Source organism: Chanos chanos, chromosome 3 (assembly GCF_902362185.1).
Source record: "Chanos chanos chromosome 3, fChaCha1.1, whole genome shotgun sequence".
In the NCBI taxonomy this organism is placed as follows: Eukaryota; Metazoa; Chordata; class Actinopteri; order Gonorynchiformes; family Chanidae; genus Chanos; species Chanos chanos.
The window spans coordinates 40,462,910-40,587,500 of record NC_044497.1 but is presented as its reverse complement, the minus strand read 5'-3'; the positions used below and the strand labels follow the sequence as shown (position 1 = coordinate 40,587,500).

Genomic DNA, 124,591 nt, shown 5'->3' with positions numbered 1-124,591 from the left:
TCCTCTGTCAATACTCCAGAGCCCTAGCAGCCTCTATGTTCACCTCATGCTTAGGGCATAAATCCCACTCAGATGTATTGTTGGGCTTAGCAGTACAATTTTAGCCTGCAATCCACATTCAGAAGAGACAGTTTAAGGAGAAACTTAGAGGCTAAAAATTCTATATGACATATGAGGGCATTTGTCAATGTGAAAGTTAAGCAAAGTTGAACAGACCTTAACAGTTAAGAACACTGTAAAAATAAACAAGCAAATAAACAAAGCTTTCACAACAAAAATTTTCATGGTACCAATTTCAAATATTTTTTTTGGGCTGACTCAACTTTTGTAAATTAACAGTTATACCGGCAGTCTGTTGTTAGCACTTAAAGAAATATTGAACTAACCGGAGAATGTTTGTTGTACTAAGAACTGCAACTAAACTGGAGTGAAACTCTGAGTTGTGCCAGGTTTTATCCCTTTGTGTAGCAAACTTAAAAACTGGTGTGTATGTCTGTGTTTGCAGATGTTATAGGTCCCTCAACAAAACTTTCTTGAACTGAGTTGACAAAAATGCCATTGGAAATCAGTATTGAGCAATAGTAAGTTTCAGCATGAAACTAAAAAAGGGATCAGGACAGGCCCAGTAACTTTTGATATTTGTAATTCTTAGATTTAAAATAAAAAAAAAAAATTCCATTGTGGTTACTGCCAGTTCCTTCATATTTCTAATCTGATTTGCTTACTCCACTCCCACAATGGCCAGGGAAGGTGAAGGCTACTACATGTCTCCCCTGCTTCATGAGGAGTGTGCAACCACTTTTTTTCACCAGACCATGGAGGACTTCTCAAGGAAGTTGCAACACATGTGAAGGTGCACAACTATGCTCCCCCAGACTAACCAATGGGATTTGCTATCAAAGTGACAGGGAGAAAATCTGCCGCTGGCTTTCCCAACCACATGTGGAAGCATTGTCACATGCCCAGGACTCCACAGTGGTAAACTAATGTCTTTTCTGCTGTGCCACCCAAGTGTCTCATGGAGTTTCGAACTATGATGTCAGGACACCCTGCACATTTGCCTTCAAATATTATTTCTGCAAAAAGGTACCTGAGAATCGAATTTGTTGGTGTCACCTAACTTTGATGACAAGCTTTGGATAGAACAGATGGGCTTTGTAGGGTAGCTGGGTCTATATACTATAGCACTATACAGCCGCCATAAGTTTGGGTCAAATGTCCCCTTTAAGTTCTGAAGAGCCAGTCTAGGACTTGCATAGCCTGCTGCTCATGTCATCATACAGAAAGAAGTCATTCTTCAGCCATGCATATAATGTGTTTGGTTTGTTTACACTCAGTGGATCTTTTTTAGTGTTTTCTCTTTTTTTAACTCTTATTCTCCCTCAACTCTTTATGTAAATACTCTCTATTACTCAGTGACATCCAGCATGACATTATATTGTGTTATGTCCTATTCTGCTTTTATAATATAGGAAATTCGCTGTTAGGAATCAATAAGGTTCAATCTAATCTAATCTAATCTAATCTAATCTAATCTAATCTAATCTAATCTAATCTAATCTAATCCAATAAATAAGATTTTTATTTGTTACATATAGTAAATGACCTACAGACCTTGTCCCTGAGGAGATAAGCCTCCTAATTTTGTCATGTTTGTTGGGGCCAACCCATATTATTGATACACATTTGATGCTTATGTTTCAAATTTCCACAAATCTGTAATTGGCCCTGTAGTGTAAGACAATTAGTGGCATATTCCAAAAAAACCCAAACAAACAAATAAAAAACAAGCAAACAAACAGAAAAAAGAAACAAATAAAAAAAACCTCTGAGGGCTTGAACAGTAATTAGCAGATTCAGTTTTAAAGGGGATATTAAGTTCTTTTAATATATGGATACATTTTGACAATTGTGTCCTAGTAAATACATTTTTGATGTAACTTTTTTGGAGTTTCCTGTTGTTTACATTTGTAATCCAGGAAACAAATGTCAGTGAGTGTCCCTTATAAAATAAGTGAAAACAGCTTCACGTCCTGTCTTAATGATCAACAGCAAAAACCAGTTGCTTTGTGCTGCCTCAGGTGTGAATGAAGGAGAACAATATCAACAAGATTACACACCATACTCTTGTCAATACTGTTCACCACGTACTTGCTCTGGTAAGAAATAGCTCTTTTTTCAGATATGGCATTTTAAATAATGCTTATTTGGAAGATCAGACTCAATCATTAATGACATAGTGAATCAATGTAGTTTTGACTGCATTTAATTTAAGTTGCTACAGATATTGAGATAGGACGCATTACTGCTTTTACAGGTATACTCATTTTTATAAGGGCTTTATTCAAAGCACTTCAGCCAAGCATGACATGGTCCCATGGTGTAAATGGCAGTCCTGACCTATATCAGAAAGCCAAATTAAAGACCTGTGCTATATCATCATGATGATATACTCTAATGTTAAAAACCCCATAGTTTTGCTACAAAAGCAAAAACTGGTATGATCCTCTAGTGGGTAGTGAGCAGTAATTAGCACTGACTCATAGCGGTACATATGAAAACCCAGAGCATACTTCTAATTCACAAGGTTTTACATGAGCAGTTTTTGGTCCTTTAGCCATTTGCTGTCTACGGCATTGAGCTGCTTAGGATGTTGTGTGTAGGGCCTAGAAATTACTGCTAATATTAACCAAAACATCACAAAAATGTTATAATGTCTACTGAATAAAAACCTGTAACCTGTAATCTCATTAGAACATTGTGTAAATATTACAACGCTCCTGGAAGAAATTTGCTTAAGAAATTTGTTAACTTTTGTACAATTCAAAATTCTCATATCTTTTCCAGGAACTGTTTGGTGGGTTCCATCCTAAGTGTGTGAAGAAGCAGAACAAACCACATCATGACAGAGGAAGGTGGCTCAAATATCCCATGCTGAAAAATTAAAAAAAATGCTTTAACAAACTGTAATAAAGAAATCCACAATGCATTTATTTTCTTAGTCTAAATTGTATTGTCTACGACATAGAAATCTGGCAGAGAAAAAGGTGAAACTGAATGTTGAAGCTATAATTGTAGCTGAATACAAGGTATATATTTTGTTTGAACCAATCACTATTCCAGATTCTAAATCTTGGTCAGTTTGATTCAAAGTACTAAACACAAAAGTAATTTTATATGTCAGACATATGAACATAAAAATAAGAACACAAGCAGCAAGCAGTTAACGGCCTTGACTACTCAAGACACAGCTGTTTCCTCAAAAAGAATAAATTAATTAAATAAAGCATAGTACTTATTTCTTACTGTTGCAATGGTTGCAATTGGTTCATCACATAACACAGAATCAGTGCTTCCAGAGGTATTCAATTACCTTACATTACAATACTGTAAATATATAAATAGATAAACATTCGTTATTTTTACAGACTTTGCTCATGTACAAACATGACTAAATTTTACTAGCACAAACTGAAATGTTCATCAATAGTTTAAAAATGTTTGAAGTTGTTCAGATACACATGAAACATGGATTACACACAGGCTTTCAAGTAAATTGTTAAGGTTTTCATACACTGAAAAGTTGATATTTCTACATAATTCATTGCCAGTGTGTGTGTACAGTGGTTTAGCAGACACTGGCTCTATCAAAATCAAACCAAGATAAATATGGACAATTATCAATATTGTTGGATAGGAGGACCATCCACTTTTAAATATCACAAGTATACAAATTGGAAAGTACAATGACATTGATACATTCAGTTATGTTTACATTAGTGGGACATTCTTAAAAACCAAATGTCTTTAAATTTCCAGTTTTCTGTCCTCTACATAAATACAAAAATAATTTCCCCCAGAGTCATCTAAATACTACAAGGTACAGCACTGAATACGAGTACAGTCTCTTTTAAGAAATGTCAAATGGAACAGCTACTTATATCTTTGGGATAAGTTATGAAGTCACATACTTCTTTAAAAGTTTTCAAATTACATTTCCTTTAAAAGAGCCAAACCAAGACCTCTTGTTTCACTTTTATCAAATAATCCCAGATAAGGTCGAAATTCAAAACATTCAGTTTATATGCAAACCACGAATTCCATCTAATACACTATGCAGCTCATACAGCTGGTGTGCATGGGTGATTAAAGTACATTTCTGAATTCGTCTCAAATTGAGAGTTCATCAAAGGTTTAAGCACGATAATCCTTATTCTTCACTCTTCGCTTTTAAATGTTCACATGAAGGCACACTCACTTTCAAAAACATTTGCAGCTGTGTTGTTTTATGAAAAGATCAGTTCTCCATTCCACACAGAAATGTCTCAATTTTATTGTAAGTGGCACAAAGTGAGATGATGACCAAGGGCAGCCTTTTAGTGCTGTGTGCATTTTGAAGTGGTCAGCTTCAGAGCTCCTTTGTTATGTAACGTCTTCAGTGTTTTGAACTCAAGTGGCATTCTGTGAGGGCCAGCATTGGAGAAGAACCGATACTTAAGAGTATCATAGTAATGATACTTCACTGGGTTTCCTTTGATGTCTTTGGGAAAGGGCCAAAATCCATACAGATAGATCTCATCACAGAAGCGTGTAGCTAAAGTGTACATCAATAGTCCAGTGCTGGGGCGCTTGATGTTAACCTTGTTTGTTAGCCAGTATCTAGAAGACAAACACAGGCACAATCAGTGTACAGTCAGAAAGAAATACAACATTCTGAGCAGTTTCTGCAAATTTGTCAAGATGTCAGAAAAGAGAACAATATCTGCCTTTCTGTACTTACCTTGGCCAATTAAAGGTCGACATTTAACAGCTTCCTATATACAACTTCTTGATACATGTATTAAAGAGCAGGTGAACTGTATACTGAAAGTAACGCAGATCATTTGGATCTGTGATAGAATTCTATATGTCTAATGGGTGGATTAATATTTAGAAACAGTTTTGTCTTGTTATGCACACATGAACAGCTGAATTAAATAATTAGACGTGGCTCATCGTTGAATACAAACAAATATAAAAATATACATAAACATGAGATTATTTTTAGACTGATAGGCCTTGAGAAGTTACCCCAGCTAAAAACCTGAGAGCTTCCCTAGTTCTGATAATTCTTAAACGCATGTGAGGGTTTCACTAAATTCATAAATTATCGATCCATTAAATCATAATCTAAAAACACCTTTATGATCAAGGCAAGTAAAGCCTAAACTCCTCCTGAGGTGGTGCACCTGCCCGTTGACTGTGTTGCCCAAAAAGAACTATATTTAGCAGCACTGAAGCAGGACACACTGGACATGTAATTGAAAGAGCATGGCAATTGGCTGCTATGACAACTCTCAAGGACATCTGAAGTACTCATGAAATGGTCTGGTCAAAGCAGATACTCACTCATAAGAAGAATGTCATAAATTGTACAGCACCCCCCCCTTCAAAAAATACATTAGAAAAGTGACCATTTATTTTTGATATATTTTACATATATTTTATTCCCCAAAAACTATATATAGCTCATACAGCCTTCCAGACACTAGCAGACTGGCAGGAAATGAACAGAAAATTGCTCATTTTAGAATCTGTTCCTTTCAGTACTGAGCTGACATTAAATACCCTGAGTGCATATTTACATGATATGAGTTTATTCAACTTCCTTTTGAGATTCAAAACAGAGACTGAATCAAAGGCAATGCAGTGCACTTAAAGAAGTCCGCAAATTGGGCTTGCATGCTGGGGTGTCTAAGATTGAGGAAAGATGTAGTATAATTGGTAGACAAACTATGGACAGGCTAAGCGCTCACTTACTTGCATGCACACATCATACCATCTGTAAAGGGTTTCTTTCAGTTCTTTTTTAATGTTCTAAGATGATAGTTAGGGCAACAACTAAGGCAGAGCCATAAACTTATATATGCATTTTTCATATTTATGTAAAAAAATTTTGCAACTATGAGTCAGTGGTATGCATTTTGTATCTAAAAATACTCAGCTCAAAAAAACTGAACAAATATTTTTAATATATTAAATGATTACATGCCTCTGAACGAAATCGCTTTATTTGCCGCTATAGCATTAATCCGTAGAGTTTTGGTGATCACAGCATGAAATACCACAGTGTTGTAACTGTTCAAAATGAAACTGCTTTAACATGGCCTTTTTTTTAATAAAATTTGTTGTCACATATTTTGGCCTAGTTTTATGTCTGATTGCTTATACACTGATAATTTACCTGAAGTTTCCTATGGTCTTTGAGCTCATATATCTGTATATTCTGTAAATTCTCTAAATGTTTTGGCAATATTGTAATATTTATAATATTGTAAAACTATATTCAGTTTTACATAGAAGATCTATCAAATACTATGTATAGCATTCATTTCTAGTCCATTAGAGTTCAAAATTCATGTCTTGGGATATTTCAGTATCAGAATCAATATCTAACTTAACTGAAACAAAAGTGGCAAAATAGATGGATATGACCATTTTAGTGCTAAGTTTCAATACTCTTGCTCAATATGTACCCTCCCCTCTACATCACATTTAAGGATATCTGGATGTCCTTTATGTTCCTTAATTTGTCTTTTCTTTGAATCTATATGTATTACTACCCTTTTACTCAAGACTCCATGGTGTGTTTACTCACCCTCTGACAGCATGGATGAGCCTGAGTGAAGGATAGGCAGTGCGGACTCTTAGCTTGCGTCGGAGAATGAGCTGGTTGACACTCTCCACATATTTCTCCCCTCCCTTCACCATGAAAGCTGGGATCCAGAGGATACTGTCATTGAGTTCTTTCAGCCGCTGCACAAAGAGCTCATACTGCGTCTCATTGCGTAAGCCACCATACACACGCTGGATCACAGATGGATTCATGGTGGTGAAGTCTGACCTCAGACCCACATCCTCAGCAAACTCAGTCAAGGGTGCCAGGTTACACCTGAGTCAAGACAACACAGAAAACTAAATGGTCAGTCAGGAGCCTGAGTGGATGAATACTAAAGGAATGGTAAAAGTTAATTGTTTCAGAACTGTTTCAGTCAGTGCATCAGTGGAGTTTGAGGCAGCATGCTTAGGCACAGATATCTCCCTAAATAAAGGAAACACATAAATGTCAAGGTTTACTTTGGTTTGCTGGTGATTTAGTAATGCTGTGGGTGTAAGCAAAGAAATTATTTGAGCCCATTTACTGAACCTGTGCACAAAGGTTTGCTGATCTTAAACTGATAACCTGCATAAACTCTTGGATTAATACATCTTTTTCTTCTTTCCTGAGGGAATTATCATGGGTGGTAACCTAAAAAGGTTAATGATTCATTATGGTAGATATCATACAAATAGATGGAACTGTGCACCTGATGTGATTTACAAATCTTGACCATAATTATCGGAGACATAACTGTTTGGACTCTCTAACAGGTAAGAAAGGCAGATGCAAACTATGAATATTGGTATCGTTGCAGTTATAGTAGAAAGAAGAGCACATTGTTGTAATCAAAATGCAATCCTGATCCTAACCCTAATCATGTTGAAAGAGGTATTTAATGAATGTCTTCCTCAAATGCAAGAAGCAAAAATGTTTAAAACATACCACATTGATTTTATATTCTCTTTCTGTATTTGTATCTGTTTTCAAGTCCTTTCTATAAATCTAAAAAAATTCCCTCATTCATCACTGCTGATGGAGGTAGAAAATGCTGTCTAACTTGCTGCTACAGAGTCTCTCTTCACTGTTCAACTGGACTGAGATCAGGTGACTCAGACAGTCATGGTATATGAGCTGATCGGAACAATGGACAATTGAAGGAAAACACACCCTACACTATAACAGAGAAGCCAGAAGCCTTTAGCAAAGGAGAAAAGTACTCACATGCACTTGTCCATTTCCTGAGCAAGGTGAAGGCTGACCACATGACACCCCCCCCAACATTATACTAGGCTACTGCCTGTGTTCCTTATGTCATTTCATTCACAAATATGCACTTTTAGTTGGGTTCCATGCATTGCATCTGGACATTATTCCTCTCTGTAAAGTTCTCAATGGACTGTTCTTGATGAAACTACATGCTTACACCCTAGACTGGTATTTACAGTCAACTGATTCAGAGCTGCTTGCCTGTTCTGCCTTGAAACTCAAACCACTGAGAAGATACCATGGTTAGAATACGTGCTGTCACTCACCGTTAACACCAGCAGACAATATCTTTCCCTCAGATTTTAAAGCCAACATTACATTTCCTAGTGCTCCTAATCAATCATCTGTAAGTGGTACAGGGTCATTCCTGAAGTTCCTGCCAAACATAGCCCAATGATCTTTCAAAGTCACTGAGTAGGGCCAAAGGATTAATCGATTTCAAATTGAAATCGCAATTTGAAATAATAAGGTTAGAAAATCGCAAAGGCTGCGATTTAGAACATATGTCACGCATCGCTTCTGACCCGGGGTTTAACCTGTGATGACAGAGGTTGTACAAATTCATGCCGTCCTCCTTGCGTGACAGTCATGCTCACCAATCAGAAGTGCCCTGCTCTTCGTCTACTAGTCGTGCTCACCAATGAGAAGTGACCCATGGCAACTGCATATACGCCTACCAACAACGAACATGCGAAAAACAAGGAAAATGTGACGTTCGTGGTGCGGTCAAAAGGCCTGAAGCAAACGTAGCCAGAAACAACGTTGGACAATTTTTGATTTTTTGTTTTTTTTTAATTTATTGTTACTTTATTTATTTAACTTAACACAGTTACAGTTTTTGTGATAACTGTTCTATGTTCGATTGTTTTATGTTCTATGCCAATTAAGTAAGGCATAATGTAAAGCGAGCCATTGTTGCGAAACAAACCCCGGTAATTCGCGTCGGGGTCCTGCATCACCCTTTCGCAATAATGGCTGGCTCGCTGTACATTCTCCCGCTTATTACATGGCTATTTACTACAAAAATCAATAATATGACACAAAATATTGATATTCAAAAATGACTTTATCGCTTCCGTTAAATAAAATAGTCCGTAACAACGTCCAACTGCGTCCATAACAACGGTCTGTTATTCATAGCAGCGGTCTGCTATTTAGAAATAACAGACCGTAGAATGCCGTAACTGACCAATCAGAATCGAGTATTCATCAAAGCCGTGTATTAAAAAATGTAATAAATACATGTTGGAAGCAATATCTTTAAGCTCTCATCCTAGCATTAGAATATACAGGAGTTAATATTTTGATGGTATCTGATGTGGTAATGCGCCATCTCATGTTTTAAATTTATTACACAGTGAATATTGGACTGAAGCTTGACTTTAAAAAATTATAGGGCAAATCAAATCGCAAACCCAATATCTGACATAAAAATCGCAATTAGGTATTTTTCCCAAATCGTGCAGCCCTATCACTGAGTTCTCTTCCTCTAACCATATTGACCAACAAAACAGGTCACTGGGCCTGCCCAGCATTTTACGCATAACTGAAGTCCAAACTTGACACACTAATAACTGCTTGATTATCCCAAGAGCTACACTGCTTGGAGGAACACACTTTCAGTATACCTTGTTTCCATTTTTTAACTCAAGTGTTTCCTTTGTTTTAGCAGCTACCAATACTTTTCATCTTGACTAAGACTAATTTCCCAGTCATGTGCTCATTTCTATGCTCTATTTCAGAATGTGTGCTTGCATTCACTCCTCTGTATAGACGAATGAGTGGCCAAATTTCATCGGTTGCTTACATACAATAAAGTGGTCATTTACTGTCTGAAATAAATTTGGACATCTGTTTGTGCCCTATTTACATTTGAATAAAAACATGGGAGATCGTGTGCTTCCTGGCAGCAATGCTTTTAAATCACTATATACCATTATCTATAGATGAAAAAGAGGTAGATTCATTTACTGAACAAAAACAGACCACTTACTTCAGGTTCTCAGTCAGAGTGCAATATTTCTACACTGTATAAAACTTTGATGTGCCTTTAGTCTATCTATCAAGAATCAGCCAAGAGAACTTAAAGAAGAAAAATGTTCACTATTTTTTCTAACCTTAAAACAAATGTGCAAGGATAAGGATATGATACATCCTATAGGCTGTGACAGATGAGATTTAAGGTTTTATATATAAATGTAAACATTTTTCTAATAAATGTTCACATTCATCATGGTTTCCATAGCACCGATTCTTTTACGTGAACAAACTGACGCTTCTGCTCTTAATATGAGTCATTCTTCCGCTATAGGTCATTGGGCGATTACATGTGAATTCAGAAATGTAATGACTTGTTACTTAGAAGTACTGTAATTTCCATTATTTTATATATATAGTTATATATAGCATTTGAAACACAATGAAAATCTGGGCTACATCCATTTAAAAAAATACCCTTTATATTAAGTCTATCAAACCAACACAGAAAAAATGAAACCAAACAGATCAAATGCTGGCTTGTTGCACTACTGACACAAATATGAACATATATTTCACACTTGAGAATTCTGACATCCCATTTTAGGCAAGGATTACAAATTTAATTGAACCTACAAGGGCATATGTCCCTGCATAACAAAATACTGTTTAAAATATAAATAAAATATAAAATATTAAAATATAGCTTTTATCATATAAAATAATAAAATATAGTTTTTATATATATTATTTACTGATATACTTAATTATATAATAAGGTTCAATATTTTACCTGGCCCAGATTGGGTTTACTGGATTAAATTTGTTGATCTCTACATACCTTTTCATTTTAGATGGATATACTTTCTCAAGTGACAGCGTTCTGGGAAAAAACTTACTTAATATTTACCATTTTAACTGAAAGGTCCTTTCTGAAAGTGCCAATCATTACTGAAAGCACTGGGGACTTTGACATTTATTTCAAAATTTATGGTAGAATAGTAGAAAAAGGAGCATTACCGGATGATGAAATCATGGCTGTCTATCTCTTTCCCGCATCTACTCTTCAGCAGTATCCCAGAGTTGCCAACCACAGCACAGGTTTTGAACCTCTGGTTCTTTAGAGGTGACACCTCAGGTAGAAGACTGTGCAGACTGTGTGAGACGTTGAATGTCCGGCGTCTGTCAAGGACATAGTGAATGGTGTCTCCAGGTTTCAAGCTGCTCTTCACCACAGTTACATCCCTCTCTGCATCAAGGAACCTCAGAATGTCCTTCCTTTTTCGTTTGACCCAAAAACAAAACAAAAAGGTTAATTATAAGTGTGGCTTGGAAAACTTTAAATTCCATCTGTGCATTTACACACTACGTAAGAGGTTCAGAAAACAGCACCCGTGTTATCTATGCTCTCACAATGTTCACAGAATAGCTTGAGTTATGTTACTGTGATGAAGACTGCTAAAAAGAACCGTCCATTTCACAGACATGAGGGGATGTGTGATCATTTAAGTGAACTATAATGAGGAACTGTTTGTTGGCAATCAGAGATGTGCTTGTTCTTAGCAAAAGTAAATCTGACCACACACTGACTTTTTTTGTGACATGATAATTTTTTCTCATTGTTCTGTTTGCCAGGTTGGCTTTTGATTAATATTAACTTTGGCAAAAAATCAAAAAACAACAACAACAACAACAAAACAAGCAACAAGCAAGAACTGTTCCATAGATAGCTGACATCAAAAGGGAGAAGTGGGTGAATTTAGCAGTTAAGGGCTGCCATTGCCTGAGACCACGGAGGAAAAAAACTTATAAAACTTATATACAGTAAAGCCACAGTGGACAACCATTAGATTTACAGTGAGGTTCAGTGTGCCCAGAATATTGAACACCTGGGCTTTACAATACTGATTTGTGCTATAACAACTTGACTTCAGTGTTAGAAGAGCCCTAAATGTCTTGTCTATTCTTAACTTCTGTTCATAAAAAGGAAAAAAAACCTATGTCATCACTTTAAAAATGTTGTATGATCAGGAAGTGGGTCATCTTATTATGTTGAAGCCAAAGGCTCCGCTGAGCACACAAGCAGACTAGACACACTGAAAGTTATGATTGCTATAACTCACAAACTGTAAAGCATTTAAGGTGTGTGGTGTGTTATACTGTAATGTTCAGTTTTGCAGTGGAGACATATTTCACTCCAGACAGCTGAATGTTTCTGCGGTCCTACTGTGACCATTTCTTGAGCAGGCATTCAGGGCTTAGGTGCTAATCTTAGAATATAAGAATAGACTACATTAACCCAATAACCTGGCATACAACAATGAAGCATGTTTTCTCATGGATTCACTTTTTACAGCTTAGCCTCTCCTGGCCTTTAATTCAACTCAGATCTGTGTTTATGATTTCTGCGAGTATAACACATATGGATTGTTTCCAAGTAAAAAAGCCCAGGAGACCTCCCTGCATGTCCAAAGACTTCTCTGCAGGCCTAAATATTTGAAGGTAACAAAGGTAACTAAGGATATAGGACCAATGCTTGAATTTTGATTCTATACTAAATGTCTTCTAGCTGGCTTCTGATTTGTAACCTTGATTTCTTAAGGAATGCTATCCAAACAGCTCATAACACCCCTGGCTGTTCTTGGACTAGCAGAGATCAAAAATGACTGCTCTTCACTCACCTTATCATAGAGACTAGAGTGGAGTTGACCTTCCATCCCTTCTTGGGCTCCTCAAGATACACAGACAGTCTCTTGCCAATGCTTCCCTCTGAGTTATTGGCCATTAGTCTTGAAAGGCTTGGTTTACTTTCACTGTAAGAACAAAGCGTATTACATTGACAATTCTTCTTTCGCACATTGATTCTCTTAGCAGGGGATTGTTCCCAGACCAATAGGGGATATAATCATGTTCTTCACGTTGGTGACTTCAAACAATACCCCTAGAAACGAGTAGAAAATTGAGCATTACAGAGTTTGTACAAGCACAGATTCTTTGTTAATGATGGTTTTACATTTTCAAATAAAATAGGTTTTTCTTGTAATTTTTATGAATGTTTCTGAGAACTGTTATCCCCCCCCCCCCCCATGTGTATATTTTGCCAATGCACTGTTCCTTTGCTGTCCTGTCCTTTTAAGGTCTCCTCTCTTATAACATGTAATTACAGTTTCAATGTTTCTACAACTGTCTTAACACATCATTCAGGGATGTTTAAACTGCTGTCACATTAAGCACAAAAGAGATTCAGTTCTCATCTTTTGTGCTTTCACAGCCTTTGTCTGAAAACCTTAAACCTTGCCTGAGAGAAAGTAGAGAGCAGACAACTGAAACTCTAAACCAAAAACTTAACATGTGTCATTCTCCTTCAAATCTATGCCATACAAATTCAGAGAAACACTGTTTTCCAAACTTTACTGCACTGAAAAAGAAAGAAAGAAAGGAAGAAAATTCTGACACCCAAAAATTTCTGACAACACTACATGCTGGCATAGTGGTTAAAATTCAGAGAACTAAACCCGGTCACATAATCAAAAGCGTTTGGATGATTACCGTTTTAATGCTTTATTTACTGCTGTCATTAGCAAGGACCTTTAGGCACTTATCAGTCAAAAATAGGCCAGTGACCACGATGATAATGACTGTTTTAACATCTCTCGACAACAAACAGAAATGCTCAGCAAACACTTCCACAACCTTGTCTTTTTGTCCTTCTATAAGCGAGTGAAAGATATTTGCACCAACTCAGTATCATTTCCTGTTCTGTTTTTCAATCATGTAAGCAAAACATGAGGAAGAACAAAGGAAACCACAGGTTATAAACACTCAAGAGCTGTCTGTTGCTCAGTATCCCCTTCGCAACCACACAGACATACATTGACGTGCAAGCTGGTAATCACACACGCATACACAGAACCAGTGGATACCTCAAACACTTCCTGTCTGAGAAAGGTAAATGTAAGACAAACTGGGCATCCTTGAGGCCTTACACTTCTATTGAAACAAAAGTTTATTCAATCAATATTTGGAGACTGTTAAAAAGCTTTAAAACATTTTGACAAGATCTGTCAAGTATTGCTATTTTTCTTGATGTGAACTTATGACGTGAATTCCTGTTAGAACAAGTAGCAGCTTGATCACATTTTTTTCAGTTCCTGAAAAAATTCTAGAATATTGTTTGTCTTCACGTATGTTGTCTGAACAAGTCAAGCTAAACTTGTTCAGTTCCTGAACCTATTCTCTCACCACTGCTCTCCTTCACAGACATTATTTGAACAAGACTCTTAACTTTGAAACTTCTCTGAGACATGTTTAACCCATCTAAGAGTAAAACAGGGTTAGTGCATAAGTGCAAGCCTATACTCTTACAACGTTCTAATACTCCTATAACACACTTATAGTGCGACTCTCTCTCTGTCTCTCTCCCTGTATATATAAAGATCCATTCTGTGATCATATACTGTATATATAATACACACAAACACACACACACACACACACACACACACACACACACACACACACATATATATATATACATATGAAATTATCTAATTTCTTACATGTTTACATGTTTAGTGTTAATATCTGCTACAAAAAAAAAAAAAGAAACGCACAAACAAAAAACACATGCCGGCATTAGTGCTAAACTGCCCACTTCAGACTTAAGTCTGGGATTCTGAGGGAGAAAGTCGTCACTCACTGATACAGAGAGCGAAATCACGGGATATATCAAATACATCGTGGTTGAATGACTAAATATGGCATAACACAGCAAAACATGTGGGGAAAAGGTGATTACAATTATAAAAACAGCAGATTACTCCAGATCGACCACTGTTGTGACATTGAAACAGTCATTTCAGTCCAAACAAAGGAAAATGAAAGCATCCATCCCAGTACAATTGACATGAGGATAACCATCGAGAAACCCAAAAGTAGGATACTGTGTACAAATACACGACTAAAACTTCATAGCTTACACACCAAAAAGAAAATTCAAGGCTCGAACTGTTCATGCTCACTTTGGACTTATCTTAAGACCTACAATGACGCTTATTAGTAGCAATGTAACTAGGTAGTCTATTGGCTGTATCAATGGCAGAGGAACGTGTCGTACCCTGTGAGTTGAGCGTCCTGATGTTCATCACTTCTTGCTATTTCTTTCGTCTTGTAGAAAATCACAAGGAGGCTAATAGTGCAAATTGTCCACCGTTTCCGTGTTAAACGCATTTCGAAAGTAATTGTCTTTAAAATCCTCCTTGAATCCTTCCTTCAATTAATCTTTAGCTGGCCAGCTCCCCCTTCCTTCATCCACGGTAGTCCTTTTCTGTTGCACATATCACCCACTACTTACTCAGCAGCTGCACACCATGTCTTGCTTCTGCAACGCCCATTCTGTGATTGAAACATCTACTATCCTATCACCAACCTTGTGTTCGGCGTATGCAAATATATGTTCTGTGAGAGCCAGTAGTTTTCTCGGAAAGGTGTGCTTTTCCTCTTTGAAGTTATGTTCGAGATTATTGGCAGAGCGCGGTTACACGAATTGTGAAATCGGTGCGGAGAGTCCCTACTACGTATTTACACTTTAATACAGTCACCGACAAAGGAAAAAGAACGAAAGAGTAACATTAACCATTTATAAGCATCTGAATATCAACAAATGACAGCTAATTTATTCTACTGAGGAAACTGTCACTGAAATAGAAAAGCCACATCATGAAAAGCTTTAGGTTAAATTAGGCCTTTATGATGGGCGGTGAAGACGACCATGCAGTACTGAATCTGACAATAGTGAAGCGGAGCGAAGCAGCGTGGACACGCCTTTTCAGATGATAATTTTTGGGGGGCCAGGGGTTATGGTAGTGTTGGTGATATTTCTGGACCCCTTAACACTCACACACACACACACTCTCCCAAATTTCCTTTTAATTTTAGTTTGGGTTGGTTACTGAGCTCGCCACTGCAAGTCACAGAGAACATTCACAGGACAAGGTGGCTCAAAAATGAGAAGAAAGTAAGATATGGGTAGTAACAAGAAAATACGTTCAGGAATAGAGCCACTGGGTTCTTCTAAATAATGTTAGACAAGGAGAAGTCTGTAGAGATGAACAATGAACAAAAAAATATTAATGATAAAGATGGTCACATCTTTAGAGCAAGACATATCGAATAAAACTTTTGAGCCAGTAAACAAATAAGAGCAATGTCATAATCTGTGTCTTTGCATCTATCTGTAGATTATAACCGTGTTCAAAAATATTGTGAACACAAAAGAGCTTTAGCGAATGACATTTTATCCCTGTACCTGAATGAAACACATACAGAGGAACACAGGGATATGGGTAGATAACAGTCCTAGCCTTGGGAAAACATGATGGAGATCAAGAGAGAGAGCAACAGATCTCAGACCCATTAAGGCTGTGCAGTAATATTGGAACAGTAGAGATGGTGTATGTTTGACTGATCTGTAAACTGAATCTGTGAGGAGACATGCATGACGTAGCACACAGGAAGTCAAGCATAAGGGAAATGCATCAAACATCGTTATACATTAAATTGTTCTACATTAGACACATGTGGAGGGCAACATGTGTTTTTTTGTTGCTGTTGTTGAACTAGATGGTTGTAGTTCAAGAGAGATGCACTTTAATATCAAGTAAAGAATGATGTGAGCGGATAGGGGTGACTGTAGATAGGGGTAGCTGACAGATGAAATACAGGCAGATGAAATATTACGTGCAATGGGCAATTTATCCTTAACTAATAATAACTAATAATATCAGACTCCAGATGGTAAGTGCATACTGTCTGGAAAGAGAAAGAAAAAGGGGGAGACAAAAAGATGGAGTAATGTAAAATGTAATGTGTATATGTAAATCTCTGTGATCACACACACACACACACTGTGAACAGTGAATTTAACCCATCCAACACACCAGTAGTGAACACACACCAGACGCAGGAGCAGTGGACAGCATTCTTTGTGTCCAGGGGGCATTGGGGTTAAGTGCCTTGCCCAAGGGTCTGGGGAATCAAACTGGCAACCCTCTGACCTCTAGACCACTGCTGCCCCACATAGACAATAGTTTAAGTGTTAATGGGTCAGTAAAGCCACAATCAGCAATCATCACAGTTCAAAGAAAATATACAAATATCTGTAAATATCTGTAAAAAGAAATTTCAAGTCCTATTATGTTCAAGAGGCAGTGCACAATGTTTCAAGGTTGGAGTTCCACTAAATACTTTGTAATAGACACAGCTATGAACTCAGTTACACAGAGGAGATGTACACCATATTTGCTTTTGCACAATGCATTTGCAAAACAGACACATTTGGATAAGAATAGCTACACTACCAGTTCACCATGGCAAAAATAAACCAATAAACCAATGTATAAGGGGACACACTGAGCTAAAGTCAAGAAGTGACAGGAAGAAGGAACAGAAATAAAAACAAATATCACAATTAATGTACTTAGCAACTGTGGTGCTTGAACACCTGAATATTGCAAAGTAATGAACCACAATCACACAGAGAAGAAAAGGCAGAACAATTTAGCTTTTCATAAATGTGTAAAGGCAGGAAAGAAGAGGGCTGAGAGTGGAAGGCTGAGAAACCTGAATGATTAATTAACTGAAAATGTGAAAAATACCCATAGAAATAATCTCATATCCCATTACCCATAGAAAGTTTCTTGTAATATTATCCATTATCACATATCAGTAATAACATAACAGAAAATATCCAATCAATACTGTACTAAAGCTTCAAAATCAACAATAGACCAAACACAGACGACTGACCAATTCCCTTGTGTAGCTGACAGAAAGCAGTATGTCTAAACAGAGTAAACTGCATGTCTAAATATGTAATTAACGTTACATTTGGGCAACTAACTGGTATTTGTGTTTTCTCAAACGCCTTGGACCTGAAGTTCTAATACATCATTGGAATAACTCATCTAAATTTATTTGTTTATTGGACAATTAATCTTCGCCTGCTGGTTTACCATTTCCAATTAATTACTTAAGAATGACTTACGATCAGCTTTTGGATTTGTTCCGTAACATAGTTTTAGCTCTTTTCCTGTGTTATGCTCAAAGCTCTCAGTGTGGCCTCCTGACATTTACAGGAGCTCATTGCACGTGTGCATTACTGTGATTTTTCCCAACAGCTCCTTCAATACAAATTTACCTTTCTTCAAGCAGAACTAATCTTCCCACTCCCTGCTAAATGTTTCTGAGTTTGATTCGTTGCCCTGAAGTAAGATATCACTGATTATTAACATCTCTGATTGTTTTCAAGACACATTCAAGAGAGCATCTTTGCCTGTTTTTTTTTTTTTTTTTTTTAACAAATATATTGTAATTGTATATTGTATTTTTTATTAAATACAAAATGCCTTTGGCTATTTCTGATTGACTCCTGCAGTGTTTGTGATCAGAAATCTTTTTTTCTTTTTCTTTTTTTTTGTTTTAAACAACAATTTAATCCTTTCAATGATCGTGACAGAAAAGGGGACAGCACTTGCTGCATTATCACCTTGGAGTGGCAGACAATCTCACCAGCTTGCTTATTAAACAAATTATTGGCAGACACAAGCACTGTACTTGACCATTATCCCCTTACTATCTGTTTTTTTGGTGAATGATATTGTGTTATGTCCATATTACATATATCTCATTGCTACTGTGTTACTCCTCACACTTAAAAGTATTAGGAGATTATTCATATCCATGTTATTTCCTCAACCACCTCCCACCAGCTCCTTCCCAGCTAAAACCAGTTTAGATTTTTTCCTCATTTCTCATATGTTTATTGCGAAATGAAACAGGATGTCTTTTGGGAAATAAACCAGAAATATGCACAGACAGCAAAGAGAGACATCCATTTTAATGTGTGATTTTCAAACACCTGCTATCACATGTAACAAGAATCTTTCAACCACATGAAACATCTCTCATAATGTACAGAAAATTAGATGTCCATACACTAAGGAATATCAGATATGATGTATTCAAAAGCCTACAACTGATTTGGGTGAAGGTAAGACAAGAAGACAATTCATGGCAGTTCATGACTGAGATGGTCTTCTTAAAAACGTATGGTACCTGGTCCAGAACACACATAAAGGCAGCAGTTTATTGGTCAACAACAGCCGTATTGATTCCATTAGTCTTATTAGATTTATTTGTCATCTTAGCTGCAGTTACACATGTGCAAATGTCCCCTCCTCTAAAGTACTGCATTTGCACAAGATGGGATTCATGGATGATGATAGGTATAACTCTGCACACCCACCATCAAAAGTATGATGCAAAATCTGTTGTCCTTTCTCACTGATGATAGACAAAATTATGATAATTACTCCCTGCTTTGTCAGTCCAACCAAACTGACACATATATTCATGTAAAGTATCTGTTGACAGTTTCGGGTCAAAATGAGAGTCTAGAGTTCTTGATACTATTCAAAACCAGCACCTTTAAAGTTCTTGTGTGTAAAGCTATAATTCTGACATACTTCATCATTACTGCTGTCTTTCTGTGTCTCAGAGGGAAGCATCATATTTCAGATGTTTTCGATTCTCATTCCACAACATTTTAAGTGTAGTTGAATACACATCCATACTGTTAATTTTATCATATCTTAAACAGGCTAATCACTTTTATCTCTTATCACATTATTTTAAGGAATTAGGTGAGATCAGTATTGCCATATATTGTGAGTTCTTTCTTGATTTTCCCAAACTTCAGTGTTCCTTTGTGTAAAGAAAGTGGAGCCCATCACGATAGTGTATCTATGAAGTCTGAGATGGTGAAGCTCTCCAATCGATTACTACTGCAGGCTCTGAGTAATTCTGCCTCGACTCCTACCATGAGTGACAGACCATAATGAAATCAGAGAGGTGTGCACAGAGGAACGGAGAAGAAAATACTCTTTTACCCGGTATCACACCGAGGGAAATGAGGAAAAGCAGTACCATTACATCTACGTATTTCTTACACATACTGAAAAACACACAGGATGAGAATACAGATTCAATTTACACTGTGCAACATTATAGTCACCTTATAAACATTGTAACAAGCCAAGACATTAGATCTTAAATTAAGCAAGACAAATGTGATTTTTCACAAATGAAAATATTGTAATGCGTGTAGTTTAAATCGTAAACCTCTGAACTAAACTGAAACCAACTTCTGTGTCGATTTCCTTTACATTCATGACCGCTAAGATGGGTGCCTGTTAATATGATACTGGGGAAAGTGAATTTGATATTGATGGCTGTTGTGTTAAGATTTAGGATAAGCTGAATTTTTAAAATTGCTCCTGACAGATTGTTGTCCACACCAAATACCATTTACTACTTACCGTTACTATTTACTGTTTAATACTTTGCAGGTGGGGCTCTGTGTAGAGTTTGCATGTTCTCCTCATGTTTGAGTGGGTTTCCTCCAAGTGCTCCGGTTTCCTCTCACCATCAAAGACATGTATGCAAGCATTAATACTCCTGTCAGTGACCTTGACCGAGGCACTGGCAAAAAGACCTGGCGTTGGCCCCGGGCGCCTGCGGCTGCCCACCACTCCTAACTCCTAGTGTGTGTGTGTGTGTGTGTGCGCTCACTGCTTGCTCACTGGTGTCTAGGATGGGTTCAATGCGGAGGCTGCATTTCACTGCTCACTGCTCTTGTTAGTGTGACCAATAAAGTACTTCTACTTCTTCTACTTCTACTTTTGGTTCACGGAAAAGGTTAGGATATGACCACAGCACTTCCTGTTTTTTTTTTTTTTGCTTATTATTGAACAATGGAGCACCTGTCCTTTTTTTACACATTTTTTTTTTATCATGTCACTTCAAACCAAAAGCCCATTTTCAGCTACAGGAAAGTTGCTCATGACATCAGTTGATGGTACCAGTGATAACATTTCTTTCACATCAACACTTCTCGTTGTGACTTGCTCTTACAGTTAGGTAAAACCAACTCACTGACAAAGGACTAATGAGAACGGAGTATAATAAGCCTGCAACAAGCACAACAGAATGTCATAATCCACATTGGGGCACTAATAGTGTGCATTTAAACAATAAAGTACAAACTTCAGCTCAGCATTCTGCTGCAACATGGCATGTGTTTTCTAAACTTTGATGAGAGAATATTAAGTAGATCTCTTTTGGTTTCCTAAAAAAACGATCTTGTACAGAAAATGGATTATTTGTGACAGGACTACTAAGGCTTTTGGAAACATGGGCTTACTGCAGCGAGCAGCAGGCAGCACCTGGCACTGTGAATAGGAGGCTGTGAAAAATAATGAGAAACCAGCTCTCACCAAATCCTCCTCCCTCTCCCTTGTCCACGCCTGAGGGTCACCTAAGTTTATTATACTAGCTCCCTGTACAGCGGGGTCGGTCTTTTATCAGCCCTTACACATGGTTGATCGTCAAAGATGCAAGAGGCAGCCTGCAGACCACACTCCATCGTATAGACTTCACTTCACGTAAGACTGCAGGACATTTTGTGTTGTAGACTTTTTACTAAAAAGGATTTTAGATCAGAACTAGGATGTACCAATATCTGAAAGACCAGCCATCTCTGTCAGAGCAAAAATGTTGCATATCCTTTATTAGGTTTGATGCTCTGTAAAGGATCCCCACACTGATTTGGTTTATCAGTTTTAACTGTGTGCTTGAGATTCTTTACAAGTGGTTATTGGATAAAGGAAATGAAAAAAGAGTAATTGTTTTGGTGTTTTATGAGTTCCAAAAGCAGGGTGATAACTGGTTATATTATTTCAGTTAATTTCTTTTAGATGGAATCCAAATAATGAACTAAAACTCATTGTTTTTTTTGCTAATTATTGAACAGTGGATCAGAAATAATTTGATGAGCATTAATTCTTAAAGACTAGAACTAAGATTTCTATAAAAGTGTATTCATTGAAATGTGTATGAATAATGTTAATAAATAAAACAATTATTACATCTTGAGTCACTCACACTATTTCCAGCGTTTATTCTCAGAATTTTCCATGTATGCAACTAACATAGCCACAAGATGGAGCACTTAACAACTGTTTACCCTCGCGAGAGTCTTGGATACTGCAGTTTAAGCAGCTTGTACATTTGTTTTGCAGAGATAAATTCCTGGACTATTCTTGATAATACTGGGAAGTTTTACTGCCACACAAATTCAAGATAGAGAAGAGCAGACAGTTAATCTAAGAATGTCTGATTTTAATCTTTCTGCAACCCATTTTTCATTTCAGATAAAATCTTTGAACATTTGCAATAAAATTAATTCTTAATATCCTGCACATATATTAAAGGAGATAAATCATTTATTTTTGTAGAGAAACATTTTAGTCACAATAATTTTATCTTGTATCCATTCATTGTTGCTTGAGACTCTTTCAACACTGTTTTGAAACTCTGTGTGTGTGTGTGTGTGTGTGTGTGTGTGTGTGTGTGTGTGTGTGTGTGTGTGTGTCTGTGAGTGTGTGTGTGCGCACCTGCTTGCCCAAGCATAGATGTGCTACCAAATATCAGTGCTCTTTGGACTGAATGATCTCTCGTTCAGTTGAGTTGAGCACATTATTGTTCAGAGATTTGGGGGATCTGCCCAGTTGAGTTTTAATTAGGGTCTGATTGGCTTGTCCTCTCTGTTTTGAATAAGTAATTTCTTTAACCTCTTGAGACTCTCTGCAGGCATAACTGATGAAAAAAAATTCAGTGTCAGATTCACTCTGTGTGCACTTTCTTACAACTTGAAGACTGAAGGTTTGTTTAAAAAGAACAGGACAAAACAGCACATATTCCATTACCTCATGTTAGTGCTCGGAGGCTTCAGGTTTTCTGATTACTTTCTATAATTATAACAATCTGCTGAAACAAATTTTGAGGAATAATACTCCAAGTGCAGCTAACTGCATTTGTAATACAGTAGACACAAATAATAGTGGCAAGGATGATAATGCAGCTTTCTAAGCTAACTGCTAGGCTAACTTCCGCTTATGTATACAACAAATGCTTATCCTGAATTACTTTTGGCAAAGCGTGCATTTGCCAGTCTTCACTGCCACCACAAAAAGAAAAACACTTCTCAAATTATGACTTTCTGTTTTCTTTATTTGAAATCAAAATCGATATTTATCTTAACTGGTAAGCTTGAAAGAAATAGGCCGACACTAAATCTTTTTTCTATGAGTTTTTTTTTTTGGGTAAATTTCTTTAAACTATGTGGAACAAAATTAACAACGAAGGTATGTGTTGTGCATTACTTTTCATTAGTCACAAGAACCAAACATTTCCATGTTCAAGTATGTCCTTCTTGGCGAAGTGTTGCGCATGACGCATAGTTTACTGCCACCAAATAAAATTTATACGTGCAGTAGATCACGCTGAAACAAGTATGTCCAGCGTCATTGCTCGATATTCCATTTTCTGTAATCGATTCGTCTTCAACGATTACTTTGGTCTTGTCAATTGGGTTTAAGGGGTTGAATGTGAATCGTGAGAGTGGAAACTCGAGAGTTTCACTGACAGTAGACAACAGGATAAATAAAAAGGTGAAGTATTGTCATCACTAACCAATTCATATATATATATATATGGTTTTCAGACAAATTATTCTTGAATATTTGTAGAAAGATAACGAAAGTTAGATTGTGAACATTCGCGTTGTTAAGACACAAAGTTCACTCAACTCTCGGATTGGCGTTATTCCGGTTAGTTAGGTGCTAACTTAGATGCGCCAGTGCTTGATTTTTTCAGCTGTTGCATAGTTATTGGTTTTCAGCACACACTTGCCGTAGTTACTTTAGTCATTTTGTTGATTTGGCAATTTTTGTTGACCTTGATTCGGTCATTATAATTTCCTTTACTAGTCTGTTAGCGTTGTTGTGAAACACACAACAGTTAGAGACATATGTTAGTTATGCTATTTATGTAACCTGCTAGCCATGTAGCTATTTAGTTAGCTTGTTAACTGTTGATGTGTTCGTTCTCTTAACGGGATGTCGAGAGAATATAGTTGGCTACACTAGAAGTTTATCAAACATATATCTCCCGGGAATGGCTGCTGTCAAACTGGATCTGACTGTTTTCCTGCTTAATCTGTTTTATCAACACTGTCCACCAATAAGTCCATTGTAGCTCGGATAGATAGCGTAACGTCACTCTTTAGACACGTAAGGTAACAGTGTGTCTCTGGACGAAACTCTACTTTAGCACGATATTTTATTTGCAGGGTGCCACTTTTCTTTAGGCATATAAACCTAAATCAGCAGTGTTCGAGGTTTTTGACTGACACAGAAAAAACCGATTTAGTTATCGTGAAGGGGATGCACAACATTTCACCAGTGGTAGCTGCATTTCACAGATCCAAAATGTGATTTGTTTTATTATTCAGTTTAAATCTACAGGCCTGGACAAAACCCTGGTTATTTGTTTCTGTAATTAATGAACCCAGCTGTTAAGGCACATCAGAAAAGCTCTCAATCTTTATGATTGTAATAATGGAGCAAGCTACAGCCTCATGGTTGCTTCTGAATGAAAACGCTTGGCTGCTGGTGCACGCAACGGTTACCATAGTGTCTGTCTCTCAGAGTCTTGTATGCAATGATGATGTCAGTGAGCATGCTGTGCTGACACTCTGTGCCTCCTCTCTCTCTCTCTGTCTCTCTCTCTCTCTCTCTCTCTCTCGCTCTCTCTCCTGTTCGCGTTCAGTCTTTCTCTCCCTTATGAGTCAGTGGCAGCAACATCGTCTCTCTGTGTTTGCTTTTGGCTGCTAGCTCCCCTTCCTCATCACCATTCCACAGAGCCTAGTGTTACAAGCAGGTAAGCGATGTGCAGTGTAGTGGGGCTACGTTTCCTTTGGTTCACTGCTCTGTGTCTTTTTCAAACTGCTTTTACTCTCTGTTGGACTCTTTTGAGCTCTGTAACATCCATGTATTTCAGAGGTTTTGTGACATTAGCAGTATTTAAGAGGTGGCATATGTACTTTAGGACTGTTATATCCTCTGCTGTTCTGTAGTTTAAAAGACTGTTTAATCCTTTGTGTAGCTGCCTCACTGTCGATGAGTGTATCTGTATGTGATGGTTAACAGTGTGGGTTTATGGAGCAGAAACAGCAGTTGATTCAGTGTGGGGGTGTCCTAGGCAGACTCAGTGGTGTGTCTGATTGATGTTTGTAGTTACCAGGGATGTATAAAGGAGAGTGAGAGAAAGGATCAATAAAAATAGCTGTTATGATTCTCTGAGCCATTTTGTGTGTTTTTCCATTGATGATGACGAGACTGCTATATCATCGATAAAAATGTGAACAAACATCAAGAAATTCATTACTTTCTACTGCCATCTTGAGACTGTATTTGCTTGTCAGAGAATATAAGAAGGGCGAGTGTCCATAGGGAGAAATGTATCTTTATGAAAACCTGCACTCATATGAGTCATGTGAGCTTTTAAAGAATGAGATGTTATGTTATACTTGGCATTTGGCATCTGTTGTTTGGAATAGATGAGTTTTAATACCAGAACTACGTTGCCATTTCATAATGGACTATTTGTTGAAAACCTGAGTTGTTATCTCAGTATTTGCGCAGTGTTTGCATAAACAGAATAGCCTTAATAGCGGGGTGTATTTAATGGAGAAAATGATTTATTGCACTGTTTTATGTTTGAATGCGGTGATGGGGATTTAGGTATTGCTTTTGTATCATGTTCTCAAAAACACAAACATTTGTCTTGTTGTTTGATCTGGTTGATGCGTTGTCTTGGCTGGGTTTCATTATAATGACGCCACTCGTTATGCTGCAAACAAGACTAATGTGATTGAGAATAAGAGAGCTTCTGTTTTCATTATACATTTTTATAATAGTTGTATCACAGTGGTTGCTTTAACCTGTGTGCCCAACTAAGAACTGGCTCAAAAAACAGCGTTTGTATTGTTAGTGTAAACCCTGAACTATGTAGACCACTGCTGCAGAGAAGACATCTGTTCTGTCTTTTAAACACAGGCTGTGATAACTGTTTTTCCCCGCACAATTTCTGCCTCTTTTACACTTTTTATTTTATTTATTTAACTTTTCACACCATCTGTTGCATCTGTTTCCTCACTGTTGCTAAGATATTGTCAATTGAAAAAAGAAAAGGAAATTATCACTCTTCTCTTTGTTTAGCATTACTCCCATCTTCGGATAAAGAAATCGGAATGAGAGTATGACCACAATATCGGCAATTATGTGATAGACTCTCAGTCATTGTGACGTGTGACAGTTGAGTCTGAGCACGATCTGCACGTAGAACAGGAGGCGCGGGCACATTCCAGGATCGAAAATGTTCATTAGCTCAGTGAAACTGTTCATGTTGAAGTGTAATGTGACTCATACACGATGATTTATATAAAACTGTCAGAGATTTCATGGCTTTTACCAAAGGGCTTTAGTGAAACGTATGTTATGAAGATTTATCAGGAGAGATTGTGATCTTGATTCCTACCACTGCTGTGATGAGCATCAGTCTAGTTGTCTGTTTTACAGAATGTTTTGCAGTGCTTTTGACACCGGGTTGAATTTGGTGGCCTTAATTATGTTGTGTACCTATGGGATCACATGTGAGAAAATGTAGGGGTTTTTTTTCAGTGACTAAGAAAATATGGCACATGTAGCCATGAAGATATGCTGCCCTGATCAGTTAATATGGAAAATGCAGCCCTGATATGATTGAACAAGCAGGTGTAGTCTCTCTTATCTCGGTGTGCAGTATAACTGTGTGTTCCTCTGCATTGCCTCACCTCCAGTGGTGAAAAGCTCTCTTTGGCGTCGTGACATACTGAGGATCCCTGGCACTGCAGGTGCCACACCACCCCTAGGGTTGCCTGGCATCAAGGTGGCTTTGCCCCCTGATTCATTGTCTCTCTGTCTCTCTCTCTCTCTGTCTCTCTGTCTCTGTCTCTCTCTTTGACAAACCTGTTTTAACACATTGGATGTCTCCACACTGTAGACACATAGTACCATTAAAATGGGGTAATAATGTCTTATTTTATATGTAAAGCAAGAAATTATTTTTATACACCTAAGAATGTTGCAGTGTTTCTGCAGCTGTCCCTGTAAAGTGTGCCAGGATGGGCTTACGGTGGTTCTGGTATATACATTCCAACTGCTAGCCAACACCATTATCCAAAACAGACTAGAGTGATACAGTAACGCATCTGCTGTGCCAGCTATGAGTTATCTTCTCTTTTGGTTTTAAGATACTGCATCTGCACAATAATGAAAAGCCCTGAAATTTGTGGAAATATATCAGATCATTTCACTTGATTTGTGCAAGGTTGTACAACTAGGTTGGTTTCTAACTGAATATAATGAAAAAAGACCATGAAATATATTTAATACATTTTACTCCATTATTATTATTATTATTAATAATAATAACAATAATAATAATAATATTATTATTATTATTGTTATTATTATTATTATTATTGTTATTATTACATTTTAGGGGTAACTTTGTATTTTATAACAATTCAGTAATAGATTGATCTTATGAAGAAACATATGTGAGGAATGGAATGCTTGCCTTTAAGTAGCAAAGCCAGACAGGTTTTAAATGAAGTCTCCGTTATGTCTACTGGCTCATTCCTGCGGCACATGAAGAAACCGTTAGTTTCTTGAGTTGTGGGCTCTGACAGACTTTTGATTTATAACAGCACATTGTCAGTTGACTTCAAGACAAATTGCTAATGGTGTATTGGCTGGTAAGTGAACAGTAGAAATCTTTGCAAGGGGTTGTTGCTCTAAGTGCACTGTATGCATAGACTTTTAATCGTGTGTTGTGTGCCAGCAATATTTATTTATTTATTTTCTACTTTTTCTTTTTGTTGTGCATTTCTGTTATGTTGAAAGAAAATGGTGAAAGACAGGAGCAAAGAGCTTTTTCATGATCAGTCTGCCTCTGTTCTTTTCTCTCCATAACCAAAGTGGACCTGAGAGGAGTAGGCAGCTAGCTGGCTTTGTGTGAGTTTCTCACAGTGCATGTCAAGAGGATTATTCCAATAATCAGCGGTAGGCGGAAGGAGGTTAAGCCCATTTCTGACTGTCTGCCAGTCGCAGAACTAGTTGTTTTTCTCTGACGCTTTGCCTGGATTGGCCTCCTTTTTCTTTTGCCTGAGGCCAAATTTGTCACTGATATTGATAGGTTGGATTTCACCATAGTTTGATGGTGCAGTACAACGCTAGGATTATTTCTTTCTTTTGTTTTTTTTTTTTTTTAAAGTGACATCACTTCGTTGGCCTGGTAGATTTATTCAGTATCTTTACCAAAGTAATTTGCCCCATTTTGTTCCTATTGGACCACCAGACTTATGAATGCCATGTTAACGTAGCTTACATGGCAAACCAAGAAATCTCACTTTCAGGTCACCTGCCATGGAATCACAGCACCTTATAGCAACACACTGAAATGCGGACGATGAATTCATTCGACCTCAGCGAACAAGAGCGGACACGCATGCATATTTACTTGCGGAATGCATTTGTGTGGCAGTCTGTCTTTCTGAATCTTAGATTTTTACACTGTTTTAACGCTGGGCCTTCTCAACACCGTTGTGGTTGTCCCTTAAAAGTTGACACATTTGCCACGGTAGATTCTCTTGTGTGGACAGCCGTGTCAGGACCGCTGAACCTCCGCCTCACAATCACCGAGAGAAAAGCTGAGGCATCTGTGCTCTCTGGTTCTGATGGGAACTGCTGGGTAGGATTGTGATAGGAATCCTCTTTTCTGTGAGAAGGTCTTATTGGATTATTTTCAGACTACTCCTCTCTCTCTCTCTCCCTCTCTCCCTCCCTCTCTCTCTCTCTCTCCCTCTCTCCCTCCCTCTCTCTCTCATTCTCTCTGACATATGGGCTTTGTCATGTCACCAGGCTCAATTAGTGTGTGTTTGTTTCATGAATGGAAAGTAAACAGAGTGAGAAGAGGAAGGCTGGACGTGGGCTGGGTTCCTGCTTATGACGACTGTTGTGATGAGGAGCGATGTAGTGCTGTGTATAAGTGTTGGAAGCTTTTTCATCCTCTCTCTCTCTCTCTCTTTGTCTCTCCCCCTTTTCCTCTGCTTTTGCAGATTGTGACAGAAGCCTGATTTTGCATTTGTGATATGTGCCGCCCGGTGTGAAGAAGAGAAAGAAGCCGTCCATCTCCACCGGCTCCCTCCCTCCTTCCCTCTTTCCCGCTCGCTTGCTCTCTCTGTGTATAAAGGCAGTGGCCAGGCTTTGTGTCATTACATCTGGACAGCCCTCGTCGGGCTCGAGTGTCAAAAGGGCCAGCGGAGAAGCCAACACTGTCGCAGGCTCTTCTAAGCAGAGTGAGTAAGTGATCTGAGGGAAGAGGGGGAGGGGGAGAGAGCGAGAGAGGGCAGTCCGGGCCTCTGTTGCGCTGTTTGGGGGAAGACGAAGAAGAAGAAGAAGAAGAGGAAGATAAAAAAAAAAGGAGGAGTGAGTAAATCAAAAGAAGCGTTGGAGCGGTATATGAGCGATTGATGCTGTGTGCGGTGTTGGGCCCAGCTAATTGTCGGGTCTACTGCTGATCAGCTCTGCCCTGTTCATCGCCCTGTACTGATCAGGTCGTACCTCTCAGCAGCAGACATGAACGCGCTGGTGTGCAGCGTGCTCGCCCTCGCGATCATCTGTCAAAGCCATAGCCACAGTGTCAGAAGCCCTCTGGACACTTTCAAAAGGTAGGAAAAGGAAAAGAAAAAATGTGTGGGTGATCTTGTGTGTATTTTGTAGAGCATGAGCTGGTTTAAGTTGAAAGTGTTTTACTTCAGCTGTTGTCATGCCATGTTTTTGGCTTCTTAACCATTGTGGTTGAACAAAAATAAATTCTTTATCTGATGAACAAGTTTAACCATTTTGCTGGTAAATGAGCTATTTGGGTATTTGAGAGCCTGATATGATTTATGATTAGATGTATTGTGTAGACAACTTTAGTTTCTTATGATCTAAATGGTTTGCTTGAAGTGTTGTTCTGGGGTGTAGTAGTAGATGATGTTTACATATGTCATACCCTACATACCCTGTCATAAACCTGCATGTGTGCCAGATACAAATATGTTATGCCAAGTACATAGTAACTGCCATGCAGTTACAGATTACAGTTTGCTTTATGGTTTTCTTGAATGCTCTTCTTGTTGTGCTCTTGGGCAGGTATCAGGAAAGTGCCTGGTCTGACCCAAATGACTGCTCCTCGTCCAGGCAGCCTTTCTCTCTGTCCAACCCCTACAATTTCTCTGTGGACCTCCGGATGCCTGGGGTCACCCCAAAAGTGGTAAGTGTTCTTTTGACCCTCATCAACGGGAAGAACATTAGTGTGGCAAGTCTGCATTTTCTCGATCTGGGACCTTAGTGCTTTGGTCCGGGCAGTATATACTAGCATTAACAAATTGCAGTGCGTACTGTTTGAGGAGGATCTTAGGACACAACACAATTATGACTAATCGTGAAGTTGAAGGAATTCATCAGAAGAGACTTGGATTTAGAAATGTATGAAGTTGATTATTTTATTATTCTAAGTGTATTAGAATACTTTCAATTACAGTTTTGGAAGATATTACAAAAAATCCTTCACGGGTCAGGCAGAGGTGGGAAAGTATATCACTAGCTGCAGAGTTAAGCAATATTTCACATGTCTGGGACAATTTTCACTATGAAGAAAAATTAAGAGAATAGTCTTAACCTGCTTCCCATCAACAATCTCTAATTAAGCAATACCTATACCTGTTGTGAATCAGTTACATTCTTGATACTTCATTATGAACACTCACAACTCCCATACCTTTGGAAAGTGATGCCTTACACACCTACATCACTTTGTCCCATTCAGTGATTCCCGTTGTCACCTAACTCAGGGCTCTTATTCTTGCATATCTATCCCCAATAACAACAACAACAACGACACCAGTGATTGCGAAGATGTGCTCATGCTGAAAATTTCAGAAAAAAAAGACACAAGAACTCTTCTTTCCCCCATACTCACATACACACACCTGTGTACTGCATTACAAGCTACACTCTCTGTAGTGGTTGCTTTCTGCTGGAAGCTGTAATACCCATAAGTGTCAGTGCTCTTTTACTACAATGGACATGCTGATGTACAAGGCAAGGTCTTTGTCAATAAGCCTGTTTCCTGTGTAGCAAACACTCAGTTTGAGGTCGGTGCTTGACGTGATCTTGTGGAGTATTTCTGGACAACTTTGGTTCAGATTGAATAAAATCCCTCCGAGACATTTCCCCAAAAACTGGTCTGAAATGTTTTGTCCCAGCTGAGGGACAAATGTGGAGCTCAGGATTGCTATTGAAGCCGTAGCTGGTTTCTCCTCGGAGAATGCTGCTGAGGGCTGGGGAGGATTTGCTAGCGTGGTTGTGTACTCACGATCGATCCCTCTGTAATGCACTCATTAAAGCTTGACTGGATGCTGTGGATGAAGCTAATTGCCCTCGTGGCTGGCTTTGGAGCAGCATATTGTCGGCGAGGAAAAACAGTGTGCAGCTGGACCTCTTCTCCTAGCCCCAAGGAAATGAGGAGATCTGTGGAAGCTAATGAAGACGAAATGCTGCTTTCTCCGCGAGTCATGTAAAGGAGGGAGAGCTGTTGCTATTATTATTCTGAGCGCAGGTCTGTGAGTCATCGGTGGGTGATTCATCGCTGCCAGTTGATAACTGGGTGGGTAGATGGAGGGCAGGATTATCTGTACGTAACATCATGGAGAGACAACAGAGACTTGGGTTAGACAGTGGTCTGATAGAGCTTTGCAGAGGTATTGATCAGCATTGGAAGAGGAGATGACCTTTCTTCAGTACTTGAGAAATAACCGAAGCTGTTTGCTTGCCATAGTCTTTTTCATCAACCTAAGGGCTGGGTCTTCTATGTGTGACTTAGGTTTAAGTCAAAGTGGACAGGGGCAGAAGTGACGGATGGAGAATAAAATGAACAGTCCAGTGAGCCCTGCTCATTTGTCTTCTCTAAGGGCTATCTCGACCTGTATTCCCTCCCTCAGTGTTAGTTCAACTGATGCTCCATGATTACCTGATGTGGTGAAGTTTTAGGGTCTAGATACTTGACCAAAAGTCATCCGTTTTACAGAATTTGCTAGTCTGTTCTCTTTAGTTTATGTACTTCTGTCAGAACCGAGTGGAAAAAAATCAGCCCCCTTGACTTATTGGTTAAATCGTCGCAGGAAAAGTCAGAGTGACATATGACGCAGCTGTATTGAGGCATTTCAGTGAGAACGATTTCCTATCATATTCATTACAAGCTTAATGGCTGTTTCGTGGAGAGCACTGTTTTCGTAGAGAGCACTGTTTTCACACCTCTATTTCTCCTACCAGACATCAACCCTGCACGTACACAGTGAATTTTTCTCTTTTTTTCCAAGTAACAATGTTAGCAGAGCAGAAAAGGCTATTTTAAGAACTGAACTTGACATGAGAGAGAGAGAGAGAGAGAGAGAGAGAGAGAGAGAGATATCTTGTGTGGAAACTGACTACAAGCTCAATATGGTCTGTATTGTTTTATGCAAGGTTGGCAGGTGAGAGTGTTTATTTAAATGTGTTGGGTCCTGTTTTAAAGCACAGTGATTGAAGTTTGACTTTGGATCAGTGAGGTTGTTCGATACTGACTGCTGTTTTACTGGTTGAATAAGACATGCGCTATGTGCATTAGGGACACTGGCAGACTCATGACAATAGCGGCTGGGTGGAGGCTGCTGTGCTGTATGAGTCATAGAAGGATGTATTCAGAGACATGAAATATTGTATTGATCTTAATTGACAAAAATAGTAATAAAACTGTTGTTTACAAAATTGTCTGTGTTGTTTTGCGTTTGTGTTTTCGTGTAGGATAAGGCTTCACATACCATATTAAAGGATATTTAAAATTATACCTACAATGCCACATAAAATAAATAATTCAATACCAGAAAGTCTCTTAAACATTCTTAAACGATTCTTAAATTAATTCATGTAAAAATATATGCATGTATTTTATGTCATATATAATATCTTGTATTGTATATATTAATATCAGTGTATACCCTATACTGAATGTACAGTTTGTAGGGTGATTTACCCAGGGCAAAGCTAGTATGTGGTATGAGTCAGTGGTGTTTTGTTTGTTGTTACAGTCAGATACCTACTTCTGTGTGGCTGTTCCTGTGCCCATGCAGAGGGAGGCCTACATAGGTGAGTGTAAAAACATTTGAGAGTACATTTTAACGTACGTTCATTTTTAACTGTGTCCACAAACATTGATGTCTGGAAGGAATGTGCAAGATCCTGTTGTATTGGTACTTACATTTTTTCTTTTTTTGAAAGGTGTAAATGATTTGTACTAACTGCATTATTTTATTTGAGGTTAGTAAACATTTTGAGGAATGCTAAGGCAGGTAACTTCAGTTAGTCTGGGATTATTTTTCTCTCTGAGCATTTAATCTCATTAGAACACTGTTGATAAAAAAAAGAAGGATTCTGTAATACTACCATAATCTCCTTCATGGTATTATCCACTCATCGCAGATTTCCAATGTAAGGTCTCTTTTGCTAGTTTTAGCATGCATCTGTGCGTGTTTGTCCCATGTACATCTTTTCACAATTGCAAGGTTTTATTGAAATCTCTGCATCCACCAGTAATTCCTCTCCACTAATAAAGAGAGACCCACAGAAGAGATGCAATGTTTGACTAGTGGGAGAACTGTGAAATTGCTTTCCCTGTCAGCCACATTCCTTCTCATAACGCCATTGGAAACTGCAAGAAACTGCCTCCCATTCCATGAAATCCTATTGCACAGACTCTTGGACAAAAGTCAAGGGAATCTTTGCAAGACACTGCAATGCTGTAGCCATAAATATAAGGTTTTGCCACTAGATTTCTATTGTTTTAGCAGTGTTTCATGTCAGTAGAATGGCAGCTTTTTTCTGCCAATGTCAGCGGACTTTTCACCAGTGCAGTTTTGTGGAAAGGGACGCTTAAGAGCATAAGATCTAATATGACAAGATGAGTATGTCTACACATCTTATTAAGTTTGGACTGTGTAAAAAAAAAGAAAAGAAAGAAAGAAAGAAAAAAAGATCTAAAGCCACTGTTTGTATGCATGCCTACTGAACAGTTCCTTGTAGTTAGTTATTTTGGAGGGTGTTCCACAGTCTTCAGCAAAACCTGAAGTCATTAATCTTACTGATATTGTAATAATCCTAAACTGCTACTAATGATATGAGTAACACTTTTTTGTGTTGTTTACTGGTCGGTGACATGAAGAACACTTATCGCATACACTTGCAAAGATCTTGTTACCTGTAACATGGGACTATATTGGAATATTGTGGCAGGACATTAATGTGTACATGCCTATCAACATTAGTTCTGTGACATCGTTCAGATACAGTCAGTATACTGCACTCTCAGTCTTAGCATCTGAATATGGACAATATTATTATCTTCACCTGACATAGAATACATATGAAAGAGACATCCTTGTCCAAACTGAGTCAGCGATTTTCTTTCACTGTAATGTATACAAATCCTTTTGTGGTGGTCTGGCAAAGATGAAAGCTGTACGGTATAAGCCAATCAAAGCACAGGAACTACACATAAGCTCAAGAGACAGCTTACCTGTGAAATAAGTTCTCGATTATTTTCAGACACATGGCTTGCTTTGAAAGCAGAGATTTACCTCTCACATTTTCAAAGCAATTAATGTTCATGCACTCCGGGAGAAGGCTAAGCACCCTTTTGAAGGATATTGTAACTTGCAGGCACTAGGCGTATTGCGATTAAGTTCTGCCAGTTACTTACAAGGGATTACGTAGACAGTGCCAATGGCTATGTTTTATTTATGTTTTGCATGCATGAATAATTTAGTTTCACCGTTGTTAAAAAAAAAAAGACAATTTTTTGAGAGCCTTATGTTTACTTAAGTATATTTTTAGACTGTGCGTGCCCAGAGCATGTTTGTTTTAACATTATAGAATATGGAAATTAAGCTTTAAACTGCTTTTGATGTTTTGTAATATAGTATCACTCAAGAAATAGTCTTAAGAAACTTTTTTTTCATGGAACAGCACCTTAAATTTTGGCTGTGTTTCAGATTATATGGGAGTGAATGCAGACATGTGTCGCAATGCTCAGTCAGAATCTCTTCACACACACGTCAGCCCACCCTAATGCTACTAGCTGAGGTGACTAAAGGCAGTATTTGAGATTAGCAGGCAGAAGCAGTGAGCCACATGGATGACTTTAGGCTATTGGGGGCTGTTGTGTTTGTGGAGCTTTAGACAGGTTATGTCCTCTCATTCACTCCTTCAGAGAGGGTCTAAATGCCACTCTTAGCCATGACTAATGCTGACACATTTCTTCTGTGACTGTAGGGATGATTCCTCTCACAGTGAATGTGAGGATGCAGCGATGATTGTGAAATTGACCATTCACATTTGCTCTGAGAGCTTACGTAGAAAAGAGCATACAATGTTAGGGACTAAAGAATGATCTGGAAGCGGAATCTCACTCTAAAGCCTCTGTCAACAGAAGACTGGATTTTTACAAGGATTCCATTTTCCAGTTTTATATGAATGTAGTCCCCAGATGAGTGGGTGGCAGTGTTTTTATTGAACTGGAGCTGCTTTGGTGTAGTTCCCACACTTTAATTTTTAGCTGTGTCGAGTTTGTCCACCCACAATCATCTTCGCCTCATCCATTATTCATCACCTCATTAGGGAGACAGAGAGAGAGTGAGAACCTATTTTGGAGCTGTCAATCATGTTCATATGGAGAGTGAGTGCATTGATCCTTTTTGTGTGATGGTTTTATCCTCAGTGCCTGCAGTGCTGCTTGCTGTTCTGTTCCCCCTACTGAAGTGTTTCTCTTACTTTGGCCTTTTATTTATTTTGTTCCACTGTCATGTATATGTTGTGTATTTACCACACATGTCCAGTGGACTGCAGAAATACATGCCTGTTTTTATGTTTGACATTTGTCTGAGACCAGGGCATTTTGTGTAAGAACAGCTGTGAATCCTAAAAAATGTCAAACTGCTCTGTCCAATTTTTGTTTCTCTCCAAAACAACATAAGCTGTAAATCAGGCTTAAATGGGATGAGAATAAACTGAGCGCTGATGGTTTAGCACTGAGGTAACTGGATTTTAATTGGGTTTTTCTCTCCCCAGTGGACTTCGTGCCACATGCCAGTATGGACACTGCTCACCACATGCTCTTATTTGGCTGCACAATTCCCTTTTCCACCAAAGGCTACTGGTGAGTTACCCACGCTCTTTCAATCCTCTACTAAAACATGAAACATGAAGAATGCCTCTTTTTGCAGAAGTGTTTTAACAGGTGTCCTGTTGTTTCATATCTATAGGACACCTAAACCTGCCTAAATGTATAGAATAACATAAAGGCTATCGCTTTAGAGTATGAGAACAGACTGGACCTAAGTGTAGGACATTAAGGTACAGAGTGAAAACACAATTTGATGGGGTCTCACACCAAGTGTTTGTGTTGTATCATTGAGACGGTCTATTGGACTACTTGCATTTGTCCTTGTACTGTGTAAGTGAGGCAGCTAATGTGTGGGTTTTTATTGAATTCTATTCGTGTGTGTGTGTGAGAGAGAGAGAAGAGGGAGCAAGCAAGCAAATGCCTGAGACACTCGCTAATAAACTTGGGGTTGCCATAGCAACCACCACCACCTCGACAACAGGGCTTCTCAGCGCTGACCCAAGGTGGGGGAGGGAGAAGATAACTTCCCCTCTTCTCATCCTCTCCTCTTTCTGGGCTGTGTGATAAGAAACCTAAAGAACACTGAAGACGAATGGAGACAGTTCTTGCTCAATAACATTCATATCAAAACAGAACAGTTCTGTGGGCTATGACTGATAATGTCTTATTATCATGCATTGAAATCAGCCCATCTTTAGAAAATGAGTATATGTGAAGTAAGAGTGTTAAAAATATTTCATTGTTAAAAATTCAGCGCTTGGTAGATTCAGTTACAATGTTCAATTTTATGGTAGTCTACCCCAGACTTTTGTCAATCTTTCCTCTATTTCACTGAAAAATGAATTTTGTGTCAGTGGATTTTGCATTCGCAGCTTGACAGCACCTCTTACATTCTGAGCTGCCTGTGAAGCATCATGTATCCAAAAAAACAAACAAACCAAAAAAAAAACCCAACCCGATCTGGAGGCTCAGCAGGGGGTGAAAAAATAGGCCATACCATGTGACTTCCAATCACACATACTAAACAGCACATCCACGTGAACAGCTCTTAAAAAACCTCAGGCTTACACGTCTGTCACTGGGCATGTTTTGGAGTACTGAGACTGTAGGGCAATGCCATGATGAATGTTGTAGGGTTTATATGACAGTGTGTGATCTGGCCAGGAGAGAGTCTGTCTGCAAAGCAAAAAGGATCTGACTTAATACGGTGACACAGACTGAAATCCTGAGAGATTGTGTGGTTATATTACGTTTTGTATTGCATTGTGTGATTTTTGTTATATAGGGACTGTGGAAGTGAGCAGGGAACCTGTGAGGATGAGGCCAAGATTATGTATGCCTGGGCCAGAAATGCTCCACCCACCAAGTTACCCCAAGGTATCCCCCCCCGCCCCCTCTCTCACACTCCCACTTTCCTCCTCTCTCTTCTCCTCACTCCCTTCAGAAGAGAGAGATCACTCTTAATCCATGATTTAGTCTGCTCAATTGTAATTGGTCTCCAATGAGACTCCAATCAGCTCATCTACAAAAAGCTCTAGTGTCTGTAATTGGTTCCTCATCTTCTAATTTCTTTCTCTCTCTCTCTCCCTCCCCCCTCCTTTTTCACTTCTTTCCATTAGATGTTGGCTTTAAAGTTGGTGGTGATACAGGAATTACCCACTTTGTGCTGCAAATTCACTATGGTGATGTCACTAATTTTAGAGGTAAGTAGCATTCACAGTCCATTATAATGGTTAAACTGTACAGATATCACTGTACAGATATCACACTAATTATGAGGTTCAGCAGTCACTATGCTGAACATCATAATTAAGAATGATGGATATTGGATGACAATTGCTTTTGTTACCCAAAGAAACATGCAAGGTCCCTTAAAGAAATATTGTAAATATGAAACGTCGCATCTGTGCAGGCATCTTTAACACTCTTACATAAGCTTCTTAGAGCCTTCTGGAACTGCTGAAGTGGTGGAGAAAACCTCTTTGGCTGGGTTCATGGATCCATTTTAGTATGCATAGTCAGTTAACCGTCATCTGCATACACAGGATTGGATACGTGTGTTCCCTACTCAATCAGTTAGCACAATTGTTGATTTGGCGGGACAGGCCTCGCGCTCAGTTAGTTGAGCTGCATTGTAAAGGCAGCATGCAAATTCACAATGTCATTGACTGATTACAGGGACAATGATGTGGTCTGTGTACACTCTCCTTGCCAGCATCCATTAGACAAATAAATGGAGAGGCAAAGCTGTTTTAAATAGACTGATGACGTCGATGACATCTGTTTTGCAAAATGACTGTATTTGCATTTATTGAATTGGATTGAATTGAGTTGAATTAATTGTATTCATCATGCTTAGTCTAATTATAAGGAATGGTTTTTGACAGAAATTTTATTTGAAATATGTGAAATTGTATGTTACTTGTTGTTACTATAATGTCACATTACAGCGCTGTGAGGTGCTAACAGAAGAGGCGCTGAAGCTCTGACTCTTATTTAAATCTCCAGAATTTTCCTTTTTCCAGCTCTTTACTGTCACTACATAGTTTCCGTATTCTAATATTTTGTCCTAAGCCCTCAGCTGGTCCGATAATAGCTGTCAGACTGTGAGAGAACCCGTAGGTTTGGAGAGAAGTGGTGAGGAATTAGGCAAACATCCCATTGTTGGGGGCTAGCAGGTGCATAAGAAAATGATGCGTGGGTTTGAACTTCGGTGTCCCTGGGCTGTGTTATTGCTCAAAGAGCTTTTGCTTTATTACTTAAACAGAGAGCTTAGGAGAATCTCACAGTCTATTGATGTGGAGCCCAAAGGGTTGTGCTGCCCCGATATCTTCTACACTCTCTCCTTTCAAAAGCTAGGCCCTCTGCATAATGCACTGAAATACCAAGGGTATTCTTGGCTGCCTCTCAGGGCCAAAACTATTGAACTATTGACCCAATATTTTCTCTACCCGGTGCCTGCCTTTAGCATAAAAGCCCTCATGATTTTTAGCCTTTTTTTGCTTGGTATTTTTTTTTCTTTGTGTTTATATTGTTGGATTCAGTGAATGTGTATGGTGTACATACTGCCCTCTTCCTCATTTTCTTTGTTTTTCATGTTTGGTGTGTGAAATGAACCAAAGTAAATGTGTGCTGAACTCTGAATGCTGCCCCACTGTTCTTTTTAGATCACCATAGAGACTGCTCAGGACTTACTTTAAGAATGACTTCCAAACCGTGAGTATCTCATGACTTTTTCTGTCTGTCCAACACCATCACATTCTAAATACGGTTTGCTTTAGCACTCTTGGATATGAAAGTGCTCAGAAGCATGCCTAATTTCAGACAGCAGTGACGTGAAAAAGAAGTACCAGAGAGAAATCTGCTATTGAGTGCCATAATTCTGCATTACTCTGATCTTTACTGAGCCATTCATAGCTTACAGTATTGGGAGGAAATCATTGATGTACTCAGCTGGTGTAATGGGTCAATTTTGCTCCCGTGAAGAAAGAACAAAGAAAATCATGCCTTTGTGGAATGTATTAGATTACAAAAATAGAGTTAGCTGACACAGATAATTGGCTAACTAAGCAAAATCTTGAGTGTGGCTGAAAAGGGGACCTCATATAATATCCACTACCATGCCCAGAATTCCTAGCTCCCCCACTGTATGTAGATCTTTTCATTAGAAAAAAACAGGCCAGCTTTTCTGCTGTGTTTGCTTCAGATTTGCTCTTTTTGGTCTGTTGGACATGTACAGGGTAATTGGGCACTGAAGGAGCTTAATGAATTTCTGAGTTAGATTAATTTAAATCGTCGCTGGATTTTCCCCTCACTCATTCCGTGTTTGTTTTGAGTGAAAGCATCAATTAGATCTGCCGGGGTGGGGGTTGGCGGGGGGGGGGGGGGGGGGGGGGGGGGGTGCCTTGTCAAACAGTGTGCATAGCTTAATTATAACTTCAGAAATGTAGCATTTACCTGCTGTGCCTGTAATGCTCTAACCTCATTAGTAGAATGTATCTTACTGCATTAAATGAAGTCTTGACTGCCAGTGAGAAGTCATTCACGAGTGTAATGGTGATAGCATTGAATGAATTAACCAGATCAAATAATGTCAAATCCCGTCAGGTCTGTTGTATAAATGTATTTTCATTATTTGGCGGAGGAGACCTATGCCATTGTGCTCTGTAATTGATACATAGTGATGTGGAGAGCACAGTCAGAGTAAAACGACATTATTGTAACGGGTCATTGATCTGAGTTAAACGTGATGTGGGAGATGTCGTCTCAGCGTTGTCGTGAGTGATGGAATGAGACTGCTGATTGATGCTAGTGCTGCTAATGTTTTGTGTTGTGCTTTATATCCCAGTTCATATCTACATATCTATCCTGTTCACTCACATGAATACAGCCTTTATTTAACAACTGATAGAGGCAGAGAGAGGGACAAAAACTGAGTGAAATGGATCTATAACAGAAATACATCAGGGGGATGTTTCTGCACACTACTTATTCCATGGTTTTGTTCTCACTCTCTTTTTTTTTTTCCTGCACCTGACACTTATGAACCACAAATGCTTTAGTCAGGGTTCAAATAATATTTACTGCATTTTCCTTGCATCACAGAAAACAAGGTTAACATCTGAGAATAATCTGCATTAGAAGAAAATGTCACCCTGAAAGTTGTTTTGATGGGAAATTATGTGTGTAATGGATAATCTTATCAATGTCTCTCATTGTGTGAGAGTTAGAATGATAACTAATTGTTGCCCTTATATCAAATTGACACCAGACTCCTTACACCTCACACAGTACTTTGTCACATCTCAAGCACTAGGAGCTCAATGAACTGGAACATTCTCTGCAGTTCATTTCTGACTGTGTTTGTTCTGTGTGTCCTCTACAGACAGCCCTTTATTGCTGGCATGTATCTGATGATGTCCATGAACACTGTCATTCCACCAGGAAAGAAAGGTAAAGAAAGGAGGACCCACCACTGAGCCCTGATGACACTCATTTTCTCTGTCTGTGCAACCCACGGGAGACAGGAGTGCATCTTTTCCAAGAAGGATTGTTCCATCATGTGAAACATCCAGTGCATATTTCATTACAGTTATTGTGTTTTTTTTTTTTGGTCTGTGTTTTGTTCACAGTTGTTAATGCAGACATTTCATGTACTTACTCGTCATACCCAATGCACCCTTTTGCCTTCAGGACCCACACGCACCGACTCGGTAAGTTTTGTTTTTGAGGAACGATTCCACAAAGGTTTATTTCTTTGTATAATCTGTGTTAGAATTTGCCCCAACACTCCAGTGATAACAGCAGTATTTCATAGGTCTGAAGCTTTCTTACCAGGTTTTTCTGTGTTCTTTTCACAGGTAAAGTTGTCAGTGGTTACAGGGTTCGAAATGGACAATGGACGTTGATTGGGCGGCAGTCCCCGCAGTTACCACAGGTATTTTCCCTGTTTTCAATATTAATCGATTTCAGTATTCATCGCGAATATCTACGGCTAATATCTACATTATTGTGGTGTTACATCCCCAAACCCTCCTCTCATTTAATGCTTGTAAGAATTAACACATTTATTTTGCTTGAGAAATAAGTCTTGAGATTATTGGACATATTTCGACAAACCCTTCATTCATTCAGTTCCAGTTCAACACTGTATCACAGTCTTGTAGAAAGTCGCAGCTTAGTGGCGTATTTAACTTGTAAGAGCATCAGACAGATTATAAACCCAACCAAACCTTTTGTCCTACTCAGTTTGTGCCATCACATCAATGGGAGCTTAATGATCCGAAGCCCTCTTTGAGTTCAGCCACAGTGCAGGGAGGAATGAATCATCATTGTCAGACATAACACTTACTGGGCTAATATCGGCAACTGGAGAGCGATTGCTAATATTGCCAGTTCATCAGTTTGACAGGGTGCTTGCGGTGTAGATAGAGACTTTGTCCACTGTTAGGAGCGAACAGAATGAATAGACAGCTGATCTATTCTGGTAATTCGTGACTCTTGTAGTGTTTCATTTTGGGTATGTCCCGTTCACCTTTGTCTATTGTGGATGGATTTTGAGTTCAAAGTATACTTTCTCTGACAGACAGCTTGCCATTTAGGATTTGGACAGGACGAAGCGAGTGCTTGTCTGTGTTCAGATCTCTTACATTTACTATATGAACTGCAACAAAAAAATTTTACTCCCAAAAAAGATTTACTCCCTGAAATAATAAACATAAATTCCAGGACAAACATTTTTACTGCTGGCTCCAGAACAAGGTGTCGAGTGTTACTTGTACAGTGTCCTGCCACTGAAGTTTGAATGGAGCCCAGATGAGGCTTATGGGTTAAGTTAGGCTGACACTCATCAGCTCTTCAGCTCCAGACCCTCAAATGAATAGCACTCTTCCCATACAGGGAAGCTAGATTACAGTATTGCAATTTTATTTCATAGCACAATGACAGTGCCTCATCAAATAGCATGAAAGCGGCATGAAGTAACTCTAACTCATTTGCCCTGAAGATACGAGTCCCTCAAACACTTAACTGCAGATCTGCAGAAACACAAATGGTTTTGCTGTTGGAGACTGCTGTTGTCTGCTAAGTTCTGGCACGGACAACTAGAAAATTCAAGTCAATGTGATCAATATTTGTTGAAAAACAGTCTCAGCTCGTATATAGTGGGACAGTCTGTTTACAGATATTGAGCTTCACTCCTAATAATTATAGCTGGAGGTATTACAAAACAATTATTTATTTTATTTGTTTGTGTGTGTGTGTGTGTGTGTGTGTGTGTGTGTGTGAGTGTGCACTGCGCCTATAGTGCATCTGTAAACCAAGTCATACAAAAAGCAAGAGTGAGGAGAAGTGGCAAAAAAAGGCTTGGATTAAAATAGCTTTTTTCTGTGCCTTTGGGCCCCTGCCCGGTCCTCAGTGACGTTAATTCTGTCTCGGTCGTGTCCTCTCAGTCCGACTTATGCATCTTAATGGCCACTCTCTGTGCCCTGCACGTGGCCCCAGCGCCCTTGAGTCCATCTCTTAAAAATTCCTGCTCAAAATTCCTGCTGACATCTTGTCAGTAGATCAACTTCTCCCATACTGGAAGTAGCCTCAGTCAAAACACTGTGTACAGAACACACACCTCACCTTGTAGTGCTATTTACACAATGCTTATTCACACAATACTGACTGGCTCCTAAAAAGTAACCAGGACATATTTGAAATGGAGACCCAGCTCATACATTATAATATTGACATAAAGATTTATCTCAAATAGGTAGACAAATCCACAGTTTTTCTTTATATCTCTCATGAGCTGTAGAAAATAAGTACGAGCAGTTTGGGTCAATTATCCTAGCATTTTATTTGGACAGCGTAGCGGAGAGACTAGTAAAAATGTGTTGCACCTTGGCGAGCTGAGCACTACTGCAGTCAAAAACAGCTTGACCCATGATAAAATATTACCATACCATGATCAGTGTTGTTAATTCTGCCTTCAGTGTTTTTTATCAAAGGAATGAGTCACTGCTTTTAACGAATACTGATGAGGCTTGTTTTTGTTTGATGAGCCTGTTGGGTTTGTTTGTTTGCTGTTGTGAAACTGTACCTTTGGTCCAGTCAAACGACACTCCCGCTCATGTTTTCTCAATGTTTAGTGTGCAGTACATGTTCCTTTTACTGCAGAATGCTAATGGCTTTTAAGACATGGCCATGTGTCTGTTCTTCCTGTCCTTTTCATTGTTTGGTTAAGATGCCCCAAACACAACAGTCCAAGGGTGGACCTTCCAGGCTATTTTTTCATTTTTAAATTGACCTCAACCATGAAAATGCTTTTACTCTCCCAGCAAGTTTCAAATAAAATGAAATAAAATGCTGAACACTTCAGTGAGATGTCAAGGTATACAGTCAGAGAATATGTGTACTTTTATGCCCACCGGCTGTTACCCTGTTTTCCCTGTAAGGTAGTGACACCTGTGTTCCCATGTCACCACTCTTGTGTATCCAAGACTATGTGGCCGGTGCAGTCGCCAGTGCAATTAGCCTTAACTTCAACAACTGGGAAAGATCTCTAATTAGATGCTGTTTAGACTCACCTTGAGTCGAAGTTCTTTTATTTGCTCTATTGGTAAACGTGTTTGTTTTTGTTCGCCAGGCATTCTATCCAGCAAGCAATCACATTGATGTGAAATATGGAGACACACTTGCTGCCCGATGTGTATTCACAGGAGAGGGAAGAACTACAAAAACACGAATCGGGTGAGTTGAAAGAATTTGCCGTCCCTGAATTTCCATCCCATTTAGGTTTTCAAGTTTCTGTGCTTCTCTGTTTAGTATAACAGCACCCACTGTAAAATGTGATTGTGACTAAGAGTAAAGCACAAGAGTTCTTACTGATTTGAAGTGTTTTAACAGATATCCTTTGGTCCATTTCCTCTGTACAGTAAATGATGAAGTGAGTAAGTTTATTGGATGGAGAGTGATGATACTGTAGGGTGTGCACAGTGCATGTGACTGTTTGTTTAGGATTTTCTCTGAATCTTTCTTCGTAACATGGAAGTTGATTCAGATTCTTTGAAAAGATTCGTGTGTGAGATTGCTGTTCTTGGTAGCACTGGCTGCCTGACATAGTGTGTCTATCTGTCAGTGCTGTTCCCTGGTTACTGTGTGTTTTCTCAGTGATGTTAGAGAGATTGTCAGTCCAAGAGAAAGAGTCTGGTATACCCTGGTCTCCTGGGAATCTGCATTTTTCATGATTTCCTGTTTGAGTGCTTCTTTGTGTGTCGAGGGGTGGGGGGTGGCATGTGTGTGGGTGTCAGGGCACGGTTGTGTGCACATGCAAGTCCATGCGTGCACTTCTCTGCCTCGTCATTTTTGTTGCCATGGTGATTAGACGAGCGCATAACGGTTTCGCCGGAGTGTGCATTGACGCATCTCCCAGGGAGCAGTTGCCCCTGCGCGCCCTCAAACACACACACACACACACACACACACACACGCACTCCTCCTCCCTCTGGCAGAGCTATGATTAAAATGGCTGCCTGGAAAGAGCGAGACAGAAAAAAGAAAGAGGCAAGTCAGAGCTGTTATAATCATAGCGGCACAAGGGTTCCAAAAAAAAAAAAAAAACCCTCCAAAAAAAACCAATAAAACCTGAAACATCAACGCGAAGTACCATCGGTTAAACCTCGGTATTTTGGGGAATTTGACTCATTTAAATTCAGATCCAAGATTTATTGCCTACAGTCTATTCACGTGTTTCCATTTTTATCTTCCTTGCAGTGGCACTTCTGATGATGAGATGTGTAACTTCTACATCATGTACTACATGGACAGTAAGCATGCCGTCCCTTACATGGACTGCATGGACGGTGCCAGAGGAGATCTGTTCAAAAACATCCCGGCCGAGGCTAACGTTCCCATCCCAGTGACTCCAGACCACCTGATGTCCATGATGCATGGCTCTGCCCATCACTCAGGTACTTCACTACAAAAGCCTGCTTGAACCTTAAGGGTTTTAATATATGAGTGCAGAAAAGAGTAGGAGTTCATTGTGTTCATTTTGGTACATTTTGTATTTGTTTTTTAATGAGAGAACAACTGTGAAATTTATGCAAACCAATCTTTTAATGATGTCAGCATCTATTCCAATCTTTTACTGGATATTTGTTCAGTGATGCTTGTTTTTTTTTAGCCTCTGAACTAGCTAATTTATATATTTAACCCAGTTATCTTTACAGCCTTTTTTTCACATCAAGATTGCATTTAGAAGAAGGCGGATAAAATCTTAATCATTTGAACATCCCTGCCTTTATTTATTTAAAGGTGGAGAGAGCAACAGAGCTCTCCAGCAGCCAAAGAGGGAAGAGGAGGAGGTTCTGGATCAGGGTGAGTCACCGTTGATATGATAACAGAAAATGAAACATTTATGGGGATAATGAGAACCAAAGCCTGCTCACTGCGTGAAAGAGGGGTGCTTCATTTAATAGGACAAAATTATTCTCCATAATGAAATCACATACTGCAATTTAGGGAAAGCAGCAGTAATCAGAGCCTGACAAGAGGTGGATTCTTGATGAAAGACCAAGAGCACCATGAATCTAATACAGACAGTGAAGAGAAGATGGGGAGAAATTTTAATGGTTTCTTCTCTATTTTTTATTTAATTCTCTCAGTGACTGGATCAAGTATATTTAGGTCAGATAAAGAGGAGTGTGCTCCCTGGTGCATGGCTTTGCACGACAGCAAGTCATGTTCGGAGTGCCAAAGATATAAGGTCATATGTACAGTAGGGGCTTGAGATTTTGAAGCCTGCTGCCATGGTTACCGTCCTCACTTTACAAATGGAACAAGAGAGAACCTTGATTTTTTTCCATCTCTTTGCTGTCACACAATACAGAGGCTTGTAATGAACGTGATTCATGTGGAATTGGCGCAATACGTAAATGAATGCCATTCATGAGCCCTGTGATATTTGAGTCTGTTTGTCTTGTTTTTTCTGCAGTGGCAGTATAACTAGCCCTGCTGTCAGAGAACATTTTGGAAACTCAGGGAACAAAGGAGCAAAGTGTAACCCTCCGTATTTCCAGATTAGATGCGGCTAGATTGGACTAGATGCAGATCCAGCCAGTTTGCTTTGATGTGCTGACAGTAGAATCTGTGGAGCGGTTTATTAGACTTGGTTTAAGGATATGGGCCTTTGATCTGAGCACACCTGCTGTGCGCTAACAGCAGGGCTCCAACGCATTGTCCTTACAAATCCACACATCAGCATAACCCTAACTGGGTATGCCCCTCCTTAATACTGCAGACCGAGGACACAAGGAGAAAAAATTGTCACAATGTTTTTGAAGACATAAAATGTAATGAGTATGTCATGCAGTGGTGTTTTTAAACAACATATGAACTCTGCATAAGAGAGACATTGAAACAATTAATATGAGGCAATTAAATTTTGAGAGATTTTGATCAACTGAAAAATTTAAGCCAGTTAACAGACAGTAACGAATGGAAATTGCTTAGCACAGTTGATCTTCTTACAGTCTTTTTTATTACATTTATGCATGCACCATTTCACAGCACAGAATTCCATCATGGTATATTTAGAGCACACTCCCAATTAATGCTTTTGTGTGTGACCGTCCTGTAAAAAGCTCGCTGTACAGCATCTCCAATCCCTTCCTTCAGCTTGTCTGTAGGAACTGGCGTGTCGTAAACTGGCACTGGATGACTGGAGAGTACTATCGCTATCACAAAACAATCACGGTCCTGCTGAGGATAGGGAACAGACTGGTAGATACAGTTATGAGCTGGAACTGGAGCTGAATGAGGGTCCATGGCCACACGCCAGGCTGTGGGGTATTTAAGGGAGCAGATTGCACCAACGCTCCTCTGAGATCCAGTCACGATTAGTACATCTTGTTATACCAGTCTGACGCTCCATTTCCTCACTCTGCATCTGAGCCAGCCCACTGCTTATTATGACATCATGGTCTACATGACAACAGTAAGGTCCTGAAACTCAGCAAACTACTTTGTGGTGCAAGCAAAAGCATTGTTTACCACTTAGCGGATCGACATACTTGTGTTTGTTAGTATGTGGACCAAATTGTTTAGCTTCATCCAGATGTACAAAAATGGAAGATGAAAAGTATTTTATTGAAACAGAAGTTGTTACACAAACTGTTGTGAGTCAGCCAAAGACCAGCATCAACAACTTGCATCAGACTATAGCAATATGTCCACAAATGTGTCTGCTTTTATTGTGTTTGTGTCCACAAAGACAGACCACTGGAATCATACTGTGCTATCAGACTACACTGACATTATGAATCAGTACATCTTAGTTTTAGAAATGACTTTTTTCAGAAATGCTTTCTCCTACTCTTTACAATTCATTTGTTTCTAGATTATTGTTGAAATGCATTATACAGTGCAGAAAATAATTTTTCTGATAGTAATGTCACTGGTGAGTTGCTTTAGAGAAAAGTGTCTGCTAAATGAATAAATGTAAATGTAACTCTGTTCATTGTGTGTATGCGGAGAGCTCGGCTGTTTGAACAGACAGTACTGAAAGCAAAACAAACTAAGCCAGTCAGCCTCAGCAAATCCACAAATCAAGTCAAAATCTAATCTTTTTGTCCCATTTTTGATATGGTGGATTAAATTGTGATCTATTCCCAAATTTATGAGTGCATCCATGTAATGCTGAATGTTTTTAGCACGTAATAAAGTATTTTATTAGTTAGAATTATTGGAATATCATTTTGAAAAGAAAAAATACATAAAGTCCATTGTTTTTCTGAGTATCGTTGTGGTTTATACTGCGGTTTATGGTTTATGCTCAAATTAAATTTTAATTAGTCTGCTCCTCCTAAGAGAAACAAGAGACTATTCCATTTCAGTCTTTCTTAGCCATGTAGGTAAACATCTCCCCTGTGTTAGACTGAATTCTGTGCATGGGATAGATTTGCCTTGTTGCCATGGCTCCTGGGTAAGAACACTGAGAGTTAGTGAGATGATACCTTCATTGGATGAAGGCGGTGTCAATGGTGAACCTATCAGCTAGTCAACAATTCATCTCTTTATTTTTCATTGGATATCCGGTATACTCACCTCCTACTGTAACACACTGAACATTATTTTTGTTGGCCTTTCATTGAAGTAAGTTAGTAAGTCAAGTATGTGGTATTGAATTTCAAGCATTTGGCCTTCAGTTGCTTTTAGCATTCATGTGCTGCATCTATCCACCGCATATTGTCTTCTCTTAAATTCAAAACAATTGCATTTAAACCAGTTAGAATCGCTGTTCATTTTCTGTAGCACTATGCCAGTTTCCACAGACAAGACATTTATGTCTGATTACCTCAGACTTAGAGCTCTACACAGAGGATAGTGAACTAGAGAAGAAATAAACAGACAACATGTATCTATCCCTGTTTGTTTCAGTGTCCTTTCAGTAGTACTCCTGCAGTAGTTGGTGAGAAAAGGATGTGAACTGGCCCTGTATCAGTCATTCCTTCTGCATTTGGCAAACCTTAGACTCTCATCATCTCGTAGCTGCCTCTCTTTCAGTCTCTCTCCCCTTATCTATCTCACCTGACTGGCAGCTTGATAAATCACTTCCTATATTTGCCTTTACTGTCATTAGAACCCAATCCGGGTGCTGTCGTTCAGCGACCTTCGATTTGTTTTCCCCTTTGCTTGCTGGCCCCTGATGGATTGAGCAATAAATATGCTCCTCCCAGTAGTATGTGACGGGGTGCAGCTTTAGTCCCGAGTTGGAGAGAACTAGCCACTGAACTTGGAGATATGTTAGTCTGAGATCATTGTTGGGGTGTAGTGAATGACCGCTTCAAATATGGTGGAGGAGTAAATGAACTGTTGGTGTTCAGGTGGTAGCTGTGAAGCAAAGTTAAATCTGATCAGAAAGACCAGGTCAAGTCAAAGGTCGACTCAAGCTGACATATGGCTGCTATTTTTTTTCACAACTTTTTGTATTTTTTTCCCCAGGGAAAACGGTAATGGAAGAGTATTTAAATGCCATGTGTGTTGTCCTGTAGCCATGGTGGTCCCAGGATTTTTAATGAAGCATGTTTGACTTGAAGGCAGTGGCCTCAAAAGAGAAGCTGACCTTTTCTTAGTGAAGGAGCTGTCAGCCTCACTGACAGCAGCACCTCCCAGTGTGGGAAAGCAATAAGCCACTCCAGTGCCTCTATACAGGGCAGGACAAAGATCTGCTCTCCACTTGATTTATTATAGGATATAGAATCAACATGTAGGTTATTCTAAAGGTTGGCTTGCTACTAGTAATTTTTACAGGTGTGTTTTTTTTTTTTTTCACCTGTACATTTCGCACAGTATAGTATCTCTTTAAATGTCCGTCTCTATTTGACAATATACCTAAAAGCTTTATCTGAATTCTCTCTTTCCATTTGACACTTTCCCCTCTTTGCTTTTTCACTGATTTCCAGGGTTTTATTCAGATTTCTTCCGCTCCACTGACTCTTCCTCTCTTGCTTTGCAGCTCTGCTTATACGGTTCATTCTTCTTTTTCCTCCCCCTTCTCCTTTCTCTCTTTTTTCACTCCTATTTTTCCCCCTGTGCAGGTGACTTCTATTCCCTTCTCTCCAAACTCCTAGGGGAGAAGGAGGACGTTGTCCACGTGCATAAATATAACCCGTCTGAGGCAGCGGCAAAGATCCAGGCAGATCTGGTGGCAGAAATTGATAGCATAATGCAAAAGAAAGACCTGGGCTGGCCACGGCCCAGACTAGACCACAAAAACAGAGAGGATGCTATTCTGGTGAGGGACAGAGTGCACAAGTTTCACCAGTTAGAGTCCACTGTAAGACCCCCAGGAAGCAAGACCACGCCATTCCAACAGCCCGGTGCAGTGGGGGCGAAAGCCGAGAAACAAGGTGGGTCCTGACATGGGGTCTGGAAAAAACAAAAAAGAAAAGCAAAAAAAAAACAGAGACACTGGTTGAAGCATGGTGTTCCTTTCTTGCGCTCTGGCTCCGATCTGATGTGATATTTTTTTTTCCCCTCCCTTTTCTAAAGCCCATGTCCTTCCATCTCATCGTTGTCATTAATCTTCTAACAGCAGTCAGAACCCCATTAACCAGATACAGCAGAAGAGGTGACACTTGAATTTTTTTTCTTTCCTGGATCTTTTACACGGCTCTCATTTCATTAGTCCACTGAGGAAAAATTGTGAGATTAGTGATGAACCCATGTCATCAGCATATATCAAAGACCTTGGCCTTTGTCTTGGCAAGTTCAGCACTTGTGGAGCCCAGAAAACAGCATTACCCCTTTGACTTGATATAGTTATGATTTCAGCTTTGCTTTAGTCAATGCATCGTTTACATTTACATGCTTTTCCACAGGCCTTGTTTATCTTGTTCATGAACGGTGTTTTTTTTTTTCATGTAGTGCTTCCTTTACATTTTCTTTATGTACATGAAAACACAGGAACACATTGGTAACATGCTTATGCACGATGAACTGACATCCTTTCTTTTAGTTGGTTGTGTTCAGTATCATGCAGGTTGTGCCTCTTTTGTTTTACATTAATTGACAAGTCTGTAAAGCTGTGACTTATTCAATTTTGGGTCCTTCCGTCAAATTTCAAGTGACATCTCTGATGCACCCTATTGGATTCCTGCCTCGCCACCATTGACAGAATCTGAAATTTAATTACAAATCCAAACAGGTGTAAATAAATTAAATTTTGTGCATCTGCTGCTGTGCTCGGTGAAAAGGAAAGATTGGTTTGTCATTCCTGTCCAGGATTTTTAATTGCTATTCTGGCCGACGTCTTACTCAGAATTATTCATGAGGGCTGTTTGTGGTGTTTGTGTCTGGCCTGCTTTATTTGTGCCCTCCAGTTCATTTAAAAAAACTTGTAACACGAAGCTCAGTCTTAGAAGGGAATTGCTTTGGGTCTTGTTTGTGTCCATTGCTTATGAATGCATGTATTTGTGTAAGTAATTAGTGCTGTCATTTTCAGTTGCTGGAGCTGAATTAGAGCTGGGTGGGGTCGCCAACAATGAATATGATAGTGTTGTTTAAATTTATTTGGTCGGTAATGATGTATAGCAACATGTTTTGTTTTTGTTTGTTTGTTTGTTTGTTTGTTTTTGACATATAACAAATAACTTGACTCTGTCTTGCCACATGCCATGCTTTGCATAACAGAAAGTGTATTTGTGTTGTGTTTTTTTTTTTTTCTCCTTCTTTTAATTTATAGGCCAATTGTATTTTTTTTTTTTAATGGCAGCGTGTTGATAGCCTGCATTTGTAAACATGAAAAATAATTTTCCGTTCTTGCAACGTGGCACTATTGTATAAGGTAGAGTACAATCCCTGTTATAGCACACATCTTCCTGGTTCTATTGACTGAACCATTCTACCTATCATCCAGAAGTGAAGTTCCATGTCGAGGAGAGAATCAGAGCTACGGTGTGCATTTGGTTATTCTCCTCTTAACATGCCCGTATCTTTTCTCTGATGTGCAGTGACCATTCACCTTCGTCATATAATGTATGCATACGTTTTTTGTTTTTTTTTGTCTGCTGTGCCTGTACAGACGCTCCATTGCTTTCTCAGGCTCCTCACTCTCTTAATATAATTACAGCCATTTGCCGTGATGTGTAAACCAATTAACATGGCTTGGCTACTGCTCTTAGCTGTTCATTCATTAATGGTGTTGGAATTCTGCCCTAACATCATGGTGAACCAGAACTAACAACATAGACCATTGCTAGTGTGGAACACCAACAGATCCTCCAGCAGATTACTGACATTGTACATGTGCTGTTTTACTGAGGGAGGTTTGGCCATGTACGTTATTCATTCTACTCCTGGTTGGAATGTGCTTCTGTGTAGAGGACTGTGGTTTATAGCATCATTTTTTTTTGCAGACATTGCATCAGATAATTACAAATACCACAGAAAATATTATTTTTAAAATATTCTCTCCTTCCTGATAACACATGTACCGTCCTGCCAGTCTTCCCAGCGTATGTCACATCTCCCTGCTGTTTGTGCTCAGTCTGAATAAGACAGACCCTCCCTCCTTCCCCATGTTGAGAGTATTGAAATATCTCGTCCCCTGCTGGTTCAGGAGATGTCTCTGCGTGCTATGACATTTTAAATCTTATGTACGAGAAAGACACAATTTTTAAATCAGCGAAATAAAGGTAATATTGACATATTTGGCCTGTTCATTACAGAGCAGACAATACACCTTACTTATTAACTTGACTGATTCATAACTCAGTCTGTCCAGTAGTAGTGTTTTACGTGACACTTTTTAAATTAAATTCAGTAACTTCTTGCTTGTTCAACTGACAAAAAGTCCATGTAGCCCCGCCTTGATTTTCCTAATGTAAAGAAATAGGACATCGATGTCTTTCCAAAAGGAAAATGTTCGATTGCTTTACCTGTTGTGTCCTTCGAGTAAAGATTAGATCTGGTTGTGTCACTCTGTGCCTTGCTTAGCATTTAGGTAGACATTTTACATCACCTGGGCTTAAGCCTTAGTATTTAGTCATGAATGTGAGTGGAAAAATCCACATTAGCGATAAACCCTCAATTGATTTGAGTGCAATGTCTCCTAAAAGTGTTTACATACTCTTCCATTAGCAAGCAGCGGCCTTTATCTGAACTCCATAGCTTATAATTCTCCACGCTATGTCAGGCATGAGCTAGCACCATGACCAGTTCCAGATCACTCATCTTCCACCAGTAATCAAGTGCTTCAGCAAGCTAAACGCAAATGGCGCAAAGATGGTTGGATTTAGATGGAGTGCAACAGACCCAAGTTAGCAGATTGCTGTATTGTGTTGCAGCATTAAGGGAAGCTGAAGGCATCACAACACATCTCTAATGTCCAAAAGCAGCCAAGTGGGATTTTTGCTTCTTTTGTTATGTTATACCATGCCAGTGATAGACTTACCATATGCCACTCACCCATTTGTTCTTAATCACAGCCTATGACAGTGTTCACCCAAGGCTCTTGGCTCATGGTTTGTACATGTCTGTGTGTGTGTGACTGTGTGACTGTGTGTGTGTGTGACTGTGTGTATGTGTGTAGGAGCCCATCTGGTGGAAGTGCCTGACTGGCCTGAGACTCCGTTGCAGCTTGGCCAGGTGTCCGGCCTTGCCCTGATGACTGATGATAACCTGGTCATCTTCCACAGAGGAGATCACAGATGGGGAGTGAAGTGAGTACTGCCCCACACAAAATCTCCTCCTCAGCGACCTCTGCGACATGTTCAGTGTCTCAGCAGCCATTTTAAATCCCTCTGAATCGAATGTCTGCAGCCCTCACATTATCAGATGAAGTGAAAATCTGTATTTTAACATTTATGTTTGAAATTCTTAACACAAAATGAATCATTCATATTGGTCAGGCAGTAAGATTCTTTATTTGGCTTGATATTTTTGCATTTCACATGTATTTGATATGTGCCATTGCAGAAAGGTTCTGCATTGCTAAACCTGTTTCCATACTGTAAATATCAATAACCTGTGGCATTAAACCCCGCAGCAGTGGGGCACTTAAAACTCTGAAGCTGCCACTTCAGATCTGAATTGAAGGCACTTGTTTTTTGTAATATTTTTGGCCAGTCTTCTTCACTGCATCAATTTAACATAATGTTTGTGCTCCTCATAACCAGGCAAGGCTGAGTCATGATTCATGACAGCTGAATTTGTGTTTGATTCTTGGGCTGTGGGTTATTTATAGGCTGTTTGTAGTATGTAGAGAGGGCAGTGCGCAATGGTGCTCTTGAGTCATGATATGAGCTCTGCCACGCACAGACACACACACACACACACACACACACACACACACACACAACCCCTGACCTGTATTACATTAGCATAAATATATCTCCTTACTTGGATGAGTAATGGGGAGAGAACAGCCTTTCTGACTGGTCTCATTATTTGCCAAGATATATTGTAAGTGAGCTTATATCAAAGGCATAAGAAGAAATGTCAACTGTTGTAATTATATATATATGTGTGTGTGTATATGAATATGTGTATATATATATGTGTGTGTGTGTGTGTGTGTGTGTATGTATATATATATATATATATATATATATATGTGTGTGTGTGTGTGTGTGTGTGTGTGTGTGTGTGTGTGTGTATATATATGTGTGTGTGTGTGTGTGTGTGTATATATATATATATATATGTGTGTGTATGTATGTATGTATGTATATATGTATATATGTATATATACAGGTCTCCAGTCTGTATACTGGCAGTCCATGGGAGAGTTGGTGATTCGTAGGAGGTATCTAATTCAACACTAGATTAGCTGCAAAGACAGTATGTACCTCTTAAACAGAATGTAGCGTTAGGGATGTGAAATTTTGCAGCAGTAGCGTTCTTGTTATTTATCGTGTATGTTGGGTGAAATTCCAGATGAATGGAACCATTATTAATATAAAGATACATTAAAAAAAAACAATTTTAAAAAGATAAGAGTTTCTGCTGTAAGGCTCCAATATCCATTACTCACCGCAGCCCTCCAAAACAACACCCTTCACCCCTCGCTTTCCTCTGGGCTCTGAGCGCGGCACTGATAACCTCAGCCTCCAGACTGAATTCACAGCCCTCTGTAATTATTCTGTGAGCTCTCTCTGTGAACATTCGCTACACTCATCTGTCCCATAACTCTACCTGCAGCCTCTGTGTGGACACTCTTGCCAGTAACATCCATTTTTGGTGGCTAAAGAACCAAGAGGATACAGCTCTGTTCTGATTGGTCCGTGCCTCCCTGTCCCAGGGTCTGAATGCTGAGGTGAAGAAAACCGCAGAGACTAGAATTAATGAGTAGGCAGTCAGGTGAAGAGTTTTACCCGCTATTACCCATCCATCCAGCACCAGCAGAACTTCACATTTGAAACCAGTTTGTCACTGATTAAGAGCACGGAAAGAGGGGCTGTTGGTGATTTGGGAACCCAGTCAGTGCCTCATAATTCACTTTTCACATGATTTCTCTGTATAATGTGCTTTGGTTAAAGATGCAATTTGCTCTGGGCTGTAGTTGTTGGCAGGTTATTCATAAGGCATTAAGCTGTTGCTTTGGGAGGTTCACTGTGTGACCACTATGAGAATTTCACTGGTGTTAATGTGTGGTGTTTATGCATGAGGGCACATGTGAGCTGTATTAATGCAGTCCTGCTGCCCCTCTGTATACCAGCATGACTGTCAGGATTAAAAGGACAAATACTTGATCTGACTGAGGGAGTCTTTTGTGTAAAACTTGTACAGCAAAATCCGCTCTTTTGTTATGATTGCAAATCATTCCGCTGTAGTGCAGTCAGGAAACTATTAATTGGCCTAGCTTTTAGTGTCAATCAAAAGAATAGTTTATTAAGAACAATTAATGGATAACATCTTTAATTTGCAGTTCTTTTGACAATGAGGGGAGGTATCAGCAGAGGTCCCTGGGTCCCATCCAGCAGTCCACTATCCTGGTGGTGGATCCAGTCAAAGGCAATGTAATCAAAGCATCTGGCAGAAACATGTGAGTGCTAGTAGATCTCTAATTATATGCCTTTAAAAAAGCTTTCAGTGAACACTGTTCGGCTTACTGCGACACTTTTTGTTTCATATAATCAGTTTGTCGCTCTAATTGTGCCTCAAGTTTGATTTATCTGTAATTAGTAGATGTTTTTGTTTTTTAACAGGTTTTATTTGCCACATGGCATCACTGTGGATACAGACAACAATTACTGGGTCACTGATGTGGCACTTCATCAAGTAAGGAAAACATCTCAAAAAACTCACTCACCTAAGAAATTGAGTTCATATTTGAAATGTGCTACATTTTCCTTTCCTGTTGAAAATCAAATTGAACAAAATTACATGCACTGCTGTTTATTTCAGAGTAATTCTATGCATGCATATGTCAATAAAGAGTCTTGGCTGGGATTAGTTACAAAAATGATCCATCAGCATTCATCTTTTTTGTGACATATCTGTGTTAGAATGTGAATATGTACAATCCACGTGTTATTACCAGCACAGGAAGTGAGTCTTCAGACCAGCATTTGGTAATGCATTCTTTTTTTCCCCTTTAGGTGTTCAAGTTGGGGAGTGATGGCAAAGACAAGCCACTGGTGGTGCTTGGTGAAGCCTTTGAGCCAGGGAGTGACAGAAACCATTTCTGCAAACCCACTGATGTAGCTGTGGACCCTGTGACTGGGAATGTCTTTATCTCTGATGGCTACTGCAATGCAAGGATCCTCAAATTCTCACCAGATGGCAAATACCTCTCACACTGGGGAGCAGGTGCAAACAAAGGGCAATCTTTGTCATACAGTGTCATAATCACAGGGAATTGCATATATATATATTTGTTGGTGTGTGTGTGTGTTTGGGGATGCAGAGGAATTAACAGATCACAATACATTTGGCGTTTTTGTCTGATATGTTTTATGTCGTCTTTTTGTCATCTCAGGCTCGTCAGACAGGAGGAGGCGGGTGCCGTTCCAGATCCCTCACAGTCTGGCTTTCCTGCCGGACAGACATGAGCTCTGCGTAGCTGACCGAGAGAACGGACGCATCCAGTGCTTCGTAGCAGAAACGGGCGAGTTTGTGAAGGAGATCAAGAAGGACGAGTTTGGAGGAGAGGTGTTTGCTGTGTCATACGCTCCTGTACATGGTGAGTATTAGACAAGGTAGAATTCCTGTAGAGGAAAGCTGCTCCCTTCTATAGATTTCTGTTTATGTCTGCGAACCTGTGTGAATTTCATCTTAACGGCTGTGAAACGCATGGTGATAGACCATGGGCAAACTACAGCAAAAAATGAGCTGATATTCAATTAATCATTCATGGGCTCTACAGCAAAACATTGTAAGTTAACAACACAATGGTAAGTTCAGATTTATTTGAGCGTTTAAACAAACAAGTTGGAGAAAGCCAAGCTTTGACATTTACGCTTATCAACAGATTTCATGCCCCGTGAGACAGAGGTCTTTATGAGCTCACAGAGAGATGCTGGGTGTGAATGCCACAGTCCTCCTCTGTATTACCATCTGTTGTCCTCCAGCAGCCTTTCATGACTAATGCAAAACCTCAGTTCTCCAGTCTTAGTGTCTGTCGTGCTAACATGTTGTTTCAGGTGGACTCATCTACGCTGTGAATGGAGAATCTGCATATGGCCAGTCAGCTCCCCTCCAAGGCTTTGTGGTGAACTATTCAACCAAGGAGATCCTGGATACATTCAGACCTGATACACAGGTGATTTGGAACACAAAACAAACCCATTCAGACATATTTTACCGCTCCACCTACATATGAGCTGAGTGAAAATTCAGTAAGTCAGAATCATAAAAGCAAAGATTTTCTCTTGCTTTTCTTTCCATTTGACAAATTCATCAAGTGTGGAGAATTTACATTGTGTCTTTGTTGCGTGCAGCTGGGGTCATAATTTGTCAGTATTTACCAGCAGATGCAGTAACACTGAGCAGACATTGACTGGGATGGTAATGAAGGCAGTTGTGTGGTGGCAAACTGACAGCCCCTGAAACCTGCTCTACTGAGGCTGTGGTGATGCATGTAATGTTAAACTAATTACATTACAGAGTCAGACAAGAGACAAGTAGCATATGTTGTGTATGCTGTGAGTGAAATAGTATTTGGATTTAAACAATCCGATAATAGCGTATTATGCTCAGTAATAACCTCAGGAGAGGCCAGCACATGATAGTTAATTGTACTGTAACCAGTAGTTAGAAAATCAAGCTCACTAGTGGTCTCTGACAACATCTCATTGTGGACTGCCTATGAATAAGCCATGGACAGTAGGCTTGGTAGCTTTTTGAGTGTTGGGAGCATCCATGGCTGGTCCATTTTGATGTATGGTGGATAGTGTGTTACTTTTAATGTCTATATTTTGATTGAATGCTGAAGTTTATTACAGTAAAATCAAAAGTGACTGTTTGCCTGATTTGCTTGTCTTGGGTAATTCATACACTTTCTCATTATTTGTGACATGGTCAAACTAGTGTTTTCCAAACCATGAACCTCATACTCTTGTAGATTCAGTGTGCATTTTAAGATTGTCGCATGTTTTTTTTTTTTTTTAATTTAGTCATGGCATTAAGTATGTAGAATGATGCATGGATTGAAGTAGTTCATCTTTATTTTTAATTTTTATTTTACACACGCTCCAAACTCAAACAAATTCAGTCTTTCTTCTTTGTGATGTTAAAATGAGGGCTTTCCCCGCTAATTAGATTACTGGCCACTGTTTTTAACTACACATGCGTTTTCTTCAAGCTGAATGCTTGTTCTTTTGAGGTTCTCATTTAAGGACACATCTTATGAATTGTAGAACATAGCCTCAAACATTTTAAGTGCCAAGATTGGTACCATTCACCAAAAATCGAATCTTCATTCATATTTCATATTCCTGCCTATAGACTTCATGGTCTTCTTAGTGAGACGTTACTGCTGTCTCATGAAATACTTTGACCAATGAAATGATCTTTCGCTCAGATCTGCTTCTCTGCATGCATATTTTAATGCTTCTTTTCGCATTAACTAAATATGTCTTTTTCCAGAAGCTGTTGTGCTTTGCCTATGTAGCGTCGCGATAGATCACTCTTTTAGAGCTCTCACCTTAGATTGATAGTCCTAGCTTGAGATGAATTTGTTCTGTGCCCTCCTCTTACAGGCACCACTTAAAAGGATTGATTCTGCCGTCTGGCCTCTCCTGAGCATCTTCTTTGCTTTTTTATTCTTGTCATATCAGCCAGACATTTGCTTTTGATTTTGTGCCTCCTTCTCTCTGTGCCCAGACTCCTGCTGTTCATTTTATTAAGATGGCAGTCACATCAGATACACAGGCTCTCTTTTAGTTCTTCTTTTTATTCTTTATTTATTTATTTTTTTTTGCTCTTTTGATGTTTGTTCCCCATCGAATTAAATTGTGCATTTAAAATCTGCAGTAAGATGAAGTACAAGTCTCATAATCATCAAGGATGTTGACGTATGTTACTGAAAAACATTTTCATTGTGCCTTGTTTAGGAGTTTAAAATGCCACATGACATTGTTGTCACCAGAGATGGAAGTGTCTTTGTTGGAGATGCAGCCACAGATTCTGTGATCAAATTTGTCTCGTCTGAAAGTAAGTTTTCTCTCTTCTGGTATGATTATATCAGTTGGATGTCTAAATTATAATTGCCTTGCTGAAAGAGTCCTTAGAACTTCATATACCTACTGTAACCATAGTGAGAGGAGAGGTAAAATTAAGTGTTGTTTTTCTTTTTTTCATTTTGTCAAATTCATTTCACGAAAGCAGGTGTTTATCGAAGGCCATGCGTCTCTCTCTATATACTTTTAAACATAAAAAATTCTACTGTAGGACCTGATCAGTGGCATTTTAGTTAAAGTGAAATGTAGCAAATGGAATGTGCTACTGCATTATCTTTGACAAAAAGGCCTTGAAAGATTGAAGTCTCCTTCTTCATAAGACATACTGTTTAATATCTCTGATGATGGACAGTCGAGGAATATGATGTCCTTCAGAGGCTTGTCTCTCCACATCAGAACACAGTTCATCAGTGACAGAGATACACAGTGAATGTAGGCTGTTTTCACACTTTGACGTGTCAGTCCCCTCTCTCGTTTCTTAAAGGGAGGGAGGGTGCTGAGAACATGGTTATTAAGACATAAGATTCAGAGAAGAGCTTTTAGATGACTCATGAGGTGGCTTAGAACGGTGAGAGAAGAATAACTGTCTGGAGAATGGAAAAGTACTGAGCATATTCTCCACTTTAACAAGGGCAAGAGATAACACAGCCTAACATCAAACGAAAAAAAAAACCCTAGACTGAAAGCAAGTGGCTGATTACCCACATATCAAATGGCCTTGGGAAATCTACATTTTTTAATATGCGTATGCAGAGACAAAAATGTAGCCTGTCCATTTACTTTACCCTTTACTTTCAGAGGAAGAACACCGGTCGGTTAAGAAAGGTGGAATCGAAGTTCAAGAAATTGAAGGTACAGTGTTTTATTCTTTTTCATTGAAGCACACATTCCAATGTGTTGAGTCACTTTAGAGTAATTTTTAAAAGATGTTTCAAGTCTAAAGTACAAAAGAAGACAAAACTTGGTGGTGTCATTTGACATTTTCAGAGTAAAGATATTTGCCTAATTTTACATTCAGCTAAGAGTTATGTTGTCTCAGTTATATTTAAATGGTTTGGTCCAGTGGCAGTCTAGGCACATATTTTTGCCCTGTAATTTGCTGGTAAGAGACAGGTGCAAAGACAACAAGAAGAAGGATAAACAAATGCTCTGTTGAATGATTGTAATTTTGTTGAATGACTGTTTGTCAATACCGTCTCCTTTAAATGTAACTCAAGTATTTCGTTGTGTTTTAACACGAATTTGCATATGCTCAGATGAGAGGGTTTTTTTTCAGTACATAATGATCTAACTTCACATGTCGGTACACTGTATGTTCATGCATGTGCATTGTTCTCCCATATTATTTACATTATACAGAACGAATCACAAATTTTGCTTGTAAACACTTAAAGTTGCACATTAAAACCCTCACAATGGTGCACTACTGCTGGCACCGCAGTGCTAATATAGAGGCAGTAGTCAAGCTGCATTTGAAGTCAACATGTTATTAATATTGATTTAATAGTTCTTTTTCCTTTGCTTTCCTCCACAGAGACAGAATATTTTGTCCAGTCCCACCTAAAACCTGTACAAACTCAGCCGGCGCAGACCCACGTGGAGAAGACAGCATTACCGCCACAGAGTCAGGTCCATGAAGCTCTAACACCAGAGGAAAAACAGAAGATCAAAAGCGTGACGAGACAGAGCTCTCAGGGCGTGTCCCCCGCTGTCGTCACTACCCTGCTTCTCGTCCCACTGGTGGTGGTCATCGCCATTGGGGTCTTCATCCGCTGGAAGAAGAGCAGGATGTATGGAGGTACTGACCCTTCACTGATTCCTCAAGGCCAGTGTAACTATTAGATTATTAATACTACTTGACACGGTTGTATTAAATCATTTTTATCTGTCTAAACTGCTTCTTAGCTCACTCGCTGTAAAGATAACAATTACTCAGGATGGTTTGAAATAATGTTGACAGCTATTGCTGATTTATGGTGTTCTGGTTGAGCATATTTGTCTCTCTCTAATAGATGACTGTGAGGTGAAACTAGAACCATCCGGCTCCTCAGGAGGTATCTTGGGTAAACTTCGAGGTATGAGAGACACTCTCGGTTGTCCTCCTGGCAGGAGTAACATGTCTACTGTAGTGATGTGTCGAAACAGGATGCTTCAGTAGTGATGCATTGTCTCTTATTGCATGCTGTGCCTCAGGGGGACTAAAGAGGACCAGTCACTGGTATCACCAAGTGTCTTTCTGCTGGGAGTTTAGCTTTGAAATTGTTCAGTGCCCATGAGAGGAACTCTCAGAGGTTACACCATCTCTGAGATCATAGAGAAACAGTGTAAAAAGATCACTTTTATGGGATTTTTGCCAGTAGAGTCGAATGTAAGGCACTGTAGAATAAGAAATGTTCCCAGACATTTGACTGGTGCTAGGGAGTTTAGGGTGAGTTAGTGGAAGGCCTTGGAGGCATAGCATGGTTTAGGAAGCAAAAGAAAAAGTGGCATCTATGCTCAAGGACTTTGAGTCTTCTTTCAGCTGCTCTTTCATTGTGCTGTACAGCTTGTTCAGTATTAAAAAACAGTCCCCTTGGCTTGATCTGACAAGCTAGAATTTCCTTTATTCCTAACAGTTTTTTTTCTATTTAAATGTCCTCCTCCTCAGCTTAGGACACAATTCCTTTGGTGTTGGATTTTTGAATAGACATGTTTTTTTTTTTTTAACTGACGCTTGATTCATATTTAAACTGAATATTTTTGCTCTGAATATTTAAACAGAGAAGCTTTTTCCATGACCATAAAGCCTTTTTGGTTTATGAGATCAAAACATTACTGCTGGCCAGTTGAACTGACTGTCAGACAAATGCCGTCTGCTGCAGTTCATATTTCACAGAGTAGCTTGGTGGAATTGCCCATCCTTCAGGGCCAAACACAGGCCAGGAGAGACAGTAATAAACTTCTGACCCCTACCCACATCACCCGTGCTGCCAGCCCTGAGTGTCTGGCTTCTGGCCTCTGTAGCTCTTGTTGCGTCCCCTCTGTCAGCTTTAGGTGTGTGGTGTTGGGTCAGAGCATGAGTAAATCACCAACCCAGAAGTGACAAGCAGCAGCTCTCTTTGGTTAAGCATAAAGTGCTAACAGGCAGAGGTCCAGGCCTTTCAAAATGCAGCGCGAATGACACATTAGGAGGGTAATGCTTTTGACAGAACAGACAAAGAGCCAATAAGTGTAACTCAAATGATTTCATGACCTGTCATCTTTTATGTGAAGAAATAGTCTTAAAATAATCTAACATCAGATGATAACAAGCAGACCGTTCACTGGCTGCAGTTTAGCTCCAGCAATGATGATGAAGTAGCCAAGGAGATATAATTACACATAGCTGGCAGATGGAATTCTTACTGCTAAGATGAATCCATGAGCTCTTGTCATTGTATCTCTCTTTTTTTGGAGATAAGACATGTTCCTAATAATATAATATATAAAAAAGATTGTCCCGATCCATTTAACTCAGCAGTCCCTCCTCATACGAAAAAGCTGAGGTTGCTCTGAAACCCAGCCCGTATATTTGTTTATGAAGATGAATGAACCTTGCTCCAACAAATTTGGTATGCATATGAAACTAAACATGAAATACTGTATGTTCAAAGATAAGGTACCACAGGACACTCTATACAAAACACTGAAATTGAAAAATCGGCTAACATCTGACTGTCTCCCCTCGTTTTTTTTTTTTTTTTCTCCACACAGGTAAGGCCGCAGGTACCTTGAATTTGGGCAACTTCTTTGCAAGTCACAAAGGATACACCCGACAAGGTTTTGACCGACTCAGTACCGAGGGCAGCGACCTAGACAAAGATGACGAGGACGCCACTGACTCTGAGAATGAGGAATATTCCGCCCCGCCTCCACCAGTGTCCTCGTCCCAGTGAACTGTCCAGTCTGCTGTCCAGTCTGCTGTCCTGCTGTGAATGCTGACTAACCCTCTTTGCTCACGCCGTCAGGATGTATTTTAATCATATGTGTAACTGTTCGTATTGGCCGCAAATACTTTATTTATTTGTGCTGAATTTCTCAGTAGGATGTATGACTGCCACTTTAATTTATCGTTTTAATGGACCAGACAGAGGAGCTGAGCACTGATAGATAAAGATATAAACGAGTATTCTAATTGTGGGGAAAGGATGCTTGACAGGTAGCGTAATTTTCTATCTTTCTTTCTCTCTCTTTTTTTTTTTTTAATTTCATCACCTGAGAAAATTCTTCCAGTAATTTATCTGTCGCTGTTTTTCACTGATTTTCAGGTGATTGGTCCAAACATTTCGTTGATGACTTTTTCTGTACATTTGTGCCTTTGTAATTACGTATTTCGCCTTCTGCAGCACCTATATTACTACAGATGTGCCACATACTTAAATGAGCTGCTACTGTTTCCTGTATTTTATTTCATTTTTTTGTTGTGCCGCATTTAATGAAAAGAAAAAAAAAAAGATAATTATTATCACGCATCTAAAGCTGTATTTACAACAATTTCCAAGCAGACGTGAGATGTGTCTGATATTTGTTGTGACATACTGAGGTTTTATCGCAAGAAGACTATTTTCAGTAACAATGTTATTTGTGTAATAAAGTGTATGCAAAGCACCACAGACTCCAGTTATTTTGTGAATGATCTTAAGAATGGAACATTTTAACAGCAATCACAACGTTACTACTATTTTCTCTTCTGTGGCTTCTGACTCCGAACTTCTTTTGGCTTATCTGGGTTTGTAATGAATGAAAATCTTAAGTAGTACTAATTTACCATTACTCATTTTGAGAAAACATGACCCTCTTCAGGTAGAAGTAATGAGAATTTGTTCCCATAATAGAAGCATTGCCTAAATACTAAACTTTTCAAAACTGTAAAACAGCTGGTGCTTGTTGGGGCTTGCGGCGCATTCCCTATGTTGTGGCAAAGCCTCAGTATAATGTATAGGAAGAGCGCCCCTCTGTGGTACTGCAGAGTAAAAGCAATCTATAACAGACAAATGCGAGACCCAGTAACATGCATTAAATTAGCATTAGCATGGTTTTCTGATGTTGCAGAGTGGTTGCCATTCTTTTTTCTCTTCGTTAAAAGTGTTTTTTGAAGAATGATATATCACCTGAGATCTGAGATCGCAAACAACTATGAAATTTTGATGAGCATGAGAATTCTTTATCAAGGCCAGCTAATACTTGATCACATTTTAAACTCAAAGACCAAATTAAAAGTGAATCTAGTTTAGCTCAAAGTCAGCCTTTGAGCCTGAAAACTAGATTGCCTGGTGGGCTGTAGTTTACTCATCAGCTCAATAGTTTACTCATCAGCTCAACAGCGGCTGGGGATTATGCAGACATATGACACTTCCTTTCATTGTAGAAGACATTAAAGAAAGGCTCTATCTTTCAAGCGCTGGTCCGTAGTCACTTGCTGTTCAATTTGTAGTGAAGGCACTGCTTCAACTTGTCAGTTTGTGAGTTTCTATGTGGCAATGTGGCACATCTAGTTATTTATGTTTTCACATGACCATATGAATAAGCAAATATTCGTTACTTTTTTTGTGTGTGACAGACAATCTTTTGCTTGGTCCTCATTTGGCAGACAAAAGGAATCCTTGAGAAATCATCTTTCTTTTATGGTATTAAAACTAAAAGGTAGCCGTTCTTAACTGTTAGCTAAAGAAGTCATACTACAACATACTTTATTAACATTGTGTTTCAAACAATTGTCTATGCAGCCTGACCACACCACCATCAGTTTTATGGGACATTTTTGGATACTTGTAGGGCAAGTTTACTGGTAGGAAAACATGTCAGATGTGTCTGGAAAACAATCTCTGGGACTTCAATGGAAAAACAGACACTTGATGTCATGTCCCTCCTGGATTGTAAAATTCAGTCTTGAATGAATCTTTATTTGACATTTGGTAAAGACTAGGCTAACACCTACTTCCTGTCTAAATTTCATATCCTTATTTAGAATATAGTTCAGCACAAGACTAAACATTAAACAAGACTAACAGCTTGTCTAGGAGGTATGGGAGTGATTTGCAGGAAAAACCTTTAGAATTCAATGTTGAAAGCTAAGCCTGAAATAACCTTGACAGTACACATCAGCAACAAGCCTTGAGGCCACGTTACTAGGTAAACTTTGGGAGCTATGCTTGAATAAATATTAGGGTCTAACAGTGTTTCCCAATCCTGTTCCTGCAGACCCACAACATGGGGCAGTTTAGGACTATCCCTGCTGTAACCCACCTGTTTCCTCTAAAAAAGGTAACATAGTTTTTGATAAGCTGATTTGGGTCAATTAGAGCAAGGACAGGCCTAAAATGTGCAGAACCGTGGGTCTTCAGGAACAGGACTGACAAAAACAGATCTAAATTAATAGACAGTTTTCCTGTTACAACACTGTTTACTCACTAGGTGAATTCAATCCTGGATGATGACGTAAAGCACTGACAATCTTAAATTAGAGTTACGAAGTTCACCATGATCTACAAAGCAAGAAAGACAGAAAAGCCCAAACATTCTCAGAGCTGCTCACACTCAGAAGTGTACATCATCTGTGTGTGTGTGTGTGCATGTATGTATGCAAAAAGTCCCCTACGTAGATAGTCGACTTGTATAAGAGGAAATAATAAAACAAAAGGAGACAATGACAAAGCTAGGGTTTAATATTAGACAAACATAACTGGACAATTTCAGTCCACACACACACACTATGTCAACCAGTTGGTTTTTTTTCGTGTTTAACAACCAACAACTGAAAAACTGAACATGCACTATCAATTAATATATATGTAATTAACGTAACACAGACTGAGCTAGTCGTGGGCAGTGGGTTAACCTGACTACCATATAAAGACGTCTTGGTGACTGGACTCGCGAGGACATCTGACTCTTCTCCATGGTTAGCACACCAATCAAATGGTGTTATTCTATGTACTAAGAGACGCTTCACCCATAAAAAGATTACCCTTTGCTACTCGCACCAAATGTTAACTTCCATTACAACTTCAAGCCTAGCCCTCCACATGGACTGACAAAATTACTTTGGCATTGCCCCCAACATTTATTTCTAACTTAACTCCAAGTTTAGCTACCCACATGCTACCCAATAAGCTACACTCAAGTTCAGCTCCCAACACTTACATCTGCTAAATTTTGACACACATCTCCTCCCATGACTTCAAGTTTGGCTTAAAATGCCACTGAAACGCTAACCTCAGGTTTCGCCTCCAACGTTCGCGTCAACTGAATTTTGACACAAATTACCCTCCATAAGTGACGACACAGCTTTACTAGACGCTGTGCTCGTTGCTGCTGTTTATGATTTTTTCTTATTGCAAAGGCTATATATACCAGCCAAGTGGTAGGCATGCGAAAACATAATACAGATAAATCAAACATGTCAGTCACCGATCGTTCCGGAATCTGATAAATGTTAAAAATGAGGTAACTTCGGCGAATGGTTAATGACCAAAAATCAGGTCAGTGGCGTGTGATAGCTAAAGTTAAGGATGAGTGGTGCATCTGGCAAACGTTAAACAGTTAGCTTGCTTGCTAGCTGGCTCATTCGTTACAAGAAGGTAAGCTAGCTGACCAAAGCAATGCGGAACGATAGTGGGAAAGGGATTGAACCTCGTTTAATGCTGTAGCTTGTGACATATGCGAAATAACGGACAGCAGGCATCAAAGAAGGTAAGAAACAACAAGCAAAAGTTGGTCCAGTAATACAATTGCCGCATAACAGAATACACGTGTATCGAACAATGTGAACTAGCTAGACATTTGCAGGAAGTAACGCTAACTTTAAGAGATAGGTTGTCGGTTAGAAAGTGGGGCTAAATCGACATGAAATGAGCACCTGACAGTCCTGATAAGATGTTTTCTTAATATTTGCGTTAATTGTTTAACAGCGTTTCTGTCCTGACCAGTTAACTTACTGGTCGTATGTGGATGGATATCATTGTTCTCTCACTACAGTGTTCGTGTTGTAGGATATTTTGCTTGATATTTGACTATAATCGAATCTCATTAGCAAGCACATTATACAGTATGCTTTTTGCTGTGCAACGTTGAAGTCCCTTTACTTACGTAACTGAGAACATCGTACCTATGTTTTGTTGCCATCTAGACATACGAAGGCATTTCATTTTTCAGGTCATGTTATTTTAGTGCAAACATATAGTAATAGCAGTAAGCGATGAGGCTGGATAATTGAATAAAACTGTGCGTCTGCTTGTTGATTATCTCTGAACAATTTATTAAACTATCGCCGCATGTATATCTACAGTATATGAATTCAATAGTGTTTTCACTGAAATGCCATTGTGAGATGTAAAGTGTTTGTAAAGTGATCTCTCTGGCATTGTCCTGTTGGCTTGGCTTTGTTAGACAGATGGTGACCATGATAGGGGGTTCTGCACTCTCTCCTTAGGATGACTGTCCTATCAGACCACAAGAATCTGCTGGCTCTTTTGGACTCTGATATTTTACCAATATAGAATAAACCAATTGTATTATGCTCATTTATCCTTTTTTCATAAAGTTAAATTCTTAGTCAGTTTCTTTGCAAGTACTTTCCGATTTATCCAGTGGTAGCAGTTTTTAAAGGAAACTCCTTTGGTCAAAACAAAACTACAGAAACATAAGATGGCAGCTGTTTCTCAAACTAGGTATCTCAAATAAGGTTGTGATGGTTTGTCGACATTTTCTGATGTTACGTTGAGTTTCTGTTGAATGAAATTGGCTCCTTATTCAGCCTTGTGTTAAGCCATGCATGAGGAATTTACTGGCCAGTAATGTGTATCATAGTTTCAGTAGTACCCAGAAACTGTTTATGGAACATATTTTTACGCTGTGTGTGTGTCTGGTACAATTATATGTGATACTCAGCTTCTTATGTCTCTTTAAATTTTTCATCTGTGATCATTTGGCACTTGTACAAGCAACATTCTTGCCTCAGTTGAATTCAGCTAAATCTCCTTATTTGCTGTGACACAGAGATTACTCTGCCATATCGGATAATCAGGCAGACTGGAAAAACTTCCAATGTTTGGTAGTTCTCTGAAGCCATTTCCTGATGAAGACTACAGATTAGGAACTCTCCCCTAATCTGTGAAATTTATTTGATGTTTTCCATCCTTTAATCTCTGCATAGGCAGAGTGTATGTAAGGTCTCTTGAAAAATGCTCTACATTTGTGTTTTTGTTTTTGTTTTTTATAAGAGGGAGGAGCTGGCTTTAGGACGGAGAATATCATGATGGCCTGCGAGGAGGAGCAGGCGGGGGAGAGAGAGGCTTGGGCCTGGCTGCTTTAACCCTGCTTTAGACCCTGTGCCAACACATATCCTGATATTGTGCTCTTCAACCACATCAGCCCGTTTAACAAGACTGTTACAAGGGGCAACACCACAAACAGGGAGCTTTTCATAGGCCCTGTAGAGCAGTTTGGTGCCAGAGGAAGAAGTTACCCATAGGCTTTGTGGTTGAGGCTGGAGCTAGGCACAAATCCATCACACACTTGGTGAACATGTCTATGGGTGAAACAGATGCAGACCACCCACGGTTCTTTGTGGGAGCTGATGACGGGGAAGGGGATGAGCTGTTGGACCCTGGGAGGGTCCTGGGGTATGATTGCCTTTATGAGAATGTGGAGGAGGAGGAAGAAGAAGACAATGAAGAATATGACTCAGTAAGTTTACAGTGGGGATCTATACTTGTTGCTGAAAGTAAATGTTGGTTTTGTTTTTTTTTGGTTTGTAGGTCTTTTGACTAGCCAGATCATATGTACGTTTTCACTTTACCTGCCTGATTAATAATCCAAAATAGAGAAAATGAATGAATATCCTATGTGTCTTTGGTCAGAGAAGGTATTCTATTTAGGTATTTCAGATTAAGTATGAACTTGTGTCCACTTAAATTGTTTGAATATCCAGATCACTCCTGAACCACGTTGAACAACCAAATCCCCAAAGTGCTGAAATGGCACAAACCCTAGGCAGACATTTAACTGGAGAGGTGACAGATGGTACCTCACTTACTGTACTTCCCACATTCCCTTACAGCCTCCAGAGAGACAGATAGTGGTGGGCATTTGTGCCATGGCAAAGAAGTCCAAGTCCAAGCCCATGAAGGAGATCCTGGAACGCCTGTGTCTGTTCAAGTACATCACCGTGGTAACATTTGAAGAGGAGGTCATCCTCAACGAGCCAGTGGAGAAATGGCCCCTCTGTGACTGTCTTATCTCCTTCCACTCTAAAGGTCAACTGGGTTCCATTTATGTTTACACCTTACTTATTAACACACACACACACACATACACACACACACACACACACTCAGAGTGGTTACTGTTTGTGTTAATACTAGCTTTTGCAGCCAGGTGAAGGAGAGGGTAAGAATAATCATGAACAACAGTAAATACCTATGGAATGTTTTTTTTTTCTCAAACAAATCCCCAAAACTGTGTTTTCTGTTTGGAGCATTTTGCATAATGTTTTATGTATTTACAACTGTTCTGTTTAGTCATGTTTACCAATTTTTTTTTAAACCCTCACTAGCCGGTTGAATTACGGGATCTCACTGTAGGTTACTCTTGTTCCACATGAGTTGGGAGGTTTGGTTGTACCCTCTGGGCATTTCCTCTGAACTGAGCATAACCACATTTTGAATGAGTGATTACTTTACAATGGACACAAGCGTTCCCTTCATCTGGCTCTGTATCCTTGATCTAAGAACACATCCTTGTTTGGACATTGATGGCTGCCAGGCAGGACAAAGTTCCTGTACAGACCAGATCTGTGTCTGCTCTTATTCTATTGTTTTTTTGCTCCCATAGAATGAGAGCAGGTGCATCTAGTGAGTGGAGGAACAGAACCAAACACTCAGGACTGGCCTCAAGAAAAAAATGAACTCAAGCTGAAAAAAAAAACATGCAAATGCAAAGATAAAGAAGTGCATTTTTCAGACTGTTTTCCTTCTGCAACCCTAGCGTGGCATTCTGCCTGAAGTGAAAAATAGTTACTTGTTAAAATTCTCATAGTTATCATAATGTCCCCTTGTCTCTTTACTAAAGGTGACTTTTTGTGTGGTCTGATAGGGTTTCCACTGGATAAAGCTGTGACCTATGAAAAGCTCAGGAGCCCATTTGTCATCAATGATCTGGATCTACAGTACTGTATCCAGGACAGGTGAGGCTCTTCTGTGACAAGACATTTCAAGCAATAGACCTTTTGGAAATCATGGAGTAAAGTAAATCTCCAAAGCAAACTATAGCACGTCCTGCAGGGTCTCATGCTAACAGCCAGAAAAGACCGTTGCTGCAGCTAGGGTTTAGCATGTGCTACGGTGGTGTAAATAGTGACACAGAGGGGAGTCGTCAGTAGTTTAGGTTAGATAGCTTTATTGCAGACATTATTTCTATCAAAATTTGTACCAAAAAATGTTATATTGTTTAGATAAAATCAGCAGTTTTCATTGTGACTTACTTTTTTCTGTATTTCTGCTAGTCATCTTTAGACCCTGTAGAGTGGCAGCCTCATATGGGGACATGTCACACATGCTAGTGTATATCTGACGCTATGTAGAAAATGCCACCACCCCATTGCTCAAAAGGTGTCACACAAAAAATTTGAAATTGCTGTGATACTAAGAAGTTAACATCTGTCAAAACACAAAGTTAATTGAATGGGAGTGCTGTGTATCTGAATTTTGTTGTTTTTAATTAAATATTACTTTACCCCGCCCCCGCCCCCGGTCACCACATAGGTAAAGTGGACTGAATTTATCGACTGAATATGTTTGCTTTAGGAGAGAGGTGTATCGGATCCTGAAGGCGGAGGGCATCCAGCTCCCACGCTATGCGGTACTGAACCGTGACCCTGCAAGACCAGAAGGTATGCAGATCTTTACTTGTTTATGCTTGATGACCCGCATTATGAGTTTGTCTGTTGATAACAAACTTAAGAGGCAACTTAAAGATTTTGCTATTTTGCTACAATTTAATGTTGATTGGGTTGCACTTTCCTGCAAGCATTCTTGATAACCTTAACAACATTGGTTTGATGTCCAAATGTAAATCGAACTATTTCAGTCTCAGACTGCAAAATTCCCTTTATTTACTTGACGGCTGTACAACGCATGTTCAAATGTTTCCACCTTTATATGCAGGACTACTTGAATTTGACTCTGGGATTAGTCTGATAAAGTTTTTTTTTTTCTTTCTTTTTCTCTCTGCAACTGTTTAACATTATAACAGGCTTCTCCTGTTTGATCTTTGATTTCACACACACACACAAAGCCTCATTCGCTGATACCTCTGAACAGCTTACTGCTTATCCTCACACTCATGACACCCATAGGGTTGCCATGGCAACACCTGTCATGTTCACAGACAGGACTTGATCTGTGTGTTTGTGTTTGTGTTTGTGTGTGTGTGTGTGTGTGTGTGTGTGTGTGTGTGTGTGGTTCAGGTGAGGACATTGTCTTTCTGCTGACTGTCAGATAGTCATTAGTCTGAGATCCTGAATGCTTATGAGCTTTAGTTGATGAAACGCCCAGACCAGTCAGATCACATCCTCTCAATAGCCATCTGCTGACCTTTGAGTCACAGCCTGTCATTTAGTCCTGTTTCTGTTAAGCTTCCTGGGTCATGTTCCTCCCGAGGCAGTGTCTCAGTGCCTCCTCCGTAGCTGATTTATATTCTTACAGAGTTATACACTGGCGGAATGGTTCCAAATTTAAACAGTGCTTAGATTTATTATTAGAATCACATCATGAGAATTAATTATGTAACGATAAAAATTAGACTGAATTTTCTGTGTGCTCTTAGCCTGCTGAAGTATACATGCCCAGAATCAGGAGGCGGATATGTTTGTCATAAAAAAAAACAAAAAACAGATGGTTTTAGAACTGGGTGGTTGTTTGCAGTTCCTTATGCTTTTAATCAGGAAGCATGTAGCCTGTGATATTAGGCTTTATTAAATTTTGTCTTTTGCAAAAACTATCTGAAAACCTGGGCTCCAGAAAGTGCCTGTGATGTTTCTTTGTGGTTGTGGTTTGGGTACACTCCATAGTCCCACCGAGGGGATGGAAAACTGACGCTCTTTTGAAGTGGGGAGCATAATTCAGACAGCATGACTACTGGTCCTTTGTTTGTGGTGCCATTCTCATTATCCTACTATTAATAGTCTCTAGGGCCAAACAGATTGGAGGTCACATTACCCAGCTGTAGTGTTCTGAAAGTACTTGCAGTCGACTTTATTTTGAATTATTTTGAATGTTCTTGATAAGGAAGGCTATAGCTGTGGCGTTGGAGCAGTTTAGTTTTGTCTCTTTGATATGTAACTGATTGCAGTCAGTGAACACAGAGAGTCTTTAACCTTGTTGGACACAATCAGTTTACCAAAGCACAGTCCTTTATCATACACTTTGACATGATAATGACTGGGATGGATTCTCCAGTGCAGTGGCAACAGTCATGTAGCTACTTGACCTCAAACTCATGACGAAGCATGGATATGATAGTGGTGTCAACAGTTGTCAGCAACACAAATGTTGTGAATTCTTAGAATTTGCCATTTGGTTCTATGGTTCAACCATCAATACTGCAGTTTCTCGAATGTCACCAGCCTAAACCATGTTTGATTCCCAAGCTTATTGTACTTATGTATGTATGGGAAGACACAATGTCAACCATCTTTCTCTCTCTTTTTTCATTGTTTCATCTGTTGCATCTGAACTGATTAGTTTGGCTCAACTTAAGAAGATTATATGCGGTCATCTCTGTTAGAGAAATGCAATAATACAACATTGCAGGAGGAAAAAACTGCATGAGGTTGCTGCTTTTATAGCTATGTTAATTTATTTTGCCTGGCTGCTTACTGGAATGATCAATTGTTGTTTGATTCTGTTGTAATGATGTCTGATTCTGGAACTTAGTCTTTAAAATACATCTGGATATGATGCATGCTATCCAGTCAAATATTAGCCCAAATCAAAAATGGCATCTCCCTGAAAATTGGCACTTCGGCTAAATATTGTGTTAAATTTTGATTTATTTTTGGTGACACTTATTATCCCTATACATTTGATGTGCTTTGATGCACCTGGACATTCTCAGAAGAAGTCCAACGTCTCAGAAGATGTCTGAGTACAAATAGCCTAAATATGATCGCTGAACTTGATATTTCTCTGAATTCCCAGCTCATCATTTACAAACTGTAGTCTGAAAGGAACCTTACTACCGTGTAAATATTTACCTGGAATTTTCCTCCTGACTAGTTGTGCCAACATAGGTACTGAAAGAAAAAAAACAGCTGACATATGATTTCTTATTTACTGTAGTGACAGTGCGAGTCCTCTTTGAGCCAAGGTTTGACTTGAGCGTCTGTGTCTTTAGAATGCAACTTGGTGGAAGGAGAGGACCACGTGGAGGTGAATGGAGAGGTGTTCCAGAAGCCTTTTGTGGAGAAGCCAGTTAGTGCAGAGGACCATAATGTCTATATCTACTACCCCACATCTGCAGGAGGGGGCAGCCAGAGGCTTTTCCGCAAGGTGGGACTGCTCTTACACACACATTTCAGATCTTTAAGAGTATCTTTTATGTCTCTGTTTTGATACATATCTCATGACCATGAAGCTAAAAACCATTTCTTTCTGTTTTAGATCGGCAGCAGAAGTAGTGTCTATTCACCGGAGAGCAGTGTCAGAAAGACTGGATCTTACATATATGAGGAGTTCATGCCCACAGATGGGACTGATGTGAAGGTAACAGTGCCAGTATTATGTTGGGGTTAGTGTCTGGGTAGTGGACTTGGGACTTGGGACTTGGTGAAGGTATAGGTGTAGGCAAAAAAGAACAAATAACTTGCAAGAACACTGGGCCTAAATTCTTTTCAGCTTCTGTTTGAAATCTTTTTTTGCCAATATACTCCAGACAGTCAGTTGTTGTTCTTGTTGTTTTTTAAAATGGTCATTACCATCTGCTGTGCTCAGATAGATTTTTTTTTTTATTGCACATTAGTGGCGAGCACTAATGCACCCCTTTTTTTTGAGAGATGTTGTCGTGGCTTACCAAAATCCACAGCGAATTTCACGAGGCTCATTCTGTGTCTCTACAGCAGACCAAACTGGCACTAACGGGATGGTATCAGCCTGCCAGAGACTGGCCCTAGGTGGCCTAAGCCCTTGGCCTACTAAAGCTGAGGAGGCAGTAAATGTTCCTGTTCTTTTGGAATCTGGTTTCAGCAGAGTCGTAGCATTGTTGTTGTGGTGCTTTACTGATAAGACTGATGCAGCCTGTCATTCCTGCCACGTCAAAGACAGACCTTTTCTTGTCCCGTCAGTTTTACCCCATGCGCATATTCTCTTTTTCTTTTCTCTCTCTCTCTCTTTGTCTGTCTGTCTGTCTGTCTGTGTACCACATATGCTCCAGGTGTACACAGTGGGCCCAGACTATGCCCATGCAGAGGCTCGTAAATCTCCTGCTTTGGATGGAAAGGTAGAGCGAGACAGTGAGGGGAAGGAGGTACGCTACCCAGTCATTCTCAACGCCAGAGAAAAACTCATTGCATGGAAAGTCTGCCAAGCCTTTAAGGTAATCAAGCTCAGCCCAACCGCAGTGTCAGTAATGTGTTTACACTCACATTACTGTGCTATCAGACGACACAGACAGTTGCTGAGGGACTAAGCGACAGGGACATAAGGTTTCAGTTTACAAAGCATTCACAGGCACATCTGTATGTTTGTTGACATAAGGAGGGAAAACTGTTGATTGAAATCTTGGGATCTGATCTCAACAAGCGGGAATAATTGTTTGGCAGTTTACCCCAATGACAGCATTTGAGTTATAGCAGTCATTTGTTGTAGGAAATTTCAACATCTTTAGTTGATTGATATTTAACCATGAATGTGGAATGTTTATTTTTCAACTGAAGGACACACAGACAGATTCTTCACTGTAGACCTGAAAGAGTCCAGTGTGAGGCTTCGCTATAAACTGTGATCAGTGCTTCATCACTTCTCTCTCTCTCCCCCTTAAAGCAAACTGTGTGTGGCTTTGACTTGCTTCGTGCCAATGGACAGTCATATGTCTGTGATGTGAACGGCTTCAGTTTTGTGAAGAATTCCATGAAATACTATGACGACTGCGCAAAAATCCTTGGGTAAGTTACGTGACAAAACACAAATATCTGGGATTAGGGACATTCAGAAAAAAAAAATAGAAACAACCTTTTGGGAATAATTAGATTACAATTAAATCTGTCTGTAAGTTATATAAATTGTACTTTGGTAATATAATCCTCTGAACCGTTGAGGGTTGTTTTCATTTCAGGATTCCACAGAATTAACTAATGGTCTCAGCAAAGAAGTGAACACATGCAAAATGCTCAGACTGCCCAATATAAAGCCTTTATGTGTCTTGTGCTGGTTGTTACTTTTAAGTGGTGCAAAGTGGTCATTTAAGTATATTTAGATGAACACCTGATTTATTATTCACTTATCTGGCCGGTGCATGGCCGTATTCAGACCTCCAACATTATCTTTTCCTGGCAAAATGGATGTACTTTGTGCAATCACTATGCATATGATATCAGTCTAACAACTCATAAACATGTCACTGTTCACATACAGGAATATCATAATGCGGGAATTGGCTCCACAGTTTCAGATCCCGTGGTCAATCCCTCTGGAGGCTGAGGACATCCCAATAGTTCCCACCACCTCTGGAACAATGTGTGTACACTTATCAGATATTTATTGCCATCAAATGTCAGCATCTTTGCAGTGTCAGCTTAGATTGCCTTTTAGGAGTGCGTTGGTTGTTTGTATTGTTTTCCGACCCATGTCCGATTTTATATGTCCCTTATATTTTGTTTTGTCCAATAGGATGGAGCTGAGATGTGTGATTGCTGTTATTCGTCATGGTGACAGGACCCCAAAACAGAAAATGAAAATGGAGGTTCGGCATCAGAGGTAACTGGCTCAGGGGACTCTTATTTTGTATTATGCTTGATGGAATTCTGACAGGAAGTCGTACCTACGTTTACATCCTTTTGCCTTTTAGTTCTGTCTGACTTCATGACAGATTGACATAATCCTCATTAATGCAGTTTGCTGTGCTAGAATCACAGCTTAACTCGACTGTGATGTTCCTCACCCTCAGATGTTCTTTCTTTTGTTACTGTGGAATGAAATGAGGTGTTCCTGATTTTTGTTTGAATGTATCCCATCCAGATTTTTTGATCTCTTTGAAAAATGTGATGGATATAAAAGCGGAAAACTAAAACTGAAGAAGCCAAAGCAGCTGCAGGTATTCAAGTATTTGTATTTTAAAAACATTAGTATCCCTACTCACTTTTTAAAAAAATTAAAATATTACTCTTTCTGACGCCCTCCGCCCATTTCTTTTTTTTAAAGGAAGTGTTGGACATTGCCAGACAACTGTTAGTGGAACTTGGGCAGAATGATGATTCAGAAATTGAAGAAAGTAAAGCCAAACTTGAACAACTGAAAACTGTCTTGGAAATGTAAGTGAATTACTGTCTGGGCAAAATGTTGCTTGATTGTTTGTTTTTTTTCTGTTGCATAGTACAAAATGGTTTTTTGGGTTTTTTTTGGGTATCTTGCAGGTATGGGCATTTTTCAGGAATCAATCGCAAGGTGCAGTTAACATATCTTCCACATGGTTGCCCAAGAACATCAAGTGAAGAAGAAGGTAAGCCCTGTCTGTAAGGTAATGTTCCTCTCCTTCCACAGTTCCACGTAAACAACCTTCAGTTAGGCCAAAGCTATGACAGCATGTCCTTTCAGTAAGATAATAACGATTTTTTTCTCTGAACTTCTTGTGTGAAGCTTCTCTTGTATGTTGATGAAGGTCATGACGACGGTAATCTGTGTTTGTGTTTAGATGTGCAACGTGATGACCCCTCTCTGTTACTGGTGCTGAAGTGGGGTGGGGAACTGACTCCTGCGGGCAGAGTGCAGGCAGAGGAGCTGGGTAGAGCCTTCAGATGCATGTACCCTGGAGGACAAGGTAAGGAACAGTCCAAATGGCAGATTTCCAAATCCCACTTAATTCTGTGTAAACTGGTTTCACTTGAAATCTACCTCTCTGCCTTTCCTGTACTATAGCGTCTCCTCTGTTCATTGCAGTCTTGGTCTGTCACGGTGTTTTTAACCTTTTCTCTCTGTTTTGCAGGTGACTATGCAGGTTTTCCAGGGTGTGGTTTGCTCCGGCTGCATAGTACTTATCGTCATGACCTGAAGATCTACGCCTCTGATGAGGGCAGAGTTCAGATGACTGCTGCAGCCTTTGCAAAGGTCAGAATATTTTACCACATATAGTAACAGTCTTGAGGATCCCTGTGGTTTCATGCTGAGTCTACACAGCAGATTACAAATGTCAGTCCAGCTCTTAAATGTATTCAGAACAGGTCTTCAGATAGAAACAAGGACACAGAGATCTTCTCTGGTCTTCAGTGAAAGGGCACTGCTGGAGGGTTTTAAAAACATTACGTCAGAGAATAATAAATCAGTGTTTTATTGAAACAACTCAGTCCTGTTTTATCAAATCTTTAGCCAAACCAGCGTGTTTGAGGAACATCTGTTGGACTCTTGTCATTCTGATGCAGCAGTTTGTATTCCCTTTGTTGTAGACTCACCCTCAGATCACAGGCTCCTGTTAAAGAACTCGGTGCATTGTGACCCAGTTCTATGTGTGTGTATGCCCCACCTCTTGAAGGATGTGATGAATTGCTAATGTGTTTGTTGAAGGTGTATTTGAAAGCAGGCTTAACTGCCTCCCTGACACCTTAAAAGACATGATGTAAACGTTTTTGTCATGAGATTTTTTCTTTGACTAAAATCATTAACTTTTAGTTGCGTACTGCTTTTGTATAACTGATGGCATAACTGCCCTGGTGACTACAGGGTTTGTTGGCGTTGGAGGGAGAGCTGACACCCATCCTGGTTCAGATGGTAAAGAGTGCCAACATGAATGGCCTGTTGGACAGCGATAGTGACTCACTGAGCAGCTGCCAGCAGCGTGTCAAAGCACGTCTACATGAGATCCTGCAGAGGGACAGAGACTTCACCCCAGAGGACTATGAGACGGTGCAACATTACATCACAGACATTACTGCAAGTCAACACTGAGCTGGAAATCTGGCCCTAGAATTGGCCACAGTATAAATATCTTATACTCCACTAAGCATTGTCTGTGCTGCCCTTTCTGTGCTTGTGTACTCAGTGTGTAGTACTGTATATTTGCTGATTAGTCCTTGCACTTACTGGTACACAGGGCTGTAACGGTTGCTTGATACATAGTGGTGATACTTCACCGCTCTTGCCGCTTGTGTTGCTCTCCGTTCACACAGTCAGTTAATGGAATTTTGTCCCTGCAGAAACCTGTACTCAGGCTGTTTCAGCAATTAGTATTTAATGTTCATTTTTTGCCTTTTTAGCACGATGCTATGTTTAAGAGAATATGCTTTTGAAGGAGTAACTTTTTTTTTTTTTTAACTTTATGTAAGGGTTGTAATGTTCTTTGTTGGCAGCTTGCTCCCACTGGCAGTACTTCTCTGGTCAAGTCCATGCAGATGATCAAGAATCCAGTGAAGACGTGTGATAAGGTCTACTCTCTCATTCAGAACCTCACCCTGCAGATCAGGCAGCGCATGGAAGACCCCAAGTCAACAGGTACGTTCATCAACTTTATTTTTATCCCTTTGATCTGTTGAGTGATATCTGCCCTAGCTATTTTTAGTTGTTCTCAATTTTTTAGTCAGTCCTTAAAGATATGCCATGGCTGTGTTTCTCTCTGTTTTTTGTTTTTTTTTTAAATTTGCCTCCAATGTCCAGACACTCAATGTGTATAGTTAGGATCATTATTTAACTGTGTATTTTCTTCCTTGTAATGTGGCTCAGATATTCAGCTGTACCACAGTGAGACACTCGAGCTCATGCTGCGACGTTGGGCCAAACTGGAGAAGGATTTCAAAATGAAGAACGGCCGCTACAACATCAGCAAGATCCCCGACATCTACGACTGTATCAAATACGACGTGCAGCACAACAGCTCTCTCAAGCTGGACAACACCATGGAAATCTACCGGCTGTCCAAAGCTCTGGCTGACATCGTCATCCCACAGGTGACCGTTAACAAACGTTTTCCTCCCTCTTCATTTTGGATTTAATCTTTTTGGGGGGGGGCTCCTGCCTTCAAGGGCTCTTTAATAATCAAATTTAACATTTTAACAAAATTTTTTGGAATTTGTGTTTTGTCAGGAAAATAATAGTTTATGTCCTTTATTCCTGTAAAGTTAGGAGATGACTTGTTCAGCTGCTGGTAAGTGTCACAGGGCTATTTCTTTTGCGGTTTTCATGTTTTTCTGGTGGTGTCTCTCTTTATTATCAGGAATATGGCATATCTCAGGCAGAAAAATTGGACATTGCCAAAGGCTACTGCACACCTCTCATTCGCAAGATCCGATCAGATCTCCAGAGAACCCAAGACGATGACACGGTCAATAAACTGCACCCAGTGTAAGAGGACTGTCAACACTCCAATAAGCTACAAGTTCTTTTGTCCAACAAATGCTTGATTCTGGGGGACCAGTCGCAAGATATATAGTGCTCATCACCAAGTATTTCCTCTTATTGTAACACATAATCAATCCATCCATTGTTAGCCATTTACAGGCGACACCAAGAAATGTATTTGATTTGTCATACATGCCCCTGCCCAAGTGTGTAAACGTCCAATCGCTGTGTGACTCTGATTCTCTCCTTGCTTTGTGTATCATCCTCAGATATTCCAGGGGAGTGATGTCTCCAGAGCGTCATGTACGGACTCGATTGTACTTCACCAGTGAGAGTCACGTACACTCACTGCTGTCCATACTGCGCTATGGAGCCCTGTGTGACGTATGACCTTCACACTTTTACTCTGTTAGATAATCGAGTTCAAATATGGAGTCTTGTTTTGGACATTGTTCATATATCTCAGCTTATCAGTGTTATTTTAGACAAATGCGGCTTTCTTCTGTTGGATGCTTGAAGTCTAAGTCACTGTGTTTGATCATACAAATATCAGACATGTGCATTTTTACCCATTTTTCAGGAGACCAAAGATGACCAGTGGAAGAGGGCAATGGACTACCTCAAGGTCGTCAGTGAACTCAACTATATGACTCAGATTGTAATAATGCTTTATGAGGACCCTAACAAGGTGACAGAGTATTTTCAGTAATCCTAATCCATCAGTGGCACATTAACGTGTTAACTTTTGGCTAAAGGGAGTTCTGTATCGACAGGATCCTTCATCAGAGGAGCGCTTCCATGTAGAGCTGCATTTCAGCCCAGGAGCCAAAGGATGTGAGGAGGACAAGAATCTGCCGTCAGGATTTGGCTATAGACCAGCATCCAGAGAAGTCAGTGCATTTAAGTATATCTGAATACATGAAATTGCATGAACTTGATTGGTTAACAAAAGCTGAGTTGAAATATATTAGAATCCGCAACAGTTGTATTGGCACATTGAGAGATTTTATCTTGGTGAAGCGTACAGCTTTTTGACAAAACTGGGTGCCATTTCACATGAACAAGCCTTACATGTAGAGATGTGAAAATGCTGAATACTGGCATTTGGCCACCACCATATGAAACCTCATAGAAGGGCAGACAGGCTGAAGAGGCCCTTTTCACACATGGCCATCATCAAAAATGTCATTGTTTTATCTGCCAGTGTTATAGATTTGTTGAGTCTGGTACTAGAACATTGCCAGATCAACTTTTCCAGAATTTCAACTCCAGCTCACGTTCACACTAGACTGTGTTCTGGAAATTGCCGGAACATTTACAGATCAAACTGCATGTGTGGAAGGGGTTAAAGTTGAAGCCTGGGAATCCAGCATCCTGACTCCATGTTTATTTCCATTGGTCACAAGGACACAGGAAAGGGAACAGTAAACCATTACAGAAACAATTCAGTATTTTTTAGGTGCAGTTACCAATTTATCTTTGCTGACTAATTTTTCCCTGTCTCTTTGGATACTTGTGCACTCCCAGTGTAATAAACACTTGCTATATGTCTTCAACTCCATAAATACACAAAAAGATCAGATTCATCTTGGTGATTACCTGTTATCTCTGTATAGAAGGCAGTAACTGTCAGCAACACTCTCATTGGCTGTATGAGCTCTCACATTGAATCTATCAGTAAGCGTAAACTCAGCACCCACAGCCACACCGAGGTAGCAGCAGTAGTAGTTACAGACGCTTAGCAGGACCAGTGAAGGGCAAAAAATGTCAGGGTTGAATCCTGCAACTACCGGAGAAAACAAAAGATAAATGAAACAAGAGCTTAACCTGGCTCTGAATGGTATTGGAAAAACAGCTGTAGGTAAAAGCTCAAAGTCTCTCTGAATTAGTTTTGGTCTAAGTTGTTTTTTTTTCTTCTCTGCAGGTAGGGTTTTTTTTTTCTTCTTTCTATAAACTGTCTTCCAGGCAGCCTTTGGAAAGTGAGAGTAATTCTGGGCTGTCCATTGTGTGTTGCTTATACTTTACACTGTGTTCATGATGGTCCGGTGACCATACAGGTATCCAGGAGTCAACTGTAAGTTTGACCATTTTCTACTGACCTCTCTCACACTCAGAATGAGGGCTCCAAGAAGAAGTCCCAGAATGACAGTGACGAGGAGTCGTGCACCGTTAAACGGGACGAGCCTGACCGAGCGCTCATGATGTTTCGACCCATGGTGTCCGATCCCATCTACATCCACAGGAAGTCTCCTCTTCCACGCTCCAAAAAAATCGGCTCAGTCGAAGTAAGTACAGGATTATTTGTGCTTAGTATTGTTTTGGGCTCCTGGCCACGTAGTATCTCTAAGGTGCTGCAGCTTGCTTTCTAAATCTTGTTTGAATGTCAGTTGTGTCCTGCAGTATTTCTTGTTTTCTGCAGTATGATGAAAACTGGTGAAATTGCTGTAGGGCAGTTGTCTTTTAGAGGTGTTTATAAAGACAGAGTTTCTACTGTAACTCCCCAGATCGGTGGACAAATGCTATCAGCAAACCCTCAGCTATAGTCTGCCCAGGATAACGAACAAACACATTTTATTGGGGGGAAATTTTGACCTGAAAATCGTGAAACATGTTTGAATGTGAGGATCAAACATCAGTGTGTGCTGAAAACCAAAGTGTGAAAAATGTATTATATAATTTTGCTTTGTCAAAGTGTTGATATAGTGCTCCATTTTAAATGAATTTGAAACCTGTGTTTTTTAATTAAATTGTTTTCATGTTGTTTGTGTTCACATCATGGTGTATATACCTATGGAACACCTCATTCTCCTAAACCAACACACAAGAAGTCCTGAGAGCTATAATGAGTAACGCAGGTGCACACCTGTTGCTTTTCTGCTGCATTTTCCCTTGAAAAAACAAGTGTCTGTTTTGTCTGCAATATTTTCTACTGTCTGGTTTTCCATTTTCACTGTGGTACAGTCAGGGCATCGTGATCTTCACCGGTCATTTTACACAACAGAGTCAAACAGAAACGGGTCCTGGTGCACTTTCCTCGGATGTCGGCCCTGAAGTTCGAGAAATGTGTTCTTCTTGTATTAAACATATTTCTACACCCCCATTGCCCCTCTAATATCCATCTCATACCACGGTACTGGACCACACTAACAGAAACATGGTTAGACCACAACATGCATGTTAAGTATGCAAAATATTTTCAGAGAGATTTGAACAGCGTGCATGCATTGCCCTGTTTTCATTACAGCGATGGAATTGATCTTTTTGTGGTCTATAGTAATATGTTCTGTCTTGCCACTAAACAGAAAAACAGAACAAGAATGAAACTGAACAATTTTTTGGGGGAATTATGCTGAAAGCTTAACTTCCTAAACAAGGATATTGAAGATGATTCTTTGTTAGATCGAAAATTTACCTGATCAGTTGCTAAATTAATGTTTCTGATAGACTGCAACAGAATGGCTTTCCCCTTCAGATTAATTGGTTCTTTTTTCAGTTATTTCACTTGAATTTTTACTTTTCTACTTATTACAGTCTCAGATTTAAGTGTTTCATTGCATTAAGGGAGTTTCTGATAAGTCTGTAATGTGGGTATTAGTTTTTGGTGAACTGTTCAGCTGTGTATGCTCAGTCTGGTGCATAATTTGTAGCAGTTCATTTTTTTAGAGTAGACAAATAAGATGCTGTGTGTCAGTAATGCTCCCAGAGGTGTGTTCTTCATGAGTCTTTCGACTTTGACATGGTCACGTTAATTCAGTGGCATACTATAATGAGAAAAATGTCCTGTGATGTGTTCACCTGTATGTTGGTCAGTTAAAATGGTGTTATTTACCATTTTTTATGATGTAACAGTGCTTAGATTTATTCGTATTGTTAAAGTGGCTTGTGTTTATATCTGAAGTTCAGGCAGCGCCCATGTACATACATGGTCTGAGTCATTCTTTAATATTTTGAGATATTTTAGAAAGCATAAATATAATCTCTCAGAAAAGGTAGTATAGCTACAGAGCTCCTATGTAATGAAATCACAGGTCACTTCTTTGCCTAACAACTCTTGATCGGTTATGTTTGAAATGTGCGTTGGCAGTCACGAATGCAGACAGTGTTTGCTTCTGACCAGGGATAACTGACAGTGAGCCTGTGCTGCTATTACTCTCTGTGTTCTTTTTTTAGTCCCCATTGCAGACAGACTTTGTCAAGACCCCTACTGGCAAAGTATGACCACAAACTTTTTTTTTTTTCCCCACCCCTAAGCAAAGGGCCTATCATGTGAATGTTAGGACACATAGCTGGACTGTTGTTAATGTTGCATGACTGTGCTGTTTTTGCCCCCTCTCTCACTTCCAGGAAGAGAGCCCCCTGAGTGTGTCTAGCCCTGAGTCAATTGGTACCTGGATACATTACACCTGTGGTGTTGGTACTGGGCGTCGAAGACGCAGATCAGGGGACCAAATAACTTCCTCCCCTGTCTCCCCCAAATCACTGGCTTTCACATCCAGTATTTTTGGCTCATGGCAACAGGTTTTTACAAATTTAATTCATTCTTCACTCAAACAGCTAACTCCTTGTTCATGCGCATATCCGAGAACTTGGTGGCAGTCAGCAAGGACACCTAATCAGCAGATAAATCAAAAGAGTGTTTTACAGCATTTACTTAATGTTTACTTAATGTTTGACCAGTTTGTTTTGGTAAAGACAAGTTGAAAACCATGGTGTTTTTTTTTTTTTTATGAATGATTTTTAAATAATTTCTGTTTTTTTAGTATTTTGCCTCTTAATGTGTTATTTACTTGACTATGTGAAAGCCGACCTGTTAGGACTACAGTATTAAGATGGTGCTGTTTATTTTGTTTATTTATTTAGAACAGTTACAATACTGTTGGGATGGTTTTGTTGGAATATTGCATTTCTTTAAAGCATAGTCAGAGTTTAGGTAGACATGTCTTATGCTGTGGACTGAGGCTTTATGCAGTGGGAGCAGCTCCAGAGATGATAAAGTAATCTTTATCTCTTTCTCCTATAAGCTGGCTGTTTTTTTTTCTCTCTTTTTATTTTAAGCCTACATGTATCATTTCCTTGTATGCTCTACCTCGCTTTGATATATTGTACTGCAATGTGTTCTTAATCTGCCACTTCCTTTGCAGTGCCTTTTAAAGGTGAAAGTATTAGCTGCTTATTTAAATTTAGGACACATATGACATGTTAGACACGTTCTACAATCACACTTTACTAATACCAAAGTCAGTTGAAAACAGGTGAGACACAATAATGAAGCACTCACCTAAGGCACTGTAAAAGAAAGCCATATTTCAAATGTAAGTCATTTCATTCTGGTAGCTGCCTTTTCAGTAAATAGTCATGTTCAGTCATGTTTATCCTGGTGAAGATAGCTCTTTTAATTCATCTGCTGAAACTCATTAGCTGTCCTTTGCAACCTGCTTCATTTCAGTGTCCAATAACAATTTGACCTACCTCTGGGCTGTTATGGGACTAGCGGCATTGATTTTTGGATCTGTGTCTTGGGTGGATGTTTGTCCTTCCAGTTGCCTGACATCTGCCTCTTCCAGTGCTAAAGCCCATCTTTGCTTTGGCACTCTATCACTCATTGGTCACTATCCCCTCCAAGTGAAATGCAAACCTCTATTTCATTTTTCTTTTCCCAAATAGTCCCAAATTTCTTGGTAATTATGAAATGTTTTACTTTTTGTTTTTATTTATTAGCACACAATATAATACTTAAACAGTTTTATGTCTTCTGTAGATGTTGGAGTGTTGCAGTACTAATTTAATTTTGGATAACATGTTGAGTTAAAGGTTTTCACAGCTGACAGGCGCAAACTTTTCACATGAAGTCATGTAATACGTATTCGTATAGTTAAAGTTTCACGATTAGTCGTAGTCATGATATGTCTGTTTGATAAAATGTTTGCATGTTGATATTTTCATTTCAAATGAAGAGCAGTATGATACATCACTCTTGGCTAAGATCTTAGCATTTGTAAATGTATATGCTAAAGTAGATGGTGAGATAAATTATACTTTATGTGACAGGTAATTTCTATTTTAAATTTGAAAAAATTAATGTGAATCGGTATCAACAAGGCAATTAAATGACCACCTGTCAGATTGTTACACATGTATTGTTGAAGGCCTCAGGTGACGTCTGTTAGGTGTGAGAGTGGGCTTGTAGAAGCTCCACTCTTCCATGTTTAACTCTCCCCACCACCAGGATCCTGCAGTGGGCACCCACTTCACTATCCTCCCCACAAGTCAGAGAGGATCCAGCCACACAAGTTTGTCTCAGTTTTTCACAAAACAGGGATTAACAGCTCAAAACCAGAATAAACCCCTTTTGCTTTTTTTTTTTTCTTATTATTTCTCCTCTGTTTATTTTGTTGACACAGGTGAAGTGTGTGTTCAGTTCGAGCTGCACAGTCTTGATTGTGGACCTTACCTCTGCAAACTGTTGCCATGTCTGTCCCCATATTCCCTGCATCCCTTGTGCAGTGTTGCTATGTCACCTGTACTGTAACTTTCCAATGTCTAGCGTGGAATGGACTCTGTGTTGCCATGGGGATGTTGCATGATCCATCTATGTTTCTTTCTGTGCTGTTTTATTCGTTGTCATTTTGTCGTCTGCACTAACATATTTCAGTGCTGCTCATTAACATTTGTTTGTCTGGAAAAGGACTCCTTTCTGAATAGCTTTGTGATGTTCAACTGTACGGCCCTTAGTTCTGTTCAGTAGTCTCATGTTTTTATCACGTCTGCTCTTTTAGGTTCTGTCAGAGAACAATAGCCATGCAAGGCCTGGGAGATTGCATTCAGAACACAAACTCACCACAGGAATAGGTAAGCTATTCAACCACAAAGCAGTTAAATATCTTTTTACATAACTGTTGAATCTGAATCAGTGTTGTCATGTGGGTATGATGACCAATGTGATTGCACTGTATTTAGATGATTTTACTGGTTTCTCAACTACTTATTAAGTAGTTACTTCACATAATAATAAAGACTTATTTTGATGTTGTTGTTCTATTGTTGTATACTTGATGTTTCCTCAAGGAATATCATGTACGTATGCAATGAAGTAATATTGTGCCGTTCCGTTTCAAAAATCTGAGACCTTTTCTCTCTTTGATGACGGCTTTGAGCCACTAGCACTCTAGTGTGATCCTTTGCACAGGCTGCACTCTTTTGATCTTGAATGACACCCAATGATCAACTACTAAAGGTGTTATGTGAATTTTGACGTAATTTTTTTCTAATTGAAATAGTCTAAAACTCTCTAGTCAAAGATTTTTGCCACATCAATGTGTGCAGGTCCTACTCAATTTCTCATACATGCTGGTAATGTCCTTTGTGTTTGTTTATTTGTAGCATAGTGCACATGCACATTGAATATCATCTTAGACCAGAATCTTATTACTTGTTATAAGCTCATGCAGTATTTTTATGTAAATCCACAATTTTAATTGCATGCGAAATTTAATTTTTTCTTCATCTTGGTCTGTCTGTTCAGTTACATTGTAATATGATCTTAATGGGATGCAAATATCCTGGCATGTTTCCTGTTTTTAACACAGTATTCAAATTCTCAAAGTTTTCAAAGAAATCAGTCATAATCTTTATTGTAATTGTAGTTACCAGCTGACTGTAAGATGGTGGCCATGTGGCCATTATGTAAACAAATCTGGTAGGAGAGTTGAAGGCACTCTCATTGCTGTGCCACTCTTCTTCTAAAGTGTAACCTAAGGACCAGCAGTGGCACTTTGATTTTAGTACAGCATTTTATTACAGTCAAAGAATGGTAGAATAAATATGCTTAGTGAGCACATAACACACCATTCATTTGTTTTTCAGGCCCATTTTACTGTTTTCATTTTAAAAAAAATTGGACCCTTTTCTTGTCATTATTGCAAATGACATTACTTTCATTATGAACCACTTTTCACAAGCCCGCACAAATCTTTTCTGTGGCAAGAATCTCCTAGAAATGCATGCTGCATGCATTCAGTGCTGTGGCCCCTGGAACACATGTTTCCTGTATGTATCTTCTTTAACTCCCATCAGGGTCTCATTGTGCTGGCCTGTTTAGCACCATGGTGCTGGGCGGCTCCTCCAGCGCTCCTAACCTACAAGATTATGCACGTGCACACCGTAAAAAGCTGACCTCTTCTGGCTTCGTAGATGGTATGTGCAAACACGCACACACATCTTTAGAGAGATGAACCCTTGTCCCTTCTTTAAAGGACTCCTGGAATCTCCACTACGAAACTCTGTGAAATATTCCTTTCTGCTTTCTTGTCAAAAACTGTAGTCGTCCAACATGTCTGCGGAACCGTTTAACTCAATGACACTTTTTTTTTTTACAAGTCAGGGAGGGATTTTGTACTATTTATAAGTTGGGGGGACTAAGCTGTTGAGTGTGGTAAGGAAATGTATACCTAGTACTTTTAATGGAAGTCCTTGTGGGTCATCAACAGTTCTATGTATTTAGAAACTGATGCCATCATTTCCATGGCTATAGCCAGTATCTTGTAGTTTACCAGAAACACATTCTGTGTTTGGCAAAGGACTCATATTTTTATTGTGAATAACAAACAGAAATCAAGTCAGTGCTATAATTTACAGAAGTGTTTTGATGAGTAACCAATCATGCTAGACAAAAGTATAACCAGCAGTATAACGGCTGGTTTTAGAACATTAAAAGCAGTAGTGAATATTTATCCTATGCATTAAATTTGTGTGTTATGTACTTTAAATTTGCTTCTGCCATTGCAAAAGAATCAACGTCTGATACGATAAGTCTCAGTTTTGGATGTAGACTGTTTTACTCACATTTTATCCGGTGCAAAGAGTCTGGTTTTGTTCGAGAGAGCGTTGTTTCAAAAGCTAGCTGTTAAAATGAGTGACTTTATCTTGTTTGGAGTGACTCCATACCCTTTACCTAAGGTATTTCTTTGTTGTCCTAGTTTGCAGACTAATGGTGGCACTCAAATTTTTTGCTTTGTATCAAGTTCAAAGCAATCAAATTGATTTTGAAATGTGAGATTGCAGCTCTACCTGCAAGTGAAAATTTGGACCTTAAATATTTTATTGATGCGGATGATTTTCGGTGTTCAAAGTTGTAGCTTCGGTCTTTCTGCTGTTTATTGTTACTTAGTCTGGTTTCTGCACCAGCTTGGCTGATTTGAAAGAAATGTTTTGCTGCTTAATGACTGGAATACCCAAGTCTTGCCAGTTGCACAAGGTAGGCAGTTGGTACAGAAACATGAGGAACTGACTGAAGATGTTGGTTTTTGTCACAGATTCAGGGACTTTTATGGCTTTGTGTCGCTTTTCATTCTTTGTGTGGTAGATGTATTATGTATGGTCAAGATTCAAGCTGCCTTCGGAAAGACAAAACCACATGTGAAGCCTCAGTAGTTGTAGTGGAAGTTGGACATGATTTAGAGGAGGATTGGTATTCATGAGTTTGTGAGGTGTCTGGTTGATCCGCTCAAATATCAGGTAATAGCCGTTGGGAAAGGGTTTGTTTTGCCACCCACCTTGCTCTAGCTGGCAGATCACTGACACTTAAACATGCTAAAACAAGCGCTCCTCTCCTTCCCTTACTGCTAACCTGCATGCCCTCTAACACCTGTTTTCTTTTGTCCTTTCTAACCCCTCTTTCTGTTAGCTGTTATACATTTCAGGTACCTGTTTTTCTCTTTCTCAGAGGCCACGCGTGGTTCTGCCGTTAAAAGATTTTCTATCTCATTTGCGCGGCATCCAACCAATGGTATGTTTGCTTTTGTTAATTCCCTACACCCCTTTGTCCTCACTCCTTTTGTTTTAGTCCGGATTGAGAGTCCCCTCCCCAGCTCTAGGCGAGTGCACATGAAATGTGGCCATGACCGTTGGGATGATACGCTCATACAGTCCTTCAGAGATTGTGTGCTTCTCTTCTGCTTAATTGTCCTGTGTTTGGTTTTGCTGAACCTCATCAACTTAAGGGAACAAGGGCTGGAATTGTCAAGATTTGTTGTGCCACCAAACACAAAAGGGTTTTGTCATTCAGAGCTGATTCTTTTTTTTTTTTGATGGAAAAAAGGATTTGAGAAGTTTTAAGCAAGGCTTGGATTGTAGTGAGTTTGATGAAGACACTTGGTGTGATTTGGAACTGTGCAAATGGATATCACAGTACATTCCATTGTGAAACGTGAAGCACTAATTTATGGATTTTTTTTTCCTCTGAAACTAGCCAACAGTTTGATCATAAAGTAAAAGAAAAACTATTAGAAGTAAAAAAGGAACATATTAGTGAGTCACTTGTTTCTTAGATCTTTTTAATATTAGTACTGCCTAGTCCCACAACTCAATCCAGGATTTACCGTCCTCTTCCCCAAGGTACAGTTGTGTAATATTTATCACGGTATATTTTGGCAATTGCACTAGTAAGTTATTTTCTTTTTCTTTTTTTTCTTTTTTTGTACATTTTTCAATATGATGGTGCTATCACAGTATTCTCAAATGCAGTAACTAGTTGAAATGTTTCACTCTTGAATGCTTTAGTCCATTTTTTGTAACTGTATACCATAGAAAGAGGAGGTAGTGCATAACTGAATGGTAGAAAGTATTTTTAGATTATAGTTAGTCATAATTGTTTTTTTTCTGGGATTTGTTCTTTTTTGAGTATTGTAATTTTATTGTTTTTTATTTTGTTTTGAATCTGCTTTTCTAAATGGGTCAGTGTTTCCCAGTGTGTTCTGTGGTAAGTGTTAATTATATTTAATTTACCCATTTATATCCTGTCTCAGTGTTGTTCGTTTCTTTTGGCTCTTGATCCTGTTTTTGTTGTGCAGAATCCAACTTCCTTTATCTAGTTTGCCCCAATTTTTAATCTGTACCCAGTTTCAGCCCTTTTGACCCTTTCATTGTGCCTGTAGTGAAGAAATAGTTGTATTAAGTTAATGGTAGTGTGCTCCAGTCATGCTTTACTCCATCCCTTTATCATAAAAATTGCTACAGTATGTCGGCTCACAATTCGACTATGAGGTACGTTTTTACCCAAAGAAATGAATGATGAATTTAATGCTGGTGTGCACACCAGGGAACACCGAGAAGGAGATCACGATTGAATAATTGTGTCAAATCAGAAAAGTGATCAAGAAATCACGAAAAAATGCATTTATTTCAACTAATATTAATTGGCAGTGCATCGTTGTAGAACATCAAACACCACCCCTCCTCCTGTAGGTGTTCTCCAAAAGTATTCACAGTCTACCTTAGTTATTCAACAGTGAACTTCCCTAACCTGTGAGCGAATGACTAATCAGACACATGAAGCTAAAAGGGACTCCTTTTGAAAAATTGGGGCCTTGTTTCTTTGTCAGCAGTGTCAGCACTGAATGTCTGTATTTCTTGATAAAGGAATTTCAGTATGATCATTATCATATCTTCTCATGCTTAATATTCCAGAGGACATGGATTTCCTACCCATATAAATGTTACATTCGTTTTGGATACTTTCAGAAATATGTAGTTGGTGTACATTGTGTAATTGTGGTAAAGCCACTGAAATGTCTGTAGTCATTTCAGCAAGCTTGCTCCTGCCATATAGTAGGTGATAGACATGTAAACCACAAGATTTACATTGTAGTCATTCAGCAGTAATTTTATAGAATTTTTGAGGTGATCAGATTTCACTTTTTTCTTCAGTAAGTAGCGGACTGACCCGGAATTACCCTAACTTCTCTATAGAAGTTTGAATGGACGACCTAGTTTTTAATTATGCTGGTAGAATGCTAGACTAATTAGTTACAGAAATCTTTGTACGGTTTTGAAAAATACATCAGAGGCCTTGAAAATAAGAAGATCTCTGTGAGACCTACCAGAATCATAGTTCATCACAAGTGTTAACACCTGTGTGACCTTTTTTTTTTTTTTTTTTTAATTCTAAGGCCTTCTATAGTTCCACATTTCAAAGTAAAATCTTTTTTTTTTTTTTTTTTTTTGTGGTGTAGCTGCATAGCTTGGTTATGTGGAACACATTTTATTATTAACCTGTAATTAAGCTGGGTATTGAAATGCAATATCATGTTGTAAATGTAACTTAAGCAGTCCTTGACAGTTTAAAGGTTATTTTAAGACATGAGACAGTTCGCGTGCATGGCACTGCAATCAATTTTTAGAATCGACCTGATAAGCCATTCATGAGATTAGAGTTAAATACCTCACTCGCTGAAAGGAGTCCAACAAATGCAACTAAATACACAGAGGTCAGGTAAGTAGACCTCCATACCCACTCTGTTGCATCACCGTGACTGATGACGTTGTCATAGATAGAGCTTCTGGTGACTTGTTCTCTGTGTGAACCATCTGCCTTCATCCTGGCTCCACTCACCTCAAACACATGTTTGATGGTGCTAGTGCTCCCTCTGTCAGTCTCTCAGGAAATGGAACGCTAGATTTCAGTGTGCTGCAAATGGATGTGATCAGTTTATACACGCAAATAGTCGGGTTTTTTTTCTCTAACTCTCATACTATCATTGCTCAGTATTTTAATTTTCCCCTCTCTCCTACCTTAGGGTTTGAGTTGTACTCCATGGTTCCCTCCATATGTCCTTTGGAGACCCTTCACAACTCACTGTCTCTGAAGCAGGTGGATGACTTCCTGGCCTCTATTGCTCAGTCCCATGACTCATTTCTGGACATATCAGTCTCATCCCCAGGTGCTGGAAACAAGTGATGATCTCAGAGACCTGTTCATAACTGGACATTACACTATTTCACAGATACTGTTACAAGGGATGAAAACATTCTCTCTCTAGTCACTTGAATTGCTCAGTTTGATCAAATACTTAGAAAAGTAATGTGATATTGTGAAAACTGAACGCACATATGTTCCTCTGCTTTTCCAGCCAAAAAAGCGCCACTGAACACATACACTCCTGCCAAGGTTTTACCTTGTCCATTTACTCAGTCCCTGGGAAAGAGAACGCCAGAGAAAGCTGCTTCAGGTATGGTGTTCATTTTTTTTTTAATGTAAGCATATTACATTACAGTGCGGACTAGTATTTATTCAGCTAATTCAATCTGGTCTTTTGAATCTTATTTCTGCTGCTTGACAACTTGTGTGGAAAATCCTTGCTATCATAATGCAATGTGAAATGCAGTTCCTAATTAGTGTGTGCCAATGTTGGCCAAGAGATAAGATGATACTGCTTCTTTTCCTGTTTGGTTTAATTCCATTGGATCGTTATGTATTCAGTGGCAACCTTGTATCTAATGCCATGTCCAAAGGCTACTATTAAAAAAATCGTCTTAAAACAATTTGTCTGTGGTCTTATGTGTTCTTATCGCTCTCAGTGGAAGGCAGCATCTCCAGCAGAGCTCCAAGGACCAGCATGGGAGACTCCATGAAACATGGTGCAGGTGGGGATAAGGCTTCACCAAAGTGCTTTCCCCAACCAACCACTGAAAGCAAGACAGCAACTTCTCTCAACATGGAGGAACATGGCCCTGACTCCCGAATCCAAGCCTCCAAGCATCACTTGCCCGACAGTGCAGGCACTAAAAGCCATTTGGAAGTGTCACAGCAAGGCACACAAAAGGGCAAAGGACTGAGCCAAACCCAGGCCCAGAATGTACCTAGTGGTCCTGCACCCCAGCAGACCTCCACTCATGAAACTGCCAATGTTACGAAACCACAGAAGACCAACACCATAGAAACTCTAGGTGGTTCAAAACCACAAAACACCTCCACCCATGATACACCCAAAGACATGGCAGTCAAGCAGACCGCCCTTCAAGATGAAGGTCATGATGGCAAAGTTCACCCAGCCCCATTAGATAAAGAACAAGAATCTTCTTTGCCCATCAGTAAGAACCAGCAACCACAGTAACCTAAACTAAGCCAAAACGGCCCAGTCTAGTCAAGGGAATTGTTACATAAATATGTATGTTACAAGTGCAATCCTCTTCTGTTCTCTTTGATACAAGAATGAAAACTTAGTGTATCACTAGTTTATCATTTCACCTGTTAGCTTTAACAGTTACACAAGAAGTAGAGCATAAAATTGTACAGTGTGCAACACAAACACCAGGCAAGTGGTCAATGTTTTTGCTGCATTCAGTATTTTGTGATCAGAACTGAGAAAGTTACAAAAAGACGCAGAAATACAGTGTTTAGAAGCTGAAATTGAAGGTCCAAATAAAAATGAATTGTAGTTTAGAATGTCTGTTGCAATGCACTAAGCATATTTTTCTTATTTATCTTAAGTGGCACTCTGTGTTTGCATTGCATTTCCTTCTCATTGAACTGGAACATAGGAGAAGTCTGCCTTACAGTTACTGTGGTGACTGTTCTTTTTCATCACGCTTTACTGTAACCAAACATGATTGTTGTATATATTGGGAATAAACTTCGACAAAACTTGTGTTCTCTCAATCTTTGGGCCGCAGATTGTTGTACGAATGAGTATAGATATTGATTTCTTTCTTTTTCTGTTTTGGTATATTCATTGGTGGAAGTTCAGCAGTTGAAAAGAACCTGTGGTGATTTTTAAATTGTTAGAATTTCATGATAATTGGATAAATTGCTTAAATGAACTGTTTTGTAGCCTTTCGCCTTGTATCTCACCAGCGGTTGTCATCAACTGGACTGTCATTATGATATTTTTCAAGGAGTGGGTTTTGCAGGTATTTTGGTGGCGGTTAGGATTCCACTGGACTATGATCTTAAAAGGAGGGAATCAAGGAAAACACAAACATCAAAGCATAGACTGTTTTCCTTGGTATATGTGTAATAAATTTGGGAAATAATTGTATTGTTTTTTAAGGCGCAAAACAGTGACCGATACTGCTCATTAGATAAGGGATTGTCTGGTGTGCTTTCTGGTGACATAAAACCCCGGTGGTGTTTGGCAATGCCATGGTTTTCCGCTGATTCTCTTTACCTAACATTCGTGGAGCTGAGGTCATGCCCACATTACTTCATTGTGTCACGTGATAATTGTCGGAAGCGTAGACTGGGAGCGGGTTACTACACTGACAGGTTCTGGCAGTCAAGAGAAGGCGTGAGGACAGTGCTGGCTTAGCAGTCGAACAGGTCTGTTTTCACTTTTATTCATTCATTCTTTCAGTTATGAGTTATCTGTTAGTCAGCCGTTACAAGGCATATTCATCAGTGCACTATAATGTATCTATTCTTGAATTATGCTCATAAATCCTGTAATGGAGGGCAGCTTCACATTCAGCCATTTGCTGTGGTCTGTTGAAATAGATGATGTTAATATACGAGAGAAGACATCTTTACAGGGACGAAACACTTTCCCATATATAATATACACCGCGAACCTTTATGATCGATAATAACCGTCGACACATCCACATATTTTAGAGGGACTTAATGACCCACTCCTCTCAGTAGCAGGATGGAACTGGCCTGTCCTCACAATGGAGTTTGCTCGCTAGCTTGCTACCAATGAGTGACCAAAAACGAAAATTGCAGCCTAATTATTATTGCAGTAAACCAGTAAACACCTTATAAAATTATCAATCGTGATGGAAATTACGCGATTCAGTTGTTTTGAATTTTATTTACCCTGCAGGCTACTATTAGTAATCATACAGTAACATGGAGCGCAGTAACCAATGACAGGTGTTCTCGACTCGCGATGCCAGACACAAAATAAGGAGATAGGGGCGAAATCGAAATTTTTCGAACCACTATATTGGTTTCGAATTATTAAGTGTTCGCTGGTTCTAAACCTGAAACATTCTTCGATTTTCTACTGGTTGTTTGATTTTATAAAAGGTCGTACAAAATATGTCATAGATATCATGTAGGCTAAACTGAAACATTCCCCGCGGACGCTTAACATGGGAACATCATGAGCAACAACATGTTGAGGTTGGTCTACAATGAGTGGTTTATCCAGCTCGTGTTAGTCATGTTTTAAAAGTCTACGAGAAATGTTAGCGACAGGATAACAGGGCTATCTTTTCCTATTTAGAATTCTCCAGAAATACAGGCTGTAGTCTACACGAACACAATATTTCTATTTATAGGAGTGTTGCTGGCGTCTCATTAAAACATTTCACCGAACCAGCCAAAATATCCTTACCATCTGTAATCGAAAAACGGCTTAGTATGGTAATACACCTTTACCTTTGTGATACGATTACTGATAAAATGGAACACGTTGAAGGGAGACTGGGTGGTCATGACCGTACGAATGGCTCTTTTTTTAAGAGTGATCTTGTCTCTCACACTGATTTACAAAAGACATATTATGCCTTAATGTATTATAAATGTGTGCCCGCAGGAATTCACAAATCTGAGAACCTGGTAAATACCAGAAATATAGGCAATGTAGCATCTGTCTGATGATTAGGGCATAATCAGGTGTTGATAGAAGAGGAAATCATAATGACATTAGATAAAAAAAAATCATTTGGTTGAAGGGTTTTCCTCAAAATATTCAAATGTGTACATGCACACAGATATGCATCACACAGGCTACCTTTATTCAGGCTTCACTACTGATACTATAATTTGAATTTTTTTGAGTGTACTGCCCCATCATTGTAACATTTTAGCCCAGATTCATATGTGTGCCATTTAGGCTAGCAAATGAAAAACAAATGAAAGCACTGACAACGGGAGCAAGTCTTCACCCACATTTTGAATGAATTATCCAGTCTTCTCAACCTACTGTTTCTTTTCTCTGAGAAAAATTAATTTCAGTTCATTTTTCTGGTTTGGATTGTAGCTCCTGAAACACAAGTGAATGTCCTGTCACACATATTCCTTGTCCTTCTGTTATTGTTTCTTTTTTTTCTTTTTTGTTTTTTTTTTTTTGTTTTGTTTTTGTTTTGATATTGTGCTGAAATGTCCCTCTGCTCCACTGCTGTTTTTTCACTACACGTTTGGCAGAGCCACACACATGACCATATGCTTGTGTTATTGTAGAGATGGGCGGCTTTAGATGGATTTACTACCATTTATGGCTCAGTCACTTTCAAGGCATGCGAGGGATGATGTGATGGAGTGTTATTGTTTTTTCTTGTTTGTGTTAGTTGGGGAGGGGGTAGTCTCGTTCATATGCCTTTTCCACCACTCACATTTTAGAAGGTCAAGCCCAAAGGGCTTAAATTACTGATGATGTAATGTAGTCACCTTCTGTCTCATTATAACTTCCATAAACGTGACTTTGCTGTGTGTTTCCTTCCAAAGGGATTTAATCTATTACTATTATTGAGGCTTTAAAGTGAAAAGAGCTGAAGTACATCTCTGAATCTCCTGTTCTCTCCTTCTGCTTTTCTCTCTCTTCCTTTAGCTAGGTCATGTCTGTAAAAATGGAGATGGATGTTAGTGGTGTGTCCAGGACACCCATATCTGTTTTACCTGCTGCTGAAGTCAAAGCCACACTGAAGCCTGAGGAGGAAAAACCACGCTGTTCCAGCACCCCATGCTCCCCAATCAAAAGTACTGTCTCAGGATACCAGATTCTCCACATGAACTCCAACTACTTGGTGGGCTTTACCACTGGTGAGGAGCTTCTCAAACTGGCTCACAAGTGGTCGAGCCCAGAGAAGCCCACCACCACAGAGGCCTTGCCCAACCCTGTCAGAAAGCCTGTGGATTTGGGCTTGCACAGAGCCTCCCGGATCTACAAAGCCAAGAGCCGCTACTACCAGCCCTATGACATCCCTGCTGTCAACGGGCGCCGTCGGAGGCGCATGCCCAGTTCAGGTGACAGCTGCTTCAAATCAGTGACGGCGGCAGGAGAACCCAGTAGGGTCTTGCATGGGCCCCTGCCTCTTTGCCTTCTCAAAGGCAAACGGGCGCACTCGAAATCTCTGGACTACCTCAACCTAGACAAGATGAGCCTCAAAGAACCAGTAGACACGGAGGTGTTACAGTATCAGCTCCAGCACCTGACCCTGCGAGGAGAGCGTATGTTCACCCGAAATAAGACATGAAGCTGAACACCCTGTCACATGCACATAGCAGCTGGTCCCACAGGATTTTGGTTGCTATTTTATGGGCCTTGCGTTTTGCTCCACTCTGATTATAGGCAGTTCCCTAATACAACATCTCTTGGCCACTAATTCTTGTCATTTTAAGAACTGTTAACCACAAGGCACTGAAGCGGCTGTCAGAGCCAGACTAACCTAAATATTAATCTGTGAACAAAACAAAATTTGCTAAATAGGTCTAGGTAAGGGTGGGGGGGGTACTTTTTAGGGTGAGGATGAGGTTATCCAGGATTAGCAATAACTGTAAGCTTAAAAATTGCTATTGTTCTATGTGTGTGTGTGCGTGCGTGTGTTGAAATCTTAAACCTTTGGAAAATTGGTCACCATGGATGTGTCAAAAGGCTTCTAATGCAGAAAATTGTATCATGCTCTGCATTGGGTTGCACTGTTAACAACCTTTAAAGTTTTTGCCCACCTGACATGGCAAACTTGTTTCTTATCACAGGACTAGCATCAGATAGCATCTGCATTTGAGCACAATCCCTTTGGGTCAGCACACCTCCACATTCATGTGCTCCAGTCAACTGAGAGAAAGAGAGAGAGAGAGATCTTTATTGATGTGAAACACTGACTGTTACGCAATTGACAGGTTATTTAAAACAAACTCCTGTGTGAGGATTTAAACAGGGAGAGGCTAATCTTCAGAGAGTGAGATAAGCTCTTCATATACAGAATTAATCTCCCTTCCATTCCTTCATTCAGAGTTTGCTACTCTGCAGGATACTGGTGAAAATATTTTAGTGACGATTTTCAGATCCACGCATAATATTCATGTTCCAGTTTCATTTTTTCTTTTAAAATGGAGGATAAATCAGTTTGTGTTAGCAGATAGATTTTCACCAATGTTTTTGTGTGCAGCATTTGAATAAATGGCTATAAAAACCAAAGGATGAACCTTAGGTGTCCTGGGAAGCTTGATAGATGATTTAAGTTTTGTAATTACATTACTTTGGACACCAGACAATCACTCTCCAAGTTTTCTCCCAATCAGCTGCAGTTTCTTTATGCTTGATATTTTGGCTTTGTTTTGTTGTCTTGCTAAGTACAAGAATATTAATCAATATTTAACACCCTTCTCATCGAGGCTGAAAACAACATCAATTATTATTATTATTATTATTATTATTATTATTATTATTATTATTATTATTGTTATTATTATTATTGTTATTGTTATTAATAATAATAACAATAGTAGTAGTAGTAGTAGTAATAATGATAATGCTGTTTTAATGCAGATGTAAAAAGATTACACCAGTCCCCTTCTTGGCCTAGTTTTTGCACTGTAATTTATTTTGAAAATATTAATCTTTTTTTTTTCACACCGCCTATATCTTTTGCTCTCCCTTTTTGTGCAAGTATTTGTTTTGGTTTTACTCCTTTTTTGAAATTTTGCTATTGTTCTAGTCATAGTTGAAATTTTAGCTATGTGGACTTATGTTATTCAGAGTAAAGATGTATAAACAAAACACCCTAACTCCACTTTAGGCCCACATAAATAGACAAGTACAATGACACAGATTGACACTATTTCTTTTTTTGCCATTTCAGGATTCTCAGATTTTACTCAGCTGTGAAACTGAACACATTTCCTGTTGACAGTTTGTTCATGCAAGTGTTTTAACTTGTATTATTTATTGTTTTTAAAAGGCCGTGCTAATACATTGTTATAACTGTGTGTAGGTTTGTTGTAATTTTAAATGGGTAAATGCTACACTGTAATGACATAGATAAATCCCTTCTGTTTGGTCAATGAAATTCATAACTAATCTTCCCAGTAGTGCTGGAATAGGTTTGCTACACAGTATAGTTTAAAGTATTGGAGTTGATGTAGCAGCTCAGGACCATGACAGACTTACAAAGTTGAAAATTCAACCCTAGTGAATTTAGGTTTCTTTGATTATATTAATGTTGCTTGACAGGTTCATAACAAGTGTCCTGCAAAAAGGCATCCAAACTGGCACCACCGGTTGCAGTGCCTTCAGTAAGGAAAGAACTTCTCCCTCAAAAGCTCCTATGTAATTTTGTCTGTGTCATTGTTTTGTTAAATGCATTGTTATTTATTTAGGATATTTGAAAACTGATGGTCTACAGTAAGGCTCATTAATATTGTATTGTGTAGTTCTACTGCTTTTGAAGCGTTTTGTTTTTCACTATGTGTCTGTATGCCCAGCAGTTCTTTTATCTGTCTTAAGTTCAATCTTACACTTTGCATCACTATTAAAACACTATGCCATAAAATTGTTTTGTGTGTGTGTTTTATAGGGTAATTTTCCAAGATTTGCATATTACAAATACTTGAAATTTGATCAGTTTTGTCTGGTCAAAATTCTCAAATCGTGCATTTTAGTGTAGTCGTAAGAAGGCTGAATGTTGTGGCTCATTTCTACCTGTAAAACAGGTGTGTACCTTCTTCAGCCAGTAAGTGACACATAATGGTTCATAGAAAAAACAAAAAACTCCAATAGAACTTATGGACCAGAGGCGGTAAACTAGAGGTAGTAAGCTGGATAGTAAGCTCCACATGCTCATCTACTGTCTTCAATGTAATAACACGTCACCATGTTGCCACCACTTTTTCATGGCAAATTTGTTAAACACTGGATGGCTGTATGTTTAATGGTGGCTCTTTCCCTATGCTGATCTGAAAAGGAACTGTTGTTTGACCATATAAAAAAAATATTTTACTTGATGTTTGTTGAGTATGTCTTAGCTTGGGTTTGTTGTACTGTATTTACACCAGTTACTTGGTAAACCTACCTGAATGTCAAGTCCCGATAATCAGAGTCCTCTCAGTTTGCTTGTAATAAAGTCAGCTGGACAAGATAGCCAAGGCACTCCAAAAAACTGATGTCTAATGCACAGCAAGTCAATCACAAACCTCATACTTTGAGGGGACTTTGATACTGAGGGCACAGATTTGACTGGGACTTGGGTTCTATTCGAAATTGAACCATCAGTTCTATATTAGGCCTTTGATCAGGCCTGAGGGGTTTATGGTTTGTCTTCCATTGAATTTGTGTTGAATTCCAGTGGCTTGCTGGTGTTTTACCATAACCAGTTTCAACTGGATAGTACTTATTAGTAAGGCCAGTATTCTCTTGCAGGTAAAGTATGTTATGCTGTTATGATCCTCCAGAGGACTCTAACAGGAAGTTTTTACTCCATGTTGATGACTATAGCAAAGCACAAAATGCTGACGTCCTCAGCTATCTTTTTGAGGTGTACCAGTATTGCCTACTGATCATAACAAGTTTGAGATTTCTCCTGGCTGTATGTGTACTGAATGCTGTGTGGGTCTGGTGCTCCTTGACATCATGGAATATGAAGTGTGGCTGATCTTTTTGATGTGGGTCTTAAGACAGCCGGCCTGCCTGCAGGTGGAGACACAGTCATTGGAGCTGGAAGGGAGCTCACTGTCCTACTGTGTGTGACTCACAGTGATTGCAAATGTATAAGAATAGCTGAAGGATAAGAAATCCAGTGTTCTGGAGAGGCCAAGGCAAAGTGTGGAGTGACTGAGGTGAGAGAGACTGATTACCAGTTATTGTAATTATATATCATAGATATTACTGAATCTAAGTATATCATGGATATTACTAAATGACACACAGTTTTTGTTTAAGTTTTTTTTTTTGTTTTGTTTTGTTTTTTTGCAGTTATTATGGGGATGTTGTTTTACAGTTCTTAACCCCTATTCTGGTAACAGTTTTTCTGTCCCTGTGGGTTAATTTGCAGCCACTGTTCCTCCTTCCTATTACAGTTTTTTTGTGACAACGCTACCTTTAATCCAGGATCATTTTAAAGTTTCTCTAACTAATGCAGCTGCAACTTAGGCAACAACTATACCCAGTCTCTTTCAAAATTTGTTGAATCATTCATTATTTTAGAAACTCACATACCACAGTGTCTTACAGATCACTTTATTAAAAAGTTGGACTATGACACATTTTAACTATGGTTTAGTTTGAAATAGCAAACTATTCTATTCCAGTAATTTATTCTGTCTGTCCCCGTAGGTCTCAAAATAGATGTATCACTTGAACAGTCAAAATGTCAAATTTAATTAACTGCATTTAATTTCAAACACTTGAAATGTGACAGAGCTCAAGCATGAGAAAAACATCATAACAAACACAAGACAAACTGATTCAAAATGACAGTGATTCAAAATGATCATGAGCATGCTGAGCTGCTCCTGAAATTGCTACCATCTTGTTCAAACAGTCCTTTAAGCAACAGATTACCACAGAGGATGGCTATTAATCAATCTGTCTGTCCATGGTAAATGAAGGCTTTTGTATATCTCCTCGTCTTGGCTACAGCAGGCGCCAAAACCTTTGAGTGATATGAACTAGTGAAAACCCAAAAGGTTGTTGGAATGGATGGTTACAAAGGGGTCAGGTTTCCTAACTCTGGGTGATATAGAGAACCCTTTTAATTTGAGTATTAACTTTGCTTAACAAGTATGCTGTGTGCTCACACACATATGGATAATCTATGGGGAAGAGAAAAGCAAATCAAAGCATAAATTAAAAAAAAAAAATCTTGCTCTTAAACACGGCCCTAACTACTAACTACAGGTTGCTATGATCACCTAGGCAGGGGAAAAGATTTAATTTCATCTGGTCATTTTATGGTTTTGTAGTAGAAGTTAAGTTTGAAATGGAATCAGGTGTTTCAATTTCTCTATTTGACTGATTAAATCTTCTTGGGGCTCTGCCTGTCCTTTTAGTGTGTAGAGACGGCTCTACAAGCTATGTCATCTTCCAGATCAAAAGTCGTCACCAGTGCTTTGATGGAATCACGCCCAGCAAGACTTGCAGTGGCTGTGGGATCGACTGCTCGGGTGTGTGTATGTATATTGGTTTACTTGCAGAGTACATGACACTTTTTTGCAGGAACTTGGGAGTGTTAATTTCCAGTTTTAATTTCAATGAAACATCCAACCTCTCTGCTATTGTTTAATCAAAAAGAAACTCCAAGTTTGTTTTTTTTTTCAACAGAACTTCTGGGTGTAGACATCTTTGTGGCTATCCAGTGTGTCACGCATGTGGTTGGATAGCAGAGCGTTCAGGTGTGGTAAGAATACCACAGAGACAGTAAACAAGAGAGCTGAACACGAGGAACTTTCTGTATGAGTCATCATGTATTTTTCATTATGTTAACTTCCCTTTATCGGGGCAGCTTGGCCCAATCATTGCAAGGGTGGTGATGTGAGCTCTTATACTGGAGGCTGGGAGGTCTCACGGGTCTGCACCAATGGGGAACCCTCCTGATCATGGACTACTATCCAACAGTGTGGTATAATCCAATGCTATCCAATGTTAATATAATCACATAATAATGTAAATGGCATACTTTCACACTGTCGGACAGTTCTGCTGTACTATTGCATGTCTTCAGGCACAGAAATATCATATGTGTTGTTCAAAACTCTTGCTGGGTGAAATAAAATTTAGACAAAAATAACTGGGTCAGATACGATTTTTTGAAATTCTATTTTTAGCTTTTGTAGCAGACTATCACTAATGACACATTAATATGCATTCTATCAAATGTATACACATAATCATTCCAGTGAGGTAGAACATCAGATTTTGTCATTTCAGTTTGGCAAACATCCTTCACAACTACACAAAAGAGAGAGAGCTCACGCACATACAAATACCAGAGGTAAAGTACATTAGAGCGCGTTAAGGAAGATCTGTGATGATAAATCAGTGCAAACAGTGTGTACAATAAAACAACACAACCATAAGAGAGATGAGCTTCTTTAAAAGTCCAAGACAGTTTTTCCATCTTCGTTGGCAACCTTTCAAATTTCTTAGGTTTGCAAAGATCAAAACCTTTACTTACCATTAGATATACAGAGGCATAACTATATAACAGACAAATTGTTTAGCTTGTAACATTCTCAGTAAGACAAGCACTAAACTTGTACAAAGCTTAAAAAATGCATTCTTACTTAGGCCTAAACTATTAAACGCATTAAGGAAAGCATTTCTGAAATATTTACATGCAGTTGCATTGAGCACTTTTCTTTAGATGTGTATTGTACATTGTTACACCTTTTTTATCTTAAATAAAAAATCAAAATGCAGACATATTTTGGATTAATATTTCTAATACTTTACAATAATTCTCTATGAGAAAAGCCTCTTAAAAAATTTTAAAAAACAAAAAACAAAAGCTTTTAGAAAAGCTTTAAAAAAACTTTAAAAAGGTCCTAGTCTCTCTTCGTATACTCAGCTAACATTCTGTGATTTAAAAAAAAGGACTGCTGGTTATTTTAGCTCACCCAGACTGTCACAGCCCTTTCCATATAACTACAGTATTTCTCAAGTTATCAGGATCATATTACAAAATGGAGGACCAGTGTGACATGAAAGTAACCTCCTAGTTTCACCTGCCAACTCTCATCGAAGTACTGAAGTAGGTAAATTTCATCAAACCTCATTTTAATAAAACATTGTGAAAACTGCTCACATTCTAGTCTCTTCTGGGGGGCGATTCATATAGTCTTGAATGGCCTGATGTAAAGGTTTCCATTTACTTACAGAAGATTTTAATGCCAAGATCCACCTGTAAACATGAAAATGAAAGAAATAATTAAATATGCATAAAAGCTGAACAAAGCTGAAAATCATTTTTAGGAAATACTTGCAGAAGTGTGACATTCAGTTGTTCATAATGACACTGTTCAGTATCATATTGGTCTTATATGAATCATTAGGGATATTCTACGGCAAAATCATTGTGGATCTTTTTTCTTTTTTGGGGTTCAAACTTTTTTTAATGTTACTATAACATTACATTCCAGTCTGTACCGTTTGTTCTCACTGGCATTTTCAGCACAGAGGTAGAATGTTTTGAATTCATCAGATGGAGGTTTAAGTTCGATAGTAGACCTCTTGGATCCAATAGGCTGCTCTTTCACAGTGTATCCATGCAAATAGATTCCTCCTGCAGTCCCATATCAGATAAATCAGAGCAGAACTGAGTTGCACAGCCAGAAACACAGCACATTCAATTAAACCAAGCCAATGGAATAGGCTGGATTTCAGTCAAGGGATAGAATGTCTGATACATTTCTATTGTATGATAGTATTATTTTGAAACCACATGGCTTCACGGATTTTACGAAAGCCAAACTTCTGAATGCATGTGCTACTTTTAGAGAATGTTAAATGAAGAGTTTATTGTCAAAACTTATGATTATAAATATTGATAGATATGCTGTGTTCAATAATCTGAGACATTTGACAAAATATAGCAATCTGAAAAATCTGAAAAACAGGCCATTTGTACAGCACAAACAAAAATGATATTATATACAAATAACATACCTTGAGCATAAGTTGAACGTATGCCACCATAGAAATAGAGACATCCATCTTTTAGGATACAGTAGTGCTGCATCCATATGTCTTTGATCCTGTCTAATTGGTGAAGGAGGCCAAGGCACTCAGGATTCTTCACTGCCAGGGGGGGCAGACTTGAGTTGTGTCGAGTCACATCTACCCACACGTGATTCTACAAAATGGATTACTGAAGTCAGAGCCAGAGCTACCTCTCCTTCTTTGATGACATTTCCCTCTTGATAACATTATCAATTTGCACAACATCTCGACTTATTTCAATATTATCATTCAGAGTGACCAATATGCTCAATTTTATACACATTCGTTTATGTAATACCCTAGGTCTCATTTAAGGATGTGAATATTTTTTGTCGTATGCAATTTGCAGTTCTGTAATTAGGCCAAAGCATGAGATTAGACATGTGATTAGACATGTCCCATCAAAGGTATACTAGATTGAAGTTAATTACCTGAGTGATAGGATGAACTGCTCTGTCCATGGCCTCCAACCATCTGCATCACAGACAAAAGAAAATTATCGCCTTGGAAGACTTACCTAGTACCACTGCTGGCCATTTGCGTGCCCTAAGTGTAACTGCTTTGTGGTGAAAAAAAAAGCGTAATTGCTTGGTGCCCTACGCACAGCACTTGATGCGAGTGTACATAGACCCTTAACCTACATCTTTATATACAGTATGTTTCACTGAGTCAGATTTACCCTTCTGAACCTAACCCAGGAATGGAGAACATGATGCTAATTCATTAAGTTAGTCATCTCACATGCCATTCCGGGAAGATATAACGTTTGTCAGTGCTCAAAATTATGTTTCCAGATAGAGATGTAATTTTTTGCTTGTACTATTTCAAACATCAGCAAAATGCATGTAGGCCTGAATTGAATTATTTGGTTTTCATACTATCATTTTACTAGTTGTGGCTTTGGAAGTCTGTTTCCACTGCTGAAAAAATGTACAAAGAGAAAGGAGTAGCGTATGGCATGCAAAATGGGACAAAAAGTGTTTGGTTTTAAAGAGCAAATTTTACATTATTTTAGCTAAATATCAAAATTTAAGCCACATTTGAGGCTTTGAAAAAACTGCTTGGGTTTCTTACATTTATTACTGTCTGAATTTTGTCAGATATGGTGCTTAAGTGTTAAGTAAGCTAAAGCAAAATGTGACATCTAAGAACAATGGCAGGGTCATATTTCAACAGTTAATAAATATAATTAATATATATATATAATTATGAATAATAAATATCTGCTTTTTTTCAACGATTTTCCCCGTCTAGTCAATGTGAGAAATAAATTAATAACTCTAGTAATTGATAAGTATTTCATTCACAATTAGCAAATGTCTGTATTCCTCTCAACAAGGAATGATTTCACACTGAGTGCACAAAGGGTATGTCACACTGTGACGCTTGAGAGACACTGTCCAATAAGACATGGGAGATTGGACATTTGAAGTTGGGGGAAAAATAAGAACATTTTACTATTCCAATAGACAGGCATGATAGAGTATATTTTCAACATCCGAAACTCCAAACTCTAACAACTGGCTACCTTTGATCTTCAGTGTTTTAGTGCCTCTCTCAACTGTAATGTAATACTTCAAAATTCAGACTTCATGCAACATGGTGAGCTACAATGACTGCTTACTTTGTCAGAATTATGACTTGCTATCACACTATTATGATACCAAGAAATCCCCAAACAATATCTCAAAATTAAAATGTTATGACTTAATATTTCTGAGGTGCTGTTTAATCACTTAGGGTAATCATTTGGTATGTCATAATTATGATTAAATATTTTAAAATAACAATTTAACAATCACATCTGTGTTAGTTTTGCTACTAAGTCTCTAATTAATGTAATTGTTATCCTGCCTGCTGGCGGGATGACACTATACATCTGTAAAAAACTATGCTGTCCATAGAACCTCTGTGCAACCAGTAACTTCTGTATATAAAAGTGCTGCACATAAGCAGAACAAAATGGATGTGCTGCAATTATTGGCAAAACTGTGAAATATAATAAAAGTTACGTCTTATAATTTGTTTATTAATTTTGTGATGAACTCTTGTTGAAATATTTGTTTGAGCACGGGCAAGCTAAGCTAAACCCAAAGACTGCTACAACAAGCTATACACATTTGACCTTTTCCATTCTTCTTACAGAACTTAAGAATTCAGAGCTGTTTAGTGTAGTGTGCATTGACTTTCAATAGGCTAGAGCTAAAATGAGTGGTGAGCCTAGACTAGAATTTTACCTCTGAATTTCACCTCAGTCTGGAAACATTAAAATATTCATTCCCAACTGCGAGATACTAAAACACTGCCAGGAAAAACAAACAAGCAAACAAATGAACAAGAATATGCCCATTCTTTCCCCGTTATACTTTTTCGAGTGCAAAGATGGGCTTTAAAAGGCTAAAAACACACTTTTCATGGACAGGCAGGTTTTGGAAGTGAGGACTGGCTGTTATGGTTCAAAATCACAGGAAAATTAGATGGATGTGGTCTAAGAGTCATTGTGCACTGACTCTTACCTTTGACTCTGAACTCTTACCTTTTCATCTCTTGGTTTGATGTTGCACAAAGGTAGTAAACCCTGTTTCCAGACACAGGACAGCACTTGAACACAAATGGTTTCCCTAGACTAGAGTCAGGCTCAACTGCTGCACCCTCCAGCCTCATAGCATTAAGAGCTTTACTTCTTCCCTCATCCTGTCAGAAGAGGGGACAACATTTGTTTAACAAGGGGGGAAAAAATCTGTGATGTTAATCACTCTAGGACTTTTGGGGGCTAATTCACTGGGCTGCTGAGTGATTTTCCAAAATCAGTTATTTAAGATCGACTAGGCATTCTTTTTTCTAATATTTTAGCTCACCCGTTTGTTTCTGTAGTAGTAGAGGCAACAGTCGTGTCTAAGCACAAACCACCTCTTTCTCCAGCCCTTGAGCAGGCTTGACTGGGTGCGTTTGTGTAGATAGCCACGACAGGTTGGTCGTGGGGTATTAGGGCAACGGCTGATGTCAGAACCAATGGTCAGAGTCAGGAGGTCTGGACCTTAAGTCAAAGTAGAACAAAAAATTGTGTAAAACAAACAAACGAAAAAACTACACAGCATTATGTGCATCTCAGAAGACACTGTTAATGTGTTTTCATCTTCTAGAGCCCTTACTCCACTATATAAATAGAACATTTTCTTTCCAATGGCCAGCCTCTCACAGGAACTGCAAATTTCGTAACAGTTGCAGGTGTGTAGTGTCATACTCTGACTAATACAATATTGTGAAGACACTTGACATGTTTAGAGGTGAGCACTATTCACTTAATTCTATGCACAAATGTATTAGTGCCAAATTGATTGTGTTTCAGAGCAGTGAAAAGCCAAAGAACCTTTTTATGTCTACAACAGGAAAATCTGGCTATTTGAAAGCATAGCACAGCAAGAAATGGAACTATATCTCTGTGTTTCAAGAAGCACTGCATCCCTCAAAGGATAACGTGTTAAAGTGAACATAATTTCAGAACCCTCTTCAATAGTCTGGGTTCTATTTTTTGTTATTTTTGGTTGTTTTTTTTAAATCAGTTTCAAGTTACAAGCACATTTTAAACCTTATTCTCTTTTTTCAGATGCCATTGTTAGTATAGTGCTTTACTGAAATTCTTAATCTGTTCTTTAATAATCCCACCCACTCCAGTGTTGTGTCTGAAAGGCTGATGTACCTTGCCGAGCGAGGTCAGCCGCCTCAGAGTGTGGCACGCTAGTGACATCAGTACCGTTCACTGCCAAGACATAGTCTCCTACGAGTAACCCCGCCTCCTCTGCCGCTCCATCTGAAACAGGTGGAAGAAACCATTATCCTCAATCAGGTTTATCCCGTTGACACTAGTAAAAATAATACGCCTACAGTCACTGTCTATACTGAATGACAACAGAGAATGTTCAGAATACACATAAGCAGAAAAAAGCACCCATGATTGTTGATTGTACCTTAAGCTGTATGTGATACTGAAAATATAATTTTGCATGATGTTTAACTCATGGAATTGCATCATATATCATGAGGTCTCACCAATGCACAGTGATTGAGATAAGAGTGTCATGCGTGCTTAATAAATGTGGATTTTTTTTAGTTTAATTAATTACATTTAGAATACATTCTTCTGACCGCACTGTTATTTGAAAAATGCCTCAGAACCTATTATATTATATACAGTAGTGTTGAGGCATCAGACGAAGCACATGGAGTTCAAATCCTGTGGGAGTTTCTTTGGAGGATATTAGGTCAGACCTGCTCATTGTTAACTACCTCCTGCTGATCTGATGTATAATCTGTCTACACTCGCTGATGCACTTACTTGTGTCAACCTCTGTGACCACAATTGGTTTAGAGAACTGAATTCTGAACCCCCAAGGATACTCTCCCATTCCTTTACTGATCTTTACCGTTCGTTCACGAACTGAAAACAGAAATTAAACAAGAGTTTTGAGATAAACAATTAGATTGCTGGCATTTGAAGCATTCTGGATTTCAACTTTATAGTGACTTACACAAACAATAAATACTATAGAGGTGATAGTTTTGAGCTTGACGTACTTCATGCAATCTGATGTATATTTCCCAGTGGTCCAGCTTAAGTTATGTAGGCTATTATATTCTGCATTATCATTAAAATGACTTTGACAGTGATAAAAGTGTATATACTTATAAATCTCACTTGTGACTGGTCGAGGTCGATTGCTTAGACAGGGTGGACTTTCATTTGTGTTAGCATCATCTCCACAGTAAATCCATGATGCGGAATGGAATGTCTCCGTATAAAACCCTCTGTCTTCAATGTCCCGCATGGACATGTCAACTGAACGAGTGTCTTCAGAGTTGAATGTGTCTTCATGGCAATAGAAGATGCACACACACACACACACACACACACACACACACACACACACGATAAGTATTGATACGTGTTTGATAAGTGTTGATAAGTATTCTTCTAAACTTCTATATTTTAAATTTAGGTGCACATTTTATAAACAATTTGGCCACTCTTCTCCAGCTCCAGGTATCATTAGTTTGTTCCATGGCCCAACACTTACCTGATTCCTCTGTGATATTGCTGGTTAAGGAACTTCCTCCTGCTGAGCTCCATTGTTTGCTCTCCTTGAACAACTTTCGTCTCTTGGCCCAGTGGTCTGGGCCATCATCTGAATCTTTGTGAATACATTCCCCTGGTGGCCTTAGATGTTCCTTGACATCTAAGGAGGCTACAAAAAATACCGCACAATCATCTTTTGTAGTTGACATTTAAAGTTTAACTCATAACCCCAAGAACTGTTGGTGCCTTGAGTCTAGAAAACATGACTTATGGGTTTTTAGTTTCCATTTTTGAAATCTTATGGTCCAATTAGTTATCACAAAAACTGAGCTCCATTCAACTTACATTTTGAGGCACTTTGCCCCACAGCTGTGTCAGACTGGGAGAGCTTGAGTGCTTGTCGGCTGTCCTTGCTTACTTGGTCCTGGATTTGATTAGTCTGACTACATGTGAATATGTCCCCAGCTGCTATTGTCCCTTTGGTTGGTAGAGTGTTTTTAGGTTGCTGTGGGAAAGGGCTTGTACTGACTACCTTTGTAGGAGTTTGTGTAGACATTCCTGTCTCTTCAGTAATATTTGTTTGTGAAATGCTGCTGACCTCCATTGCTTCATCCATGTTGTTTGCTTCATTACTGACAGTACAAGACACTGAGGGGATTTCACAACCTGTGCTGGAAGAATCCCTCCGCTGCTTCTCAGTTGTTGCCTCTTCTGTTGGTTTAGAGTCACTATGTAGGCACCTCTGTTCACTCCCTCCTAAAATGATAGTTATTACCGAGCCTCTCCTCTTCCCTGATGAAGTATCAGGTACTTTGTTCTCTTGTACATGAGGCTTGGGTTTTACTCTGATATCCTCATTGGATCTGGTTGGGGGTCCATCACTTATGTGACCCTCTGAGTTGCAAGGAGATGGTGGTGTGACATGGATAAGAGGGTCCTTCTGTTTTAGTTCTTTTATAACTATCTCTAGGTTTGGCTCATCCAACTCCACCATCTCCTCGTCAAAGCCACTCTCAGTCACCTCACTCTGCTCGATTCTGCCTGCTGAGAGGCTTTCCTGTTCTGCCCGATCCATACAACTGATCTCACCAACCTCTATTTCGGATACAACTGGTTCATCATCTACATGCATCTGTCCTAAATACTGTCCATTCCTCAGGAAGACATCTTCAGTGCTCTCTTCTGACTTTGATGAATAAAATGGGTTTTTTGTTTCCTTGTAGGCCATAAGGGTGGAAAGAAATGTGTCTTGCCCCCCAGTGGAGCTTGAGCTTGGTCTGTAACTGCTGTTACCCGAGGACTTGCGACTTTCAGCAATGAAGGGACAAAGTCTCTCATCTTCTAGATAGAATCTCTCCACCCTGTCTGCCTGAAGTGGTAAGGACTGCAAGAAGAATGACGATAAGGTTCCAGAGGAAAACGATTCCCTGTATGATGGAGGGTCCTCTTGACCCTGGCCATCGTGCTCCTCCACCGTTGGGAAAGTCTTCCGCCTCTTTGGCCTTGTATCCTTATACACTGAAGACTGAGTCCTAGTTTGTACGATAGCAACACTGTTGTTGCGTATTCGAGCCTTCCTTTCATGGTTGTTGATGAAGTTTTTGGTGAAACTAGACCTACTCATTGGAACACTGGGCCTTAAGAACAGATTTTCATTTGGATCCATGACTGAATGATCTTCACAACACACATCTGGATCAGCCGAACACTCCTCCTCGTCTAATGGGGACTGGCACCCAGACACCATCTTGCACCTTAAACTTTTTAGTTCTGCCAGAGTAGAAAGAGATTCCTCCTCATTATCACACATATTACTGGCACTGATCTGGCAGCCTGCAATGGTCTTTGTTAGGTTGTCCACTGAAGTAGTCTCTTTATCAGCAAACTCAATGGGGGGAGGGATATCCCACAATGCCTCACAACTGACACTGTTTGATAATGACAGCTTCTTCTGTGTAAGCCAAAAATCATAAGAATCAGTTGACAGACTTGATGATCCATCTACCACTGTGAAATCAGTGTCAGAGTGACCATTTGTAGGATGGCAATCAAAGAAATCTTCACAACAACTTTTACAACAGTCCATTTCATGACACAGAGTTGTGTATGGGTTTCTCGATCTGTCTTTAGCCTCTGTATTTAGTTCTGCAATGCTAACTTTGTAGCTCACATTTTCAGGTTTTTGGGTTTTCTGGTACATGGTTGCATTTGGGCTTTGTGAGGGAGGGTGAGCACAGGTCTCATTTTTTGAAGTTGAACATCTTTGACTTTGAAAACAAGACTCTGTGCCCTTCTCTGCTTCACCACCGAGAACAACTGTGGTCTTGATGTCTGTGTCATCTGACTGAAGCACTTCTTTGATTTCCAGCCTCATACTGGGGCTCACTGACTTTACCTTAGCTGTAGTGACTGCTATTATGCTGCTCACTGCACCTCCCGTTGCACACTCGTGGGATCGCTGAAAAACTATTCTCGGAGAGGACTGATCATCAATCGTTACCGATGTTGTTATCTTAACTCCTTTGTCCTTGTCTGTTGGTCCTGTAAAACTTGCCTTCTTTTTGCCTCTGTAAGAATCCCCATAACTTTCTCGTCTGAATTTCTTCTCCTTACTGGGTATTTCATGGTCTTTTTCCTCTTCTTCAGACTCTGACAAAATATGTTCTTTATGGAAACAGTCTGTTTGTCCCTTTTCAGCGATGTCATCCTCGCAGGCAACATTTTGTACAGGACTTTTGTTGTGTTTTTGAAAATTATATGGAGAGATGCTTTCTGCAAAATAAACGAGGAACGAAGTAATTGTTGAATCATAGATTATTGTGAGGGAAATAATAATAGTAAGTACTTTTATATGTTGCACACACACACACACACACAGAGCAGTGAGCAATGAAATGCAGCCTCTGCATTTAACCCATCCTAACACCAGTGAGCACACACACACTAGAGCAGTGAGCACACTCACAAACGCTATGAGCTAGGAGCAGTGGGCAGCCTGTATGTTGCATATTGTATATTACTATGTATATTGCAAATTACAGTATACATTGTAAAACATAGAAACAGTAAATCGGAACGGATAAGGAAAACTAGGTTGACCTGTCCAGCAAACAATTTTTGTTATTTCCAGAACTGATGACAGAAACTGTTGACTGTTGTGAAAACATTTGTGGATCGCTTTCTGGGTGAGCATTTTTATATACTAGACATATTGCTTGCCATTTTCATTGTTGCCAAGATATTACAATGTCCATAAGAGACTGTCTGTCTGGATGACCTGAGCTAGCGTGTTGATGCTCCTTGATGCAGGTGGCTCAGAAAATAGACCAAACTAATCCTCCACCTGTCTTTATCCATACATTGGCTGTGAGATGAGGGCATGGGCTAAGCGTGACTCAGACAGCCATTACAGGATTAACCCCCCTACTTTGTCCTGTGGTCACATTTAAACCAATGCTCACGTTTACTGCTGCTGGAGCTCTTCCTCCTCCGACTGTTTCTTCTCCTTCTCTTACTCATTCTGATTTCTCATGTAGTGTCCAAGATGTACTTCACTGCAATAAACAGCAAAAAACACAACGAGGTCCCAACACATCTTTAAAATGCATGGGTTCTTGGGCAGTAACGTCTGTACCTTAATGTTATGACAGCGTAATCATATATCATATAATAACTGTAACCATATAATCACAGAAACCACGGTTTAGGTGATACACCAGCAACTAACTACACAGAAAGTATGGCAGCAGAAGGAGTAATATGTATAGTCTGTGTAGGTTTTGCATGACATAAAACTCGTGAAATTTCAGCATATGAGATGCTATATGATGTATTTTTCAGAAATGCAGTGGTCATAAGTGGCATATATTCTTTTTTTTTCAAAGACAGTTACATATTCTTTTTTCAAAGAGAGTAATAATCAATTTATTTGCCCATTAATCTTGAATGTGTCTTTGGTGTCAACATTAAGTTTATTTCCTGGAAGTATTTGTCCAAAAATAATTTAATTAGCTTGCCAAGTGATTCTTGGAAATACTTAGTTAGATTTGTGAGCATATTTCCCTTGAAAAAAGCATTGCAGCATCAGGCCTAATTAAACTGAGAATCCAAGAAGGTTGTTTACTTAAGGTCCAACAATTGAACCCTAATTCACCTCATCAGTCCTTTGAAATTCAGTTGTAAAAGAGAACTCTGATGAGCATCATTCACATCTTCAAGCCATCAGACTTATTTTGGCATCAGAAACAACAAGGATTATTGTAGTAAACACTCTGATAGATTCATATATACATATACGTATATATGCGTATGCATCTCAGGACTCAGTGAATGAAAAAAGATAACACAACAAGAAGTGGGCAATTACTGATACTTGCTGCTGCTGATTCATTCTTGTCTAAATTAAAATGACAGTGTGATGATTACAAACCAAAGCAATTCTGCTGTTGTTCTAAATCAGCTTTCATTCACTCGAAACGTCTGGAATCATTCACCAGTTAGTCTGCCAGTGTCAGCCGCATCCTAGTTTAGCCTTGCGAGGGCAGGACCCATGTATGCCATAACAAATGAATGTTCAAATGAATATAATGTCTTACCTTGTCTTTACAGCAAACACAGTGGGCAAGTGTTTCTTTATTGAAGGGAAGATGTAGACATGGTATTGCCTGCACACTGGACACTGCTCCACTTCTTATTGTTCTATTCCTGCCCTAAAGCCTTGAAGCAGCTTAATACATCTAATCCCATGAACTACTTGTGAGTTTCTAGTCAGTCTTCAGTAATGGAGTGTATTGATGTACTGTTTGTGTACAAACCATTAAGTTTTAACAATTCTTCTTCAGCCAAACACACAGAACACACAGAACAACTTTTGCTCATTTTGCATTTAACATCAAAGGAATATACAAATCAGTTCCTTAGTCAACTAATGCCTTAGTTTGCGTCTTCCATACAAATGTCTGTAGTTTTACTTACAATGTATTTGATTTGCCATATAAAGGGACTGGTTACATTTTCATGACCCCTGTAAATTTAATTCATTACAATAAATAATCATAAAAAAGCTTTAAGGAGTGTACACTGTAAGGTAGGGACATTCAGCATTTGTATGACAGTGTAGTTCATCCACTGAAAATCCCCCTCAAAAAAAGCTGACTCTCAACTGCACATAAGAAAATTAGAAAATTTAACTCTTGGTTCCCAACACATCTTTAGAGCTTTAAACTGAATATCATTCAAAAGTTATTTAATGCATGTGTTCAATAGGTTTGATGGGAGTTTGAGTTAAATCATTTAGAGCTTAGGAATCAGTTGATTTCAATATGTCGGTAATTGGTAATTTATTTATTTATTTATTTATTTTTGCCTATTTTGTGACAAGGTTAATTCACTTGTTTCTAATGAATGAAGTAAATTAATAAATGGATTCAGCACTTCCTATATTGTCCAGCAGGTGGCAAAAAGATCTTAAACATCCTGTGGAAAATGGACCTATAGCAGTGCAGCCATGCTTCACTTGCCATCCAACACATGTCACTGCACACTGCATGCAAAAGAGTTCTTCATCTGTTCCTATGTCACCCCATTCATACGAGCTAAAATATATATAAAAAACCACAGACCTTGGTTTGTGGGGGAGAGAGAGAGAGAGATAGACAGAGAGAAAAGAGGGGAAGTACAGCACAGAGCCCTTGTCTGGTAGAGAAACACTGCAGCTGTGTTTGCAGCTTTTTGGCTCTTTGTTCCTAAAGGGTGTCACCTACATTAACGGAGCCCATTGTCCAGCTTATATGAGCATCTTGTGGATCAGATCATCCCACTGACCTGTCCGTCACTGGTGGTGGTATGTGGTTGTTCTCGATCATCTTTAACAGAAGCCAGAGAGACATAGAGAGATACTGACAAAAAGAGAGGTAAATACAATAGTTGCATGTTGAATGGTGTCTAGTTTTAGCCAAGATGCAAAGTCAGCATAAAGTTTAAATTCACCGTAGGGAGACAGGTACAGGTAGACTTCTGTAAAATAATAGTAGTATCGAATGAGGTTATTACAAATGCTATTGCCTGAAATTATGGAAACATCCAAAAAAAGGCTATTTTTTAAAAGCAAGCTAGCCCAGAGATGCACATCACATATTACGTAAGCCATATAGAAGCTTATGATGGAGAGACATTTCTCCAATTCATGTCTGTGAGTACCAGATCACCCCCTCTTGCCAAGACATTCTGAAAGAGGTAAAACTGATCTGGCTGCAACATAGCTCAATTGTGATGCATACTACCAAAAAACTTCTTTTTGATTATAAGTTAGCTTGTGGCATCATAATATGTGGCTGACAATAACTGTCAAGAAAAATTAATTGATGCTTTATGTTCAGTCTCTTTCACAGTGCGTAACATTGCTGCATACTTATTACAGTGTCTCCACTTTCTGGTTCAATTTGATCTAAAATGACCGAACAGCTTTTCCTAATTGCCACAAAGAGGAACAGCATTCGCTTTCTTCAAAGAGAAACAGCATTCAATTCAAACAAAGCGCTACTGCACAATCAAAAGTGTTCATCAAAATGCCTGACATTTTAGTCACACATTTCACTAAAGATTGGACATTTCTGAGCAGATTATTTAGAATTCCAACTAATGGTTACTCCACATTTTTGATTTCCAAAACTACCCCCCACCACATGCACACACGCACACACATGATTTTATTTCCTTTATACAGCAATAGTCTTGCTTTAATTATATTGCATTCCCAGGCTGTTTATGTCATGTCATTTGCCGCTTTGAAACACTACAATCTTTATTCCCATAAGACACTTGACAAAAGGTGGGAGAGACTGAAAGCGTTTGAAAGGTAAATTGGTCTTTTAGCCACTTCACCGTACAAAGAGCAGTGTGGAGAGCTCACTATCCATGCAATTAGTGACCTCTGCTGCTCTCTCACATTATGCAAAACAACAGGCTCTGGAAGGCTGTTTAATTAGCTTATTACCGTTTGAAACCATCTGGAGATATTCCTCTTGTTGAGGAAGTTCAGCTGTTGTGTAACCACTCATTCTCGAGGCCCTACCCCAATGTCAACTCTTTCGAGCTGTCAGCAGAGCTGTGTTAATGAAACACTGGTATACATATGAGAGCCCATTGGAACATGAGGAGTACTGGGACCACGATCATGTCAGTTTGAGTAAGAAGAGTAGGAGAGGCTACCCTGATGCTATACACTGCACTCAACAAGGCAATGACAGATCAAAGGAGTAATTACATTAATCAGTCTGCACCGAACCAGTTCACCGTGTTAATTCTGTCAGAGTGGAGGGATTTTTTAACGCTGTTGAAGATCATTAATCTTATTTAATGGATCTGTTGTAATTATGTTACTTTGTGGACAGGAATCAAGCATTTCCTGTTTTGTGCCGTTTTCCAAGAGCCACGCCTCTCACTCTGGCAAGATTCCATGAAACAGTTGTGTTGTTTGTGTATTTATACATTAAAACCTGTATATTTATAAACTACGTTTTCCATATATTTCAGTTTACTGCCCATGAATCTCATTAGCTGTACACAGAACACTTACATCTTGGCTTCTGAAAAAGATAACTCAACCACCATATCACATTGTTTCACAAGCCTCTTTGTTATGGCACTGCAATTTGTCCTGAAGTTGTGCTTTCTGTACAAAGGGGAATACACATAAAACTTGCCAATCCCATTTTCAGTCCTGCAACATATTTTATCTCATGGTCTAATACATGCCCTCTACTTGCCTGGGATTGTCCTTCGAGTGGATTAATCACTAGTTGCAATCAGGGACAAATTGGGGATCCTGCCTGTCCTTCACGGTAATTGAGAACAGGATAACCATGTTGTTTGATGGACATTTTGACTAATGAGTTCACTGTTAATTGAAGAGACAGGCAGGAGGAAGGTTAAGAATAAATGAGAATGTGATGTATATTACCCAATTTGGAAAATAATCAAGTTGCTGGTCTGCAGAATACTAAAATTCCTTTTATTTTACAAAAGAAAAACAGAAAAAATAAATTAAGGCGTAAGTATGCTCTTGATACATAAATGCCAAAAATTCTTACCTTATTTCCAGACTCAAAAATAATCAAACAAATATTTTAAAAACATCTTAAATGATATTTGCATACAGAGACAAGTGAGTTATTCAGGAAAAAAACAAAACGAAACACAACATAACTGGTTTGAAGACATTAAACCCTGAAACACAACATCAGAGTGCTTCACCCTCTTGAGTAATTAAAATGTTTGCTTAAGATTATCTAAATGCATCCTCCAGTAATTTGGTTTAAGATAAATTCCAAAAATAGATAGATCAAAAATTAAATTGAATTAAATAGAGGTGTATGTGTTCTGGGATGGACTGGCGACCTGTCCAGGGTGTTTCCCCATCTTTCACCCAATGAATGCTGGGATAGGCTCCAGCACCGCTTGCAACCCTAACGAGGGTAAGCAGCTTAGAAAATGAATGAAGGAATGAATGTTATTATTTATCCCAGTGCAAATTTCTTCTGTTTCTGTCAGTATCTCTGTGCCGTCGTAGTTGCATGCTTTCCCCTCTATAAGCGTTCACTGGGCCATCTCTCTTGGTAAGTCTGTTCAGTTTTTTTTCTAACTGTACTTCCTTACATCCACATTTCATTGTTTCTCTTTGATCTTGTTATCCCTCTCAAGATTGGGTGACACTTGTCATCAGCTGGGCTTTTACCAGTGGGATCTGCGTTGATTCCACTCAGCGTCTATCAACCAGGCAGAGGCTGGTGCCATAGGAGCCCTCATGAGAAGGCATTCTATCCCACAGTCAATTTCAACATCTTACTGGAAAATTGGGCCTCGGGTAATAAACCTATTTCACTCGGTTACATTAAAAACCTGTATTGCTGTGGGAGTATGGAATCCATTACTTTTTTGTCTCTCTTGCCGCTGTGCCGTGGACTTGCTGTGGTGAGTCTGCAGGCAATTACATTTTTGTTCTGACAGCTTCACAAATCTAACCACAGATGAAGCTGGTCATTCTGTCAGGTCCTGTGGTTCACTGCGTATTTTTTTCAGTAGATGTAGAGACATTTTCTTTTTGCCTGCTTGCTTAAGGTTTCCTTGATTCAATATGAACTGGGACCCATACCCAAATAAACTTGCTGGAATCAATAACTATAATGGCATATAATTGAATGAGAGAAAGCTTCTTGTACTGCTATGTCCACCTGCCTTACAGAACCAATGGGAACAAAATGTTCCAACTAAGAGAAGGGTTTATTGAAATTGGAAAAGCAAGTTTTAACACAATTTACCTGCTGCAGGGAGCTATACAACCACCACAACAAAAGTAAGTATATCTTATTGAACTATGCTTAAAAGGATTATGCATGGCAAAAAAAAACCCAACAAACAAAAAAATACCTTAAAGTACAGTTGACATTTTACCTCATATCCTTTGAGGTCTTTTTTAAACATCCTCAGATGTTTTTGCTGCTCAGTTTTAATAATTCAGTGTTGACCACAGTGTTACAGTAGGCATAGAATTTTATAGAATATTACCAGTTTAGATTCCTGTACCTGAACAAGCAGCTCTCTGTCTAACCTGGTAAAATACATAATTCAGTATGATAAAAACCTTGGGCCTTAGTGGGTACAGCTCCACACGCCACAGATGGGGATCTCACAACACAGAGATGATCGTTTAGTGTGTTGAGAGAGCAGAGCAGCATTTCCATCAGAGCCAGCTCAAAATAGAGGCTCCCCCTTCGTGAATCTGCTTATGCACCAGATGCAAACACTGTGCAAATCAGTGGGTTCCTCTGCACGAACAAGCCACGATCCAATTATAGCTTGGCTGTCGAGCCCCAGAGACGTGAAGGCAAGCCGAGCTCCACATGCGGGAAGGAAAAGACCCTGTGATGATCACAGTGCCTGGGCATGTAAAGATGTAGGCCAGGAGCGCATAGGGTGGGCTGACAGACTAAGGTAGGGGCACAGGCCTGAGGCTTCACACAAATCCATTTTCTCTAACCAGTTCTTCCATTACGTCACTGGAATGATGCAGTGCTTCGGCTAACACGCTCAGACAGATGATGTGGTGTTTTTTTGTTTGCGGTATGGAACCTAAGCATTGACAAATCTGTGTGATGAAGACCATGTCCTGTGTGACTACAGATGCAGCAGTCTCCTAGCAGTGGAGTACTGGTGTGTGTGTGTGCGCACGTGTGTGTGTGCATGTGTGTGACAGCTTGCAGTTAGCGGGGGGAGGGAACTGAGCTTCCTGAGCTGACATTTCTTCTGCTTTTGTGTGAAGAGACAGACCCACAGCCCCCCTTTGAGGCAACACTTACTCTCTCTATCTCTCTCTCTCTCTCCTTCTAAGTGGCATGTCTGTTGGAAGTGATTATAAGACGCTGTGTCAGAATGCCCCTCGTCTCATAGCATGTGACTGACAGGCAGGATGACAGAGATGCAGGCCAGTATTGGAGGCTCAGAGGGGCCTTCTAACACTGTCTGTACATGCTTTTAATTGTGGTCCAAGAGGAAAAAGGCTAATATGTTTCAGTGCTCAGAGCAGCACTTAGCAGTGGAACATCTGAATTCACATATATTTTGGTGTTATGGAAGGGCTTGGCAGTATCTTACTGTACGCAACACATACGTTTTTTGGCACAAAATGCTTTTCCTCATTATTACAGTAATCATACAGCTGTATCATATAAATAAGACATCTCAATTTCATTCTCACACTTTTGAAGGTGGTAAATTTACAAGCAATTGCAAAGTCTTTAGGGTACAGTAAATGATACGTTTTTATAAAGTATTAGTTTATATGTATAACAGCACTAGTCTGTTCCATTGTGACAAATGTTCACATCACAGAAAAAGTATTCAATTATTCAGTTGCTATATAATCCACCCTAGTGCAATGCTCAGTTTATCTGATATGTGGTGATATCTTTCATTAGATGTACAACACAGGTTACATTAGGTTTCAGAGAAAATGCAGTTTTTTGAACATATATACTTTAAGTAATGTAAATATAAATAAATAGTGTATAAGAACTGCACACTGGCAAATTATGACCAGGTTCAAATACTGTGAGTGGTCAGAATTTTATAATTGGCTCCACAGTGCTTAGTGTTTCTGTATATGTCAAGTCAGTGTTCAAAACTGAGTAGTGGTAAATACATTCCAAATTCAATAAAATTACAGTGCAAAAGGGGCTTGAACATTTTGGAATGCAAACACTGACAGTCAGAGGGCTCTTCTGTGAAAGTGATAAGCAAAAATGACTAACACATTGGTCAAAGAGCAGAAAGTTATTATATTTTCTATTATCACTTCAGCTTGATTGCATGAGTATTATGCAGTTTTGGACTTACAACTTGTGTTTTCACGTTAATCATAATTTTGATCACTTTATTAAGCAAAATTGTGAGGTGGACGTACATGAAATCAAAGCAATTCTAATTGTGTCTCAAATATCCATTGTTCATATTCATAATTAATTTGTGATTTTGCATATATTGTATTGTGTTAATTTGAAACTAATAATGTGGGGGAGGCAGGGCAACTGGATTTAATGTATCGTGTTTGATTTCAGCAATGAGCACAACATTTTCACCACATCACAATATCATATCATTAATATTACCTCAACTGTGTGAAAAAATGATAAAAAATAACAACATGTCATGATCAGTTAAGCTTAAGAATCTATCTATCTATCTATCTATCTATCTGTCTGTCTGTCTGTCTGTCTGTCTGTCTATCTATCTCACTTTTGGCAAAACAGAGTCACCTGATAGGCTTTGCGTGCTTCTCCAATGGGCCAGAAAGCCACCACCACTTTCTGCCTTGTCAGCTTTCAGACACACGTACAAACACATACACAAAAGCACATATCAGATCTCTGAGCTAGATAAATTCCAAACTGGAATAAAGCATTCACAGATTCTGTCCCATCCACCCAGTTTTCCATTATACAGACTTCAGTAGAGAACCCAAAGAGAGATTCAAGAGCCATGACATTGAATAGATGACCATTGCTTATGGACTGAAGGCACAAATGTGTGCCCAACATGGTGTAGCATGGGATGGCTGCCAAAGAGAGGCAGCACTGACATCAGTCTTGTGTAATAATACACACAGGATATAATATAAAGCCACCACTCTGCTAAGTGCCATGCATAGGCTGAACTTATAATATTCTCAGGAGAGAGGATATCAAGGAAGTATCCACACAATAAAGATACAGCCCTGGCCATTTTGTTTGCTAAGTGATCATTAGCATCTGAGAAGTAATAAAAGCCAAAATATGTAGAGTTACCATAATCCCTTAAAGATCATTAGATAAACTACATGCATGGATGAAAAACTGGTGCCATATAAATAAACATATAAATAAATAAAAAAAACATCTAACAGGTAAGACTTTTAAGTGATACTTCCTCTCTGCACTGTGTTTGGTGCTTCTATTTTTAAATTACACCCACAAGGCCTCACATATCATTTTTGAGACTGTGTGATTCTTTGCTAGCTTTTTTTCTCACTGAAGTCAGACAAACACTTCAGATGCGACTGAAAGCTTAACATTCTCCATTAAAAGTCCTAATAAGAGATGAGTCAAGTTACATGAGGAATACCCATGAATCATATATCTGATATAAATTAACAGTGTCGTGATGCTGAATCTCCTCCGAGGGTTAAACAAGGTGACCTGCGTGACCTCCAACTAAACGACAGCTTTAATGGAGTGTACTCAGCATTGCAAGGCTTTTCCAAATTGAAGGCACTGAGTTGTGATGGCCATTAATATTGCACAGTCTCTTGCTCCCCTCTCCCCTTGCTTTGTGTTGTAGCACTTAAATTTTTGCCCTGAAGTCCTTTCATGCAGAAGTCAACTTAGCTCTTAGTAGTATTTCACTCATGCATTGCAAAATAACAGGTTCAGCTTGGGGGGGGGGGGGGGGGGGGGGGGGGGGGGGGGGTTGCCATTCATATCACATCCACACTATCTCCAGAGCCTCATCAAGCCTGCGATTTATGAACACACACCTGCAGTGTCTCACCTTCCCAAACTTCATTAAATCAAAGGTAATGACTGCAGCAAGCTAGCAAGGTTTCCAGTTTGATAGGCTCCTTTGAGTGCTGTTTTTCTTTAATCGATGAACAAATAACATCTCCGAAGCAAAATGGTGCTTCAGTTACATATTTACTTGTTTTATACCACTCACAATCATACCCAGAGTAACAAGATTTTAGCATTGGTCTAAAAACCAAAATGCACTTGGCTTTAATTAGAACAATTTCATTGAAAATCTACCTTACATGTATGAGCGCACAAACATTTATCTCCCTCTTCCTGTGTAAATGATTGGACAAATAGCAGAGTCCATGTGAGGCTGTAATTGCAGCATGCATCTCATGTTACATAAAAGCTTTGGCTGGTGGCGTGATGTCAGAGAGCACTTCATCACAGCAGAGCTAAGTGCTTTGTTCCTGCTCACTACTCATTTTTTCCACCGGTTTGCATGGCAAGAGACCAGCCAAGACTGGCTTTGCTGCCTCCTTTGCCACTGAGATTAAAGATGCTTGTTTATGTAAGCTTTCGGTGTTTCGGCGTTGTTAATAACACCAGCAAGGCGTTTCCCTTCATCATGCTGAGCAACAGCTTTGACATCGTCATCAGAAGGCCCTA

General features: G+C 39.2%; 4 protein-coding genes and 1 pseudogene across 7 annotated transcripts; 4 read left to right on the top strand and 1 right to left on the bottom strand.

The window, feature by feature from the left end:
- Positions 1 to 10,899: 10,899 nt before the first annotated feature.
- Positions 10,900 to 15,112, bottom strand: st8sia4 (ST8 alpha-N-acetyl-neuraminide alpha-2,8-sialyltransferase 4). The gene is made up of 3 exons (XM_030769349.1): positions 15,000 to 15,112; positions 12,565 to 12,696; positions 10,900 to 11,161 (listed from the first exon to the last, which is right to left on the bottom strand). Exons 1-3 carry the CDS (start codon positions 15,110 to 15,112, stop codon positions 10,900 to 10,902), a joined length of 507 nt encoding a protein of 168 aa, XP_030625209.1.
- An 8,211-nt stretch (positions 15,113 to 23,323) lies between these two features.
- Positions 23,324 to 64,446, top strand: pam (peptidylglycine alpha-amidating monooxygenase). 3 transcript variants are annotated; one of them, XM_030770253.1, is made up of 26 exons: positions 23,324 to 23,451; positions 29,004 to 29,615; positions 30,085 to 30,205; positions 33,060 to 33,117; positions 36,094 to 36,181; positions 37,434 to 37,525; positions 37,768 to 37,851; positions 39,316 to 39,364; positions 41,034 to 41,101; positions 41,281 to 41,361; positions 41,509 to 41,585; positions 44,283 to 44,386; positions 45,410 to 45,606; positions 45,953 to 46,015; positions 50,236 to 50,547; positions 53,730 to 53,859; positions 56,067 to 56,183; positions 56,347 to 56,419; positions 56,740 to 56,950; positions 57,120 to 57,323; positions 57,784 to 57,902; positions 59,695 to 59,794; positions 60,619 to 60,672; positions 61,355 to 61,618; positions 61,833 to 61,895; positions 63,553 to 64,446. In XM_030770253.1, the coding sequence occupies exons 2-26, from the start codon at positions 29,524 to 29,526 to the stop codon at positions 63,732 to 63,734; spliced, it is 3,003 nt and encodes a 1,000-aa protein (XP_030626113.1). In that variant the 5' UTR covers positions 23,324 to 23,451; positions 29,004 to 29,523; the 3' UTR covers positions 63,735 to 64,446. The 3 variants fall into 3 exon arrangements, with proteins under 3 accessions (XP_030626113.1, XP_030626116.1, XP_030626114.1); XM_030770254.1 differs by lacking the exon at positions 23,324 to 23,451 and adding an exon at positions 24,628 to 24,721; XM_030770256.1 differs by lacking the exon at positions 50,236 to 50,547 and having other exon boundaries at positions 23,326 to 23,451.
- Positions 64,447 to 67,150: 2,704 nt separating this feature from the next.
- On the top strand, positions 67,151 to 94,762 carry ppip5k2 (diphosphoinositol pentakisphosphate kinase 2). Of its 2 annotated transcripts, XM_030767052.1 has the most exons (33): positions 67,151 to 67,530; positions 69,060 to 69,525; positions 69,899 to 70,094; positions 70,933 to 71,023; positions 71,643 to 71,728; positions 74,233 to 74,387; positions 74,499 to 74,600; positions 75,268 to 75,429; positions 75,876 to 75,997; positions 76,467 to 76,568; positions 76,722 to 76,808; positions 77,070 to 77,145; positions 77,253 to 77,362; positions 77,465 to 77,550; positions 77,743 to 77,868; positions 78,034 to 78,155; positions 78,765 to 78,947; positions 79,391 to 79,532; positions 79,761 to 79,984; positions 80,251 to 80,378; positions 80,645 to 80,759; positions 80,956 to 81,063; positions 81,149 to 81,265; positions 82,490 to 82,660; positions 84,546 to 84,587; positions 84,720 to 84,893; positions 87,152 to 87,224; positions 88,449 to 88,568; positions 90,097 to 90,159; positions 91,111 to 91,131; positions 92,948 to 93,091; positions 93,281 to 93,379; positions 93,729 to 94,762. In XM_030767052.1, exons 2-33 carry the CDS (start codon positions 69,364 to 69,366, stop codon positions 94,262 to 94,264), a joined length of 4,245 nt encoding a protein of 1,414 aa, XP_030622912.1. In that variant the 5' UTR covers positions 67,151 to 67,530; positions 69,060 to 69,363; the 3' UTR covers positions 94,265 to 94,762. The 2 variants fall into 2 exon arrangements, with proteins under 2 accessions (XP_030622912.1, XP_030622913.1); XM_030767053.1 differs by lacking the exons at positions 84,546 to 84,587; positions 90,097 to 90,159; positions 91,111 to 91,131.
- A 632-nt stretch (positions 94,763 to 95,394) lies between these two features.
- On the top strand, positions 95,395 to 98,348 carry macir (macrophage immunometabolism regulator). Its single transcript, XM_030770260.1, has 2 exons — positions 95,395 to 95,469; positions 97,703 to 98,348. Exon 2 carries the CDS (start codon positions 97,710 to 97,712, stop codon positions 98,346 to 98,348), a length of 639 nt encoding a protein of 212 aa, XP_030626120.1. The 5' UTR covers positions 95,395 to 95,469; positions 97,703 to 97,709.
- A 4,345-nt stretch (positions 98,349 to 102,693) lies between these two features.
- LOC115806999 (lysozyme C II-like) lies at positions 102,694 to 103,684 on the top strand (annotated as a pseudogene).
- The last annotated feature ends 20,907 nt before the right edge of the window (positions 103,685 to 124,591 follow it).

Excerpts from the sequence above, each read along its gene's own strand:
- pam (XM_030770253.1), top strand. The coding sequence starts at position 29,524 with ATGAACGCGCTGGTGTGCAGCGTGCTCGCCCTCGCGATCATCTGTCAA. Across the intron at positions 46,016-50,235 it reads GGAGGAGGTTCTGGATCAGG|GTGACTTCTATTCCCTTCTC; the intron begins GTGAGTCACCGT and ends CCCCCTGTGCAG. Across the intron at positions 61,619-61,832 it reads GAAGAGCAGGATGTATGGAG|ATGACTGTGAGGTGAAACTA; the intron begins GTACTGACCCTT and ends TCTCTCTAATAG.
- st8sia4 (XM_030769349.1), bottom strand. The coding sequence starts at position 15,112 with ATGCGTTTAACACGGAAACGGTGGACAATTTGCACTATTAGCCTCCTT. Across the intron at positions 12,697-14,999 it reads CAGGACGCTCAACTCACAGG|TGAAAGTAAACCAAGCCTTT; the intron begins GTACGACACGTT and ends TTGTTCTTACAG. Across the intron at positions 11,162-12,564 it reads ACTCTAGTCTCTATGATAAG|GAAGGACATTCTGAGGTTCC; the intron begins GTGAGTGAAGAG and ends CAAACGAAAAAG.
- macir (XM_030770260.1), top strand. The coding sequence starts at position 97,710 with ATGTCTGTAAAAATGGAGATGGATGTTAGTGGTGTGTCCAGGACACCC.
- ppip5k2 (XM_030767052.1), top strand. The coding sequence starts at position 69,364 with ATGTCTATGGGTGAAACAGATGCAGACCACCCACGGTTCTTTGTGGGA. Across the intron at positions 80,760-80,955 it reads GCTATGGAGCCCTGTGTGAC|GAGACCAAAGATGACCAGTG; the intron begins GTATGACCTTCA and ends CCCATTTTTCAG. Across the intron at positions 90,160-91,110 it reads TGCGCGGCATCCAACCAATG|TGTTTCCCAGTGTGTTCTGT; the intron begins GTATGTTTGCTT and ends TAAATGGGTCAG.